We start from the raw sequence: 132,938 nt of genomic DNA, 5'->3' as shown, positions 1-132,938 counted from the left end.
GTGGCCACAGAGGACTGCTGCTCCCAGTAGCAGATCCTCTCACTACCATGCCCAAGGAATGGTACCAGACAGCTCTCTGTGAGTACTTTTATCTTTTTTCAGAAGTAAAATCTTTCCCAGAAATTCCTCATTCCTGGCAGGGTCTCCTTAGATGTTTTTGGTCAGACAGTTACTGGTTGCTTCTAGCTACAAGAGATCTGGGAAGGTATTGGGAAAGTGAAATGTGAGAAAATTGACTAAAGTGTAAAATTCAGACAACTGTGGTGTATCCCTTAAGGCTAGGCACTTTGCCACCTGAAACATAACTGGGGTTCTGTTGTAAGGAAGAAGGGGATGGCTGTCGGGAGACCACCACTGGTGTGTTGCCCTGAAGGGATTCCATGGACCACACTTTAAATGGATGGTTGCCGAACATCATCTGGGTTACATCAGAAGCATCCAAGGAACTTTAAAAAGGGCCAGAGGCCTGGATTTCACTGACTAGTGGGTCAGCAGTAAGCCTTGAACATCTGGATTTTTTTTTTAAAGCTTATTAAGTGATTCTGGGGTGCAGCCAGGACTAAGAACTCATTGGACAAATCAGTTAATTTCTCTGAACACCAATGGGCAGCCCATGGAGATAATATCAGGATAATAGCATTTGCCACATAGGATAAGTATTAGAAATAAACAGATGGCATCTATAAAATCGAAGTTCAAGCCAGCACTATATGTGTACCACACATATAGGTAACACACGTAAACTTTGGATCTTAGTCTACCCCTCCCCGTCTTCCACCAGATTGGTTTCAGAGGCAGATTCTAGTTTCCTTTTTCTTTTCATTTTCTAAAATATTTATTTATAACTTTACTGAGGAATAATTGACTAATATATATTTGAAGTGTACAATGTGCTGACTTGGTATACATATACATTGTAGAATGATTACCAAAGTCGAGATAATGAACGCATCCATCCCCTCACTTTACCTCACCATCATCGGAGTTAACATAGTTGGTTTTTTCTCTCTTTTTTCCAGGCAGAATATAAAATAGTACAGCTATTATGGAAAATAATATGGCAGTTCTTCAAAAAGTTAAAAATTAAACTACCATATGATCTAACATTCCCACTCCTGGGTATATATGCAAAGTAACTGAAATCACTATCTTGAAGAGATATCTGCACACCCCTGTTCACAGAAGCATTATTTACCTCAGCCAAGACATAGAAACAACCGGAAGCATCTGTCAACAGATGAATGGATAAAGAAAATGTGGAGTGTGTGCGTGTGTGTGTGTATGAGTATGTGTAACAATTATATATATAGGAATACACACACACACACACATATAAATGTCTCTATATAGGAATGTACACAGAGAGGGAATATATATAACATATATAAGAATATTATTCCTCCATTAAAAAAAAGAATGTCTTGCCACTTGCAGCAATCTGAATAAATCTGGAGGGCATTATGCTAAGTGAAATAAGCCAAGGAAACATGCTGAATGCTATCACTTATACGTGGAACCTTCAAAAAAAAAATTCTCATTTTTCCCAGAGAAACAGCACTTTTCAAAATACTGAGTAGACTTGTTATCTTGGTGACTGTACTAGTTCTCTACTGCTGTAGTAACCAGTTACTACAAAGTTAGTAGCTTAAAACACCAATTTATTATTTCACAGTTCTGTGGGTTAGAAGTCCCGGCAGGCTAGGCTGCATCCCATGCTCAGCGTCTCAGGCCGAATTTAGGGAGTTGCCTGGGCTGGACTCCTGTCTGGAGGCTTGGGTAAAGAACACACTTCCAAGCTCATTGAGGGGGTTGGCAAAATTCAGTCCCTTGTAGCTGTAGGACTGAGGCCCAGTTTTCTTGGTGGATGTCAGCTGGTGTTCTCTCTCTGCTCTTAGAAGCCATTCACATTTTTTCTCACATGGTCCCTCCATCTTCAGAGCAACAACAGTGTATCACATTCTTCTATGCTCTCTGCCCTCCTTTTCTGCTCCAGTTGAAGAAAGTTCTCCATTTGTAAAGGCTTCTGTGATCTCACTGGGCCCACCTGGATAATGTAGGATGATCCCTTTATTGCAAAGTAAACTGTGTTTATGACCACAGAATCATGGAAGCGATACTTCATCATCCTCACAGGTTCTGGGATTAGGATGGGACACCTTTAGAATGGGGTGGGGGAACTACTTTAGCAATTCTGCCTACCACAGCTGCCCATCTACTTTCCTGTTTCAAGCACCCCTGCATCCCAATGGCTCTCACCCATCTTTCAATCTTGTTATCAGTCCGTATTTAGCAATATCCAGGCGAAGTGTGAGTACCTGTTATGTCTTTTACTGAAGCTCCATTAGGTTAACTTATTTCCCATATTAGGCAAAAACTGGGACAGGAGTGATGTCAGCTTCACATGTCATGTATGCCCTGGTCATGGACTTGGAGAATCAGGAGTCTGGCCTGACCTCAAAGGATTGGAGGCTCCAGGCAGTCAAGCCTGAGAATTCCAATTAGACACAAAGTGATAAACAAGAAGAGACAGTTCATTCCAAGGGCCAGGTCAGTGACGCTGATCATAAGCACCATGAGAGTTCAGAGCTAGTTATAAATGGAGACTATTTCAGAGCCTGGGCAATCTTTCCATGACCATTCTAATCAACAGCACAGGCAGCCCCCAACTTCCCTGCCTCCTAAACTCAATTGTCTTTTTTCAGAAGCCCAAATTGATTCAGAAAATGACTCCTTTGGAGCAAAGCCTACCACCTGGTATTTACCCAGAGTATTTTTTAGGAGTCTTAGGCCAAGTACTGTTTTAGCTTGATTTTTAATCTTTAGCTTGGGAAAGCTTAAAAATACTCAAAATTAAAGTATAAAGAGTGGAGAGAGGAGGAAAAGTCTGGATGATCTTAAAAAGCCAAAACAGAACAAAAAATAAAGGCCTGAAGCAGAAGCCATTGGGGAGCTTTCATGTCTACATTTTTACTGGAGTTCCGTAGTGGACACTGTGGGGTGTGGTCCAGTCCTTCAAGTCCGAGGCACCCATTCCCCAGCTGCTGGGAGGGCTGGCAACTGATGGCTCTCAGCCAAGTTCCTCTTAGGGAATCACCCTTGGCTTGAGAGCTACCTTGTGCAAGGTCATGCCTCCTCCCTGGGCAGTTCTCATCCAGTGACAGGTGGATATTGGTACATGAAGGCCAGGCAGCCTTGCCCCAAGTAGAACAAGAAAGAAGCGCCATCCCTGTTCCAGAGTTTCCCTGATACCGGCATAGGCCTCTGTTAGGGCCCCCTTACAGTTCAACATCTGCCTCAGCACAAAGCTGTTCCCTCTACCTCCCCAGAGGCATGAATTTCACAGTCACTTCCCAACCACTTTCCTGCATGTTAATCTCAAGCCACCAGAAGAGTCTAACAAGTCCCATCAACCTTGAGGATGTGTCTGTCTTTATGCCTGTGTAGGGTGCATGCATGTGTTCTGGTGTTTAGCTTAAGAAAGAATGAACAAATGATCTAGCAGTTTAAAATATGACCAGAAAAGAAATTTACTGGATTTTTAAATTTCATCAAAGGCTTTAATTTCCCTCTTTTCAAGTCTCAATTTCATCTGCTGAAAAGAGTTATAAAAGCTAATGGCAGAAAGGTAAAAAAAAATTCAGAGGCAATAAGTGCATAAAATTTATTTCCTTCTCTGAGGCACTAGACACAATTTGGGTGCAGTCAAGACAAAGGGTGGACTGTCAGCCATAGTTAGCTAACCAGGATATGGTACTTACAAAATAACGGAGTCATTTCAAAGTTCAAATTAACAACATTAAAGAATGTTCCATCATCTTTTGAAAAATGACTCAAGGAAATTATTCTCCCAAAATTCATCTCTTAGTTGTTTTGCAGAGTGGTCCACAATGAGAGGTGGGAACATGGCCTTGAGAGGCAGCCTTGCTGGAAGCGCTACTCCTTAGGACAAGGATGGGCTCTTCTGGAGAGCAGCAAGAGCCCTGACCCATTGACTTGGAGTCGCATCTTTTAAAGAGTGAATTTGGCTGGAACGGACACTGATGTTGAGCTAGTATCTGAAAACCTCCCTAGAGAGAATAATAGATAGTTGCCTAAGAATAGCATAAGGTAGAATCAGTCTGGATGTTAAGACACAGGTCAGACTCATGTATATAAATGTCTATTTCATGCCCCAAAGTAGACACTTCTATAAGCATTTTCTAGGTCTTCTGATGTCTTTGGTTTCTGTGGAAATTGGGAGGATTTGAAAAGAGCACTTCTTAACCCAACCTTAAAGAGTGAGGGCACAAAGTGTTAAGTGTGGTGGGAAATCAAGGTGGCTATCTCTGGATAAGAGGTGTGGGAAACCTAGTTTCCTATCTCTGGATAAGAGGTGTAGGAAACTAGTTTCCTGCACTATTCATCCTGGGTTAAAAATCTGGCTTCAAAAGATATTTAAAAATAGAAAATGTACATTTTTAGAGGGAATCACCCTAGGTTAAAATATATTCTTTAGAGTGATAACAATAAATTGCTACATTTTAAGCAAACACTAGAAACAAGAGAGTATACAATATAATTCAACGCTTCTAAAGTGAGGCTTTACATTGCTTGCATTAGAATTATCCGGAATGATTTTGAAAATTCAGATTCCTGGGCCCCACTCCTGACCTACTTGGCCTAGGATTCTGTGCTAGAATTAGCACACTAGGTGATTCCTGAGCACACTGAAATGCAAGAAAAACTGGCATAATAGAATGATTAGCTTTAGGGCTAGAGAAGTCTTCAAAGATAAATCTAGCCCAACCCCCTTGGATTGTGACCAAGGCAAACGGATATGCTACAATATAAGGCTTAAGTAATGAAAGTCTGAGATCCTCTCAGTTGAACAAATATTTATGAATGACCTACTCTCTGCAAATCTCTGTGGAAGATACAAAGATAAATGAGACATAATTCTTGCTCTCTGTGAATCTAAAATGTCATTTAATTTTCAACTAAATATGTAATTCAACCTTTCCCCAAATCTGATTTTATTCTTAACATCTCTTCATGTAAGATTGTCTCTTGGATGTCACTTAATATAATGCTCATAAAATTGAACTACTAACTTCACTTTTTGCTCTCAATTTATCTCCCTACTCTAGGATCAAGACCAGGATGGTGAACAGATGAATTGGAGAATAGCAGTTAATTCCAACCTACTCTGCTATCAGACAGAAATGCTATTAGGCATGTGGCTTTAACATACAAAATCAAAGTTAGTATAGTCAAAGTGTCTGTGCTTATTCCCCAAGTGCAATATGTCACACTACTATTGATTTGTTGGTGTGAGGGTGTCTCAGCCCATTAACTGTTTGATGGTGTTCTTAGAGATACAACATCAAGGTTCTAACTCCAGCAAGAAAAGCCCAGACCTGGAGCTTATTCTGTATTTTAAGACTTGACTTCAAAATTTGAGAACTTGCAGACTTCTACTTAACTTTAGAAACTCCTTTAGAGCTGAGATAGTATCGTTCAGAAGTGCACAGGGCTCAACCCTTAGCTTTTACTATCTAGATGAAAACTTGGAAGTTTCTCCAAATCTGGCTTTTCATGAATTTAGGTCAGCTAAGCATACAGTGCCTGGCTTGCTTCTAAGACTCAAAAATGCTAAAAAAATGCAAGCTACTGCCTTAGTACTTGTTCTCTACAATGAGTTCATGGAGCCCTCACTGAAGCATGACCATAAGGAATTAAATACAAGTTTATCCTTTTAAGACCATGCAGGTTTTGCTCATCCTTGATTGTCTAAAATGAAGAGTTTTGATTAGGCTGAATCCTAGTCAGTACAAGGTGGATATTATACATCACAGGAATCAGAGTGGGCTCCTCTCTCGTTCTGTTCTCTGAGGGCAATCATTGGCTGACCTCTCTGTGTAACTTCTTCACTTCAGTAGGAGGCCAGTCAGCAGGTGAGTGGGGTTCTTGGGTTGACAGTTACACAGACTCTCTTGCCACTGGAGGACTTCAGGATAGCATAGATTTTTATGGTTTCTGCAAGGTGAGACACAGATTCATCTATCCTATTCAAAAGACTACAAAGAAGTGTGATGTTTCTGCCAAAGATGGTACTAAAAAAATAAGAAGAAAATGTAACTGAATACCAAAAGAAGTGACTGACAGAAATAGAGCCACGGTGGTGGTGGTGGTAGTCCAGATAATGGGGGTAGAAGACAGATTCTATAACATTTATGCTTACTATATTTAAGATGTAAAGAAATAAGACTGGGAACATTTGCAGAGACCTTGAAATTATACAGTATAACCAAATGGAAATTCTAGAACCGAAATATTTGATAAATGAAACCAAAAACTCAATAGATGGGCTTAATAGTGAGCAAGTACTACCAACAAAACTTTTCACTACAGAAGTTACTGGGAGACCTTTCGCAAATTCTAATCTCATAAAAAGCCTCCAAAAGGCAACGTTCTTTGCCCTGGGTAGTGCCCCTGGCAGGGCTTTATCTCAGCAAACGGGCATCTGTTGTCTGAATTTTGCTCCTTAAGTCCTTAGCCTTCACTGCCCATTTTGGTTTGATATATTTGAAGACTGTCATCAGTTCTGTTACAGTTAAGTTAGAGGAGTGTTCCCTAAACACTGAATTCCCCAATGGCAAGACTGTATCTTTTCCTCTCTGCAACCCTAGGGCCAGCATGGTACCTGGGGGGTAAAAATAGTCATTCCTATGAATCCAAGAATTGGTCTTGAAGAGAAAGAAAATGAAGGAAGGGCTACTGAGAGGCTAGGCAAAGGGCTTAACTACACACCACTCCTTCTCTCAAGACAGAAGTCTGGCTCAAGCTTCCCTGTACCAGACCAGTCCTCCCTTCACAGTGATTGACAGCACAATCCTCCACTCACTACTGAAGGTTTTGTTTCTTCTGTTGAGAGTCAAAACGTAGGAAGTGTGCCAAAATCCTCACTGGTGGTACAGAGCAGGGGGCTGATCTGTTCCCACTTGTCTAATGGTAACCTTCACCCATTTTACATGTTTAGCAGACAGCTAAATTTTATTCAGTGGGAAGGAAATTCCGGGATCACAATACATAAGTGAAGTAAAATTACTCTTTAGCCCATGTACTCAAGGCTAAAATACTGAAGCAGAAAAAGAGCTATGAATCAAAATTACTGACCTTTTCCTGTGGTAGGAAACAGGGTCATTCAAATACTCGTGTTGCCTCAAAGTATAGAGCTCCCTTTTCTATCAAACTTGAACTAAATGAAGAGTGAGGTCCTGAAGAAGGAGTTTTGTTCCGTGTTTCGTTAACAGGGGAGGGCAAGCATTCCTAGAAGATAGCTCTAAAGTGTCAGGAAAAGTGAAGATTTAACTGCAATCACCCTTGGCTCTAGAAGTCTCATTATTACTTGTCAGATTGTTTCTGTCATTATTTCTCATATGAAAAAGGGTGTACACCAACTGGTTTTAAATTAGGGTAATAAGAGATTTGACGTCTGTATTACCACACCCTGGGATTCTGGGTGGGATTTTGATATATTTAAGTCAATTAAATAAATCAACTACTTGCTGACCTTTTGTGTACAGAGCGTGGGTTGAATCTTAGGAGAATTACCTGTGGGAGAGGAGAAAGAAGTAGTAAACAAGACAACTTCTAATTTTAACATATGTCATGTTAAATTCTTAGGTTTAAGAGGAACAATAACTGAGGGAGGAAACCACTACCATCCTGTCACATAAGGTGGAGTCTGGGGAAAAACGGATGTCAAAGGAAACCAACCTACTCTAAATTCTTTAAACTAAAAAAAATAATCTCACTGAGGTAAATAACTGTGTTTTTGGGTAAAGTGCCTGCTTCACATTTTCACAGCTTCTATTTCTCTTGCTTCATTTATTTCAGTTTTAGTAGTAACAGGAAGTTTGGGTAATTTTACATCAAAAGTTTTAGATGCAAAGGGGAAAAAAGAAAACCCTTTTAAAGATACCCTGACAAGTGAGTTTTAAGTAATTCTATGCAGTTATCTAGAGTTACCAAAGAGTAAATTTAGAAAATACACTGTAAGTTTAAGATTTGAAATGACTACTGAATTAGTAAGACAAATTTCTGCTATTTAATATACAGCAAAAATTCTTTTAATATTCTTTAATAAGCACTATTTTACCTTATGAGGTAACTGATTAGCCCTAAATGAAGTCATTGGTGATCTTAAATTAAAACTATGTTCACCCAGCGGTTTTTTTGTCTTTCTACCTTCTAAGTCAGTATATTATAAAGAAGACTGGATCTTGACATGTTTTCAAACTTCAGATTCAGGTTCAACCTCACCACTAAGTTCTGCTTCACTTGTTCTGAGTCATTTGACTTCTGAACACCAGTTTTCCATTTGGTAAATCTGAAGATTTAGCAGTCTGAGAGGGTCTAAAGACAATAAAACATAAAATGAAGGTCTAACCAGGTAAATATTGAAACTTTCAAGTGAGAAGAAACACCAAAGAGCATGATTACTTTAGGATTTCAGATAGCTGGCTACATGTCTAATTCAGGATCATTAAGAAAATATAGGTGATTCAATTATTTCCCTTTTCTGCTTCTGTAACCAGGCAAATAGGTCAGTAAAAAATTATTTTTAAAACTTTTTAAAAAAAGACTTATTTATTTGAGAGAGAGGTGCATGAGTGAAGGGAGGGGCAGAGGGAGACGGTGAGACTCTCAAGCAGATTCCCAGCTGAGCAGGGAGTCAAGGCGGCACTCGATCCCACAAACCTGAGATCATAACCTGAGCCCAAACCAAGCAAAACCAAAAGTCAGAGGCTTAACTGATTGAACCACCCAGCCATCTCTGTAAAAATTACTTTTTAAAAATAATCATTTTCATGTCTTATTATTCTAAGCACATAGCTACCTTCACCTCAGAGAATAAAATTACTTTGTTGAATAAAATTACTTTTTATATACCTAAATAGCATGAAAAATTAAGATTTAGTATTTTGATTAAAGAAAAATCCAACTATTAAAATAACCATACCTTCCTATTCCTAAATCTCTGACACACACAGCACTGAACAGTACAAATACATGGAAGACAGTCTTGTATAGAACTAAAGGAAGGAGTGAATCATTATTCTCTTTCAAACTACTTTCAGGATTTTATCACCAACTTTCAACAGTCTAACAACAAAATGAAAAGAAAGTGATTCAACCTAAATGCTACCAGGAGTATAATTCTGGTATTCTAGAAATAGAAAGAGGAAAGACAATGTGGTTTGGAGTGAGTTCTATGAAAAAAGATTTGAAGCTGACAAAAGTCAAAATCTGATGACTTGTTAAGACTAAGACACTGCCACTCAAATTAGTTTTATAATGGCACATCATCTAGCAATTCTACAAATGACCAAGTACTGTTAACCTGTCACTAGACATTCATTAGAAAACCCAAATAGCTTAAGTTCTAGGGGCTGATTTCATAAAAAAGACGAGTATTTCATTATTGGGAGAAAAGTGACTATATTCAACTGCACTATACAGGGGCAATATAATAAGACAGAAAGAGTAGAAATGCCCCGCACAAATTTTCAGTCCCTGAAAAAAAAAGCTATCATAATAGAATGAGAAGCACTAGTACAAACACTGGTGGTTCTCTTTTTTTTTAAGATTTTATTTATTGACAGAGACAAAGTGGGAGAGGGAACACAAAAGGGAGAGTGGGAGAGGGAGAAGCAGGCTTCCTACCGAGCAGGGAGCCTGATGTGGGGCTAGATCTCCAGGACCCTGGGATCATGACCCGAGCCAAAGGCAGACACTTAATGACTGAGCCACCCAGGCACCCCAACCTGGTAGTTCTTTAGGGCAGAAAAAATGATGCAACACAAATACGGCTTTAAGAACTAACATATTTAAAGTTCTAGATAGCAATAAATTCAATAATGAGTAACAACTCATGACAAAACAGTTTACTTCCATATTTTACTAATACTGATAGATTTATCTGGAGAATGCCAATGTTGCTGAACTTTAGTTCTTAAATGTTTGGTCTTAAACACTACAGGAATTTCTATTTGGATAATCTATATCGTCAGCATTATTAGAGCTGAAGTAAAATATGTTTGAGGTAGAGCCCTTTAGTAAGAAAATAAATTAAGCAATAATTCTGTATTCTTTCCAGGATTATACTTTTGGAAAACTTAAAATAGGTACTAGTGAATCTGTATGTATTTAGGTAAATCAGTCTCTTCTCGAATGATTTACCAATTAGCAGTGCAACTAAATACAATTAATTAGACAACATGGGGCTATCTGAATATATTAAATTGTACAACTCTACTACTAAAACAATATGAAGTGGCATTCATTTCAACTTTTCTAAAACTGGTGAATCCAAACGACAGTGTGTATATATATGTGTGTATATATACATATACATGCATATATGTACATATGAACTAATAAGGAATATATTGGGTGACATGTGACTGAAAATTGAGGTAGACAGGTTAGACTCAAAGAACTTATGAACATCTGGAATCATCTGCTTAAGGAAGAGTCGATTTTTATTCATATCTTAAAAGCACCAGACCAATCTAATATCAATAGATGGACCTGAGCTCTGAATGAAATATACCTAAAACCACAAAGTTTATGGCCTATAAATTGCATTTCACTGAGTCTTTACATATGCCCAGAGCATAATTAAGCAAAGGTGGAAGATTATTATTATTTTTTACATAATAGGGGCAAAAGAATCTCATAAATACTTCTGAAGTATACAAAATGTCTGTCATCAGGTCTCAGTTCAAATACTACCTCCTCAGGGGTCTTCCTTGACACTCTACCCAGAAAATTGCTCTATCGAATCCTTGTTTTCTTTTCCTAACACCATTCTCTGAGATCTTGTTCATTCATCTATTAACTTGTTTATTGTCTAGCTACAGAGTTAAAGCTCTATGAGAACAGAGATCCTATAGGTATTGATCACCACTGTACTTCTAGTAGATGCTAGGCATTATTTGAATATTATTTGAATAATGAGTTGAATAAATGAATTCCAGTGTACATGATAGATTCAAAATATACCAAGAAATAGAAAAGCATCTCCCCAGACCCATATACACTACATACACTTACCCTTGATGACCTAATTTTTTAAGGTTATTATTCCAAATCAGAGGTAGAATATTTTGCTGCTTTAAAGACAAATACTATACACTGCTGCAAAAATGACTCCAGCCTATTCAAACTGAATAACTTTGATGAGAAAATAATTTAAATTAGTATTTTTGGTAAAGTAACCCCAAAACTACCCCTTTAGTGTTTCCCACAATTCTTACAACAGTTAAAAATAATCAGATAAAACAGCTTTAAACATGGTAATTTATTTTATGCGGTTGTTTAAATCCATTGTTTAAAAATGTTCAAAAGGCACTTTAAAAAACATATTTAAAAATACATTTTTTTCTGACTTATTGGTGGATCACTTAAAATAAGCAAGTCACCACACATTTTTAAACCATTCATAATACTATAACCTTACATAATTTCAAAATTCCAAAACACAAATATTCACTGTGTAATATAACACACTGCTTAGCAGTAAGATTAGTTTCCCTCTAATATATACTTTATATGGATTATTAATTGGTAGGGCCCTGCAAAGTTATTTAAACTGAACTGATAAAAACTAGAGGTAAAAGGGGTTGAAACAAAGCACTGTTCACTTCTGAAGTTAGTTTTAGAGTTGATTTCTCTAGGGAGAATTTGTGAAGTTTTTGCTCTAATCTGTATTAAAACTTGTATTTCAATTCCAATATATAAACATAAGTCATATTTTTAAATCAATAGAGGTTACATTTAGCATAAAATAAACAACAGGTTGTCCCCCAGATTGCTTAAGAATGTTTCTGTAGGCCTACAGTAAAGTAGAGAAATGAGGCAAATGAGTTTTTTGGTTTGTTTTTGAGAAAAGGGGGTTGAGGGAATGGAATCCAAATAACTTTAGTTCATTTAGTAATTGTAATATATAGAACTAGTTTAAAACTGTAGACTTTTAACTAGGGCAAGTATCCTGAGAGCCAGCAGGCATTATTCTTAGATTTTTTTCTTTCAATCTCGTAGGGAAATCTAAAGTTAATAGGTATAAAATTATTAGTAAGTGATGCAAATTCTAATCACTAATTACAGCCAAATTAACATTGCAAAGGCAGCATTAAAGTAGTTAAGAAATGGAAATTAGTCATAAAGAAAATAGAGGGCAACAAATACAAAGAAGAAATTGTCAAAGACAAAATAATGAACTGAAAATTTAAATGAGGAACAAAAGGACAGACTTGATCTAATCAATAAAGTGAGGCATTTTTTTTCAAGTCTCAATCCAGAAATACTATAGTTTGATAGGCTCAAGGAAGTGAAAAATTAATACTCAAGAAACACTTATGAAAATTATCAGTTAACAAATTTAATGCTCAAATACAACTACCGTATTTCAAAAAATGTTAAAAACTGGCCAGTACTTTATTTTGAATCATCTTAGAGTAACAAAATTCCTCTGAAATTTAAGATAAAACAAATAATTAAACTCTGGGACAAAAATTTGCTTTGTATCACCTATGAACTTCCCATTTGAAATATAAGTATACTGTTCCTGGGAAGCATAAAGATAGCAAAAGCCTTATGGTTTGAGACCACACTAAAATCATTTATCCAAATGACAAAGATGGTAATTTAAAAGATGGTAAGTGATCATCATGAAATCTGCTTATATGTGCTCTACTGAATACTTGGAGAATTTTTTGCTGTACTAGGTCATCTAGGACAGTCAACTGATTCTTGAAAGTGATGAAATTTTGATAGCACGAATTAGCAGAAAAACATCTGCATATTATAAAGTAGTATTTTGCTACCCCCATTTAAAGTTTTTTGCTTACAATTGATTTTTCTTTTTTACTAACAAGTGAGGACACTCATTTAGTTATGCTTTTAATGAATTATTATGTATTTACTAGTACTTAATAAACTCTTCCTGCCCCAACTGTGAAATTACTAAACTTGGAGAATGACATACGTTATTGTGGGCCCTGGTATTGTCAATCTGAAGAAGCTAAAGAATTTCGTCAAAAAAATGAATGATCCATGGACCCTTTAAAGTTATCTTTAAAGTCTCTCACATTTAATATAGTATGATCTTGGATGACACAGATTTAAAACATACTTCATCTAAATCTTTGAAAGATACCTCACTTAAGGAGCAATAAATCTTCAGCACATTCCAAGGATTATTGGCATCAGAATCACCCAAGTCTTGGTTCCCAAACTAGAATGAATAGGACTCACTCACCTGGAGGGCTTGTTTAAACACAGCTGCTAGCCTCTCCTCTTGGAGTTTCTGACTCTCCAGAAGGTCTGGGGTGGGGGCCACAGGGAGGTTGCATTTCAAGTTCCCAGATGTGCAAATACTGCTAGTTGGGGACAACGACACATCGAGAACCACTGACCTAGGCAATCTAGTAAGAAAGCACAGTACTGAGCCCCATGCTAGAATCAGAATTTCTGGGACAGAGTCTTGAAATCCACATTTTAACAAGCTCCCGGGCAAGTATAGAAGAACGACAATTTGAGAGCCACTATGACAACCTGGCTAGTTAATTTGTCTGTTACTGACTGAAGTATCATATCACACATGTTAATAAGTAAAATGGAAAACAATAGTGCTAAATGACTAACCTCAAGGCTGACATGGTACAAAGAACACACAGACTTGGAGCATAAATCCTGGCTCTGTTACTTACTTGCTCTATGACAGTGAAAAAATTACTTTAATTCTCTGAGCCTCAGTTTTCTCATCTACAATATAGGAAGAATACCCAATTTGTGAAGATTAACCCTAATGTACATAGAATATCTAAAGCACACCATGTGGCATACAGTAGGCATTAGATAAAAATTAGCTATTACTTATTATAAGAAATGTATGAAATATTTCCTTCAATATCTAATTGAATAAAGCAGATATTTTCATTCACTTAGAACAAATATTTACATTCTATAAAACCTTACACTTATTGCTCCGTAATCTGGGCCAGACAAGTATTCTAAAAGTTGTACATATATTCACTCATTTAATCCTCATAAAAATCCTGTGAGGTAGATAGTATTACCATCCCTAACTTAGATGAGAAAATTGAGGCACAGGGAGATTAAGTAAATTGCTCAAGGTTACAAAACTTAGTAAGTGATAGATCAAGAATTTAAACCCAGGCAGTCTGATTCCAGACCCCAGGATTCATCAAAATGTTAATTTCCTATGAGTAAATTTTAAGGTTTTTTAGAAAGTAGCATAATATGGACTGCAAATAAATTCATATTCACACCAAGATGAAGAGTTGTTCAAAGAAAAGAATGAATGCCTTGAAATTCTGGCAGGTAACAGTGTCATGAAAACAACAAAAGACAATTTAAGTTAAAAACTGATGGGACTTTTCAATGTGTGGACAGGACAGGGTAATCCATAATTACCACTAATTGTCACCAAGAACATCCTCTCAATATATACCATTCAAAGAGATCATAATTTTGACATGTTTTGGCACAATAAATATAAACTCTTCAGCTAAGCAGCAGATTCAATGGCATGATAGCCATGTTAAATTTGCATAATGATAAACAAAAAATGTAAATAATTTTAACATTTAAGATAATCTTATAGAAAGTCTGCAAAATATTATTTTATGATACACTCAGATAATACTACTAAAGACAACAAAGCTTAAAATTTTCTTTCCTTCCAGAAATTCTTTAAATAGGTCACTAAAATCAGAATGAAATATTTACGAACATATTTTTGATGACAGTGTTGAATTGGGTGTTCTGCTGTTAGAATTATCTACTGGCAAACCAAAAACCAAAACCCACCAACCAATAACCAACCAACCAAAAAACCACCCCAAAATAGTAAGTCAGCATCAAAATTCAGGCTCATTTTCATGAATTAAGTATTTGGTCTTTTAATATCTGGCATAGTTCACTTTGTTTAAGCACTCTGTTTTTCTAATATTTTTAATCAACTCTGGTGAAAATTGTACATTCAAGTTAATTTGCCAGTGCAACTAATAGCCACCTCAGAGCCTAAAAATGAATGTCTAAACTTTGCTTTAAACAAGTTATGAAAGGCACAAACAAATTCTCATCTCTCAACAGGATGATAACAAAAGGAACTATAATTATGTAGTTGGAAAGAGTTTTAAATAATCAACTTAAAATTACACTAATTCCTGAGAGTGGCACTGATCTAAGAAAGGCATCCCCAAATAGCATTAAATTTACTATTTATTGGTTACCCACAATTAACAATGGGTAAATTTGGGAACAAAATATTTTAAAATGCATGTTTATAGAATGCTATTAATGCTTTGGGTAAATAAATATTAATAATTAAAACTGTATTCAAGGATAAACATATTTAGAAAAGAGACAACAGGGACTCAGTAAAACATTAATTACTAATTAGAACCAAGTATATAATACAGTCGAGGCCCATATAATTTCAAAATGTGGTTTATTAATGCACTTTAGGACAAGTGCCATTCTTACTTTACTTTGTGTGGAAGAAATACTGCCAATTACAGTCACAGGAAATTTCCATTAGACAAAAACTGCATGTGTGAGTGTGTGTGTGGGGGAAGGGTTTGGTTCATTTATATCATACTACAAATATAAACTCATGTCTTGAGTTTATGAATAACATTAAGCAACACTATTTCCTCCTAAAATTTTCTTTAAGGCAGACCTATTTAGCATCATGTGTGTTATTAATATGTGCAGTGTAGTTTTAGAAAATTTAAGTGTCCTAGTTTCTCAGTGAAAATAATAAATGTGGTCAAGAATAGAAAACAAAAATCTCGTTTCTAGTCCCTACCTGGCCACCATTTTAAAAACAAGTTTTTCATATATATATATAATATAATATATATATATTACATATATATATTACTGTTTCAAAACACATTTTAACAGACTTCACAGCTCACTTAAAGCTTCAGTTTACAGTCATTCATATGAAAGATTTTTAATATGGAATGTTCACTTCGAAAGAATTCCTCACTGGGATTCCAGTGTTCTATATCAGAAATGTAGAAGTTCTTCAGTGCAATGATAAACATTTTACCTCTTCATTTGTGTTTTTCTTTCAAGGGTTCTCATTTTACTTTTGGATCTTCATTTTTGTAATCTCGACTTACTTCTTTTCGTATATTTTCAGGTAAGGCAGGTTGATATCTGTATAAATAACCATATGGACGAAGATGATAAACGAGGTATTCTAACTCATACATAGTTGTAGGATCAACATAGTGAAAAGAAACTGCAAGATCAGAACAGCAACCAGGACCCTAAAAAAGTAGCAGAAACAGGCATCATTAAGAAACAGCACATAGTTAACACACAATATTCACATACTGATGAAGGAAACATTAATTTTAACAGATTCCAAGCACCAAAGTTGGCAAGGTAAAGCAGAGGCACCTATTTATTAGACTTGTGGAAGAAACCAAGAGTTTGTAGAGTTCTTCATGACTTAAACATGAAAACTGCTAAAATATATCTACCTGAAATCATATTCTCTCATAGTCTATAATGTTTTCACCGAAAAAATTCTTGAGACTTCTTCAAATGAAAGGGGCAGCTATACAAAGAATGATGCTCTATTTCCGAGTTTTGCTTTTTTTTTTTTTAAAGATTTTATTTATTTGACAGAGAGAGATCACAAGTAGAGAGAGAGAGAGAGAGAGAGAGGAGGAAGCAGGCTCCCTGCCTAGCAGAGAGCCTGATGTGGGACTCAGTCCCAGGACCCTGAGATCATGACCTGAGCTGAAGGCAGAGGCTTAACCCACTGAGCCACCCAGGCAGCCCTCCGAGTTTTGCTTTTAAACTTCCTATGTTCTCTCTCTATCTTTTTGCTTGGCTCAACCTTAGAAAGACATCTTTGAAGCATTCAATGACTACAAAATCCTTGCCCATTATGTGCAACCAAATACTTCATCTGGACATCAACCCAAACAATATAGTATTTACGAGAGGAAGTGCTGAGTCAACTCTAAGTTTGAATCCAAAGTTTGTCTACTAGGGTCAAATTCTACCTACTAGTGTATGACTTTTGGCAGTTACTTAACCTCTATAAGCTTCAATTTCCCCATCTGCAAAAGATGGTTACTTAAAGGAGATAATGTATATAAAATGCTTGGAACCAGCGTGGCCTATAGTAAATGCTCCATAAATGCCAACATTATTATTGACAAAATAATCACATTTAGGTGGTCCTCAGTAAGTAAGTCAGAGTGAAACATTTGTCCAGAAATATAATTCTCAGATTCCTAACAGAGCTGGTATGAGAATAGGTTTTTAAAAAGACAAAAACAAGATAATTAAAAAAAAACAACAACAGGAAAAAAAAGCAAGAACATCAAAAAAAAAAGAAGAAGAAGAAAACACAAAACTGGCCCCAGAACTAAACAGTTACAAATTTATTTTGGTATTTAGAGAATGTTTCACCCAGGTAACTCCAACAAAACTTCAGATTCTATCTAGTATCTTTGCAAGGACCCAAGAAGAAAGATATTCTGACAAGGTCCCAGAGACAAGGTCCCATTGTAAGCTACTTACTTCCAAACATGAATTATTAAATGTTCATACTGAACATTTAATAATTCATGTTTGGAAGTAAGTAGCTTACGATGCAGTAAAAATTATCAGGGAATTACCCACTGCATCTTCTCTGGCCTTCTCTCTGCACTTTTTTGAAACAAACACCAGATATCTGGGGTTTCTGGATAACTGTGTAGGCGCTGGAAAATTATTTGGTGCCTACTTCTTAGCACCGTTGGCAATGTAAGGATAGGAACAAATCTGAAAAGTAAAATGATAAGTCAACTTGTGATCATCAAACTAGCTCCATCCAATAGATACATGTGAGCCCCATGATGCCATTTAAAATCTAGGAGCCACATTTAAAAAGTTAAAAAAAAAAAATTAATTTGAATATATTTCAAATGAATAAGTCCATATTATTCTTTTCCAATATGCAATCAATATTTTAAAAATTATTAATGAAATCATTCTTTTTATTTGTGATAAGTTCTTAAAATCAGGAATGAGTTTTATACTGATAGCACATCTCAATTTGGTCTAGCCATATTTCAAGTACTGAATAGTCATACCTAGCTAATGGCTACTATACTGGGCAGTACATGTTAAACTAAAAGACTAGACAAATAGCTGTGAATTTTAAATTGCTGATCCTCTCTGAAAGCAACTTCATATGACCCTGAAATACTGCAATAATATTTTTAATAAGATTTACTACATTATATTTCACTCTATGGCATTACTGTTTTTTTTACTACATGACATGGATACTGTTATTAAGATTTATAAGCAATAAAAAGAAAACAGCTATAACTATTAGAAACAAAATAGCTCTTTGCATATAATAATGGCTACTACCTAAACTCAAGAAAGTCAAGTAAAAAATCATCAGATATAGAGAATCCAGGAACAGAGGCAGATTTTAAAGATGCTTTTAAGAAACAACAGCTGGGACGCCTGGATGGCTCAGTGGTTAAGACCTCTGCCTTCGGCTCAGGTCACGATCCCAGGATCCTGGGATCGAGCCCCATGTCGGGCTCTCTGCTCAGCAGGGAGCCTGCTTCCTCCTCTCTGCCTGCTTCTCCATCTACCTGTGATCTCTGCCTGTCAAATAAATAAACAAAATCTTTAAAAAAAAAAAGAAACAACAGCTTTCATATATTCCAGTTAAAAAGCTTTAAAAAAAAAGCCCAAGAAAAACAGTAACAAAAATATTAAAAACAAAGGGAGATACTTAAGAAGAAATAAAATCTGGAGAAAACTATAAAGCTTTACTAAGGGACCTAAAATAAAATTTAAAAATCCCAGGCAAAGATATCTATTGTCCCTAAATGGATAAATACATAAACATAAAGGCATTAGTGTTACCAAAACAATTTGAAAAAAGAGATATAAAGTAGAGGAATATACACTCTTAGAGTAATAATTTCAAAATTCAGTAAAGCTACAGGGTTCAAGACAATATGGTGCTGAGGCAAAACCAAATAGGATGATGGAACAGAACTGAAATACCAGATACCAACCCTACTGTAAATAACGCTACAGTATATGATAAAGGAGATTATTTTAAATCACTACTGAAAATAAGACTTAGTTAAAAAATGGTACTGGAAAGATGAGTTAACAATTTGGAAAAATCTGGAGCTCTCAATTTTGACCATGTATCAGTAAGTTTCAGATGGGTTATAGTTAATGTAATCAGAATTGAAAAACAGAATAAATCCTATTTGATCATTTCTGACCTACAAAAAAGGTAATTTCACATATGGGGCACATGTATATATGTGTAGATGTGTGTGTGTATATATGTGTATATATCTGTACATATGTGTGCATGTATATGTATATACACTATTACATATAGACTATTACACACATATATACTATTTTAAATCCTCTGTATTAAGACTGATTACAAATTCTCTGGTGAAAAGTCTATTCCTAGGGAAGAGACTTTTAGTCCTAGGGAATAAATCACTTTTAGGGAAGTGAGAAGGCGGTGTGAAAAGGGAAATGCATGAAGATTAAGTTCTAAACCCAACTTAAGAACATAAGTCTCTGATCAGCTGTATATCTCACACATTGACTTGCTAAAATAAACATTTTCCACACTGTGTTTTCAGTGGTCACTACAGAACAAAAGTATATGTAGGAGATTTAGGATAACTCTGAAAATTGTAACTCACTTACGGAGAAGAAAATTTATTAAATGATGGATGAGTAATAAAAGAAGTTAGATTTCACATGTGTTTGTATCGAACACTCCTGGGAGAGGAGAAGCAATAATTAGGAAGCTGGGTCAATTCTGGTTCTTCCAAGTCTATTTTATTGTCTTCAATATAACTGAATAAATTTTTATAGAAAGAACATAAATCTTGCAACCATTTTAAAAACTACCACAATTTGATGTATCACAGAAATATTTATTTTGTTCATATAGAGTATACTGTTAGGTACACCCTATCTGTAGGTGGGAATTGTGGGTAGTAGCACTCTTAAAGGAAAGAAGGGTATTTTACTGGTTACAAAATAGTGACAATTATGATGTCCCTTTGCTATTACCGTCTGTAGCAGATACTCTTATTAAAATCTTACATGCATTTAGGTGTTTTTGTTATATGTATTTGTAATGTTCTTAAGTTTAGATATATTTTTATATGGGAATGTACAGCATTAAGAAGGGAAGGGCTCAAGTAATCTAGGAATGGTCAGATTATACTAAGAAAAGTTAACATTAAAAAAAGAAATTCAGGGGTGCCTGGGTAGCTCAGTCCGTTACTCTGCTTTTGGCTCTGGCCATGACCCCAGAGTTCTAGAATCAAGCCCCGCACTGCGCTCCCTGCTCAGCCAGGAGTCTGCTTCTCCCTCTGGTGCTCCCCTCAGCTTGTGCAGTCTAATGAATAAATAAAATCATTTTAAAAAATTTCAGAGTAGTACCTCATGAGAACAAAACAAAAATAGACTATCACAAAGTAGACTTAGGAATACATCTGTTTTACAGTCTAGGAAATTGTTGCATCCACAAGAGCAATAAAATCCTAGCATAAGGTTTCAAATGGACACATTACATAGAACTGAACTTTAAACTGTTTATTTATTAAAGTGGAATTTTATCCCAACAGCAGAATATTTATTGTAACATCCCTCAGTTCAACCCCCAACCCTTTGGGACACATATCACATTAATCATGGAGGGGAAGGGAACCCATGATAGAAACCACAAGAGTTTATAATCAGCATGGTTTGTAAAATTGCCTAGAATATTTATCAGGACAAATTACTTGAATTTTCTGAGCCTCAGTTTTGTCATCTATTAAATGCAGAATTACTGTAAGGAACTATTATGTCTGAGTAAGTACCAAGAACATTCTGATTGATATCAGAAGCAGTTGTAATGTGCCTCAACATTTCCTTTTAAAGCTGAGTGTCTAAATATTGGGTCAAAAGTTCTAGGTCCAGGGGCACCTGGTGGCTCAGTGGGTTAAAGCCTCTGCCTTCGGCTCAGGTCATGATCCCAGAGTCCTGGGATAGAGCCTCGCATCGGGCTCTCTGCTTGGCCGGGAGCCTGCTTCCCTTCCTCTCTCTCTGCCTCTCTCTCTGCCTGTCTCTCTGCCTACTTGTGATCTCTGTCTGTCAAATAAATAAATAAAAAAAAAAATTAAAAAAAAAAGTTCTAGGTCCATGTTTCTTAACCTCAGTGTTCCCGACATTTTAGGCCAGATAATTCTTTATTGTGGGAAGCTGTCCTGTGCATTGTGAGATGTTTAGCATCTAGTGGGTTTACAATCTTGAGGATTTCTATCCACTAGATGCCAGTAACAACCTCCACCCAATGCCAGTCTTCCAGTTAACAACCAAAAATGTCTCCAGATTTTGCCAAATGTCCTCTAGGAGGCAAAAAGTCCACAGTTGAGAACCACTGTCCTAGATAATGATTTGCAAACACTGGCTTATGAAGATGAGAATGCTAGCATGAGTGTATTATTTGTATGTTAGGGCCAGAAAAAAGAAGGCATAGAGTACTAATGACTTGCCTACATGCATTATTAATCAGTAACAGATCTGAATCTAAAAGCTAGGTTTCATGACTCCTGATGTCCTTCAGTCAGTCACTCACTGCTGCAATGCTCATAACAGTGATGAACTGGAAACAACCTACTAAATGTGTATCAGTAGGTGAATTGATAAATTACAGATGCTCATGTTAGATTATTCAGAAGCCTAAAAATTAATGAAGCACATACATACATTAATGTGGATAAACTTTAATGTATTAAAAGGGCAAATGTTGAAGGATATATATGGAATAAGTCCATTTATTTAAAAACCTACAGAACAATAATGTTCTTATTTATTATTTATGGATTATTTATGGATACGCAAACATGTAGGAAAAAAGATACAAACATACATCGTAATGACAAATATTAAATTCATGATAGTGGTTAACACTGAGGAAGGACATAAGAAAACTTGGTTGGGGAGGGTACACAGGCCTCAATTGTATCTATACCTTTTTCTTTTAAAAAAGGAAGCAAATATGGCTAGAGATTAATATATGGTAGGGGCGCCTGGGTGGCTCAGTGGGTTAAAGCCTCTGCCTTCAGCTTAGGTCATGATCCCAGGGTCCTGGGGTCAAGCCCTGCATCAGGCTCTCTATTCAGGGGGAGCTTGCTTCCCCCTCTCTCTCTGCCTGCCTCTCTGCCTACTTGTGATCTCTGCCTGTCAAATAAATAAATAAAATCTTAAGCAAACAAATAAATAAACAAAAAGGATTAATATATGGTAAAGCTAGTTGGTGGGTACAAGATACTAATTCTTCTTAAACATTTAGCTGAGGAATTTAATAAAATAACGTATTTTAGATAAAATCCTCAGGAATGAAGGCTATGGTATCAAATTAGAGCTAAGGCTTCTTACGCTTACAATGTGACAGGCACTGTACTATATTCTAATCACAACTGAATCAAACAGGTAGATCAGGTCCATTTTACAAATCAGGCAAATCAGGCTCAGATATTGGGCAAATTCTGTCCATCCAAGGTTAATAACTATTAAGTAGGCGAAGACTTGAATTCTAGAAGCCTAGAATTCTAAACCTCAAAGTCTTTTCACACATCATTCCTGAAGCCCAGAAGGCTCTTCACACAGCCTGCTCTCTAACCTCACTCAGATTTCTGTTCAGAAGTCACCTCTTAGAGACATCTTCCTTAATCATCCAAACTGGGGTGCCCCACTCCACTCATTCTCTATCCCCTCACTTGGCCTTATTTTACTCTAGGGCACTTATCACAACCTAAAATCATATTTTATCTTTACTAGTCTACCTGTTTACTGTATGTCTCTATATCCAGAATGTAAGGTTCATAATATACTATTATAAGGTTCACCAGAACTGGAGCTTGGCCATATTTACTGCTGTATTTTTAGTGCCTGACACAGGCAATAAACAGTAGGTAACAGTAGCAATATTTACTGAATTACTACTGCTGATACTCATGTTCTCATCTATTTTGTTATACATTACCACTCTATATAAAAGGAGTAAAGAGAATTCTTAGTTATCGATGCTAAAGAAACATTTGCTAGTTTTTAAGTAAACAAAAACCAGTCTAAGTATTTATACAGTAATAAAATTTCTAAACTTACCTCTATAGGAGGATAATAGTTATAATTCCAGTACCAAAAGGTTCTAGGTAGATAACCCCTGATTAAGTGGTGTTCTGGTACAAAGGGATGAAAAGTTTCTTTTCCAATGGTATCTCTGGAATCTCCCGCTTCTACATTTATAATTTCCATGCATCTGCCCAATGCTAAGTCTTCGATGGAGGAACTATGTGTACATTTGTCTGTTTTAAATGCATCAACAAATCTCTTCAAGGCTTCTTTGCTCAGAACATATCCGGCTCCTCCACTCATGTAGCCCTGCTTTACATAGGGCTTAAATCTTCTCCCAAAGTAAATGGGTTCTTCAGGGTTGTATTTTGAGAGAAGCCATCTCAAATTTTCCAGGATAACATATGTATCATCATCTGCTTTCATAAACCAATCAGCATCTTCTAAATAATGATCATGAACATACTGAAAAGCTTTAATTGTTTTCCAGTATAGTTGGTCTCTGCCTTCTCTGGTTTTTAATCCCACTGCAGGGAAGTCTTTATCTTCTTCTGAACTCATAAACAATACTTTATTACAACGTTGGGCCCATGTAGCTTTGACGTGTTTGGCCTTTTTCTCTAGATTTTGAGGCCCTGTCATAACCCAGCAAAGAATTTTAACCTTCTGATAGAGGTTTTCAGCGATGTCTGTGTTCTCATCTATTAAACAAAGAATTTTTAAGTTATATTTACATAGATGTAAAATTCAAATAAATTATATTGATGAAAAATTTTCTTCAACAATTTTAAAACCCCCCTTTTATTTACCTTTCTACCATTAGTGATTTAACTGAAAGAAAGCAAAAACTCAACCTAACATGAACTGACATTCTGATTTACTGGTTTCATGTCAGTCTTATCCATTGCAGTAAAAAGAATTGCCACTATGACTTAAAATCTTACTATTTGAACTGTGGTTGACCAAACAGGATCAGCATCACTTGGGAGCTTGTTGGAAATACAGCATCGCAGGCCCCACCCCAGACCTACTCAATTTGAATCTGCATTTTAACAAGTCGTCTTGGAGACTGGAGATTGGTATACATATGAAGCACGGTCTTAGTCTCTGCTTTTCACTTCATTCTACAAAGGGTTCTCAACAGAACATTGACAGGAATTTCTTGCAGCTCTAAACAAACTTCCGCAGGACAGGAAAGACATGCTGCTGAAAAAAACAGTTCATTTTGGACTCCACCAGAGTTCACTGTTAGGAATCTATACAAGCACCCTAAGGTGGCTTTAAAAAAGGCTTTCATGGGGTGTCTGGGTGGCTCCGTGCGTAAAGCCTCTGCCTTCAGCTCAGGTCATGGTCCCAGGGTCCTGGGATTGAGCCCCGTGTCGGGTTCTCTGCTTGGCGGGAAGCCTGCTTCCCTTCCTCTCTCTCTGCCTGCCTCTCTGCCTACTTGTGATCTCTGTCTGTCAAATAAATAAACAAAATCTTAAAAAAAAAAAAAAAAGAATTTTAAAAAAGGCTTTCATGATGACCGCAGTTTGAAGAAGAGAAGTTAATGCAGAGTTGAGGTTACTTTTGACAGTAACATATTTCATTCCAAAATGCAAATCCATCAGTCAGAAACGGAACAGAAGAGGTAACAATAGTATTTCCAAGACTGTCTAGAGCAGTGCTTTTCAAAGTACTCCTCTGAAAAGAAATAGGGAGCTATGCCAGAATATAAAACACCATATTACTTCTTTCATTAGGGAAGTCTTGCTATATTTCCAAGAAAGTCCACTTAACTAAGCAGTGAGCTTAAATAAGTTACATCCTGGTGCAATCTCCTTATCTGGGTGCAGACTGGTAATAAACAATTCAGATTGTCAGACCAGGATCATATACTGAATACCACTGGTTTAAAGGAAGAGTTCAATTTTAAGATCCTAGATCATTGCTTGGTGAAGGATCAATTCTTATTTTCAATAGTTAGAGACCTATACTTTTTGTAAATAAGCTAAAAATGAATTACTAGAAAAATTAATAAAAGAAATATAAAATACAAATTCTAATTCTTAGTTTTGGATTTAGGCAAAATTACTCTGTTAAATTACCCTGAAAGTTTCTAACTGCGGAGTCCCAATTTCAATACCTATGTAGCTGTGGACCAGCATAAGTCTGCAAAACCACACTTTTTATAGTAATGTTCTAGGCAGAATCCCAAGGAAGCATATCCTTAAAGTTAAGGTCAACCAGTGAGTTACAAAAGCTTTGTCCTGTGAAAAATTAACAACTGGAGACATAAATTTCTAGTCCACTAAAAGAGAACTAATACAAGGTTGGGTGAGGCTTGGGCATGGAATTTTCAAAAATATTCTCATGTCCCCCTGAAAAATCAATAATTCACAATTCAAAAACAGAATCACCCTCCAGACAACATTCACATTTCATATACTTCAGGAGCCCAATCTTTTGGCTACAGATAAACTAAATACTGGATGCATAGGGAAAATGGTAGATGCAGAAATTCTCAATGTTTCACTTTGAACAAGACAACCTTCTCCCCACTGCTGGAATCTGGTAAATATTGTTTCTCATTTTGTAATTATTCATTGATTAACTACTTTGTTGTAGGCATATGCTGGCACAAGAGATGAGAAGGTGAGTATACCATATGTCCTGCTACAGAAGAACTCAGTCTTAGAGTGGACCTTGGCACACAAACCAGCACTTGACACACACTAAGAGAGATACTATAACAGAGGTATGTAAAAGGGTTCAATGTGCTGCAGAAAAAGAAAGCAGTGGCCAATAAATCCTAAAGAGTGTGGAATGGGAACTTTGCTGAAACAGAGAAGGGGAGATAATGCAAAATCAGGGAAAATAGAGATAATGCAGAAAATAGAGGTCTTTAAATGAGTAGATGCTCATAATAAGAAAGGACAAAAGGTATGGTGAAGTTTGGTTGAATGCCAGTACGTGGGTATAACTGAAGGCCTCAACTAGGGGAAATGAACTGAGAGAGGAAATCTGAAAAATGGTAAAGAAGTAGAATGCTGGAACTTATGATAAATGGGATTGATTGGTAAGCGAAGGAAAACACCTACCATGACTTCATAGTCTCCAGCTTAAACAGATGTGGACCATCAAGCCGGACAAGTAGGTACCTAATATATGTGCTTATACTGACCTGATACAGCCTACTAGCAGAGAAGCATGTGCCAACCAGCCCTTTAACAATCCAGAGCAAGGCTACAGAGCAAGTGTCCAGTGATCAAGCTGCTCTTGATAAGAATACAGAGCACCTACTCAGAACTGGATCAGTTATATAAACACTTAAACATAACATGACATAATTTGTAACAGTATGCACATGCTTGCTAGTTCATACCACTCAACCAGGATGTATGTGGTACACTTCATCCCTCAGCCTCTTCTTGAGAGGTCAGAAAGAAGTAATTTACTACCAAAAGATAAAAGAAGCAATTCTGTAACCCAGAATTCCAATTGTTTCCAAGCTGCTATATTCTTTAGCATCAAATAAATCACATTTACAGAAATCTTTGAATTACTTTAATGTTTTTTTTTCACAATGTTTGGAACTGGGCTAAGATAAAGACAATAAAGAAGAGATGAAATCAAAATTATGGGAATTGATGATATCACACATACAACGAAATAGCCAAGGGACAGAAACTTGGAGAAAACCAACATTTTAAATGTTGGCTCCTAGAGGACACAATTGAGAACATCAGGTATAGAGGCAGGTAACAGGTATAAGGTAAGAGAAAATGGAAGTCATTATAACACAGCCTTAGTTTCTACCTCCCTAGTCTTTTATGCCTCTTAAAAGGTGAAAAGATTAGTTAATACTAGTTACTAATAGAAAAATAAGTTGAAAAAATATATATAAATTGGGATTTATATATACCTCTTGAGTTTCTCTAGAACAAGACTAAGCAAAAACTAAGACCAAAACAATAGCAAAAACATTAAAAACACATAAACCATGAAAACAAAATCAGAGTAAATAAATAATTTTAAAAAATCTAATCTGAAAAGTTTTGCCCTCCCCCAAATTACATTTTCGGAACTGTCTCTATTTTAAAATAAATTCAAAATTAATATCTTATTCCCTAAATAAATCTGTGTTAGCAGTTTCCTTCCTGAGGCAAACCAAGCAAGGTCATTAAACATTGGGAATTAAGCTCATTTTAATAAAAAAATATTGTGTATAACAAAATTCACATAAATAGCTTTTTCCAATTCTCCTAACACCTACACAGACTGAAAAATACGGTTTCTGTTTACTTCTTAATAAAGTGAACCATACCTTTATGTTGGCTAGAATCTGCATTGAAGTTCATCTGTCCTTCTAGATGATTTTGTCCATTATCATCTGCATGCCTAGCATGAGGATCATTATGAAGAATATTAGGCTGGGTATCACCCTGTTCTCCCAACAAAATACTAAATAGCTGAGAACATAAAACAAATCCAATTGCTGATCCACAAAGGAAGGTTAAAAAATTCAGCCAAGATTTAGAGGCCATTTCCCGAAAGTGTATTTCTGTAAGAAAAAAATTAGCAGGATGTTATAAATTAGAAAGCAATATACATATCATGAGTAAAAAACTTGGTAACTTAAAAAAAAAACACAAAAAACACACACACAAAAAGTTGATTACTTTTAACCATATGGGAAATTTACTTCCTTCCATATAAAAGAACATTTCTGAGAGTATTTAAAACTTTCATCCTTTTAGTTGCCGCTAAAACACACCCTGTGGACAGTTCAATAAAACAGATGAGTAATAAGTTAGAAAATCATTGTTACGGTGGGGCATGGGTAAATAGAGTAAAAAAAAAAAAAAAAAAATTTCCCACCAGGATCCTTTGTGAAACCAAGCCTGCTTGCCATGTTCTTTTTCTTTTTTGCTGTCAAAATACTTAAATTTACCTTTTTTCTTTTTTATATTACATGGTACATATTACACATAAATTAATATGTATGACATAATATCCCACAAGGTATTATTACTATTATCATTAAAACAAATGACATAAGCGGAACAAAAATCGTGAGGAGGACACAGAGAGTTTGTGTTCTAAAATCATTTTGTTGTCCAGATGTGGTGAAAGTACTAATGCTAGACTTTAAAAGACTAACAATGTATAATGTAATTGCTAGTATAATCATTAAACAGTAAATGAATATATAACTAAAACAGAAAATGTGAGTAAGATAATCAAAAACAAGATAAGGAAAAAAGAGCAGTGGATAAAGAATAGATGAAATAAACAGAAAACAAATAGTAATATGATTGATTTTAATGTAAATATATTACCAATGACGTTAACGTAAAAGACTGAAAACTCTAATTAAAAGATAAAGATTGCCAACCAGACTAGAGAAAAAAATAAACCCAACTACATGTTGCTTATAGGAGACACACATTAAACATATTAGAAAGTTAGGAGCAAAAGGATGGAAAAAAGGAAGTAAGCAATTATCAGAATAAATTAGTGGTTTAACATAGTTAACTTTCCTGACATTCACCAAGCTCTACATTTTTTATTTACATACTTTTTTGTGTTAATATTTGCTAGAGTAAAAAACTTTTATAAAAAACCCCATATGACCTTTCACTTTACCTCTTTTTTTTTTTTTTTTTATTTGACAGAGAGATCACAAGCAGGCAGAGAGGCAGGCAGAGAGAGAGAGGAGGAAGCAGGCTCCCCGAGAGAGCAGAGAGCCCGATGCGGGGCTTGATCCCAGGACTCCGAGATCATGACCTGAGCCGAAGGCAGCGGCTTAACCCACTGAGCCACCCAGGTGCCTCTCACTTTACCTCTTTTAATACATGTTTAATATATGTTTATTTAATGAAAATATATTTATCCTCAAATCTGTAAGTAAAATTGTCATGCCATGGAACTACACCATGCTCATCTTATATCTCAGATCTCAGGCCCTCTCTTCAAGTTTGAGAAGGATGACCCCAGGGGGAAGCTGAAGTAAAGGAAAGACAGTGTGAGCAAAGTTGCTCAGTGATATGGGAGATGTAAATTACCCACATGAAACTGGCGGGCACTTGTTTACTTACTTCCTTTGCTCTATCTTAACTTACATTCTAAAGTTCAGAAGGGCGGGCCTTCATGGGTGAAGAGCATATATGTCCTACTGAAATCCCCTATAAAATTACCCAGAGGAAAAGCAGAAATAAGATTACCCAGTCTTGTTGCTATTTTCCCTGACAGGGGGTCTCAAATTCTCCTTTGCTATGTCATCTTTTACCCATTTAGATTGGTTTTTAGTGAAATCCTTACACCCAAAAGGTGTAATCTGTAATCACAGGGAAAATATCCCTCCTGGTTTAAGTGATTCTTTTGAAACTCTAAAGACCCTGAAGATCATTTGCAAATGATATAATCTGATAAAGAGTTTTTAATATCTGAAATACAGAAATAACTTGTACAACTCCACATCAAAAAACCCCATATAATCTGGTTAAAAATGGGCAGAGGACCTAAAGAGATATTTTTCCAAATAAGACATATAAATAGTCCACAGATACATGATAAGATGCTAAACATCATTAATCATCAGGGAAATGCAAGTCAAAACCACAATGAGCTATCACCTCACCCCTGTCAGAATGACCAGAATCAAAAAGGCAAGAAATAAATAACAAGTGTTGGCGAGGATATGGAGAAAAAGGAACCTGTTGGTGCAGCCACTGTGGAAAACAGTATGGAGGGTCCTCAAGGAATTAAAAGTAGAATTACTATATGATCCAATAATTCCACTACTGGATATTTATCTGAAGAAAATAAAAAACACTAATACTAAAAGATATGTGCACCCCTATGTACATTGCAGCATTATTTACAACAGCCAAGATATGAAAGTAACCCAAGTATCTATTCGTACATGAATGAATAAAGATGTGGGAGACACACACACACACACACACAGAGGAATATTACTCAGTCATAAAAAAGAATGAGAACTTTCCAAAAACATGGGTAGATCTGTAGACCTAACTCAGAGAAAGACAAATACCATATGGTTTCACCCATATGTGTAACTTAAGAAACAAAACAAGCAAACAGAAAAAAGAGACAAGAAACAGAGTCTTAAATACAGAGAATTGGTGGTTGGCAGAAGGTCAGTGGGGGATGGGTGAAACAGATAAAGGATATAAAGAATACACTTACTGTGATGAGCACTGAGTAATGTATAGAAATGCTGAATCATTACATAAGGAAAAAAAAAAGATGAAGAGAACTATTCGAGCATCTGGAATTCTTTAAAATAACAATGTATATTATTAAGAATTTACCCACAATAGAGGTAATTTGAAAATCCCATAAACTGCAAACTTGAAGCCAAGAGAAGTGAATGAAAGGTAACATAACACCAATTTTCTTATGGTAAATGTAAAAAGATTAGAGAATAAGACTGAAGCAATAAACCTGAAGGGAGGCTATTAAGGTAATATTAGCAGACACTTAAACTGAGATATTATCTAGAAGCCACATTGCAAGTAATTTCCCACATCTTCTGATTCTCTGACAGTCTGCCTTCTAGCACACTTATTTTATTTTTGTACTGTATTTTCTTCTTGCTGTGACTTTCCTCACCTTAGTACCAGATACAATCACTTCACAGTCTCAGAAGGGCACAGTCCAAATGAATTCTCCACTGCTACAGACTCTACTACTCCTGGCATTAGAGGAGAAAGCAACAGTCACAGAAAGCACGATGACTGAGAAGGGGAAGGACTTCAAGACAGTGACTATCAAGTAAGCAGTGATCCAGCTCCGGTAACTGTGAAAACTAACCTGCTACCCAGCCATTTTCTAAGACATTGAGTTTCAGAACAAGTCTACTTCTGCAGCCTGGAGGCTTTAGTGTTTGTAGGAAACCAGTGACATTTTATGGTTTTCTTAGCTGAGGTAGCACTTTTTTAGCAACACACCTGTTCTGGGGTGAGTGGAAGAAAACTGACTTCCTGATGTTAAAACAACTTGCTTTTAGTTAAGAAATATCTTGTGATGCTGTTGGATGGCTACCATCCCCTCACCCTCCTCCTCCAGAGCATTAACAACCAACATGTGCTGGCTTATCCCTATTGCTTTTACCTCATCGCCTTCCAATTTCAAGGACTCTTTTTCTTGCCTTATGACTAAATTTCCATTTACTCTGATTTTTCTTTCTTGTTCCTAGTATAAAACAGCCATCTCATATGGGTATAATGCACCCCAAATCTTACTCTGAGTTTTGGCAAAAATCAGCATCCTCAACTCTTCAGATTCTTAACAAGAGTGCTGAAGTAGATCAGATTGGAGAACTGTATGACTAAGTTGCACATTCCGGGGGCTTCTAATATATTAATTAAAATTAAGTGGAGGAAAGTTCTCAATATTAAATGTTTTCCAAACCCGATATAAAATCAGAATCATTTGAGGAGCATTTTAAAAATAAAGATTTTCAAAAAAATAAAATAAAATAAAAATAAAGATTTTCAGGCTCCACAATTGAGATTTCAGTTGCAAAAGAAGTGACGGTACAACTAAAATTTGTAATTTTTACTTTATTTTTTAAGGGACAGCTTTGTGTTATTCATTGTAAAAAAGGAATCAAGCAATATAGAACAATGTGAAAAAGATAAAAATCACCCCAAATCCCACCACTCAGAAACAATGAATAACATCTTTGTAAATAAAAGAGATGGAAGGAGAGATAACTGTGGCTACCAGTTGAGCCCTGTATCAAGAGCTTTATGTGAGTTAACTGTAAACAAATGTGGGACTATCAATCTCATTTTACAGGCAAACTCACAGAAAGGTAAGTAACCTTCCCAGGGTCACACTAGCAATATGATTCAAGGAAGTCAGATTCTTAACCATTTTACTTGACCATTTTACATATACACTTGCATGTATAGTTTTTCAGAATGAATGTTAGTCATGCTATTTTAAAGATTTAACGTATTAAGTTAGATTTACTTGAATGTATAGGAAAAAACGGAAATGAAATGAATCTAAATGAATTTTGAAAGTCAGCTAAACATTTATGACTCCTCTCTTCTAAATGATCCTTCAAAAGACAAGAAAAAGACTATGAAAAATATATAGCAATAGTAGGCCCTTTTTTAAAACTACCTTTTAAAATTTTAGATAGTTCCTATTGATTTCTTGTTATGGGAAATGTGGAAATCAGAACATATATACTCTCCCCCACACAATTTTTGTGAACTATTTTTATTCTGTAAATTTTGCATAGTTTACATTCTATAAATTATACTGTAATTCCCATGACTGCTTAATCTTGAGCATGTATTAAATTGGATTCTAAGCTCATTAATAGTCCTTTCATTACAGCTCCTTTATATGTGAGTTCTTCATTAATGTCATGTTTTTGGCTGAATTTCAGCAAGTAATTTTTGTAATAGAACTCATTGCTGCTATATTCTAAATTCTTGAAGGCTTGAGACTGTCTACTACTGTCTTTATATATGAAGCACAACTTGACCAAGTATAAACTCTGTAAATATTGATCCATGGTCCTCTCACATGGGTGCCAGAAAAGTCTGAGGGCAGATTGATCTTTTATCCTTATAGATAAATGTTCCACTTCCTTTATGCTTCGTTTTTAGTCAAGCCACTAGTCACTAATATCCTCTGAATAAGACTTTAATACCCTTTAAACATGAGATCATGTCTTCCTCCAATTTTTAGGCTTTTAGGGAGTCAATGGAATTCACAATAAAAGTCCCTAAAATCTGAGGCTTTCAGTGTTTGTTTTTTTGTTGTTTTTAAATTTTGGTACTCCTGCCAGAGATGTCAGTCTACCATTCAAAATGTTTTCTGTATTATACTATTCATTCACTACATTTACATATTCAACATGTATTTCAAACCACATTAAGGTGATTTTTGATGGTTTTTTCCCTAAAAGACTTTCCTTACAAAACTGAGTGAATTTTATATAGTGATACAGCATATAAATGCTTACAAATATACTATACGAGGCATTATGTTTAAAACTTCTGTTTTTCTCTGATCCTCACAACTGTAAAACCTGATGGTAGTATCTCCATATTACAAATGAGGAAGCTGAGTTTCAGAGAAATTAAATTGACCCGAACCACACAGCCAACATGGTAAACTGGGATTCTAACTCACATTTCATTTAAAGTTTATAGGTTTTTTTCCTGTTATATTACACTTGCATGTATAGTAACCCATCAACTTTCCACATCCTTTGCCCCTTCTTTCTAAAATTACCTTTAAATGGAAGATAATAAGACACTGTTATGAGCAGATTCAAGAAAAAAAAAAAAAAAACAACAAAAAACGGTTTTGCTCTATTGACAAATATTGAGATGTAAAGATATAAAAAATGAAAAGTCCATGGGCTCCAAGAAAGACTGTGAAAAGAATGCAGAGAGATCAGAACTGTTTTCAGACTAAATTTTCATGCCTCTGCTCTCCTACAGTACTCTTCCTAATAATAATTCAAATGTTTCTTTATATTAGAAAGGCTTATTCCTAAAAACTTAATCCATATCTCATTTTCAATACATTTCTAAGCTAAATAAAAAGCTATTATATAAAATAAAATTTTATTTGCAATATTCTCTTTGAGAATATTCCTACTAATTTTGTTTCTTTACAGTTCCAGATTATTGATCTAAGCTGCTGAGATACTACATGCAAGTTTTAAAGTTCAAAATTCATTACAATTATATGGCACTGTGCTAACCACTGGGAAAAGCTAAAATAAAATATCTTTCCCTGGCCTCGTGGAATTTACGGTGTTGTTAATTATACAGGGACACAAAAAAGTGATGAAAGAGTTTAAAAAGAGAGGGACACAACTAAAGCAGTTCTCAAGAAAACTTACAGCACTCAATGCTTACATTAGAAAAGAGAAAAAGTCTCCAATCAACTCAAGTTCCCACTTCAAAAACCAAGAAAAAGGGCAAAATAAGCCTAAAGCATGCATAATGAATGAAATAACAGAAATCAATAAAATCCAAAATAGAAAAATAATTAAGATTAATGAAATAAAAAGCCATAATCAAATGTCTAACAGAATTATCAGTGCCTAAAAAAATTAACAATAATTCTTTGGACTCATCTAATCCAAGGGTGTAATCAAATTTCCGTGTCTTCTAAAATCAAATTGCCTCAATTAGTTCACAAATGTCTTTTTAGAGTTGGTTTGTTCCGATTCGGATTTAAACTATCTCCACATTCACAGATAAAATTAAAAGTAATCCAAAAGAACATTTTATATAATAGCTATTAAACACAAAAACCTAAATGAAACACATTTCTCTAAAAAAGCAAATTATCAAAGCTGATTCAAGGTATAAAAACTAAATGAATAAATAACCACAAAGGAAATAAAGAATGTTGTCAAAGAGCCAGACTTCAAAAAGGTCTAGGCTTTTCTTGGATAAAATACTTAAATCTTTCAAAAAACATAATTTTTATATAGGCATATTTTATTTTCACTGTGCTTTCCTTTACTGTGCTTTGCAGATACTAGTGTTTTGATGTTGTTGTTTTTTTACAAATTGAAGGTCTGTAGTAACTCTTTGTCCAGTAAGTCTATCGACACTACTTTTCCAACACCATGTCACTTCATTTCTCTGTGACACATTTTGGCAGTTCTCAGGATATTTCAAACTTCTTCATTGTTATATTTTTTACAGTGAACTCTAATTGCTGATCTTTGGTGCTACTATTATAATCGTTTAGGGTGTCACAAACTGCAGTCATATAAGATGGCAAACTTAATCGATAAATGTTGTGTGTGTTCTGTCTGCTCCACCGATCGGCCATTCCTCTTTCTCCCTCTCCTAAGACCTCCCTATTCCCTGAGACACAAGAATATTGAAATTAAGCCAATCAGTAACTCTACAATGGGCTCTTCATGTTCAAGTGAAAGGAAGAATCACATGTCTCTCACTTTAAATGAAAAGCTAGAAATGATTAAGCTTAGGGAGGAAAGCATGTTTGAAAGCCAAGACAGGCCAAAAACTAGGCTTCTTGTGCCAAACAGCCAAGTTGTGAATGCAAAGTTCTTATAAGAAACTAAAAGTGTTACCCCAGTCAACTCGCAAATAATAAGAAACCAAAATAGCTGATTTTGATATTGCTAACTTGGAGAGTACTTTAGTAGTTCAGATAGAATGTCAAGCCAGCCACGACATTCCCTTAAGCCAAAGCCTAATCTAAAGCAAGGTCCTAACTCTTCGATTCAATGAAGGCTAAGAGAGGTAAGTGAGTATATAAGAAAAGTTTGAAGCTAGCAAAATTTGGTTCATGAGGTCTAAGGGAAAGAAGCCTTCTCCATAAGACCACAATGTAAAGTGAAGCAGCACATGCTGACGTAGAAGCTCCAAGTTATCCAGAGAAATCCATATAAGAATAATTACTGAAAGCAGCTTCACTAAACAATAAATTTTCAATGTACATGAAAGAGCCTACTGCCGGGAAAAGATGCCATTTAGGACTTTGAGAACTAGATGGGAGAAGTCAATGCCCAGTTTCAAAGGACAGGCTGACTTTCTCGTTAGGGGCTAATGCAGCTGCTAACTTTAACTTGAAGCCACTGCTCATTTACCATTCTGAAAATGTTAAAACCCTTAATAATTATGCTGCATCTAGTTTGCCTGTGCTCTGGAAAGGGAACAACAAAGCCTGGATGACATCATATTGTTTACAACATTGTTTATTTAATATTTTAAGCCTATTGTTGAGACATGTTGCTTAGAAAAAAAGATTGCTTTCAAAATACTACTGCTCATTGACAATGCAAGTGGTAACCCCAGAACTCTAACAGAGATGGACAACAAGATTAAAGTTGTTTTCATGTCTCCTAACACAACATCCATTCTGCAGCCCATGGATCAAGGAATAATTCTCAACTTTCAAGTCTTATTATTTAAGAAATACATTTTGTTAGCATGGAGGACAAGGGGAGTTAGAGAGGAGAAGGGAGTTGAGGGAAATTGGAAGGGGAGGTGAACCATGAGAGACTATGGACTCTGAAAAACAATCTGAGGGTTTTGAAGGGGTGGGGGATGGGAGGTTGGGGGAACCAGGTGGTGGGTATTGGGGAGGGCACAGATTGCATGGAGCACTGGGTGTGGTGCAAAAACAATGAATACTGTTATGCTGAATAGAAATAAAATTTAAAAAAAATATATATATATATAAATAAATAAAAAATAAATACAAACAAATTTTTAAAATAAAATTAATTGATTAAAAAAAAAAAAGAAATACATTTTGTGGGGCACCTGGGTGGCTCAACTGGTTAAGCGCCTTTGACTCCTGGGGTCCTGGGATGCAGCCCCGCATCAGGCTCCCTCCTGAGTAGGGAATCTGCTTCTCCCTCTCCCTCTGCTCCTCCTCACCACTTGTGCACACACGTACTCTCCAAGAAATAAAATCTTGGAGGAAAAAAAAAGAAATACATTTCATAAAGCTATAGCTGCCATAGATACTGAATCCTCTGATGCAGCTGGGCAGGATAAATTAAAAACGTTCTGGAGATAATTCAATATTCTAGATGGCATTAAGAACATTCATGATTCATGGGAAGAGGTCAAAATATCAACATGAACAGAAGTTTAGAAGAAGTTGATTCTAACCTTCACGGATGCCTTTGAAGGGGTTTAAGACTTCAGGGGAGGAAGTAACTGCAGGTATGGTAGAAAGAGCAAGATAACTAGAATTAGAAATGGAGCCTAAAGATGTGACTGAATTGCTGCAATCTTATGAAAAAACTTGAATGGATGAGGAGTTGCTTCTTAGAGATGAGCAAAGAAAGTGATTTCTTGGGATGAAATCTACTCCTGGTGAAGATGCTGTGAAGATTGTTGAAACGGCAACAAGGTTTAGAATTTTACATAAACTTAGTTAATAAAACATGCGTAGGGTTTGAGAGGACTGATTCCAATTTTGAAAGAAGTTCTACTGTGTGTAAAATCTATCAAACAGTATCTATGCCACAGAGAAATCGTTAATGAAAGGAAGAGTAAACAGATGTGGCAACCTTCATTGTCTTATTTTAAGAAATTGTTAACAGCCACTCCAACCTGCAGGAACCACCACCCTGATCAGTCAGCAGTAACTTTGTCACTGGGAAAGTTAAAAATAGCTTGGTTTGGTTTTGCTGTATGGAATCCCCAAAAGTTTCAGCAATCAATCATTCTAGTTCAGTCATCATATAGTGAATAGCTGCACAGCCCTAACAATGCATACAGAAATTTTAATCAGCTTTTTAGTATCTACTCTAAAATATCAATAGCCACTTAAGAACCACCAGGTATTTTAAGGAAAGCCTCTAATATGAAAGAAAAAAACTAACAAAGTCAAATTTAAAGCAACTTGGACGACAGGATATAATGAGATGAAAACTAAGAAAAACCTAATCATTGAATTCTGAAATATTAAGAAATGTCATGTCATTCTATTCATGAAAAAAGAGTAAGAGTAAGACTAAGAAAAAAACTATGAGGACAAAAAGAACTCCACAATTAAACTATAAGAAAATAAAAACCTGAATAGAACAGCCAAAGGATAAAATTAAGGAAATCACCCTCAAAGCAAACAAAACAAAAAGATAAGGTGATGGAAAATAAAAGAGAAAATTGATAACTAAGGATCAGTTTACAGGTACAGATAAAAAAGAGGGGAGGAAACCAACAATCAAATATTTCAAGGACATTTCCAGATTGAAAGGATCCAAGGATAGCTAATATTCTGAACAAAAACAGACCCACAAAGGTGGTATCAGGTAATTTTGGTGAAAGAATCCATTCTGCAAGTTTGCAGAAAAAGAGAATGAGGCAAAGAGTAAAGAATTAAATTGTTTTATTTTTTAAAATGTTTTAAAAATTATTTATTTATTTACTTGAGAGAGAGAGAAAGCGAGAGACAGAGCATGAGCAGAGGGGGAGGGGCAGAGGAAGAGGAAGAAGCAGACTCCCTGCTGAGCAGGAAGCCCAACACTGGCCTTGATCCCAGGACCTTGAGATCATGACCTAAGCCTAAGGCAGATGCTTAACCGACTAAGTCACCTAGGTTTCCCAGGAATTAAATAGTTTTAGACTTTTTTTTTTTTAAAGATTTTATTTATTTATTTGACAGAGAGAGAGATCACAAGTAGGCAGAGAGGCAGTCAGAGAGAGAGAGAGGAGGAAGCAGGCTCCCCGCTGAGCAGAGAGCCCGATGTGGGCCTCAATCCCAGGACCCTGGGACCATGACCTGAGCTGAAGGCAGAGGCTTTAACCCACTGAGCCATCCAGGCGCCCTAGTTTTAGACTTTTAAACAGCAACACTAAAAGCTAGAGGCAATAGATAAAATCCTTCAAAATTCTGAGGAAAAATTATTTCCACCCTAGAATTTTGGACAAAGGTGAATTATCCAAGGATCAAGAACATACTGCTTATTTGGTACACAAGACTGGCTCTAGTTTACCTTCCTGCTTTCTTACTTCTCATACTCCTTTATCTGCAAAGAACATTCAGCCATTCTCCAAGTTTGCCATGACCTTTCATTTGGATGACTTTGGCCATTCTAGTCTTTTCTGCTTGGTGTGCCTTCCTCTATTTTGTCTACTATATAGATACATAATTCTTTCAAGGTTGCTTCAGTTTCAGTATTTTCCATGACCACTCTTCCCTACTGCCTTATCAAATTAACTACTCTCCCTTGAATGTTTCCTTGTTCCTTTATTCCCACTTCCTACTATGTATATATCATACAGTGAAATATAGTAAGTGCATCTCTTTCCCACTAGACCATGAATTCCTCAGAAAAAGTGGCTATGGCTCTTATCTCTACCTCTCTAGCACCTAACACACTGCCTGGCTTATAAAATGCATTCAAATGTTTGTGTTTGTTTACCAAAGGGGGGAACACAGTTGAAATGAGTTTTGCAAGCAGAGATCTATATTTATACCACCTAATATACTAAATAAAAAATCATATATGGTTCCATCATTTGAAGCTTTTACACTTCTTTAACCCCAAAACATAAAATAGATATGAACTATATATATATATGTATTATTTCCTTTGGTGTGTATTCAACTCATATGAACTATAATACAAATACATATTAATTGAGACAGACTAAAAGCATTTTCTATTACTAAATTATTAAGATGATAAAATAGTTTGAAAAATATTCACACAATTTCAGCTTCAGAAAATCAAAAGTGAAAATACCTTGTTACTATTCCATGAGAACATAAATATTTTTTGCATCCTCAACAGAAATTAAAGAAGACATAAATAAATGGAAAGACATCCCATGTTCATGGAATTGGAAGAATATTATTAAAGATCAATACTGCCCAAAGTTATCTATAAACTTAACCCAATTGCTATCAAAATCTAGTGATGTTTTCTGAAGAAATAGAAATATCCATCATAAAATTCATATCGAATGTCAAGGGAATAAAACCAGAGGACTCACAGTTCCTAATTTTAAAACTTACTACAAAGGCTACAGTAATCAAACAGTGGCACTGGAATAAAGATAGACATATAGGCCAATGGAACAGAATAGAGAACTCAGAAATAAACCCATGCATTTATGGTCAAAATATTTTCAACAAATAGGCCACATGTATTCAATAAGCAGAGGACAATCTTTTGACAAAAGTGCTGGGAAAACAGGATATCCACACACTAAAGAACGAAACTGGACCCTTATCTAACATCATATACAGAAATCAACTCAGAATAGATCAAAGACCTAAATATAAGACCTAAATATAAAACTATAAAACTCTTAGAATAAAACAAGAGACAAAAACTTCCTGATACTGGAATTGGGAATGATTTCTTTGACAGGACATCAAAGACAAAAGCAACAAAAGAAAAATTAGTTAAACTGGACTTCCTGAAAATTTTAAAATTTTATATATCAAAAGATACTATCAACAAATTAAAAAGGCTATCTACAGAATGGAAGAAATATTTGCAAGTCATCTATCTGATAGGGGATTAATGTCCAGAATATATAGAGAACTCCTAAAACTTAACAACAAAACCAATAAAATGGGTGAAGGACTTGAAAAGACATTTTTCCAAACAAGATATACAACTGGCTGATAAGTTATGAGCATGTTGAAGATGAAATGCTCAACATCACTGATACTCAGGGAAATGCTAATCAAATCTATAATGACGTACCACATCACATCTATTAGGATGGCCACTATCAAAATAGTAAGTGTTGGCAAGGATATGGTGAAATGCAAACACTTGTGCACTATAATGTAAAATGTAAAGCCACTGTGGAAAGTAGTATGGTAGTTCACAAAAAAATTAAAAATTTAGAGTTACCATAGGATCCAGTACTTCCACTTCTGGGTATATGTCCAAAAGAATTGGAAGCAGGGTCTCAAAGAGGTATCTGTATACCCATGTTTATAGCAGCATTATTCACGGTAGCTAAAATGCGGAATTAATCCAAGTGTCCATCAATGGATGAATGGATATGCAAAATGTGTTACGTGCATACAATGGAATATTACTCAGCCTTTAAAGAAAGGAAATTTTGACGTGTGCTGTAACATGGATGAACTCTGACATCATGCTAAATGAAATAAGCCAGTCACAAAAAGACAAATACTATATAATTCCACTTACAAGAGACACTCAGTTAGTGCTCGCTTCGGCAGCACATATACAAGAGACACTCAGTTAAAATCATAGAAACAGAAAGTAGAATGGTGGTTGCCAGACACTGGTGGTTGCCTGAGATAGAAGACACCCAGTTAAAATCATAGTGACAGAGAATGGTGGTTGCCAGAGAGGTATGAGAAATTACTGTTTAATGTGTATAGAGTTTCAGTTTTGCAAGATGAAGAGTTCTGGAGATAGATGGTGGTAATAGTTGGACAACAATATAAATGTATTTAATATCACTCAAATGTACACTTAAAATGATTAAAATGGTAAATCTTACGTGTATTTTACAATAAAAAATTGGAAAAAAAAGAATATCAATGTTGATTTTCTCCAAAATAATCTATATATGTAACATCATCCAAACTAAAATACAAGATTTTATTTTTTATTGATTTTTAAATACGAGAAAATTTTAAAAAGTTAAATAACTCAGTAAAAGTATTCAAAAGATTTGTAAAAGAGAAGTATGTGAGTATACCTGGGAAATTCTGGAAAGGCGTGTTGGGGTAGACTAAGCCTAATGGACCCACTTAAAATATAAGATTTTTAAAAATCAAGTCATGTAGTAAAAAGTTATTCATAATGTTGTTTAGAAAATAATTATGAGTATAACTGGAAATTTCTTAAAGGAGCACTGCAGGTTGGAGGGCAGATTAAGGCTACTAGAGATTAAAATATATTACTTACAATGAACAGTGGTATATAGGTAGAATAATTCAACATTCAGGCCAAACAGACATATCAATTTATCTATGAATCAGTAAAAAAATTTTTTTTAATGCTTTTAAATAATACTACAGACATAATGCTGAGAAACTTTTTTTCTCTACAACCGTGCCATCAGAACTAAGCGGTCTGAAAGTATATCCGTGAGACTGGAACATCCCATTCTTACATGGATGATGGATCATTCATCAAATAACAGCAGTCTTAATTTCCAAATCAGAGTTTCAGAGAGGGTTTCCTAGACACAACATTCCACATTTATCTTAACTGTGTAGTCTCTAAGGTAAGAGGACTTTGAGTTTGCTTCTCAGCCCAGGCTTGATGTTAATTAACCCCTTGACACACAGCCTTGCTATACTTCAAAACTATCAAATATTGCTTCATTTAAATTTTGTCTAAACTCCACTCTTCCTCAAAATCCTATAATAACGCTGTCCTTTCTTTATTTAGTAAAATGCAGGCAGTTTGGTCTGGTGTGTGGTCTCCCTCACAGCAGCAAGTTAATTAACCTCTGTCAGCTTAAAGATATATATCCCTGGTGGTCTTTTTACCAGACTGAAATAAAGAGTCTATTAAAAAAACAAGTACATATAGAAATTTAATACATAATATACACAGCATTTCAAATCAAGAAAAAGATGGTTTATTCAAGTAATAATGAAATAATCTTTTGGGAAAAAGATAAAAATCAGCCAGCTGGATTCCTACCTTTCTCTTTCAAATTCCTAATGTTTCTAAGATTTCAATATTTAAAAAAATGAAATTATAACAAAACTGGAAGATAATATCTTTTTACATTTTCATAACATGAATTGATATCTTTTCAAAACTCAGATACCATGACTATAGGAAAATTGTATGAAATTACTCATTGGTTAAACTTCTGGCAGTAAAATTGCTGGTTCAGAGATGTTTCTGTACAAAATGTCAAAAAAAAATCTGTACAGTAAAAAATGCCAATAAGTATCATAATGAAAAGATAAAAAATCAATCTAACATAAAAACATATAAAGAAAATAAAGGATTTGCAGAAGAAGAAAATACAATGGTCAAGGATGTTCAAATTTCACATTAGAGTAATTCAAATGCAGAAATACTATTTTTAACCTATCATACTAGCAAAAAATGTTTAATTACATTGTCATGACATGGAAGAGAAAACTGGCACTCATGCATTCTTTCTCACAATACACACATTCACTGTCTTTTGGAAAGGCAATTTGGCAATATATTTTAAAATTTTAAATGACTATGACCTGACCCATCATTTCATCATCAGAAATTTCTCCTATGTACACAAACACATAAGTCTGCAAAGATACTTATGGCAGCCATTGCCATAGATGTTTGTCTGTTGATAAGGAATTGGTTAAATCCACAACGTGGTACATCTATACCACAGAATATTCTGCAGCTGTCAAAACAATGATCTATATGGGCTAATAAGGAAAAATCTTTGCATATTTGGCAGTTATGACTTTTTTGCTAGTAAGGTATAGTGGCTACATTTTAAATCAGAAAAATGTAAAGAAAACAAATTAAAAAACTGAAACTGAAACCGTAGATACAGAATACATATATACAGAAAAGACTGTTTTCTTTCACATTTCTCTGTGTATTTGCATCTTTTACTTTATATCAAAGAGATGTTGCTTTATCTCTTAGTCTTAGTCTCTTAGTCTCCACTTTATCCTTTTATTTTCTTCCATAACACAACTTCATTCATGAAAACTGTGTAAGATGAAAGATTTATTTTTTAAGACAAAGTACTACAGTCTGTATAGAATAATCACATTTGGCTTCTTAAATGATTCCATATACATAATTCTGGAAAGGTGTATATAAAGATATTTAACAAAGTAAATTTTGTTATTATTTAAGTTTATATAATAAATACAAATTTATTATATAAATTTATATTTATATAATAAATTTTTAAATATTTATATAATAAATATAAATTTATTATGTAACAAAGTAAATTTTGTTACATAATAAATTTTGTTATCTACTTCTGAGAACTAAGACTAGGTGGCATGAACAAGGGCTTTTTTTTCATTTTATAAACTTTTAATGTTTTAATGCTTTTATCAAATAACATCTATTTTTTTTGACAAAAATTAAATAAAGGTAGGCTACTTCATCTATAGAGATAATCTAAAAAAAAAACAAACTGCACTAAAATCCCCACACTTCTTACACAAGAGGATCTCTTGATCCTTTTCAGACTTCTCCAAGTTTGACTCACATACACATTAAACATTTCTATCTTGACCATAGGCATCTTAAATTCAACATGCCCAAAAGTGACTCCTTACCTTCCTTAATTCCTTTCCTACCTGCTCATCTTAACTAAAATTACTGGCAATCACCTAAATTACTCACCAATGGCTTCCTATTTTACTAGAAGCCATCTGTTTATCTAAACTAGAAATCAGAGTGTCTCTAATTTTTTAACATTCCCCACTCCCTTTATCCTCACCCTATATCCAATCACCAAATCTGGCCAATTTTATTTCCTAAATTTTTTTAATCCATCCGCCCCTCTCCATTTCTACTATTTCAGACCCTCTCTCACCTAAGCAACTGCAATATTTCATCTGTTCACTAAACATCCCAATGCTGAGGCTCTTCTATTCCTACTGTGTTCTCTGTCTATATAACACTATCTTTTCTCCACCATCTATGCCTCAACCTCTGTAACTCCCATTAAGCCAATGACCTCTTGAGCTGGATGATTCTCTCTTGTGACTGGCTATCCTGTTCATCATAAGACGCTTAGTAGCATTTGTGGCCTCCATGCACTAGATGCCAACAGTATTCCCCCCGACTGTGACAACCAAAAATGTCTCTAGACACTGCCAAATGTCCCCTGTGGGTCAAAATCAGCTCCAGTTAAGAAGTGCTCTACTGGGTGCCTGGGTGGCTCAATGGGTTAAGCCTATGCCTTCGGCTCAGGTTATGATCTCAGGGTCCTGGGATCGAGTCCCACATCGGGCTCTCTGCTCAGCAGGGAGCCTGCTTCCCCTCTCTCTCTGCTTGCCTCTCTGCCTACTTGTGATCTCTCTGTCCTGTCAAATAAACAAATAAAATCTTAAAAGAAAAGGATTTACCATGCATTCAAAAAAAAAAAAAAAAAAAGAAGTGATCTACTAAACTGTTAAAACCCAGTTTATCATATATACATAAAATATCTCAGGAAGAATATATAAAGATTAATTGTAAACCTCTTTGAGGCAGGCAATGGGGTAACCTTATTTTTCACTATCATCTCATATGCTTTTGATCTCATTCCTCTCTTCTAACCTCTCTATTGCTACCATCCTAGTCCAAGTCACCTCCTTTTCTCCCTTCTCCTCTCCTTCCCTCAACTACTTTAACTGACTCCTAATCAACTTTTCCCTTTGCATCCTTCATTCTCCAATCCATTTTTACCCATTTCACCAGTGATCTTTTAAAAAAGATTGTATCACTCATATGCTCAAAATCTTCCAATGTCTTCCCAACCTCAGAAACAAAGCAAAAACCTTAAGATGAACCTCAATGGTCTGCAATCCTATCCCCACTCTTCTTTTTCTGATCTCTTCTCCTAGTATTTGGTTTTTATAGGTCAAAAAGAACAAACAGAAATTTCATAAACTGAACGTATTACCGTTTCCCTTGCTGTGTTCTCTGGATTCCTTGCTGTTCCTCAAACATGAGGGTCTGTGCATCTGCTGTTCTCTGCTGGGAACACACTCACCTACATACTCATATGGCTTATTCCCCAACTTCTTCAGGCCTTTATTTCTGAGGGGGTCTTCTCTGGTCACCCTATTCTTACCCACCCTATTCTTACTATCTATTAACATCTAATATATTACTTATTTTACTTCTTCATCTTGTTTATTGTCTCTCTTCTCCATCTTGTTCATTGGTTCTCAAACCTGAATCTGCATCAGAATCACTTAAAAGTTTTGTTAAAATAGTTTCTGAACCAAGAGGTTTGGATGGCTAACAAGTTCCCAGATAATGCTGATGCTACATACTCAGGGACAACATTTTGAGAACCAACGCTTTAGAACATAAGCTCCTCTAGGACAGAGATTTTTGTCTGCCTGTTTGCTTTCTCTCTGCAACCTGGTTCTGAGTAAGCACTGAGGTAAGTAAAGGACAAATAAATTTAGATGACCCCTTCTTTGTTCCTACCACACACCCTGATTTGGCCTGCCATATGTGCTAAAAATTTTATATGGTTGTGATGGGTTAAGATGTATCCCTGCTAAGACTGAGGTTGAAGTCCTAACCCCAGTACCTAGAAATGGGATCTTATTTGAAAATAGGGTCTTTGCAGATGTAATCAAGTTAAGATGAAGTTATCAGGGTGGACCCTAATCCAATATGACTGGCATCCTTATAAAAAAGGGAGAATGCCATATGAAGAGACACAGAAAGAAGCAGACTGGAGGGCGCCTGGGTGGCTCAGTGGGTTAAGCCACTGCCTTCGGCTCAGGTCATGATCTCAGGGTCCTGGGATCGAGTCCCGCATCGGGCTCTCTGCTCAGCAGGGAGCCTGCTTCCCTCTCTCTCTCTCTGCCTGCCTCTCCGTCTACTTGTGATCTCTGTCAAATAAATAAATAAAATCTTTAAAAAAAAAAAAAAAAAGAAGCAGACTGGAATGATAAAGCTCCAAGTCAAGGAATATCAAGGACTGCCAGTGACACAAGAAGCTAAGAGACATGAACAGATTCCCCCCTAGAACCTAGAGACCATAGCCCTGCCAACACCTTGATTTCAGAATTCCAGCCTCCAGAACTGCGATGATAAACTTATGTTGTTTTAAATTACCCAGTATGCTACACTTTGTTAATGGCAGCCCTAGGAAACCAATAGAAGGACCAAGAATGCAAATGACTACACCAAGCCATAGATAATTTCAAATTCTGCCTATTATCTAATTTCCACCAGTTTAAATGTTTTAACATACAGCTTTAGTTGTAAACTAATCAGGTTTCCCATTTCAGAAGCTCTCCCAACTTAATTTGCCTCTCTCTGCCTTCAATGTGCAAGGCAGTTCATACTATAGGTTTTAGATAGTTTATTCAGTTTTTTTGTGGGGGTTTTTTTTTTTTTTTTTTGGTTTCTCCTATCTTCTTGGATGTTTCCCTATTTCACAAATATCAATTTATTTTTTTTTCTTCAAGGGATACTTCTCATTTTCACACATTATATACATTTTTGTATATATTTTCCCCTTGGCTATTTAAATTAGTTGCAAAGTGAAAATTTAAGTACACATTAGACATACATTTAGATTTAAGATAAAATGCTATCTTCTCTTTTAGAGAACAATTCTCCTTTGTCTTTTTTCCTTCTTTTAAAGTAATTACCTTAATCTTAAAAAATTTGGGTAAAAAAATTTTTGTACTTTTCTTTCCATCGTTACAGTTTGTACAGTAGTGTCTTTATTCAAATTTCAACAAATCTTCTAAAAGTAAGATGGTTGTACTGGGAAGCTTAAAATTTTAAATGAATCTGAAATTAATTTCATCAAGTTCTCCCCTTTCCATTTGATTTGCTTACAGCTGCAATGTCACAAGAATTCCAGTCAATAATTTCATCAGAGACCCTATTTTAAATTACCATGGTTTACAAGGTTTATAAGCTGTAAGATGCAATTTTTATCTTGGCACAAATCAATATACAAATAGTAAACTGCATATGTCTAAATGACACAGTTTTTATTTCTATGACTAGGTGAAAATTAATCCATTGTATGTACTACTAAATAAATTTGTGGCAAACTTCTAAGAATTTCTGGATATTACATTTCCTCAGAAATACAGACTAGTATAACCTAAGCCAAAAAAAGCATATTTAAGGAAAAAACCATATCTATCCTTCAATGGGTAGTAACCACAAAATATTTTTAAAATGCTGAAGCCTAAATAAAAAGATAGAGAAAAACACAAATCACAGGAAATTTAAGAGAGATATTTAATAGTTCTCCACGAGTACTGAAAAACCATACTCTTTTCCTATGAAGAATTTTAAATGAGTCATACTTTCCTTACTAAATCACTGCTTTACTTAACATATGGTGACAAGAGTTAACTGGTAACTTGAAACTTTATATTCACTTAAAGTGCACATCAATATATACTAAGGCCAGTGGAAAATAATAGTATAGTTTACTATATAAAAACTTAGAACACAAAGCATCATGTGCATAAGGTTCACTTGACACTTATCTGCTAAGGGTATGGAAAGCTGTCTAAGTATCTCCTAAAAATTCAGGTTCCCACTGTCTAAACCTACACCAAAATCAAGCAAGTTGAAATCATGCACAATGCTTCTTCCTGGCACCCAGGCCGAGCTATATATATATTCTGTGACCAACTTTTACTAAATGAACATATTTCTGTCCCAATCACATTGGCCTAGTTATTCACTTTAATGCGTTAAAGTTCTGCCTTTACAACTTTTTAATTCATAATGAAGTCAATTCATGGTTAGCATAATCGTTTCCAATCTGAAAAGCGTTAAAAAGATGTACTACAATATCTATAACAAATTTAGGGAACTAGATTATAAAGCCAATCAACTTTTCCAGAGCATGTGGTGCTTCCCTATTTATTATTTTAAAAAGTAAGAGAGTTAAGAGCGAGGGAAGAATAAATCCCCATTCCCGAACTGCGTTCTTCTTTTAAGAGTATACAATTTCTCCAAATTCAAAGCTGTACGGCCAACTTGTCAGTACCTACTACTCACATCACACTCGCGGTGGGGGGGGGGCAGGGGGTTGGAAGAGGAGAAAAAACTCTTTTCCTTCTCCACGCAGCAAGTGAGTCAAACACACCTGGCTCGCTTATTCTGCCAGAGGCAGTGAAATTAAAAAAAAAAAAAAAAAATCAGCCACAGACAAACCTGATGATCCAAGAAAGCCCCAAGGAAGTCCCCTGGCACTTGTGAAAGACGCCCACTCTCCCGGCACTCCGGTTCCCCCGCAGCCCGGCGTTTCTCGCGGAACGTGCCCACACCTGAACCCTGGATCTTGCCTGACCCACAGGTCACACGGCGGGGGAGGGGCGGGGAGGCCGGACGGGCAGCACCTCTGGGCGGTCGGGTCACTACCCTGCACAGCCCGCGCCTCACTGCCGCCGCCCGACGGCGGGCAGAGAGCTAAGAGGAGAGGGGCACCCGCGGGGAGAAAGGAATAACCCACCACCAAGAGGCGGCTACTCGTCAACAAATAGCGGCCCGAGGGGCAGACGGCCCCAATGGCAGTTCACAGAGGCGCCGGGAGCAGGAGTGCCCCCACACCTCCCTGAGGAGCCCGCAAGTCCCCAGCCCCGGCAGCGACCCCGAGACACCTGTTTGGCGGCGCCCGGGTTTGGTTCCACCCTCTAGACTCCCCCAACACACACTCCGAGCAGTGAGGACGAGGCGAGCGCAGACCCTGGACCCGCAGCCTGAGGGCGCCTCCGCCGGCCGTACCTGACATCAGCCGTGGCTCCCTCTCGCCCCTCCTGGGGGGCGGAGAGGGGACGACTCGAGACCGGCAACCTTAGCTCCTCCCGGTACCCGCAGAAGTGGCTCGCGGCCGCTAGCTGGGGCCGCCCGCTGCCGCCCAGATCATTCCCAGGCGGCGGCGGCGGCGGCTGAGGCGGTCCCAGCTCTCGCTCCCTCCCCCCCACCCCCCGCCCGCCCGTTTGCTCGCTCGCTCCGCTCCTCCCCGCAGCGCGTCCAGGCCGCGGCCCGCCGACGGCGCAGCCGCCACCCAGGGGTCTCCTAGCGCTGACGTCGCAGCCGCCGCACCAGCCCCAGGGAAGGGCGGAGCGAGAGGGAGCAGGGTGGGGCGGGGTTATGGCGACGTGCGGACGTGGGGATTGGCCACCAAGCTCACGCCCCGCCCTTCTGCGAAGGGGTCTGGGAAGTCGGGTCTTCTACCAGCAGTAGTCGCAGCCCACTTGCGACTTCTCGCTGTCGGCGTTATCCTTCCTGATTCTGCCGTTGGGTTTTGCATTAGCTTCCGGACCTTGAGAGAAGCTAAAGCAGTGAAACTACAGAGACTGAGGCTAGAGGTACCTGAAGACCTCTGTGTGAGGGATAGGCTCTAAGCCTGCAGAAGTCTTTCGGCCTCTAGCCCGCTTCCTGTTCTTTTTTCTCCTGTCCCCCACTCTCCTACCCATTCCGTACTCTCTGTAGTCAGTATCTCTCTGGCCTTAATGAAAGGAAATAAGCAAGATGAGGTATACAAACGGATGCTGGGTAACCAGATACCTGAACCTGAAAGGGTTGAAAACAGTGGTACCACAAAGCCTTCTGTATCACACGTGGTTTTGTCTGTCATTACTTCGCTTCTGTCAGGCAATAACAGGAAGAGCTTCTTAGGGCTTTCCAAAACTTATCTTCTTTTTAGTTGGCTAAAGGACTTTGAATCAGAAAGTGTTTGGGGATAGAGGGAGGAGCCTGTGAGCCATTGAGGCAACCCCACAGAGCCAGGAGGTGGGGATAAGTTCTTGGCTTTAACATCATCTACACGGCCTTAGCTTGAAGGTGAGAAAACTATCCTGCTATTTTTTAAAAAAGCCCGTCTCTGTCAGTTCTGTAGTGCCCTTCAGCATAACCTTTAGGAGCATGGGCTCTGGGCTGGCATCATGGTTCCTCCACCTATTTCCTGAGCAACCTTGGCAAGTTACTTAACATGCCTGGGTGAGATAATGAACAATGTATGTCCGTTATTGTTGTTCTTTTTCCTTTGTTTAGCTTCAGCTCCAATAGTTTGCCATGATATGTCGTTAACAGATCCAAAACAATCTTCCAAAAGAATTTAAGCACATCTAGTGATTCTTACTTAAACCTTTTATTTTTTCAGATGAGAAAACTGAGGTCAGAAATATAAGCTGATGGGCCCAAACTAGAAGCGCAAGTATCCTGATGTTCAGGTTAGTGCTCTTTTCCTGGCGGATGCCTCCAGACTTCTCTCCCTTACATCCCTACTTGTACCCTCTTCTTTCTTCTCCAATTTGTGTATAGTGAATTGCCCAGCCTCACCCTCTTCCTTTCCACAACCACTGCAAAACAGTAAAAGGAGACCCTTCCCAAGGTCACCGTGTTCCAAATAGAAACCAAAACAAACTAAAACGCAAGATTCCTTACCTCATTTTAATTTTATTGAAATTTTTAATGAATAAGGAATAACTTTGCTTTTTCCATTGAGCAAAGATAAGAAACCCTTCCAATTATAAGTTCAGCCATAGCGGGGTCTCAGATAATTACTGGCAGGAAACACTATTGATATGAACAAAACCAGATCAAGTAAGTCCCTCCCATCATTTTGGGTATCTGAAAATCGCTTTTATATTCGTGAAAACAGTACAAAGTCATTCAAACAAATTTGAAAAAATACCCAAATCCCATAATCCACGGGAAATCATTTTTTAAAGTGTGTGTTACATTCTTCCAGATATAAAGAATAAAAAAAAAACACATAAAGGCATAAATACAATATTTCATAAACTGGATTTTATTATGTATATAGTTCTTTTCTCACTGAACAATATATCATGATTAACATCATTTTTAAAAGATAAATGAATGTACCATCATTTATCTAACCAGTATTCTTTTGCTGTTTGGTTTTTTCCCAAATTTTTAATATAATAAACAACTCTATGATGAACTACCCTATGCACATACCTTTGCACAACTGTGTAATTATCTACTTGGACAGATTCTTAGAAGTGACATTAATGTCAGCCAATTCTTCAATTTATCAACTAGAAAAAAGAAAGTTGTGGTTACTTTGAAAAATATCCTTTATATATGGGATGCAAAATGACTAGATTCTCCCATTTGAAACAGATAAATCTTGAGCAGTACTTTTGTCTGTCTGGTGTGGTGTTTCAGTAACGTGTGTCAAAGCTTGTTGGAACAGTGTTGAGGCTCCTTGGAGCAGGGTGGCCAACACTGCTAGTTGTTTAAGCCAAAATCCTTTCTTCCTTATCAGCAGAACTCTGATTTTTTTTTCAGGATGACAGTGTGTCTAATTAAAAATATTTACTTCTCCAGATTTCTGTAAGCCATGACTGGCTGTGTGACTGATCAATAAAATGAAAATGGATATTGCTAGGAGAGGCTCAAAGCTTTATGGAAGAAATGTCCTTTTTTAGCCATTGGGCCTATATCCATTTTTTTTTTCCTCACCTGGAACAGTGACACAATGCGGGAGGCAGAGCAGCCATATTTCAGCCATAATAACAGTGTAGGAAGTATTAACAGTGTAGGAAGCCAGAGGTGCCAGGCTTTGTGATTGCTTTAGAGGGCTTGCTTATTAGCTTTAGACCACTCATTTCTGGGTTTGTTGTTATGTAAGGGAAAATAAATCCCTCCTATTTAAAGTTTTGTTATTTGGTTTTCTGTTATAAGCAGTGAATGCAATTCCTAATGATACAACAGGATAGGACAAGTCAGCATTTATTCAGCATTGTATATAGAATTTTTTAATAGGGTGAAATAAAAATGGGGACACAAAATGGAAACAAATAAGCAACAACCACAAAAAAAAAAAATAAAACCACTCTCTAATACACTTAGTTTCCCTTTAAATACCCAAATATTACAATGAGATTAACAAATCATTTTATATAATTAGATTAAATTCTGTAAATTAAATTATATTCACTGATATAATAGTTTTAAAATATGTCCACAAGTTCTTTGGTGCTTTTTCCTTTAGTCAGTGGCAATGGGGCTTAATTCCTCTTGCCTTGAGTTTGGATTGTGTTTAGTGACTTGTTCTCATGAATAGGATGTATAAATCCACTTGTGTGACTTCATAGAGGAGATTATAAAACATATGCCGAAAAAGAAAAAAGAAAACCTATGCTAGTTTTTTCTTCTTCTCTCTCTGGGACTGCTTGCTGGGAAAAGATGGTTTTCAAGTGATAAGGGCTCTCAGACAACTTTATAGAGAGGCCCACATTATGAGTAATTAAGGCTTGCCACCGACAGCCAGTAAGGAACCAAGGATTCTTGACAGCCATGTGAGTGAACTTGGAATCAGATGCTCCAGTCCTAGTCAAGCCTTCAGATGACTACCTCCCTCATCAACATTTTTATTGACTTTAGGAGAGATCCTGAGCCAGAACCATCCCATTAAGCTACTCCCAAATTCCTGGCCCACAGGAACTGTAAGAGAATACATGTTTGCTGTTTTATGTTTAAATTTTGGGATAATTTGTCATGCAGCAAAGATAACTAACACAGCTGGGTATAATAGAGCCTAGCACAATGGCTGGTACATATGTAGGTGTTTAATGATTTCTTGTTTGAATGAACAAACAAGTAATTGAAGTAGAATATATATTTTTTTCACTTTAAAGGGTAGCATAAAGTGCTGGAATTATCTTTGCTCCCTGACACCTGTATTATATAAGGGTTTTCTGATGTGATCATAGAGAAATTAACTGTGACTCTTACTGAGATCTGAACACTGACAATCCTGGAGGAAATATATAGTGAATACGGCCGTGGAACCCTTGAGACCTGGATAGTGCTCCCTGTTTTGTCACTGATGAGCTGAGTGGCCCATGGCAAGTTATCAAAACCTTCTAAATCTCAATTTCCCTATCTGTAAATTGGGGAAAATAATCCCAACCTGCCTCAAAAGGTGGCTAATCAGATTATATGTGATAGTGTAATTGAAAAGCATGACCATTCCTTTAATTACTTTAGGCTCATGAGATCTATTTTATTTTTAAGCAATTAAGTGTTAAATATTTTAGGTGTGTACACCATGAAGCATTTTCTTTCAAGAGGTGATAACTTATTAATGATTTTACTGTGTACCTTCGTAAAATATTAGCATCATTCATAGTGAGCAGTTAAGATTTAAGAGTATGGCAGAATAGTAGGTTATGATATGTCAGATCTTATTTTATTGGCCTGTTGAAAATTTATTGCACTTTAAAGAGAATACATAATTATGACTGCCTCCTTTTCCTTTCCATGAATTAATTTGTAATTGCAGTTGGGTGTGTGCCCCTCTTTGTGGTAACAGTGGTAGTTAAGCATACTTAGTAATAAACATACATTTAACCAATAATTTGGTCTGAGCCTAAGAGTTTATCCTAAAGCAAAATTGCACCCAAGAGCAAGACAATAGGTGATAGAATATATGTCTTTCTCTTTCAGAGAGGAAGACTTGGGCACACAGGGAAGTCTTTCTATAGTGGAATACCAGAGATTATGCAATTATTGACAATACACAGTTTGGTGGTATGGATGACCCCAGAGGTAAATAGGTGAGGATGAGCAAGATAGAGCCTTGGTGTAGGATTCAAGCCCTGATTATGTAGTGGATGAATTATCCAAATTCCCTTGTTTTATTGTATTGGTTCTTCCTTGCTTTCTGGTATCTAGTATGACTCCATATCAGTTGAAACTACTGACTTAACTAAACATCAGGTATTTGTCATTGTAGATGACCCCTACTTCCTACCATCTTTACTTACTTGAATAGGAAGAAGAAAAACTCTAGATAAAAAAGGACAGAGCATTCTTTTCTGGTGATGACATGCTTTTCAGCAGGGCTTCTCATTCCATATTGAAAATACCTGCCAAGATAAAGTTTTTTCATCCTACAGAAACTAAAAGGGCATTTCCAAAGAGTTTTTATTCCTTGCAGCTGCATCTTCAAAAATCTACCAAGATTCTGAGACAGTTGAAAATGCTAATGTTATTTTCTAAGTTGACTGATATGTAAAGGAGATAAAGGTAGAGAAGGGAGGAGAGGAGAAGAGAACAAAAAAAAAAAAAAAGAAAAAAGTTTAGGAAATACTTTTAACCTCAAGGGAAGAGGACTCAGCATGACTCACAACATATTAGCTTAAAAGCAGAGACTGACATGGTTGCACTGAGGACCTTGTGTCATCTAGAGAAATATTCTCAATTTACGAGATTGGGCTCTCTGGGATTACTTACCCTGAGTTTCTCTAGTTTCCTGGAATATGAATCAAAATATTCCTTAATTGTTTTCCCTCATGGCTCAACAAGAGCAGAATGCATTTGTTTTAAATAGAATAGGTAAAGCTAGCTTTAGTTTAAAATCCCTAAGCAGTAAATTATAAATGTGTATGCTACTTCTTTTGTTCTACAGAACTAACTGACTTACAAATCTTAGCTGCATATTGTGCCATCTTTTTTTCTCACTCCTTTTAAGTTGTATTTAAATGTATGCATATCTAAAAGTGGATTGTGGTAGATACTTGTTTGGGTTTCTGGCCATAATCCATTGAGAAGCACCGTCTTCATCACTTTTCCTCTAATTCTCATCTACAGGTTGAGTCTCCAGAGTACTGTTCATATGAGGACACTTCCCACTTTTGGTCATAGCTGATTAGATAGACTTTGATCCTCAGAGAACTCAATCAGATTCCTCGTTCTGGGAATTTGGAATGGGGAGAGAAGTATTAGTTTCCTTCTGTTGAACACTGAAACTGTAACCCATACATGGGCTTGAAACCCCAGATATGTAAGGCCAAGATAAGGGGAAGGGGAATCTACTCTGTAGAGAGAGAAATGAAGCAGTCTCTTTGAGAAGAGTAGTGACTGCAAGCTGTGGTACTCCCAGAGAGAAAAAGGGAAGGGAGTCACTTTCTGGCTTTGCACAGATTTTCTATGGCCCCATACTGCAAGTGGCCTGCCTGCTCTTGGGTTCTATGGGTCCCTACACTGTATTCTTCTATTAAGTTACACTTTGTTTGTTGATAGCTTAAATGGCTATTTTTTCCATTCTTTAAAATACATTTCTAATAAATATCATTTAAGGGAGATCTAAATAGTTCTTTTCATTTATAAGAAGTAAAAAGCATTGTGAAAGCTTTGGTCTGAAGAATAACATAAGGCTTATGAAAAATATGCAAAAATTACAGTCTTTTGAATAAGAAGAGCATAATAGCAAGAGTAGGAAGTTCCAAGATCTCACTCTCCCACAGAAACATCAAAAACAAGCAGAAACAGAACCAATCTTGTGAGAACTCTAGAAAACAGTTCAAGGTTTATAGCAACTAACTGAACACTAAATCAAGAAAAATGCACCTCAAAACAGTACAAAGTATTTGTGGTCATTTTACTTGTCTTTCTGTACCCTTTTCCCTGAATGGGGATAGTCTTACAATGTCAGTAGTCTAAAGGGGCACTTGTCTTAAGGTAGTGGTCATAAGGCCACTACAGTTATAAAGAAGCAGAGTGTTAAAGTGCAGCAATCCAAAATTGCAGCTGCCCATTTTCCCACTGTGCTGTTGTTTCCGTGGTTCTGAAGGGAGCAAACTAACCTTTTTCAGAGATTACTGTGATCTCTGTTCTAATCTGTCTGGGGGTGCTATAGATAATTGTGTCTCCCAAAATTCATATATTCAGGCCTTAACCCCCAGTGTAATTGTAGGGCTTATAAAGAGGTGATAAAAGTTAAATGAGGCCATAAGGATAAGACCCTCATCTAGTAGAGGTAGTTCCTCTAGTAGAGGTAGACACCAAAGCTCATTCTCTCTATCATGTGAGGACACAGTAGGAAGGCAGCTGTCTGTAAACCAGGAAGAATCCTCATCTGAAAGTGAATTGGTTGGTGCCTTGATTTCGGACTTTCTATCCTCCAGAGCTGTGAGAAATAAATTTCTGATGTCTAATCCATCCAGGCTGTGATATTTTGATATGGCATCCCAAGCAGACTAATATGGGGCAGCCTCTGATGCAAGATGTCCGCCCTGTTTTGTCTAACTCAGAACTCAGGTGAAAAAGCTTGAAAATTCTGCAAGCTAAATTAACAATCCTCAAACACCCGAGGCAGATATTATGGCTGAAATGTACAATAGACTGCCTAAGATAAAAGTTGGGTAGAATTTCTTTGGGAAGTTGAGACCTTCAAAAACAATTATGTAAATGGGGGAATTTAGAAAGCCATATGCATACTCCATACTCCAGGAATTTAGAAAGCCATATGCATACTCCACATACTCAAACACTCAAGAAGACCCTATGCTTTCATCTTGGGCTCTCTCTTGGTACAGTGAAAACTAGCAAGTTGAAGGAGGGCCCTGGCTCAGATTGAATTTGCAAGAACTGGGAGGTTCCTAGCATTCAAGTATATTTCTGCCACATCCCTTGCTAAACACAAGCTGAGGAGACTTCAGTGACCACATGTGACAAGGAATATAGTCTGTAATCATAGTTTGGGAAGGGCATTAAATCAACAGATTGCTGCAGCCTTCAACAGTGAAAAAATAGTGAACCCTATGAAAGAGGAAGATTCTGACTTCCAGGTATATTATAATTGTCAAATGTCAGTTCTAACAAAAAAAAAAAATTACAAGACATACAAAGAAACAAGAAAAAATAGCTCATTCAAAGGAATGAAACTGTCTTTGAGGAAGTACAGACATTGAAGTTACTAGACAGATCTTAAAACAACTGTATTAAATATGCTCCAAGAACCAATAGAAAAAAAAAATGGACAAAGAACTAAAGGAAATTAGGAAAATGATGTGTGAACAAAATTAGAATATCAATAAAGAAATAGAATTATAAAAAGGAACTAAAGAAAAATTCTGGGACTGAAGAGTACAGTAGCAACAACTTGGACAAACTATTGGCTCTAAGACAAAACAGCTTTTTTGCAGAAGATTCTGGCCTGGTCCCCCATCAGAAGATGATGTCCCTGAACTCAAATCGTAAAATTTATCATGGTTTGGTGTGGTTTAGTGGAAAGATCTTGTGCTTTGGATTAAGATTGATGTGCTTGAATTATAGCTATAAATAAAAATAACAATGACTAGCATTATTAACTGAAATGGAAAAAGCTCTCAGAAGGAAGAACTCAGAGTCTGGGACTTAAATAACTTCTGCTTCTTGGTTACTATTGTATTAGGCACTATATTAAACACTTCCCTCACTGATTTATTTTCATCTTCACATTAACTCTCTGAGGAGGCATTACCAACTTATAAAGAAACTAGTCTCAGAGATTAAGCCCTTGTAAACAGTAAAGGGATTCTACTCCAGTCTTTTTTTTAATGCTTTATTAAGGTATAATTGACATGCAATAAGATGTATGTAAGATGTATGATATGATATTTTGACATATGTGAACACAACCACAATCAAGATATTGAAAATATCTATCGCTCCCCATCCAAAGTTTTCTCCTGCCACTCCCCACCCCTTCCCATATCTAAGCTACCACTGACCTGATTTCTGTCACTATAGATTAGTTTGCATTTTCTAGTGTTCTATAAATGGAATCATACAATGTGTGCTTTTTGTTAATCTGGCTTTTTTTCACTCAGTATAATTATGTTGAAATTAAACCATGTTATTTTGTTCATCAAAATTCATTCTTGTTATTGCTGAGTAGTGTTCCATTTTAAGGATATACCACAATTCGTGTATCCATTCACTCGCTGATGGACAATTAACTCAATTGTTTCTGACCCTAAACCCATGCTACACTCTTTCCCCAGCTCCCTCACATACTATGTGATCTTGGGAAACCTAACTATTCTCTCTGAGCCTCAGTTTTTCTCATAGTAAAAATGGCAATAATATTTTTCCGAACAGGATCATTTTTAGTGATATAACACATGAAAGTACATAGTACTGTGCCTTGCAAACAGTAGATGCTTATAAATATTCATCTTCTTCAGGAAATAAATCTCTCCAGGAAGGAAAAGAGGAAAAAAATATATAGCAGTATATGCCTTTCTGGAGTCTTTCTTCCTGCAGTTTCACCTCATTCTTGAAGATTGCTCACTTTAATTTCCCTCTCTTACATCTTATCTGCACCTCATGGATATGTTCCCCTTTTCTCTCTAATCCAGATATGGACACAAACTCTTTTTCTTATTCTCATACCATGGCTGAAATAGAGTGATGTTTTCACAAAAATTAAGGGATAAATTAAAGAGTATAAATATATAAAACCAAACTACAGAAATAGTAAAGGGTTCCAGAACCTGCTTTTCTCCCAAACAATCCCAGCAAAGTAAGTCAGAGAGCTTTGTTTTTCTTAACTTTCAATTTTTATTTTGACATAATTTCAGATTTTATAGGAAAGTTGCAGGGGTAGTATAAAGAATCTTGATAAAATCTTTTCCTTGATTATTGCTTTACAACTTTAACAACTCATTTAAACAATTCTCTTATTTTTTTGCCTCCAAAATTTAGGCTAGTAGTGGCTTTGGTAGCAAATACTCAATTAACTCAGTATAATAACAAATATAACAGCAATAACAATTCCAAAAGTTGCTTACTGAATACCTGATAAGTACCAGACTACCTGCTGGTTGTTTAACTGGGACAACAACCTAAAACAACCCTAAACAACCCTGTAAGGCCAGTACTATTATTACACCCACTTAACAGGTATGGATATTGAGACATAGGGCTTTGGGATATTGCACAAGGTCACACAGATAGAAATCTTACAGTACTAAATGCAGATGAAACCAAACAGATTCCTGGACCTGCGTTTTTAATGCTAATTTTAAAAAAATCAAAGGTCAGCAAACTACAGCATTTGGGCTAAATCCAGCCCACACATTATTCAGTCCTAGGCTTGCTTGTACAAGGATCACATCCTCTCACACAGGTGGGTGGGCACAACCTGGTCTGAACTACTTCCTAACATGCCTTCTGTTTTTTAGTTATCTGACCATTTTCTCTCATTGACTTCTGTGATTTCTTGTCTTGCCCACAGAAAAATACAAGCCTGACTCTTTAAGTTCTAACTCGCTAGACACCATTTTGTCCTTCAATTGAGGGTCTCAGGGTCTAAAGGATATAAATTTACAGATGTTAATCTTCACTAGGCTTGGGCATTCTTGGGACATTTTATGATGATTCACCTGAGACATCTGAAATAATAAAAAATGATACTGTACATGTGATCAAAGGCAGCAAACCTGAGGTGGATGCTGTGATGCATTGCTCTGATGCCCTGCTTCAGGACTGAAAGATTGTTCCCCTAGTTTTTGGGAGTGCTGGCAACAGACAACCCACAGCTGCCAGCCCTCTCTGGGAACTGCCTCAGGTACAAACACCTGAATTAACTCAAAGTCATGCCTCCTTTCAGGGCACCCACATGCAATGACTGATCAACATATGGGTAAGAAACTCAGCCTCCAACTTCAACCTGTGGTATTCTCTTGGGCCGTTCCAACATCAGAGTTCTCCATAGAAAAACTACACATAGCCCATTTCTTCCTCTGTACAATTCTGCTTCCTCCTCTTCTCTTTCATAGGCATTGACCTCAAAAGCACTTCCTAATAACCTTTATGCATGCTGATCTCTGTTTTAGAGTCTGTTTTCTGGGGAACTTCACCTGTGACAAAACCTAAAACAGGAGGAGAGCTATTTCTCAACCCTGTCAAAATCCAAGCTCTTTTTTACATATATCAATAGGTGATATAATTTTGAATGACTTCTGCCTACCTAGAGCTACTTCTTCATGCATCGACACCAGTGTTCCATGTGAGAGATGATGACAGATAGACACAGTGCAACCTCTCAGTCTTGTTCTCTGTCCACAAATGAGCCCACAGTCATTTCACTCTGTTATTCAATGTTGATTTAGATAATTACTGGTTTTTAAATTTTTCACATTTAATCAGAGGTAGGGTTTTGAAATACTTACAGTGTGTCAGCCTTCTTTATGACCATATTTGCCTTTGGGTAAACCTCAATAAAATATTCACTTGCACACATATTTTAAGGACACTTGAAAGATTACATACTAGAGACTGTTTTCTGTTTTTTCAGGTATATTTTTCAAATGTTTCCATGGTGATACAACCTGATAGAGTAGTAGATATTAGACAAAATGTGTTCTAATCCTCGCTCTGTCAATAGCTGCTTTTTGAGTCTCATGGTTCTTACCTATAAAAGAGAGGTAATGATGCCCATCTTTTAGAGTGATTGTGTTGGTTAAATGAAGGTATATTTGCAAAGGGCCTACCACATTCAAGTATTTGATTTATGGTAGCTGTGTATTTTTCCTTAATATTTTAAATTTAAATTCAATTAGCCAAGATATAGTACATCATTAGTTTTTGATACAATGTTCAATGATTCATTTGTTGAATATAACATTCATAGCTAACAGTGATGGGAATTAAAGAGGGCATGTGATATAATGGTAGCTATTTTTATAAACAAGTATAATAATGACATAAGTGGATTGGCTAAAAATTTTAAGAGAAAGTATCTTTTCAACAAATATTTCAATTTATTGCCACATTTTTAGTCCCCTAGTAGCAAATATTAATTGACAAACAAAGATATTCACTATAAAGGTCCCTATACTGAAATGTGCATAAATGATCTTCATCCACAGGACAATTATCTCTAAAGGAAAGGAGCTGAAATAAATGACTTCTAAATCTTTTTTTCAGCAGTTAGAGCCTCAAGAATCTATGGACTGGGATGACCCTCCAAAAATAGAAGCAACTATTTCTGGGATTTGAAGCTCTCTCTGTTGAGGGTGTCTGCATATCAACATAACTTTAGTTCTAAGTCTTCTTGACTAATAGTCTTCTGGCAAATAATTCAGACTCTCAATCTGTTATACCATTGTGTGTACAAAATACCTGTCAGTATAGAAGCAATCAGTAGTGATTAAATTATTATGAAAATGGAAGTGACTTTCCAGTATTTAGCTCTAGCTTACAGTTGTTTAAACTCTATTTAAATTGATTGTATATTATGGCTCATTATTTTTCTCTCAATACTAATTCCTTCTGCTGATTAGTATATTTACGAAAACACAGAAGCAGTTCTGCCCAAACAGAAGGGAAGAATTTAGCTTTCCCTCTGTCATCTGTTAATAGGGTTCTCCCAGGGACTAGTTTCTCTAATACAGTTCCTGCATCTACCTCACATCTTCAGACACATCCTTGGGCACATGCCCCCCATCCTCCCTGTCCTACCCATTTTATCTTCTGTCTCCGGAATGAAATGCATACATGTCTATCCTCTAGAACCAAGTTAGAGTCAAGCCTTACCTCTACTTTGAGTTGGACTTGTCTTCTCTTGCTGAGTTGATCCAGGCTAGTGGACACATAAGACCTTCTTTATTTTCCTCTCTTTCTAAATATCTGTCTCTACAGCCATCTTTTTACTTTCTGCCTAAGAAGAAGAGTCTGACCTCCTTTCTCATAGGAAATAGGGTAGCATTTTGTCTTTCTCCCTATGCTACTTCACACTACTTCAGCCATCTAATGTAAGTACTAGAACATTGTCAATCAAGATAACATTAACTCCCCCCTTTTACACTGAACTTTTGTCAAGGATATAAATGATGGAAGAAAATGGCAGGGGCTAAGGGTTTAGGGTGGAAGGCAGAGACTGAGTAGGGAGGTAACACTTTATAATTGAAGCTGAGCAGATCTAAATGAAAGGTGAAGGTGGTATACAGAAACAATAGAAACTTCCAGAGTTCAGGAGAATCAGAACTCCAGTTTTATGGGGAGTAGAATTTGTGCCCAATATAAAATATGGAAAGATAGTGGGGGCAGGGTCAGAGGCAAAATGGCAGTACCGTAAGGACCCTTGTTTCATCTAGTCCCTAATAACTATCAAACCATTCTGAACACCCATGAATTAAGCCTGAGATGTAAGAAAAAAATATCTGGAACTCTATAAGTAGAAAAGTGACTGCTTTTTGCAAGGTAGGAATTGTAGAGACATGAATCTGAGGGGAAAATTGGAAGATAAATGGAGTGGGAAATGGAAGAGGATATAGCCCTGGCTGCTGGAAAAAGATATAACCCCAGAGAGCAAAATCAGAACCCTTGGAAATCTGCTCCAGTGAGGGACTTCCCTGTCTGAAAGGGGCTCAAGGGATGAAAAGGGCAGAACTCTAGGTGGGTCAGTGTGTTCTCAGGATCTCAGGAATCAGAACTAACCAGGATGCCTAAGCTGGTAGAGTGTCAAAACAATGGAGCAAGGAAACTGGTTATGGTTATTGAGCCCAGGAGGTGACTCTCCGTTCAGGTCACTATAAAGGCCAGCCAGGCCCATAGGAGACTACTCTCTGCATGGGAACACTAAAAAGGACTGGAATGGGTAGACCCATCTGTCATTCCCCAGTAGGGGCAGAATGGGTGTGCCCACAACCAGGCAATAGCTCTAAGGGTGGTGGCCCCATAAAAGACAGTATGGTGACACTCAGCTGTCCCCCAGGAACTGTGGAACAGGTACACACACAAGCCCACAACTGCTCTCAGCCTCAGGGCACTACAAAGGGCAGTAACTCAAGACCCTCGGAATCCTTCGGAATCCTCGGAAGGATTACTGTGGGCCCACACTGCAGGAGTCTGCGAAATTTGGCACACAGAAAACTGAAAACTGTTTGTCCCAGCGGGTTTACTGAAGAGGGAGGATCACAATCTTTTGGCTCGGGCTGGTGATTGGGGCTCGGCCATTTTTTTTTTTAAGATTTTATTTATTTATTTGACAGAGAGAGATCACAAGTAGACAGGCAAGCAGAGAGAGAGAGGGAAGCAGGCTTCCTGCTGAGCAGAGAGCCCGACGCGGGACTCGATCCCAGGACCCTGAGATCATGACCTGAGCTGAATGCAGCGGCCTAACCCACTGAGCCACCCAGGCGCCCAGGGGCTCAGCCATTTTTATTTTGATCCTCTAAAGAAGCATGGAAAGCCCTTAGGGAACAAAAGCCACCCCGAGCCCAGCTCCCTGGCAAGGGGCAGGGCAACTCTGCCAAGGCAAAGACACCTGAGAAACAGCACAGCAGGCCCCTCCCCCAGAAGACCAACTGGAAGAACAGGTGCACAAGTAGTTTATGGAGCCTGAAAGACTGTAAAACTCCAGCACTAGGAAGAAATAATATATAGAACTTGAGGTTTTCCTCATGATTCATTTAGCTTTCAGTCTAAAATTTTCCATTTCTTTTTTTTTCCTTTTCAACTAGTTTCTTATTTTATCAACCCTTTGTTTTTAAGTTGCTTTTTCACTTTTATTTTTTACATCTACATTTTATAGACATATGCTTCATTTTGGCCTTTTTTTCTCTACTCAGTTTTATTTGTGTATAAGTTTTGCTTTCTTTGCGATTTTGTTATTCAGTATCTTCTAACAGATGAAAATTCACTCAGGAACAAGTGGATCACTCTGCTTTGTCAACCCTGTGAGGTTATATTCTCTCCACGCCACCCATGATGTTTTGTTTTGTTTTGTTTTGTTTTTGTTTGCTTCTCTGTTTTGGTTTCTGACCACTTTGGATTTGTCTTGTGTGTATTTTGCTAGTGATTGGTATTTTGATTCTGCTCTCTCATTCATCCATTCTTCTTTGGGCAAAATGACTAGAAGGAGGAATTCACAACAAAAGAAAGAAGAAGAAGAAGTAATGTTCTCTGCACAGATCTAATTGATGTGGATATAAGTAAAATGTCAGAAATGGAATTCAGGATAGCAATTGTAAAGTTAATCACTGCATTTGAAAAAGCTTAAAAGACACTAGAGAATCTCTTAGTGCAGAAATGAGATCTAATCAGGCTGAACTTAAAAATGCTATATAACTGAGATGCAGGCTAAATTGGATGCTCTAACAGCCAGGGTGAATGAGGCAAAAGAGAGATTAAGTAATCTAGAAGACATGCTGATAGAAAGGAAGAAGTTGAGGAAAAGAGAAAAACAACTAATAGCCCATAAACAAAGACTTTGAGAAATTAATGATGCCATGAAACATACCAATGTCAGGATTATTGAGGTGCCTGAGAGTGAAAAGAGAGAGAGAAGGCCAGAAAGTATATTTGAGAAAATCATAGCAGAGAACTTCCCTAATCTGGGAAGAAAACAAGCATTCCTGTCCAAGAGGCAGGGAGGACCCCTCCTAAAATCAATAAAAATAGATCAAACCCCTGACATAAAATAGTGAAACTCACAAATTTTAGAGAAAAAGAGAAAAACCCTAAAAGCAGTTCGAGACAAGTAGCTACTTACCTATAGAGGGAGGAATATCAGACTAACATTAGACTATCCACAGAAACCTGGCAGGCCAGAAAGGGCTGGCATGATGTATTCAAGATACTAAATGAGAAGAACATGTATCCAAGAATACTTTATCCAGCAAGGCTGTCATTCAGAATGGAAGGAGAGATAAGGAGCTTCCAGGATAGACAAAAGCAGAATGAATATGTGACCACCAAGCCATCCCTGCAAGAAATATTAAGGGGGATCCTGTAAGCAAAGAGAGACCCCCAAGAGTAACATAGACCAGAAAGAAACAGAGACAATCTACCAAAACAGGGACTTTACAGGCAATACAATGGCACTAAATTCATATTTTTCGATAGTTAGTCTGAATGTAAATGGGCTAAATGCCCCAATCAAAAGGCACAGGGTATCAGATTGGATAAAAAAGTAACACCCATCCATATGCTGTGTACAAGAGACTCATTTTAGACCTAAAGACACCACCAGACTGAAAGTGAGGGGGTGGAGATTCATTTACCATGCTAATAGACTTCAAAAGAAAGCTGGGGGAGCAATCCTTATGTCAAACAAATTAGATTTTAAACAAAGACTGTAGTAAGAGATGAGGAGGGACAGTATATCCTACTTAAAGGATCTGTCTAAGAAGATATAACAATTGTAAATATTTATGCCCCCAACATAGAAGCAGCCAATTACACAAACCAATTAATAACCAAAGTAAAGAAACACATTGATAATAATACATTAATAGTAGGGGACTTCAGTACCCCACTCTCAGGAATGGACAGATCATCTAAGCAGAAGATCAACAAAGAAAAAGGGCTTTGAATGACAGACTGGATCAGATAGACTTCACAGATATATATAGAACATTCCACCCTAAAACAACAGAATACTCATTCTTTTCAAGTACACATGGAACTTTCTCCAGTACAGATCACATACTGGGTCACAAATCAGGTATCAACCAATACCAAAAGTTTGAGATTATTCCCTGCAAATTTTCAGACAACAGTAGTTTGTGGCTCTGTAACTTAAATTCAATCACAAGAGGAAATTTGGAAGGAACTCAAATACTTGGAGGTTAAAGAACATCCTGTTAAAGAATGAATGGATCAATCAGGAAATTAAAGAAGAATTTTGAAAATGCATAGAAACTAATGAGAATGAAAATACATCTGTTCAAAACCTTCGGGATACAGCAAAGGCAGTCCTAAGAGCAAAGTACATTACAGTACAAGCCTCTCTCAAAAAATTAGAAAAATTTCAAATACGCAAGCTAATCTTACACCTACAGGAGCTGGAGAAAAAACAGCAAAAAAGAAAGCCTAAACCAATCAGGAGAAGGGAAATAATAAAGATTAGAGCAGAAATCAATGAAATAGACCAGAAGAACAGTAGAACAGATAAACGAAACTAGAAACTGTTTCTTTGAAAGAATTAGTAAGATTGATAAACCTCTAGCCAGACTTATCCAAAAGAAAAGAGAAGGGGCTTGAATTAATAAGATCATGAATGAAAGAGGAGAAATCATAACCAACACTAAGGAAATACGATTTTAAGAACATATTATGAGCAAGTATCTGCCAACAAATTAGGCAATGTGGAAGAAATGGCTGTATTCCTGGATACACCAAAACTGAAACAAGAAGAAATAGAAAATCTGAACAGACCAATAACCACAAAGGAAATTAAAGCAGTAATTAAAAACCTCCCAAAAAACAAGAGCCCAGGGCCAGATGGCTTCCCAGGAGAATTCTACCAGACATTAAAAGAACTGATACCTAGTCTATTGAAGCTGTTTAAAAAAAAAAGAAATGGAAGGAAAACTTCCAAACTTGTTCTACGAGGCCAGCATTACCTTGATCCCAAAACTGGACAAAGACCCCATCAAAAATGAGAATTACAGACCAATATCCCTGACGAACATGGATACCAAAATACTCACCAAGATACTAGCCAATAGAGTCCAACAATACATTAAAAGGATTATTCACCACGACCAAGTGGGATTTATTCCTGGGATGCAAGGGTGGTTCAACATTTGCAAATCAACCAATGTGATAGGTCACATTAATAAAAGAAAAGACAAGAACCATGTGATCCTTTCAATTGATGCAGAAAAAGCATTTGACAAAATACAGCATCCTTTCTTGATTAAAACTCTTCAAAGTACAGGGCTAGAGGGAACCTACCTCAATATCATAAAAACCATCTATGAAAAACCCACAATGAATATCGCTCTCAATGGGGAAAAACAGAGCTTTTCCCTTAAGGTCAGGAACACAACAGGGATGCCCACTCTCACCACTATTGTTCAATGTAGTACTGGAAGTCCTAGCCTTAGCATTCAGACAACAGAAAGAAATAAAAGACATTCAAATTGGCAAAGAAGAAGTCAAAGTCTCACTCTTCACAGGTGACATGATACTTTATGCGGGAAACCCAATAGACTCCACCCCAAAATTGCTAGAACTCATACATTTCAGCAATGTGGCAGTATAAAAAAGGGAACAAACTTAACCACGGTCTAACAGAAAGAAATCTTTCTTTTCCTTACTCTCTCAACTGCTTTGCATTTCTACTTCTCTTTCCATCTACTTCTTTCCTCCTTCTCCCCCTTTCCCTCACCTTTTTTTATTTGCATGTGTTTTGGGGATGGGGTAAGGTAAGATGGCAGGGGTTGTTTTTCTCTTCTTTTTCTTTGCTTCCTGCTTTTTCACTGCGCTCAGTGTTTGACTGTGATTAACTCCTTTCAATCTCTTCCTTTTATTTTTCATTTCTTATTTTTATATTTTTTATATCTACTCCTCCTAGTAGAGAAAGGGATGTCATTATTACTTTCATTGAAAGAAAAGATTAAGTTCTTTGCTCTTTCTGGCTCTGTGCTAAGCAGTATAAAAAGGAAATTGCATAGATAGTGTCTGACTTCTGAAGTATACAATGTATACTCTGATTTTATAACACCCTCATGATTTTTGCTTTTAGTTTGTTTCTCAGTCCCATTAAAAATCTGGTGGTAGCAATGAACGGCCTCCTTCCAAAATACCTAAGTCATGGACATCATTGATTTGTGTGCAATTTCAGGATGTTCAAAAACTCCCTTAACCCCTTAGGGGAGTGTATGACCTCAGATCAAGAACCCTGCCAGTTATTGCAATACATTTCACAAACGTCACACAATTTGATATAGGAGGAATCTTAAAACATCGTAGAACAAAATCAATTTTAATTCATTTTGTTAAGAAAATCAATAGGCTATATAGTAGCCATTTTGTGTGGTTGGAGAGGTAAAAGGAGAAAAAACATTATCAAATTGTTAGTAGATTATAAACATCATCCAAAAGGAACAAACATTTATTGAGCACTGCTGACCACAAACATACCTATGTATAAAATTCCTACATGATACAGCTGCTATAAAAATTATATATGTACATATATATACAAATATATGTGTGTTTAATATATAAAGTATGTATAATATAAAATGTTATATACATGTTAAATTTTCACAACACCTGTATCATGTAGGATTTACACTGAGATAAGGAAATTGGGGCTCAGAGAGATCAAATAGCTAACTCAAACCACCTATTAGGAGGTATAGATAAAGATTCTAACCCACATCTTACTCTAGGCCTCTCTTGGAATATAATTTCTTACATATCTTTTCTATTCAACATAAAACTTAGCACATAGGAGGTATTCATGGAAGGTTGGAGTATTGATTGAATTAATTCAAACAAAGTAAAGTACAGAACCCTGCAGTAGATCATTAGAGACTTGAGGCCACTCTCCCCACTCCTATTCACCATTTAATTTCATTTCTTTAGAGAAAAGGAAGGGACATTTTAACAAGTTCTGAAGAGTAGAGAGAGTCTACAAAATTGCAGAGAGATATAGTAATTTTCTTCTATTCATCAGAGAAATATGTCAGTTCTAGCAGTGTGAGGGTAACGGACTTAAATGTGCCAATTTTCATTGGGAAGGAATTACTGCAAAGTTAATACAATATTAACTCGAGGAAACCATTTTTGATTTGCTAAGTCCTTTGAACATTAAAGGAGGTATTCTGACTGAAGTTCTTGAAATATAAAGAACAATTTGAAACATGCCTAGGAGGAAAATACAGCAATTGGAGCATAAGGAAGTTCTCAAATGAAGTCTGATTTTAAAGGAAAAAGAATATCATTGATTCAATAAACTGTTCAGAATGTATGTGTATGATCTAAGGCTAGCTAATGATGGAAGCCATAATTTGAAGAGAAGTTGGTGACGAAAAGGAAAGCAATATTAGAATATGGACAACTCTGAGATAGAGGCTGATTATATTTCCAAAGAATAATTTTAGGGAAGCTAATAAACACTAAACAAAGTTGAACAGAAAGTACTTCAGAAGTAACTATCATCTTAGAAGTCAGTCAAGACAGTGGAATAATGAAGAATCAGTGATTATGTTGCCTTGCTTGATTGTATCATGATTTAAAAATAAGTCCATGTTGACTTCAGGTCAAGGCAAGTTCATTATGCGTAGTTTTTAAATTTCTCCAATTCCCCTTCCTAAAAACATACTAAACAATTAAAATAGCAAAAGAAAACTTCTATTTACAACATCCTCAATGAACAAAACTAAAGTCACAACATCCTCAACTAACAAAACATCCCCCATGGACCTCAGAATACCATTTCAGATTATGGTTTGCCTTACCCAAACCACAAACAATACAGGACATGTCTAGGCTTACCAGCTATGCAGAAGTAGTGGAGGGGAGAGAAAGAGAGTTTTAATGGTTCTGTGAACACTGGAATACAGATTTCCTCTGATTTTAGAAAGTTCATGTTAGGCCATTTCACTTGTACAAAAGACCTACATTGGTACCTCTTTTTGCGATCTAAAAGAAGTCCAAAGAGCATTTTTACTTTTATGAAGAAAGGTAAAAAGCAAAAATAGTGTTCAGTGTTTATAGATAAAGTGAGCACCCAGAGCAGTGAGAGTGGCACCCTGAAGCTCCTTCCCTGGGAACTACACTTAGCATCTCAGCATCCAGCTGCCATAGCTTTGAATTCTATCCATGAGCATCTGTGCTTTATCTCAATTTATTTTGTGCATTCATTAGCAAGATGTGTCCTTAGGTATCAGAAAAACTTGAGAGGTTATTTGGGGGGGGGAGGTGGCTGGGAACTCTAAAAAGTTTTTCATATAAGTTATCATAATTCTTCACTTCATGAGATTTTGGCTTGTGAAAGCTTTCATAAGAACATTCTACTTTCAGATAGTGAGGGAAAACTACGGTGATTGCCAAGATATACTCCAAAGGAGAGAGAGTCCTTCCTGGAATGGAATTCTCAGCAAATTGAATATTGTGAGAATAACAGTGAAAAGGAAAAGACTTCAGGCTCCAGCTATGGGTGAGTGGAATGAGAAGAGCACAGGTATACACTCAAGAACTATGGAGAGATCAGAAGGTACTGCTGTGGCTCAAATGCTCAAAGAACTCAGAAATATCTAATAAAATTCCTGTCCTAAGGAAAATACTGTGAAGAGAATTCAAATTGAGCAGGACAGGAACTCTTAGGGCAAAGGGGAGAAAAGGATCAAACACTTTGGGGGAAGGTAGGATTCCAAAGATGGCAGATCTCAGAAAGTAGGTATGACTACATGAAGAGGCTATTTATATCTCTATTTTTATCTTTATCTATAGTCTTTGTAAACAGTGCAGGAGAAAGCTCTCAAGCAGTGGAGGTAGGAAAGCTACCATAGTGCATCTCAATTCCCTACAAGGCAATCATTTTTCCAAAGATATGGAACACTTGGATTTGTTTATACATGAGCAACAGAAAAGAATATTGTCGCTACTAAATATACTACTATTTTAAAAAATGGACCACATGATGAAACTGGATAATTAATCTATTCTAGAAAATATACAACAAAAATCAGATGAAAACTAAATAACAGAATTATCGAAAAGAAATTAAGATAATAAGTAAAAGGTATGAAAGAACAGCATACATTATAATTAGGAAACTGAGAAATGAGGTGGCTAAACATCAGTTGGGGATTGGTAAGATTCAGAACTGGGCTCAAGTCATGTAAGGGCTGGCCTTTTTACAGGTGTGTCCCTTTTTGGTCCTAACTGAAATTTATAGATTTCTCTCTTTCTTACATGGCTCTGAACTCTAATTTTCTCCATACACCTTGAATCTATGGAAAGTTTTGCTCAAATTCTCATCTTTTCAGTTACTCTTCTCAGATTCCTTTGTTTTTCCAGATCAAGTCCCCATATATCCTCACTGCCTGAGTGAGGATTCTTCAAATACCTTCATATTGTCCTAAGACAATCTAGTCCACCATTGTCAGAAATAGAAATTGGTAAATACAGTTTATAAAGGAGAAAAAGTAAGAGAAAGAAAGAAAGAAAGAAAGGGAAAGTGAGAAAAGGAGAGAGAAATAATTCAAGAGAAAAATGAGAGCATGAGAGCTTTGGAAGATAGGAAAAGAAGATCCAACATAAGCATAATTTATATTGGAGGAAGAATATGAAAGCAATAGAACAAAACAAATTAAAAAATCCATAGCACAAGAAGCTTTTCTTTAAGAAAATTGGAAAATCTTTCTTTAAGAAAATTGGAACTTCTGTTTTGAAAGATCACCCCATTAACCTTGGCAAATAAACTCTGAATTGTAAACACTAAGATATCATCTAATAAAACTGGAATGTAAAGCAAGCACTTTTTGGACATCGGGCATAAAGAGAAAGTTACTTATGAAGAAAAAATAAAATTACATTTTCATCAGATTTATCCACAGCATAATATAATAGAGCAACATATTTAAGAGACTCAAAAAAGAAAACATGAAACAGATTTTACACACATGAAAAGTGCTTTTAAGTATAAACTACAGAAAAACAAAGCAGTTGTGAACATGCAAGGACTCATGGAATATTTTTCCCTGAAAAATCTACCTAGAAAACAAGATTCAGGCAATCAAGTAACATAAGATGCTTCAGCTAAGTTCCAGGAGCATAATAATTTGCCAATAAATGTTAGTTGAACAAGTGGATAGATGTATGGACACATTTGAAGGATAAATTTGTGAATTTATTCTTCAAATTCTTACCTGGTAGGGAAAAGGAAAGAGCTATCCCTATTAGTAGTTAACAGTAGCAATGTGAAGTCAGGGAATGTTAGTTCTGGGGAAATTTTAAAGATTTTATTCATTTATTTATTTGTGTGTGTGTGTGTGTGTGTGTGTGTGTGTGTGTGTGTGTGTGTAAGAGAGAGAGAGAGAGAGAAAGAGAGCGCACAAGCAGGCAGAGTGGCAGGCAGAAGTGGAGAAGTAGGCTCCCTGCTGAGCAGGGAGCCTGGTCATGCAGGACTTGATCCTAGGACCCTGGGATCATGACCTGAGCTGAAGGCAGAAGCTTAAGCGACTGAGCCACCCAGGCATCCCAGTTCTGGGGAAATTTTAGATCAAGACTAATAAACTCTCAGAATGATTTGCCCAAAATGCACAAATAGCCCATGGGTGAGCCAGGAAAGGGATCCAGAGTTTTCTGAAGCTTATTGAATTTCTCTTTAAAAACTCATTTGCTGACAAGGTATAAACTTTTAAATAGCATCATTTATTTTCCCCCCCAAATAAACTAATCCTGTTCTCTGTATCCCATAGTAAAATGTTTCTTGAAGACTAGGTCATAACTTTTCCTTTCATTAACTTTTCCAGTAACAATATGTTTATTATAGAAAAATTAAAAAAAAAAAAACTTCACTTATAACCCTATCACCCAAACAAAACTCTTATGAGTTACATTTTTATCTTCACTTTTTTTTTTAAAGATTTTATTTATTTATTTGACAGACAGAGATCACAAGTAGGCAGAGAGGCAGACAGATAGAGAGAGAGGGGGAAGCAGGCTCCCTGCAGAGCACAGAGCCCGATGTGGGGCTCGATCCCAGGACACTGGGACCATGACCTGAGCCGAAGGCAGAGGCTTTAACCCACTGAGCCACCCAGGTGCCACTTATCTTCACTTTTTTAGACTTTTTCATTCTTTGAACAAACACACATTGTGTTTAAAACAAAATGAGAATCATATGGTCATATTGTTTTATAGTCTTTTTCATGTCATATCTGATATATCAGTCATATCATGGTCATCTTTCATTATCAAATATAGAACAAAACACAGGAAAATAAATATTTTAAAATGGATCTTATATCGATAGAAATATCAATTCTAATGTTTATCTTATGTTTTCTTCTCCTGAGTAGTACATGATTTCAGTTCATGCAATATCATTTATAAATAGTATAACTTTTGTTCTTAATTTATGTTCTCCCTTTATATTTAGTTGACATAAATCTTAAACTTGCCAAGCTGATTAGTTACACCTCCTGAGGTCCCCCTGAAACCTGGAGTCAGTGTCATCAGATGGGATTTTTCCTAGGGTTGGGAAAAAGAGAGGAGTCAAGAAGTGGAGAGAATCACTATATGCTGAGGGGAAAGTGGCTGTGAGTGGTAAACTGGAATTAAATATGTTTGGCCATTTTTATCAGGCCTCTTATGGAGATGCCATAATTAGATGTGGCTCTGAGGAAGAAAGAAGCCTCCTGTTTATAGCTTGGGGCTGAAATCTGGAGAAGCTATAGAGGGCAACCCCAGCTGACATCTTGGAGGTTGGGAGTGGAACAACACTCAGCCCCTCTTCCTTTGTTGGTTCCACTCCATGTCATATCAGACATATTCAAGGGCAGCCATTTCTCATCAGAGGTATTTTCATATAACCAAGTGAAGGTTTAATAGCAATTGACTGCGTGACTTGATATTACCTTTAGATATTTAATTCAATATTTGTTAATTCCAATTTTTCCATTTTTTTCTTCTTTTGTATTGTGGGCCCAATAGTTTCTTTTCTTCTTCAGGCATAAAACTGTTTTTTAGGTCCTTGAAATGCTTCTAGGCCTGGACACTGTGCCTGTACTACCCAGTACAATGGGTAGAAAGGAACTGCAACCCCGACTTGGGCCTCACCTCTCTCTATTCCATGAGGTGCTGTTGCTCCTGCTGTGGTTGGTATTCTTCTTACTACCACCATTGTCCCATCTGAGAGATGTGAAGGTGCCAGTGCTCTCTGCCCCTAGCTTCCTGTGGTTATTTGGGTTTTGTCACTGTCTAATCTTACAGGTGATGGTGGCTTTCCCTTCTATACCATCTCACACCTCTGAGTCTTAAAGATTCCTTTTTTTTTTTTCATGAGTCGTTTTGAAAGGTTGAGTGTCCAACAAGAGCCCAGTACTTCTTGAAACACTGGTCGGTATCTTTCTGATAGACTTTCTGGCTGTCTTCTTGGCTCTTTATTCTGTCTCAGTGTCTGGTATATATTATCATTATCATTGTTGTTTTTATTATTTGGTATCTTTGGCTCTTGGCTCTGAGGCCCAAAGTTCAGTCCTGTTCCATACCACACCCAGGCTCCCAGAACCTGTGCTTACATCTCACTTACCAGGACCTATTTAATTGGGATCAGAAAAGAGGCTGGGTTTATGGAGCAGGATAAACAAGGGTTTTGGAAGTAGGCAGACCTGGGTTCAAATTCCAGTACCACTACTTGCTAGTTTTATTGATTGATTGATTGATTGATTGCTAGTTTGTTTTTTTTTAAAGATTTTATTTATTTATTTGACAGACAGAGATCACAAGTAGGCAGAGAGGCAGGCAGAGAGAGAGGGGGAAGCAGGCTCCCTGCTGAGCAGAGAGCCCGATGCGGGGCTCAATCCCAGGACCTTGGGATCATGACCTGAGCTGAAGGCAGAGGCTTTAACCCACTGAGCCACCCAGGCGCCCCTGATTGCTAGTTTTATTACTTAGATCCATTACAAGACCTCTCTGTGAGACAATTTTAGTATGTGTAAAATGGATAAATTAATGCCCAATCTCTCTCTCTCTCTCTCTCTTTTTTTTTTTTTTTTTGAGGAGTTTTGAAGAGGTTGAAATAGGATAATGGATATGCCTGGTATAAAGTAGATACCTTCAAATTTTAGTTTCCACCTATTTGTATGAGTTTAGATTTACAGCTTTGCATCCTTCTTTCTCTTTCACTATTGCAGTTCAAAGGTTGCGACAGAGATAGGAATAAAAATGATATGTTTTACTGTGGTATTTGAATAGCAGAGATGATCATTTCTAGCTAATAATATATCGCTATTATGTAGGTGAGCCTGTTATCTCATTTTATATTCCTCCTTAGGCAATTGCTTTTCTTGGAGCCATTTGTTTCTATGTACTTGACCTTGACTCACTTTCTGATTTATTTATTACTTAACATAACCATTAGCTTGTTCGATTACCTTTAATTAAGTTGTATTGGTTCCTGAACATGGAAATGGCCTTGTTTCTTGATTGGCCAAGTTCCACTTTTGCTGAGTGTAACAACTCAGTAAACTCATTTTGCCCTTTATAATGTTAAAAAGAAATTCAACTGAGTAAATTTGAAGATATAATTGGCTTTTTTAAAAGATCCATGAATCAGGCAGCAACCAACCTATCTAGCAAGTAGAGGGGCTCTCAGGGGAGTTGGACAAAATGGAAGGTTTTCCTAGGAAGGAGGGTAAAGCAAGAAAGTTATAAGCAAAATAAAGAAAGGATTGTTTCAGACAAGATCACCTTCCCTTAGGGAGAAAGACAAGAGATCTTATTATGCAGATGACCTCATGTTCCTTTGAGGGAATAGAGAAAGTCCAGACAGATTACCTCATTGGTGCTCATCCGAAAATTCCTGACTGACCTGGTTAAGACTCATCTTTCTGAGAGAGGTTGAAATTGCAATTAGATTAGGTTTTAAGCCCCAGTTACTGACTTGGGGCCTTAACCTAAGTGACACCATTTTGGGCCTGAGTTTTCTCTTTAATAATAATAAATGTGGTACTTCTGTCTTCATATTTTTTTCAGAAGAAACATCAATTAAAAATGTGTTTTTGAACATTTCAGAAGAAACATCAATTAAAAATGTGCAATGAACATTTTAATAATAGTATCTATTTTAAAAAAGTAAACATAATTGAGTCATCAACTGGTAAAGAGCCATTTATGTTGTAGCCTTTAACTAATGCAAACATTCAAGAAACCAACATATTAGATTTATTACTAAAAGCCTCTATTTAGGTATATACACTTCTATGACATAGCTCTATAATTTATAATTGATTAAACAGTTGGTCTTCCTGATCATTCCTTAAACCCTTGGTCAAAACCCAAATCTTCTCTCATTATTGTTTATATGAAAAAACCTGATTCAGTTATGTCACTATGACTTCTAGTACTGTTTCAGTTTCCCCCAGTGTTCAAATAATAGGATTAGCAATTTAGTAGCCCACTACAGAAGGGAGAACAGGAGACTGAAGGAGAGGATCAATAGGGTGCACACACAGTCCCTCAGAGACACTCACACTCAGTGTTGGGAGAGAGTAAAAGAAACTCTATGTCCTTGAAAGCATCTAAATTTTGGACCCTTTTACTTCTCAGGGAGGATAAACCAGCTTCTCTCAGTTCTGGGTCCTTCTCAAAGGAAGTATAATTTTCTTTTTAGGGAAATAAATCTTTTGTGCCTTCGGGTCTAAAGGAGAGCAGGTGGGGTATCCTGGGAAAGAGTTGAGGCCCAGAAAGTGTCAGGATTTGTGCACAATGAAAGGAATTTCTGTGAGTGAGTATTGTTTCATGTGGTGGGCAGATGAGAAGCCTGCCCAGCCCTGCGTTCTTGGGGTCATTTTTGGAGGTAGAAAGATATCTTCATCAGGCAGGAACTTCATGAAAAAGACACCATGGTTTATGTTTCCTTTGTAGTTCTTCAATCCCCCTGGTCCCTATGACCTGTCATGGGGTTCCTCCCATGTGGACTCTAGCATGCTCACCAGCAAATACCCTGGAGACTTGTGCTCACCAGAGACCACTGATAGCTCTGGTTGTCACTTAACAAAAATTTCTATATGCCAGGATCTTCAAAGTTTATTCAAAAATTACCATCTGCCAGAATCTCTTGGTATGGGGTTAGACCTTTGAAGGGAGAAGGACAAAATCTAAAAGGGTTCATAACCTTTCCCCTCCTGTTTTTACCCTGAATTATGTTTCTTCATAGAACTCAATCACTTAAAACATTATTTTTAAGTTTATTTATATTTTTTAGTACATCTACACCCAACATGGGGCTCAAACTCATGACCCCAAGATCAAGAGTCACATGCTCTTCTGACTGAGCCAGCCAGGCACCCCAGTCACTTTTTATATGTCTCTTAGTTATTGTCTGTTTTACTGTTAGAATGCAAGCCCAAGAGAGCGGAAACTTTGTCTTCTTTATTGCTGTCTCTCCAGTTTCTAGAACAGTGCCTGGCACATACCGTGTATTTGACAAGTATTTGCTACATAAATGATTGAATGAATCCCATTGTTTTAGTCCATGAAAGTCAAGCAGCCTTGTATATTATTTTTATCTTCTCTTTCTAAAATACTCTTAGGCTTTTATACCTAAAGTAAATATTGCCTTTTCTGCCTCTTTCCCAAAAAATGCTTATGCTGTATCATTTATAGTCTGTGGAGCTGCATAATGAACAGGCTAAGTAAGAAGGGAACACTGCATACCTTGTAGAGGCTCTCATCTTCCAAAGCCTTACGGAGCCAGTTCTTTTATGAAAGTCTTCTTATGAAAGATCTATTGCAGTTTTATAATCATCTACTTCAACTTGTATTTATAATTTGAAGCAAAAAAGAGATTTAGTTTCTGCATGAAAAACAAACCCTTTTTGGTGGTTCTTATGTGTGGTGGAAGCAAGGAAGGCGTAGGCTCGGAAGCTCCCACCCACCTTCTCCCCACCATCACTGTTGTCACTCAGATTCTTACTCCCACTGACCTCCCTTGCCTGAGGACAGGAGGATTCTCTATTGTCATCTTTGCCAGTAAAATTTAAGATGCGTCATTTTCTATTTCTACAGCAGTTGTCTGCTAATTTTCTAATAAAGGCTTCATTGATGTGCCAAAAAAAAAAATTATTTAGACAACCCCGGTGACCATGTCCATGACTTTTCTTTCTTCATCTATCAATCACAGACTTATTCAACTTAGCTAATGTGATCTCCTTTTAATAAAACCTATGTCAATAGGTTCCAAACCTTTCATCACTTTGTGTTTATATATTGATTTTCTTTATAGTGTTCTTGAAACTTAATTTGAAAACCGGCATTAGGTTTTTAGCATGCTAGAGTTTTCTTTCTTATAGAGATCAATCATTTTCTGTGTTTTGCTCTTTTGGGTAGTCCCCTTGACTTGAGATTTATAATGCTTTACTATTTTACCTAGCCTTTTCTTTCTGCTTATAGTAGCCCTTTAAAAACTTTTATCGATAGGGGCGCCCGGGTGGCTCAGTTGGTTAAGCGGCTGCCGTCGGCTCGGGTCATGATTCCAGGGTCCTGGGATGGAGCCCCGCATTGGGCTCCCTGCTCAGCGGAGAGCCTGCTTCTCTCTCTCCCCCTCTCCCTGCCGCTCTGCTTACTTGTGCTCTCTCTCTAGCTCTCTGTCAAATAAACAAATAAAAAAAAAATTTAAAAGAAACTTAAAAAAAAAAAACTTTTATCGATAGACTCTACCTCTACCAAAAGGTCAACATAGCATTCTGGATTTTAAAAATGACATTTTTAACATTCAAACTTCTCTTGACTTTTTTTTTTAAGATTTTATTTATTTATTTGACAGAGGTCACAAGGAGGCAGAGAGGCAGGCAGAGAGAGAGGGAGAAGGAGGCTCCCTGCTGAGCAGAGAGCCCGATGTGGAGCTCGATCCCAGAACCCTGGGATCATGACCTGAGCCAAAGGCAGAGGCTTTAACCCACTGAGCCACCCAGGTGCCCCTTCTCTTGACTTTTGACTTTCTTTTCCTTTTTTTTTTTTTTAGATGGGTGTTGGCCGAGGGAGAGGGAAAGATAGAATCTTAAGCAGGCTCCACACTCCGCATGGAGCCCCTCAGGAGGCTTAGTCTTACCACCCAGAGATCATGACCTGAGACAAAATCAAGAGTTGAATGCTCAACCAACTGAGCCACCCAGGTGCCCCTCTTAACTTTCTAATGAAGACTTTTAATTCCCAAGGTAAGGAAAAACACTTCCTTGTATTAAGTACAAGTTAAAAGAAACTTTTTTGGGAGAGAGTGTACATGTACCTGCATCTGACCCTAATTTTTTTCTTTTTTTCATTGCCTTAGAGACCACTGATAGCTCTGGTTGTCACTTAACAAAAATTTCTATATGCCAGGATCTTCAAAGTTTATTCAAAAATTACCATATGCCAGAATCTCTTGGTGTGGGTTAGACCTTTGAAAGGGGAAGGACAAAACCTAAAAAGGTTCAGAACCTCTCCCCTTCTGTTTTTATCCTGAATTGTGTTTGTCATTTCCATGTTGCTGGTTTGTGGGAATATTTACATACGAACATTGAAGTGAGGACTGTACCTGCTCTCTCTCTGGAGCCTCACCACAGTCTTCTGAGTTAGGTGTTATTCTTAGACTTAATTTTCAGATGAGGAAACTGAGACTTGGGGAGTATCCCATCCAAAGTCATAGAGTAGTACTTGGTGGAGAATTGTACTTGAAGTCAATACCTATCTGACTCCAGACTCTATATGCTTCACCAGCATGCTATAGTGCTTCTAGAATGATTCATGCCTTGTGTAATTACCCCTTTCCAAGTCCACTGTTTCTTCAGTTTTCGATCCTGTCTTCATTGCAATTGTTTACACTTTTACAAAGGCAGCAAAGTGTGGTGATTTAAGGCAGGCGCTAGAGCCAGGTCAAGTGGGTCCAGATCCAGAGCCACCACATATTAGCTGTGTAGTCTTGGGTGAACTCCACAGCCTTTCGTGCCTTGGAATCCTCATCTGAATCAGGGAATGATAGTGCCTACCTCCTATGGCTTTAATATTTAAATGAATCATCAATACATGTGAAGTGTTTAGAACAGTTCTTGGTGTGTGGGAAGTACCCAGTGAAGAGTTAATACTGGTGCTTATTTATTTATTTATTACTTGTTTATGTATTAGTTTAGTACACATACTTACTGAGCACTGTACTGTTACTCAGTGCCAGGCATCATGCAAAATTCTGAACGTAGAGAAATGGTTACCATAGAATCTTTTCCTTAATGTGTTCACATCTAGTGGTGGATCATAAAAGATGGTGCTCACAACAGGGGATACCCCATATTTAAAAAGACAATCCAGGTACTGGATAGTCAATCTAAGTTTACTAAATTTGGGAGAAAATGGTTACTGAGTGGCAGAATGAGGATCTCCCTCCCACACCAGTGCTTTCTGAGGGATAGCCAGCTACCCACTCCCATTCCACTCACCTTTTTGCAAGGTTACTTTTCCAATCCTCCCATTGAGAGATGGAGTCTATTTCCTTTACCTTGAATTTGGACTAGACCCATGTGACTAGCTTTGACCAATAGGATGTGGTGAAGATGATGTGGCATGACTTGTACACCCTGACCTTAGAAGGCCTTGCAGATTCTCTTATAGCCCTCTCGGGATGTGGCTTCCATGTAAGGCAGCTGAGGCTGGATTACTGAATGATGAGGTGGGGAGTGGAGAGAGAAACCCAGCCAGTCTGCTGCTATTTCAGTCACCTCAGCTGGGTGTCAGTCATGCAAGTGAAGCCTGGCACCCTGGATCCTGTGGCTTTACGTTGAGCTGCGCCAGCCAATACCGTGTGGAACAGAGTTGAGTGCCAATCTGCCCAAGTTGCAGAATCATAAGCAAATAAATAAAATTAACGGTTGGGGTTGTTTGGGGATGGTTTGTTTCATAGCATTAAATGCCTGGAACATAAGAGGGCTTGCAGCTTCTGTTTTCACTGTCTTGGAAGTCAGCCACCATGTATAAAGCTTGGGTTACATAATGGAATAATGAGAGACCATGTGGAGAAAGTTAAGTCCCAGCCTGCCAGTCATTTCTGCCAAGGTCCCAGGCTTGTGGGTAAAGCCACCTCCTTAGGCCTCCTAGTGTAGCTGAGCCACCAGCTAAGTGCAGCCTTATGAGGGAGCCCCAATAAGACCAACAGAATCGTGGAGGTTGTTTGAAGCCACTATGTTTTGTGAGATTTTATTACTATGCAGCCATGGGTAACTGAAATTCCCACAGTGCACCATGACTTCCTAGAAGTGAGAGTACCGAAGTCCTGGGCTAATGGTGTATTAGGGAATAATCACTTTTACCCATCATCAAGTACTTTCCATGTGCCTGGTACTTCACATACATTGCTTTGTTTTATTTAACCTGCATGGTAACCCTGTATGGCAGGTAATTTGGCAGATGAGTAAACTAAACCACGGAGACATTAAGGAACTTGTTCAAGGCCTCCCAGGGAGCACAATCACTGCAGGATATCAGGTGGAAGGTCAACGCTTCATTTAAGGCTTTCTTCAGTTTCCCTGTTTCTATGGAAGTGGTCGCTTCTGCATCTCACCAGCTTCCAGCCTCATATCCCTCTGGTGGATCCAATCAGTTCTCATGACTGAAGCCAGTGTTATCAGATGACTATGGGATCTTTGGCTCACCCTTAATAACACCTGGCTGTCTATAGGATAAGAGCCCATGGCATACAAAACCTCTCTGCCTGCTTCTCCAGCTGCAACTCTTAGCACCCCTTTCATTTATCTTTTTGCCACATGGAGTTGCTTGCCCAGCCCAACCCCATCTTGTGTCACTGGTCTGAGCTTATGCACAGATGGCTGTGCCAGGAGTGCCCTCCTTACCTCCCCCACCTCCCAGCATATCCATTCACCCTCCAGGACTTCACTCAAGGTTTTCCTTGACCATGAAGCCTCATGACCAGGTATCCTCCAGGCACAGTTGTCCACTCCTCACTTGTGGCCCCACTGAAACTGTACACTTTCCTAGCAGAACACAAGTAATACCTGGTTGTTTTTAAGTCAGTTTTTAGCAACCCAACTATGAGCTTCTTAATTTTTTATTCATCACCGGATGAATAAAACACTAACACTTAGCCTGGACTGGTCCTTAATTAGAGAAGTGTTCCAGTAAAGAAGTGAAAGTATCAGGTCAAATCGTCGAGTCTTAAATGTCATGCTAGAATAATCCAAGTGTCTACCACCTGGATGTCCCCACGTCCTCCCCTTCTTGGGCCACCCTTTCATCTTATATTCAAAATGTCAAAGTATTTACCTTGCATTCTGCACTGTACAGAGAGCCCACCATCACCCTCCTCTTCTTCTGGTTTTCCCCCCAGAGATCTTGGGAGCTTTAAAGAATGAGGAGTACAATAGCCAAACTATGGAAAGAACCTAGATGTCCATCAACAGATGAATGGATAAAGAAGAGGTATATATATATACAATGGAATACTATGCAGCCATCAAAAGAAATGAAATCTTGCCATTTGCGACGACATGGATGGAACTAGAGGGTATTATACTTAGCGAAATAAATCAAATAGAGAAAGACAACTATCATATGATCTCCCTGATATGAGGAAGTGGAGATGCAACGTGGGGGGTTTGGGGGTAGGAAAAGAATAAATGAAACAAGATGAGATCAGGAGGGAGACAAACCATAAGAGACTCTTAATGTCACAAAACAAACTGAGAGTGGCCGGGGGGACGGGGGGGAGGGAGAGGGTTGTGGGATTATAGACATTGAGGAGGGTATATGATATGGTGAGTGCTGTGAAGTGTGTAAACCTGGCGATTCACAGACCTGTACCCCTGGGGCTAATAATACATTACATGTTTATAAAAAAATAAAAAACTAAAAAAAAAAAAAAAAAGAATGAGGAGTAGAATCAGGGGCTCTTTGCTCCCTTAGTTCTCTCTCCCTCCCATTTCCTGCTTGTGCTCACAGCCTCATTCTTCTGGTGGCTACTTTACACTGCTTTACTCTTGATTTTGCTTCAAGTCTTTTGTTCTCCCAAAGCAGCTTGAACACAAGGCTATGGTGGTTGGAAGACTTTCTCTTCCCTGCTTGTGTTTGCAGTTTTGAATAGATAATATATTCCCATGGTTTAAAAATCAGATTATATAGAAGGGTGCCTAGTGAAAATTCTCACTGCTACCCCTGCACTTGTCTGTCCTATTTCCCCCCATTTCCCACACCAAGTAGCTATTTTATTAGCTTTTTTGGTATCCCTCTAGGGTTTACTTATGCAAATATAATACAATGCAAATATAGAAAGCTGCTTTTTTTTTTTTCCCTGCTGAACACTGCTGGCAAAAGCTATGAAAATAGGCCGCCTGGACCCACTTTCAAATCTGTGCTGTCATCTGCTCTCTGTGAGGCCTTACCCCTGTCCAGAAAAATCCTTTCTTTTCCATTTTCCTACAGAGATGATTTCCACAGTGACAGTATTTCTTAAGAAGAAAACTTGGGGCACAGGGTCTAAGAAGTGAAGGAGCCTCCTTAATCCTGAAGACCAGGCTCCTTTTCTGGGATAGCAGTGTTTTAGTATTATTTAGGCTGACAGCTCAGGAAAAAATTGAAAATAATTTAAACTTGAAGATTAGGTATCACTGTCCTGACGCAGGGGATGTACACTAGACACCTTTTTGCTCTAGGCCTCCAGCCGGCTGCCATCTGACTGGGCCTCCCTCCCTCTGCTCAGACCTTCTCCTCAATCTTTTTACATCTCTTCTAAGTCCTGGGACTCTCACTGCTGTCTCCCTTTCACAGACTACCCCCTCCCAAATGCCCTTCCTTTTGTTTTATACACGAAGCTATTTAGTTTGGGGGGAAGGGGTCACATGTGAGGCAGTCCTCTGGGAACTATCAGAAGTAACGGGGGGCTCTTGAGTGGCACTAAATTTGAACAGTCAAATTACCAGGGAGTAGTAATTTGCATATAGATAGGAAGGCATCTGAGTGCCGCTCATTAAGATGAATGAGATCAGATTCTCATTGGATTTATCATCTAACAAACATCTCACTTTTGGGGTTAGCACCTTTTTATACATTTATTCCCTGTATAATTTTATGGCAGAGATAATTATTGTTCCCTAAATATTCCAAGTATTCTCCCGTGTTACCTAGCCTCATTTGCAGTTAGGTTGGGCCATGTGACTTGTTCTGACCAACTGAACACTTCTGGGCAGAAGTGATGTGTCTCTTCGGGACTAAGACAATTTGGAACCAGTGTGCCTTTCCTATCTCTCCCTTCCCCTCAGTAGAGGCCAAGCATTCCAGATGGCAGAGCTACAAGCTTCAGGAGGGTCACCTGACCCACACTGGACTGTGGTGGTAGTAAGAAAAAAAAAACTTTATTGTGACAAGCCATTTAAATTTTGAGATGTTTTTATTAATATTTTGAGATATTTTATTAATATTTTGGAGATTTTAAATCTTTAAATAAGTATTTATTAATTTTTATTAATATTTAATTATATACCTTAATTTTTGGAAATTCAAATCTAAAACCTAAAATCTCTAAAACAATATTGCATGTGTTTGTGTGTGTATGTTGCTTAGGACATGCAGATGTGTCTCCACATTCTATACAAATTATAATTTGGAAAATCTTTATAACTGTTTATATGTTTTGAGGTCCCATTAATGTATAAGCAAATTTTATTAAGGTATTCTAGTAACTTAGTACTCCTATTCTCAAAGCCATCAGTGTATGAAATATGAAATATAAGCTTCTACTGTGTTGTCCCTTCACTTATTCCTCATTCTGTATATTGAGATACAGGTATAACTTCCTGCTGGCCCACTTTCAAATTTCTTCAGGCTTTCCCAGAAACAATTGTGCAAAATCCTGGCTGGAGCTTTGTTTTCTTAAAGTTTTTCAAGGTGAAAATTGTAATCCTTCCCTGTTCTTAGGGAAGTGAAATTTGTTTGGAAGCTTTCTACCTAATAACCCATTCAAAGGCTCCTAATGACCAGCCCAATTTTCTGTCATCCAACATGAACAAATAGCTGGTCCTACTCTGGCTCCTCCAATACCTTTTCTTCTCCTAGTAGCTTGGTTCTCTCACGCAATGCTGATTTCAGCTAAAATTTCATTACTTCCGTGGCTGCCACACGGTTGTTTTATGAGTTTTCTAGGACTGCCATAACAAAGTACCACAAACTGAAGGGCTTGAAAAACAGAAATTTATTGTTTCACAGCCTGGAGGCTCATAGTCCATGATCAAGGTATTAGCAAGGCCATGGTCCCTCAGAAGTCACCAGAGAAGGATTGTTCTAGAACTCTTTCCTAGCTCCTGGCAGTCCCTCGGCTTGTGGCAGCTTACCTCATTGTTACATGGTTTTCTCCCTGTGTGCATGTCTGTGTCCAGACTTTCCCCTTTTTATACAGACATCAATCAGATTGGTGTAGAGGCCTACCCTACTCCAATATGACCTCATTTTAATGAATTACTTCGGCAACAACCCTATACCCAAATAAAATCACATTCCGAGGCACCAGACCTTAAGACTTCAATGTATGAGTTTTGGGCGACATAATTCAACCCCTAGCAGTCATTAGCATTCGCATTGTCAAACATATAATCATAATGTTTAAGACCAAAGATCTTAAAGTCATACTCATTTGTGTTGAAATCTCATTTTCTGCCCTTTGAACCTCAGTTTCTCTGTCTCTAAAATGGGAGCATTAGTCATTCATTACCTTTTAGAATTGTTGGAATAATTCAACAACATTCCGTCTTGGTGTTGGCCATGAACACGAAATTTCATGGCTTCAAGATCAAAAACAAAGTGAACAATTACAAAGTGCCTCCATATTCTAAAGTGAGCTGCCAGACCACTGATGTAAGACATGCTCACAGACTATGAGACTGCTTGAGCTGGTGTACACAATCACCCATCTTCTACTGTCAAAGCGGCCGAGGCTGACAAGGCCAAAAAGAAATTATTTTTAGAGAGTTGATCTCCTCCTCCTCCTCATGTGAGAGGGGAGAGGAGTGCTTCCCTCTCACCTCAAGTCCGGTGACAGGGAGTCTTCAGAGCTCAAGAGAAGTAGGAGCTGATGTTTGACTTGTGCTCTGAGAAATTAAATGTGGAGGACCATGGGTGTAGCTGCCTGCCTGGTGACCACATAGACACAGACGCTCCTTCACTGGCAACAGAGGAAGGAAGTGGGAAATTTTCTCGTATGCCTAGTGGGCTGGCAGGATGGAACTAGCCGGGAGTCATTTTGGAAAGATTGCCCAAGAAGGCTTTGTGCCAAAATGGACCTCAGCAAAAAGACGGAGTATACCTTTCTATACAGAGATGAGGCGGATGCCTGACTGTGCAGTCTGGAAAGATGCGAGTTGGAGGCTCAAGGCTGCCGTGGGATTTCTCTGAGGAAGCCCTGTTGGCAGCCAGCAGAGAAAGTATCAGCCCTGGACATCTGCCATAGCCAGGGGGCTCACATGCTAGAGTGTATCCAGACCAGTTTAGAGACTTTCTTAGAGACTAGTTGTACCTCTTCCCTACCACATTCCAACCTCAGAAGATCCTGAAGCAGCCTAGTGGGCAAGGGGACACAGGGAGGAGAAGGGAAACAGAAATATTTTATAGAGAAAAGGAGCAGAAACCAACCGTGTTCTCTTCCTCGAAAATGACAGACTTTCCAGCCCAAAGGAAGCTCAAGCTGAGGGCATAAATAAGCTTTAACCTAGATGAGAGCATTGGGTTACACGGCCCTGGACTGGACATTATAAGGACTGAACTGAGTTGATCTGGAGGACTGCAATGAACTGGAGGATTTTTATGATCTGAGAGTGACTGAAAAAGTAAGGAGTGGACGAATCTACCCACAGAGTTTGAGTAGGAGGGAGGAAAGAATAAAATTGTTCTTTGCATGGACCTTAGTGAGTTCATGTGGGAGAAAGTCAGTACTCAGAAAAAGTTGCTATTACTCTGCTGCTGCTGCTGCTGCTGCTAATTATTTTAGTTGCCATTCTGACCAAGAAACCCACACCATCTTTCCTAGCAATGTCAGTGTAGAGTTCTGGGGAAACAGAAACCATTCCAGCGATTATAAGTAGAAAGAAATTTAATACAGGTAGTTAGGAGCAGTTTCTAAACTGAAATGCCAGAAATAACTCCCAGGAGGTAATTATTCATCTGATTTCCCAGGGGAGCTCTTACCCCTGCCACAGTCGTAAGGATCTGAAGTCAAGCGCCTTTGGGGGAAGTTTTGAATCTTGTGGACACTGTATAGTTGCAGCCTGAGGATCATGAAAACCCTTGTCACTCTTGCAGCCACTGACTTCTAATCCTCATGAAGCTAGACACTGGATGTTTGGAATGTGGTTGCCAAAAAACTCAATGTCTGCATGACCTTACTTGCCAGTAGCAACACATAACAGAGCAGGCAGGTGGCCCTGGTCTCACTCCTTCCTTTCAAGTCTCTTGAGTGTATTTAACTCACAATCTGAACATTAGCTGTGAAAGAGTCAGAGAAATGCGATTCCGAGCTTCTCAGCCATGGCAATACACAGAAGAGTTCAGAATTATTGCTAAGAGCTAGTATTTCATATCCACCATGATGATCCATACATATGAAAAGACACATAATTCCAGTAGTCCAAGCTTATGTCTAAAGGACCAAATACTGGATTCAGTTTATTTTTATTTTTTTATTTGAGACAGAGAGAGAGTGAGCAAGCAAGCACAAGTGGGGAGGAGGATCAAAGGGCAGGGGAGAAACAGATACCCTGCTGAGCAGGGAGCCAGAGGTTGGGCTCGAACCCAGGACCCTGAAATCATGACCTGAGCCAAAGGCAGATGCTTAACAAGGCCACCCAGGCACCCCTCAGTTGGAATTTTAAGAAATCAACTTTATCTAAGTATAATTTGCCTATAATAAACTACACCTGTTTTAAGAATACAGTTCAATGAGCCTAGACAAATATGGTGTAAATGTGATCAACACTGTAATCAATATATAAAACTTTTCCATCATTCAAAAACACTTCCCTTATATTTGTTTGCACTCTCCTCATTCCCCTTGCCCCAAACAACCACTGATCTGCTTTCTGTCTCTATGATTACTTTTCCCTGTTCTAGAATTTCATGTAAGTAAAAGCATACAGCAGAATACAGCTGTTTTGAATATGTACAAATAGTTTTCTTTTTCTTGCCAAGAATCTAGCATGGCATAGTAGAATACATAGGGTCTCTGAGGTCAAACTCAGGGTTGGATCCCAACTCTCACACCCAACAGCTCTTGACCTATCATGAGTTGAACTTGGGGGACCCAAATTTCTTAACTGTAATATGGTAATTTAAAACAAAAATTTAAAAAAATCTGCAGAGGTTAGAGCTCATAAATGAAAAGCACACAAATAGCACTCCATGAAAAATAACTATCATGATTCTTCCTGATGATGGCCTATTATTTTCTGCTCATGCTAGTCTTCCAGTCCATTGTATCTAAACTACGATGCTTTTTTTTTTTTTTTAAAGATTTTATTTATCTATTTGACAGAAGTAGGCAGAGAGGCAGGCAGAGAGAGAGAGAGGAGGAAGCAGGCTCCCCACTGAGCAGAGAACCCGATGCGGGGCTCGATCCCAGGACCCTGGGATCATGACCTGAGCCAAAGGCAGAGGCTTTAACCCACTGAGCCACCCAGGTGCCCCTAAGCTACAATGCTTTGGAGGAGAGTTTTATTGCTGACTTTCACATGTGACTGCCATAGTAGCAATTAGAACTATTCTCTAGAGTGTCAGATTCCTTCATATCTGGGTTCTACCACTTGTGAAAATTCTGAATCTTCTATGCTTCGGTTTTCTCTTCTGTAAAACAGGAATAATAACAATACCTAGGGTTTTTAGGGAAGTTAAATAAGATGATGTATAATACCTTAACCAAGTACCCAATAATCGTTGGCCATTATTGTCATTGTTATTTAATATTGAAAAATTTCCGTCTGTATACCTTTACCCAAGCTCCTCCTGTGAGATGAGTACCCCTCTCTTTCTTTTCTGGCCAATTAAATTTTCTTACTCTATCTCCAGGAAACTCTCCCTCCCACAAAATAAACTTGCACTGTCTTATTTGGCACTTATCTTCCCACCCTTCATATTATCATTGAGTCATAGAATGTTTGAGTTTGAAAAAAATGGTTCATGTGAATGCTCTCATTGTACAGCTGATGTGACAGAGATCCAGTAGTGATAAATTATTTACCAAAACTGTGTCTTTAGAACATAGATTGTGTTAAGACTTGGTCTCCTAATCTCAGTCCTGGGTCTACAGTATGATTTTAAGTGCTTAGCACATAATATTCAGTTTGCTGGCTTATTGTGTGAATTCTTAAAATATAGTGTGCTCAGTGGATTTCTAGAGCCAAATCCAAGGACTTTGCTTGTCGTAGTACCTCAGATCTTACCATTCTCTGAGATTAAAGAAATGATACTCAGCCCTGTCCAAGTAAAATCATAAAATTTATCAGGAAAACCATCTGAAAATAAGTCATGCATATTACACAATATGAGACGGATATGCTGCATAGCCGGATATGCTGCAATGGATTTTATGAGAGAGATCTAGGTTCTTGCTGACGTTGTGGTGCCAGTTCTTTTGTGACTAGCCATAAGTTTATAAAGTCCTGCTATACAGTTGCAAAGAAAATACTTTTTATCACCAGTTTAGTCTTAGAGTAAATATTGTAAAAAGAACTTCAGTGATACCTTTAGCCCAATGAGGTAGAAGCTCCTATACTATACGCACACAAGGCAAACACAGTGGGATAATGAATAAAATACAGGCAACCCTTGTTCTATATGTATGCGAGCTAGTAGCTGCTCTAGGCCTGAAGAACCAACAGTATGTTTATATCCACATGGAACTTTGGATTTAGGTGGGAAGGAAGTTCAATATGTGTATTCTGGGGAGGCGGGATACAAGGGAGAACGTGAGAAAGTTAGGAGGGATACCACCTTTTAAGGAAAGAAAGTGGAAGAACTTTCCAGTATTTCTCACATTTTTTTTTTAAAGATTTTATTTATTTATTGGACAGAGAGAGAGATCACAAGTAGGCAGAGAGGCAGGCAGAGAGAGAGGGAGAAGCAGGCTCCTTGCTAAGCAGAGAGCCTGATGCAGGGCTTGATCCCAGGACCCTGAGATCACGACCTGAACCGAAGGCAGAGGCTTAACCCACTGAGCCACCCAGGTGCCCCATCTCACATATTTTTTTAAAACGCTCTATATCGGGGGTCCCCAAGGTCACCCCCTCGGTCCAGTGATTTGATAGAAAGGGTCTCACAGCACTCAGCATCTGTTTGTACTCATGTTTAAGATTTACTACCATGAGAACATACAGAACAAAATAAAAAATCCAAAAGGTGCATAGGTAAAATTGGGGACAACCATAGGTTCGAGGTTTGAAGAGTCTTCTTACAGTGAGGTGTGATAACACATGCAAAGTGTTGTCTCCCGGGACAGCTCACGAGCAGTGCTTGAGGTTTTATCAAGGGTGGTCAAAGAAGCATTCTTTGCTCACCACGTACCCCTAACTGCAGACTTCTAGAAGGAAAGCAGGTGCTCAACACAAACCATACTGTTTGTAGGAGCAGTCTAGCCACAGAGAGCTACCCTGGTCCTTTAGGGAAAGTTTTATACCAATGTAGGGAACCATTTAGCAGTGAAGCTCCCAGATGCCAGCCCAGGGCCAATTTTGCCAGAAAACCTTCCTAAGGCTAGCAGTCTCGGGACTGCTCTGCTCTTTTCTGCACATAGTATTTTCTTTATTCCAGCACATAGAGAGACATAAGAAAGACAGCTGGCTCTCATAAACCCTTTTGAAATAAGTAACCTGTGGCAAGAATGGTTTGCATGGCTTATGTAAAGTCCTATCTAGTTAGTTGTTTGGGATGGCTTGACCCAGGACCATAGATCTTCAGACTCAGTTGTGGCTTTTACCAGGGTTCTCGGTTCTTCTCCACATCACATATCCTGGGGCTGCCAAGATGCTGCCAGGACAGTGATTCATTCATGTTTGATTCTGGGCTGGGATGGCTGAAACAGCAAGACCTTGCACTCTGTCTATGCAGACTCACTAGTTGGATATCTTGGGCTTCCACAGAATCATCATTCTTGCATGAAGGCTGGCTTCCCTCAGAGTGAAAGTGTTCTAAAGCCAACCTGGGTGAAAGGCCTGCAATATCACTTCTGTTGCATTGTTAGTTAAGTAGGTTACAAAGGCCAACCGAAATTCAAAGGGAAGGAACTAGACTCTACATCAGGAATAACAGAGAGTTTGCAACTATCTTTAAGATAGTGCAATAAATAATTTTTTGGAATATTTTGACATATATCCATTCCTATGGTGGTAATCTACTTTGCTCTCTTATTTCTCCAATGAACTTATAAGTTTCTTAAGGGAAGGAACCCACTCTGCCTCAGCTTTCAATTCGCTACAGTGTTAGGCAGCACTTTGCTTATAGCACACAGCAAGTAATTCCCTGTTGAATAAATGAATGCTATTACAAGTTTACTGCATGTCAAGCACTACACTAAGCTCTTTAAGTTGATTGTGTTGTGTAATTCTTACAACAATCTTGGAAGGGAGGGTTTATTATTATTTCCATTTTCTTAAATGAGCAAACTAAGGCACAGAGTAAGTTACCTGCCTAAGGACACATAGCTTGTGCCAGGATTTTAACTTAGACTGACTCTAGAGCATATGCTAGATCATTTCATCAACTGCCTTCTTCCTTTTCTTTTCTTTCTTCTCTCTTCTCTTCTTTTCTTCTTTTTAAGATTGTATTTATTGGGGCACCTGGGTGGCTCAGTGGGTTAAGCCGCTGCCTTCGGCTCAGGTCATGATCTCAGAGTCCTGGGATCGAGCCCCGCATCGGGCTCTCTGCTCGGCAGGGAGCCTGCTTCCTCCTCTCTCTCTGCCTGCCTCTCTGCCTACTTGTGATCTCTCTGTCAAATAAATAAATAAATAAATCTTTAAAAAAAAAAAAAAGATTGTATTTATTTATTTGAGAGTGAGAAAAAGAGAGCACGTGCATGTGTGGGAGAGGGGTGGAAGGAGCAGGAGAAACAGATTTGCTGAGCAGGGAACCAGAGGCGGGCTCGATTACAGGACCCTGGGATCATGACCTGAGTCGCAGAGGCTTAACCAACTGAGCCACCCAGGCACCCAGACTACCACTTTCATCATGGACCACACACTTTGCCTGAAGAGGAAATCTCCCCAAATCGAAATTATGGTACTCTGCTGTGCAAAAAGAGAGGTGTGAGGAACACAAAGCCCTTTATTTAGTTCCATTTTCTATGTTATTGAAATGCGAAGGGAAGCGTGAAGAGAAGGATAAAGAATGATAATAAGCCTGAAAGGCATTCTGTCAAGGCCATGTACGTAATCATGAATGTTATATAGTCTTGAGGCATTTGTAATCTTGAAAAACCACTTTTTTTTTTAAGATTTATTTATTTATTTGACAGATCACAGGTAGGCAGAGAGGCAGGCAGAGAGAGAATAAGGGAAGCAGGCTCCCCGATGAGCAGAGAGCCTGATGCAGGGCTCAATCCCAGGACCCTGGGATCATGACCCAAGCCGAAGGCAGAGGCTTTAACCCACTGAGCCACCCAGGTGCCCGGAAAAACTGCTTAAAAAAAATCTGTGAAATGAATGTAAAGGATGAGATAAAGAAAATAGATGAAAAATGGTGAGACGTTCCATAGCATGTTATATGAGCTTTGAATTATATTTGATCCTAAACAATTGATCATTTTTATTTTTAAAATCATATATGCTAAGATGTGAAGTCTAAAGATAAAATGCCTCACCTCTGATATACCTGTCATTGGAAAATAGTTAGGTTAGCAACTTCTTTTCCTTGAAATAGTCAGGGTGAGTGATCAACCCTTGGTGGGGACCAAGGCAGCAATGTCACAGATGAGTTTTCCTTGGGAGAGTAGTTATTTCTGATTAGAAAGGATTGAAGGGGAGTCCAAAGTATCGGAAAGTAGAGGGAGGAGGAGGGTGGTGGTAGAAGAGAATCCTAAATACAGAAGAGAATAAGAATGAGGAGGAGAGATGGAATCATAAAAACTCTCCATGGAGTGGTTTTCCCTTGGATGGTGACTGGGGCTTCCAGGAGTATCAGGATAGGCTCTGCTGTGAGTAATAGAAAATGTAAGGTGAGGTGTTTGACATAACTTGGGACAGTTATTTCTCTCTGACATGAAAACACATCTGGAGGAGAGAAGTCCAGAGCTCTATGTTTGCTCCATGGATTTCAGGAAATCTCGTTCCTTCTATCCCTCTTTCTCTTTACTGTGAGCTGACACCAGCCAACCAGAACCCGCACAGTCCTTAGGGTCTTTTTGGTAGATAACAGTAGATTCAAAGTGCTTCCCCAACCTTGCCACCAGGTGATAAGCAAGTCTCAGAACAAATTCTGCCACAAGAGCCAATATTTATTAACAAAACATTTATTTATGAGCAACCATAAGAATATAGTATCCAGTCTTCCAATTCAGTGAAGTCTCAATTCCAATCTCCTCCAATCTCCAGTCTTACCTAGAGTGAAAACTTCAATCAAGGTAGGTATGACAACATTCCAGAGCAGGAATCTGTTATCTATCTAGTTGAAATTAGGTAGCCTAAAAGCAAAGGGTTGACCCAGGATCATTAGATATCAATCCTCGGGCACCATTCCTAAAGGTCCCGGCTGCAGGCCTCACTGGATTCTTTTACTCTATTCATGCAAGTGTGGGAAGTGTCTGTAAGAGGTTAGTCTATCGTATATCTTACATATCTTTAAATTAACCAATGAGAGTTCCTCTCTAGCATTCATTATACTAGTTAGTAGACTGCTAATGTCTCACCCTTAAAACCCCATTTCTGAAATTCACTGAGAACATAAGCAGCAAGTCTGGTGTTGATCCAGATATTGATGACAGAAACACTTAGTCACTTGTAGGCTATGGGGTTTTTGACCGGAACATCAGGGACAACCTCTAGGGTATACACTTCCAGTTAAACTTTTAGCTGACTGCACCTGAGTTGCAGCTTATCCTAACTAGGACAAATAAAATAACTTAATTGCCATCCCCAAAACATGGCTTGCACATATACTGCTACTTAGATCCCATTGGCTGGAAAGTTGGTAACATGACCACATTCAGTTCAATGGAGGCTGGGAAAAGTAGCCTTCATTCTAGGAAACCCTGTGCTCAGATGTCATAGATACCGCTACCAAAGTAGAAGAGATGAGCAGATACATTGTGAATTCTGCAAGGCTTCCTTTGCAGAGGACAGATTCAATATAGTTGCTCAATATTTTCACTTGTTTTGCAATAAATAAGTCCTTACTCCACCCTCAGCCTGTGGCAAAATTTCTAAGTGTGAGAAAGTCCCATGTCTTCCCAGAAATGGGTCAGAAATGTGGCAGTGGCTTAATGGTAGATGGATGTGTGAAGGCAAAAATTTCTTCCATCAAATTCTCTTATGTTCAAGTTATATTGGGATTTTGCTACTAAAAGTGTGTTCATTGGACTAGCAGCTCCTGCATCACCTGGGAGCTTGTTAAAAATGCTGACTGTCTCTACATTTTAACAAGAACAACAGATGATTCCTATGCACCATGAAGTTTGAGAAGCAATGTTTTTGAAAGCTTCCTTCTCCTTCAACACTCATGTATCTGAACATAATGTCTTTGGCTGCAAACCATTCCTTCCAGCAGGGCAACTTTGACCTTTTTACAAAAGTTAATCTGGGAGAATTCATGGACAAATGGTACATTACAATTTAGGTCATAAATTCCTCACCATGTCATACAGATTAGCTTATTATCCTATGCAAAAAGCAATTAACATATTTCTTTGGTCTAGAGTAGAAAGTGACTAGAAGAAGATATTAAGAGTGGATCTGTTTGGATGGTAGAATTTTGGATAATTTATTTTTCAATTTTTATTACACTTTTTCAGAATTTTCTTTTATGAACAAACTATTTTAAATTGGAAAAAAATGTTGTTTGAAGATGATATGAAACATATTTGTTTTAGCTCTAAGCAATCAGATAGCTGAATAAGAAGTAAACCTCTAACTGGTCTGGAAGAGAACAGTAATGGCAAGGATCATTATGAATCCACCCAAGACAAACTTCTACACTTGCCAAAATAAACTGCTTATTCACAGAAGATGGGCAGTGCTTATTTTGGAACATTGCTCTTAACTGCTGACTTTTGCAATTTAAACATTTTAATGTCATTTCCTAACTTTGTTTTAAATGTATTTTCATTTTAAAACTTGGCACTAAAGTTTAATAAAATTTGCTTCTGGTAATTGAAATGATTTGCTTCAACTACATTAATTGGATAGCTGAAAGTTACATAGTTCTGAATCTTTTTTTTTTTTTTTCTTGAGGAAACGTAGAAGAAATTAAAGAACATGTTTCCTGAATTCAGGAACTCACTTGAGAAGACTATTGTAGAACTCTCCTTTTTTTAAAAAATTGTGTTATATTAGTCACCATACAGTACATCATTAGTTTTGATGTAGTGTTCCATGATTCACTGTTTGTGTATAACACTCAGTGCTCCATGCAATCCACACCCTCCTTAATACCCATCACTAGGCTCATCCATCCCCCCAACTCCCTCCCTTCTAAAACCCTCAGTTTTTTTTCCTGGAGTCCATAGTCTCTCATGGTTCATTTACCACTCCGATTTCTCCCCGCTTCATTTTTCCCTTCCTCTCCTAATGTCCTCCGTGCTATTCCTTATGTTCCACAAATAAGTGAAACCATATAATAATTGACTTTTTCTGTTTGACTTATTTCACTTAGCATTATCTCCTCTAGTCCCATCCATGTTGATGGAAAAGTTGGGTATTCATCCTCTCTGATGGCTGAGTAATATTACATTGTGTATATGGACCACATCTTCTTTATTCATTTGTCTGTTGAAAGGCATCTTGACTCTTTCCACATTTTGGCTATTGTGGACATTGCTGCTATGAACATTGGGGTTCATATGGCCCTTCTTTTCACTACATCTGTATCTTTGGGGTAAATTCCCAGTAGTGCAATTGCTGGGTCATAGGGTAGCTTTATTTTTAATTTTTTGAGGAAACTACAGACTGTTTTCTGAAGTGGTTATACCAGTTTGCATTCCCACAAACAGTGTAAGAATGCTCACCTTTCCCCACAACTTCTCCATCATTTGTTGTTTCTTGTCTTGCCGATTTTTGCCATTCTAACTGGTGTAATGTAGAACTCTTTTATAACTCTTTTAAAAGTAGAATTTGTTTAAGTGTGTTTAAATAATTTTATTCTGGCTGAATATTCTTATAACTCTGTGCATTCATTCTCCACAACCCATGATATATCTGATCCATTTGATATAAAAACAAGAAGAAATTGTATCTTCAAAGGGCAGGATGCATAGAGAGCATAGTGCTAGAGTAAGACATAATTTCACAGTAGCAAATGTGGAAACATATTGAAGTCATTGAGTTTTTTTCTTACTGCTTCTGGAGAAAGATGAAGGACAAATAAAGGGAGCAGAGGAAGCATTAGGTTTCCTTAATGTGTTGTTGGCAGGAAATCTTATAGGAGAGTTCACAATGGAAAATTCATGCCTAGTTCTTGACTCTTGAAACAACAAAACTGAATTCAGCCCTAAAAAATTTTTACTCTAGTGGTGGGAGTAGATTAATTAACTGAAAAGAGTCAAGGATTAGGGGAAAGGACCCCACATTTTATTGGAGGATTTAAAAGCAAACCCTCCTAATTCTTATGACATTTTAATTTGTGTACCATTTGATATAGGTGTTAATTTGTATGAGTAGCTTTGTTAACAAATAGTTCTTTCTGTTTTTGAAAATAAGAAGCAGGGAATGAATATAATAAAATTAAGGCTTTTTATTTTTTGGTTGCAAGGAATAGATACCCACACAAATTAGCTTCATTATTAGGAAATTTTATTTCAATGCTATAGATATTTCAGAGAATTCTGTGTGTTTGGGACTCACACAAACTAGAGAGCTGTTCAGAAGCAAGATAAATTCTCTTTCTCACACAACTGCAGCTTCTTTTCCACACTTATGACATTTTCATCTCTCTGAAGATCAGTTTCATTTGTTTGCAAATGTCTACCTCAATCACTAAGCTGACATGACTGCCGATTCAGTGCCCATCCCTGACTGGCAACCATCTCTGTATTTTGTAATTTGAACTCATAATGGAGGGGATCTGATTAGTCTAGGTATCTGTTCTAGTCAAGCCACACCAATCCAAGGGCTCTAATCAACCTATGGATTGGAAGGAGAGGTAGTATGTGATGTGCTCTGCTACCCCAATCTTCTGGGCATATCATTAATTCAGATAAAGTATGAAGAAAGAAAGAAATTGAGGTTGGCCTTGATGAGCCCAAATCTATAGAGTGAAGTTGTTGAAGACAATACACATGAATTAATTAAATAATATAACTTTACCCAGTGACCAAATAAATAGTATAACAAAAAGTATGAAGGTCTAAAAATTCAATATGACCTATAGTGATCTGAGAAAGCTTATGATAACATGGAATATTGAAAAGCTGATGGATTGTCAGATATGCAAAAAAAAAAAAAAAAAGTAGAAAAAGGATGTGTTCCTTGAGTAATAAGTTACAGATTAAAACTAACATTAAATTGTCTAAAGAATTCTGGTTTAGTATGGCTGATGAAGTACATGATCAAGAATAAAAATATATAGGGGCACCTGGGTGGTTCACTGGGTTAAAGCCTCTGCCTTCAGCTCGGGTCATAATCCCAAAGTCATGGGGGAGCCTGCTTCCCTCTCTCTCTCTGCCTACCTCTCTGCCTGCTTGTGATCTCTGTCTGTCAAGTAAATAAATAAAATCTTAAAAAGAAAAGAATAAAAATATATAAAAAATGAAACAAAAGTAACACAAATGAAAGGAATGAGAAGGCTTATGGGTAGACAAAACTTTCAACAAATTAAAGATTTCAACAAATACCTGGAAAATGAAAAAGAGATTAGTGAGTGTTGTTTGATGAAACAGAGTAGAGGAAGCCATAGCTGAGAACACCTATGGATCTGACTGTCTGGTACAGCCCCAGACAGGCCCTAGAACTTTAGCATAGCAGATGTAATAGGGGGTGGAACTAAGACATTGGACTGAAAGGATTTGCAGACAGCCATTTAGGCCAGGACAAAAATTGGAAGGTTTAAATAATCCTGAGAAATTGCCCACAAAAAACTAGAGCAGATGACTACAGAAAACAACCCTGGGGTAGATGCCTTCTTATTCTGACATTTAAGGGTTCCCAGAGTCACATGCCTGTGTGAACTCAGCTGAAGCCTACCATCAACCAGCCTATGTACATGCAGCTCCCAGAGAGTCTTTCTATTGCCATGTTCTCTCTCTCTCTTTTTTTTTTAAGTTTTTTTTCTCATTTTGGCACAATTCTATTCTAATTTTGGCATAATTTTAGATTTATAGAAGAGTTGGAAAAGTGCAGAGAATTTCTATATACACTATGCCTAAGTTCCTGTAATATTGACATTTTAACATAGTTACTTTATCCCTTTCTCTCTTTCTTAACAGATAGGTAGACCTATATATATGTATACATTTTATTTCTTGCTGAACCATTTTAGAGTCATTTATAGACACAATACTTAAATACTTCAGTGTGTATTTCTTTAAAACACTCTTACATAAGGACAGAAAAATTACCAAAATCAGAAAGTTAACATTGACATAATACTATTATCTAATTGTAGATCTTATTCAGATTTTGCCAGTTATTTTTTAACATGTTCTTTTTAGGGAAAAAAAAAAGACCAGATCATGATGCATTCAGCTACCATCCATATCTTTTTAAATCTTTTTCAATGGGGGCTGATCACCAAACACCAATTTGTGTTTCATGATATTGACATTTGTGACTACTCTTTAATTATTTTGTAGAAATTCAGCTTTGGTTTGTCAGGTATTTCCTCATGATTAAATTCAGGTTATATACTTTTGGCAGAATACCACACAAGTAGGTGTTTTTCTCAGTGCATCTTATCAGGAGGCATATGATATTAATTTGTGCCATTATTGCCTCATTCTTAATGCGAACAGAAACCTAGGATTAATATATATCAGATGAAAGTTTCCATTATGAAAAGGAAAACCCAAGATAAGCCAACAGAATAATGAAAGGAAGAGAGGAAGAAGGGAAGGAAGGAAGGAATGAAGGGAGGGAGTGAGAGAGAGAAGGAAGGAAGGAAGGAAAGAAATGGAAGAGAATTCAGAGGCCAGAGGTGTAGTTCAAAATAGGATATACTCTCTAGTTGATAGCTTCTGAGATGCGAAAGTTATGGCATATATAAAATAAGGAAGTATGTGCTATGAAAAAATAAAAAAAATTTTGGAAAATAAAATCATAATTGCAGGGGTGCCTGGGTACCTCAGTCAGTTGAGCCTCTGACTTGGTTTCAGCTCAGGTTATGACCTCAGGGTCATGAGATCAAGCCCCACATGGGCTCCAAGCTCAGCACAGAGTCCGCTTGAGATTTTCTCTCCATCTCCCTCTGTCCCTCAGCTTGTACTCTCTTTTTCCCTCTCTAAAATAAATAATCTTTAAAAAAGTTATAATTGCAGAAATGAAAAAAATAGGACGCTTTAAAGATGAAGTCAAGAAACCTGGAAAATAGAACAAAAGAGAGATGGGAAAGATAAGAGATAAAAGGCATAGTAGATCGGTGCTAGGATTCTGTATTAGGATAAGATTTGGCGGCATCACATAATAGAAAGTCATAGAGGAATCGGAGATTGACAAGATAGAAGTGTCTCACTCATATAAAACAAGTTGGTATTTCTAAGGTGGTTTGGTGACTTCAGTGAGTCACCAAGAATACCAGGCTATTCCTTCCCATTCTATCATCCAGTACATGTTTTCCATTCTCAAGACCACCTCATAGTCCAAAATGGCTGCTGAAACCGTAACCATCTCGCCTGAATCCAGTCCAAAAAAGAAGTAAAGCTGGTAGGAGAAAGTAGAAAAAAAGGAAGGAAGGAAGGAAGGAAGGAGGAAGGAGGAAGGAAAGCAAGCAAGCAAAAGAAAGAAAAGGTCTTCCAAGCTGTGGCAACTATCTTTAAGCAGGTTTCCCATAATTTTGCTTTTATCACTTTTGTCAAACCTAGTTACAAGAAAAGCTAAGACATGTAGTCCTTCATTCTCAGCAGCAATATGATCAGATCAAGACCAGGATTCCTTGAGTTGGGCAGCTAGCAGTTTCTGCAAATGGTTTAAAATGCAATGTAGCTTCTAGAGCAAAAAAGAGATACAAATTATTAAATTAAAAGTACCTAACAAACATCTAACAGGATACATTTTTTAAAGAATTTACTTATTTATTTGACAGAGAGAGATCACAGTAGGCAGAGAGGCAGGCAGAGAGAAGGGGGTGGGGGAGCAGGCTCCCTACTGAGCAGAGCACCCAATGCGGGACTCAATCTTAGGACCCTGAGATCATGACCTAAGCCAAAGGCAGTGGCTTAACCCACTGAGCCACCCAGACGCCCCACACACATAGTCATAACAATCTGAAATGCTGGAAATCTAAGGCTAAAAAAAAGACAGTATAATTTCAAACAAAACAAAACATGTTTAAAGATGGGATTGGGAGGGAGACAAACCATAAGTGACTCTTAGTCTCACAAAACAAACTGAGGGTTGATGGGGGAGGGGGGTTGAGAGAGGGGGGTGGGGTTATGGACATTGGGGAGGGTATGTGCTATGGTGAGTGCTTTGAAGTGTGTAAACCTGGCGATTCACAGACCTGTACCCCTGGGGATAAAAATATATGTTTATAAAAAATAAAAAAAAATTTAAAAAAATGTTTAACAAATATATAAAAGATGCTCACCCTTGTTTAAAACAGTAGAGGACTCCAAATGAAAACAAAAATGAAATGTTTTTCAGGATCAGCTTAGAAAAATTAAGATATTAAAAATAACCCATGTTAGCAAAGGTTTTAAGAAAGTTTGTTCAACAGCTATTGGCGTATGTATAAATAAATCCAGACTTTCAGGATCAAGTTTTGGCACCATTTATCAAAATGAAAATGTATTGGTTTTCTGTTGCTGCTGTAACAAATTACCACAAACTTCACTGGATTTAAACAATACATATTTAAAACACACACACACACACATTTATTAACTTAAGCTCTGAAGGTTGCACACACACATTTGTTAACTTAAGCTCTAATATGGGTCTCACTGGATTAGAATCGAGGCCTCATCAGGGCTGTGTCGCTTTCTGGAGGCTCTCAGGAACAATCTGTTTCTAGTTTATTCCCCTTGTTGGCAGATTCAGTTCCTTGCAGATGTTTAATCTGAGTTCCTCATTTTTCTCGCTGGCTGTCAGCTGAGGGCAGATCCAGATCCTAGAGTCCACCTGGAAACTTTGGCTCATGGTCCCCTTCCTCCACCTTCAAAGGCAGCAGTGACCAAGCTTAAGTCTCTCTCACACTTCACATCTCTTCCTCCTCCTGTCCCAGCTCTGACCTGGTCAGAAAAGGCACTCTGCTTTTGAGGACTGATGTGATTAGGTTGGTCCCCCCGAGATATTCCAGAATAATCTCCCCAGTTCTAGGACAATAACATTAATCATGTCTGCCAAGTCCCTTTTGCTATGCAAGAGAAGATATTCATAGGTTCTGAGGATTAGGGCATGGACATCTTTAAGAGGATGGGAGCATTATTCTGTCTGACTCAGTAAAATATACATTTCCTTTTACCCAACAATTACATACATAAACACAACTCCCACACCCTAAAATCTAAGAGAGTAAGAGAGAAAGCAGAAAATTTACAAAGGACAATTACCATTAATTGCATCAAACTTCTTATGAGCTTCATGAGATGCTAAGGAAAACAAAATTCTGGGGAAAATAACTTTAGATTTAGATTGCTATGCTCAGTCAAACTATGAATGAAATGGGGGTGGAGAGGGGAAGGGGACATTTTCAAATCTTTAAGGATTAGAATTTTTTTCTCCAAGTTACCTTTTTTTAAAAAAGTTACTTGAGGGGCACCTGTGTGGCTCAGTGGGTTAAAGCCTCTGCCCTCGGCTCAGGTCATGATCCCAGGGTCCTGGGATGGAGCCCTGCGTGGGACTCTGTGCTCAGCAGGGAGCCTGCTTTCTCCTCTCTCTCTCTGCCTGCCTCTCTGCCTACTTGTGATCTCTCTGTCAAATAAATAAATAAAATGTTAAAAAAAAAAAGTTACTTGAGGATGGATTTCACCCATGAGAGACAGAGAGCTAAGAAAGGGTTGGGGGGCAGGATGATTGCTGGGCATCAGGCTGCAGGACATCCAGCGTGTTCTGGAGCAGAAGGATGGAGGACCCCAGAGAGGAACTACTCAGAACAAGACTGCAGTGGCTTGGATTGGTTCATCACAGAGGGCTTGAAAAACCGAGGATGTAATAAAGGAATAGAGCACATGGTCCAAAAGCAGCATGTCCTATTAAAGCGAGTGTTGAAGTGTAAAAAAACAGACAAAAGCAAAAACCAAACAACCAGCCAGCACAACTCTTTATGAACCTTAGATTTTGAATTCTGAACAAGGGTAGTCTCTTTTGAGTAAAAAGAAAACTGTGGTCAGAAGCTTGAAACTGTATAGGAGAGAACAATGTCTGCACACAATATCTGTAAGCCTGGTGACAGAAATGTATATGTTTGTATACGATGGCTTTGTGTGGGACAATATCTGGAAGAAGACCAACCTGAGGTTAATAGCGATTGTTCTTAGAGATGGCGTTTGAGTGGCTTTTTTCTTTTCATTTTTCTGTATTTTCCAAAGTTTTTTTAATGTGATCGTGTATTAATTATCTATGCAATGTAGATAGTATCAATGACTTTAAAAAACAGTGTGGAGAAAATTGTGAGCTCATTAAGTGAAAGAAATATGGACTTTGTTGATAAAAGTTGTCTTTAAACCCTGGCTTTAGTACTTATGAGCAAACTGGGACAGTCAGTCACCATGTTTTCCTCCAAGACCTACCAGGACCAGCTAAAAGGGAGAGTCCAATGGGGCTTCTCATAGGAGGCAATATAAGATGTGTTCTGAAAGGGAAATAGGAATATGCCAGATGGAAGACATAAAAAGGGCATTGGAGGCAGGGCAATGTGTATACGCTGGCTTTGAAAGATGGCACTAGAAGATGTGGTTCATATATACAGTGAAGTATTACTCAGCCATCAGAAAGGATCAATACCCACAATTTGCTTCGACATGATTGGAACTGGAGGAGATTATGCTAAGTGAAATAAGTCAAGCAGAGAAAGACATTTATCATATGGTTTCACTTATCTATGGAACATAAGGAATAGCATGGAGGACATTAGGAGAAGGAAGGGAAAAATGAAGGGGGCGGAATCAGAGGAGGAGACAAACCATGAGAGACTATGGACTCTGGAAAACAAACGGAGGGTTTCAGAGGAGAGGGGGGTAGCGGGATGGGTTAGCCCAGTGATGGGCATTAAGGAGGGCATGTATTGCAAGGAGCACTAGGTATTATATGCAAACAATGAATCGTGGAACACTACATCAAAAACCAATGATATGCTGTGTGATGACAAACAGGACATAATAAAATAAAATTAAAAGAAAGAAAGATGGCACTAGCAGCTGCTGGTGGCCTGAAGAAATTAGAGCCCCATGGGCATGTGAGCCTGGGTTGGCAGCAGGGAGCTAGGTCTCCAAGAGGCTGTGAGTCTTATTAAAGTGTCTGGACTTTTACAAAAATCACTCTAGTGGTTGCTGGGGATTATTTAGGATGCTGAGAGTTTAGAAGGAAATTAGGTGACTCTCCTAGAAGTCCTTCCTGCCCCCCCGTCCAGTCAGATTCCCTCTACCTTCCCTAGTCTCCTTCACCACACCTGGCTGTTTCTTCCTCAGTACTTGCATTTATAATTTTAAATTAATTTTTTCACTTACTTGGTTATGGTCTGTAAGCCTTTTAGGGCAGGGGCTATGTCTGTCTGTTTTATTCACCCAAACAGTATACATATCTACACCTAAAGAGTAATAGACACTCATAGTTATTTGTTGAACAAATGCCCAGAATAAAGTAGAGACTATAGAGATGGGGAAGAAAGGGTAGATTTGAGAATTAAAAAGCAGAAAAAGACAGAACTTGGTGATTAATTAATTGACTGAGAAAGTTGTGCTGGGTTAGGGAGGGAAAGATGAAACTTCCAGGGACCTAACTTGAGAGAGGTCAAAACACAGTTGGTGGTTGTAAGGTGAGTGTGGGTGGGGCAAGGTGAGGTGAGGTGGGGCATGGTAGAAAGGGGCGGGGTAAGTGAGTAGCAGAATTAGTTCCATCAGGGAAGTAATACAACCTGAACTTTTCCCACAGGTCTGACTCTACTGCCTTTCTGTTTTTGCAAGGTTCATAAACTTTGCTACTCCTTAGGATCACCTGGAGAATCTCTATATCTGGGACCCTCCCTAGACCAATTTCATCTGAGATAGGGGCTGAGGATCAGTATTTTTAAGCTTCTAATATCCTGATCTTCAGCTAAGACCTTTGTCCTAAAATGAGCAATTCCCTTCCTGCCCCCCCTTTTTTCCTTCAAATTTTTAATTTAAATTTGAATTAGGTAACATACAGTGCAATCTTTGTTTCAGGAATGGAATTAAGTGGTTCATCACTTACATACAATAGCCAGCGCTCACATGACGAGTGCTCTCCTTAATACCCATCATCCATCTAGTCAATCCCTCACCCACCTTCCTCTGTCAATCCTCTGATTGTTCTCTAAGCGTCTCTTATGGTTTGTTCTCCCCTTCTTATCTCCCCTCCCATAAGTTCATCTGTTTTGTTTCTTAAGTTCCACATATGAGTGAAATTATATGGTATTTGTCTTTCTCTGACTGACTTATTTCACTTGCCATAATATACTCTAGCCCCATCCACATCATTGCAAATGGCAAGATTTCATTCTTTTTGATGGCTGAGTAATATTCCATCATGTATATATATAACATCTTCTTTATCTATTCATCAGTCAAAGGACATTTGGGCTCTTTCCATAGTTGGCTCTTGTTGATAATGCTGCTGTAAACATCAGGGTGCATGCACCCCTTCGAATCTGTATTTTTGCAGCCTTTGAGTAAATAACCAGTAGTGCAATTGCTAGATTGTAGAGTAGTTTTATTTTTAACTTTTTGAGGAATGTCCATACCATTTTCCAGGATGGCTGCACCAGTTTGCATTCCCACCAACAGGGCAAGAGAGCTCCCCTTTCTTCCCATCCTTTTCAACATCTGTTATTTCTCGTGTTGTTAATTTTAGTCATTCTGAGGGGTATAAGTTGGTATCTCATGATTTTGATTTGTATTTCCCTGAAGATGAGTGATGTTGAGAATCTTTTCATGTGTCTGTTAGCCACCTAGATTTCTTCTTTGGAGAAGTGGCTATTCATGTTTTCTGCCCACTTTTTAACTGGATTATTTGTTTTTTGGATGTAGCAAGGGAAACAAAAGCAAAAATGAACTATTGGGACTTCTGTGAAGATAAAAATCTTCTGTACAGCAAAGGAAACAATCAATAAAACTAAAAGGAAGCCTACAGAATGGGAGAAGATACTTGCAAATGACGTACCTGATAAAGGGTTAGTATCCAAAATCTATAAAGAACCTCTCAAACTCAACATCCTTCCTGCTCCTTCATTTCACTTGACCTACTCACTACTGCCCCTCCTGTTCCAAGAGGCAACAGCTGGTTTCCATTCTTCCTCTTCACCAGGATTGGGTCCTGGCACTGAAAATTCCCTACAAATACTTGTGCATCACATTTTCCACCGCCTGGCATGTGTGTCACTGCCAATATTTGAATTTTCAACAGGCTGCACTTAATGCAAAAACACCATTTGGTGTGTATTGCTTAGAAGTTGTACAGGATATGAACTACTTAAGTTTTCCTATTTCCTTTTGAAACTTGGACAGTGTCCAGATGATTCTCTTTTGCTCTTTTACATTTTCTTCAAACATTTTGCAATTTGAGCCTATATAGGTAAATCCAATGATGCCATACCCAATTTCTAATTTCTTGCCAAAAAGCAGGGTGTGTTTTCCTGGTTGCTAGTATGGCAAGGGAGAGTCACTGCATGTGGTCCCAGCACGTGCGGTCACAGCATGTGGTACACAAAAACAAAATTGGGCTGCAGTTATTTTCTGGGGTGGTCCCTGGTGGTTTATGACTTTAGATATTGTAGATACTACTACAAGTTTCTGTGGTTATAAAGACCGCCATCAAACTACTGAAAGTAGTAAGACTTGGGAGTGCTGAGAAACTAGTGAAGGAAACTTTGTTGTTTATAAATTAATATGTTGAAAAACAATAGATTTTTTTTTCCTTCAGAGTTTGCAGGTGATCTGGCCATAGAGATTATTTGTATCTTATGTTCCTTATTTGGTTTATATACACACTCTTTGGTCCTGAAGACAAGTTTTGTATTTACAGATTTTGATTTATTTTATGGCAAGGCTTCTTAACCCACTGAGCCACCCAGGCGCCCCTATGGCAAAGCTTCTTGATGTGCTGCTGGGAGGGACATTTTGTCATTTTCTAAATGTTCCTTACTCTTTCCACATTCTATGCTTTTGCTTATACCATCAAAGTTTTTTAGATTGCTTTTTTATAGAATGGCCATTCTCCATCTCTGCGTAGGAGGGCTTGCCCATCTTTGAGGGTCTAATGGGAATGGGATTTCCTTCATCTGTCATTTCATGTAGAAGTGACTTTTATCTATACTTGGCTAGAGTTTAATTTTTTAAACATTAATTGAAGTTTAATTGAAGTTTATATACTTCATTCCATACTTAACATACTTACCTAAATGTAAGTGTACAGGTTGAAGAAGTTTCACAAGCTGAACACACTTGTGTGACCAAGAATCAGAACGTTACCAGCACCTCAGAAATCTTTCTCCCATCACTACTCTTACCCAAGGGTGAGTACAATCCACACTTCAAAGGATACATTAACCTTGAACTTCATAAAAGTAGAATCATAATGTATGCACTTTTTGTATCTAGATTCCTTCTGCTGATATATTTGTGAGATTCATTCATATCATTCTATGTATTTGTGGATGACTTACTCACTGTGGCTATATGTTACATTGTGTGAATATACCACAATCTAGTTATGCATCCATGGCCATTTGCTCTTGGAACACTCCAGTAGATGTCTTTTGTGAATGTATGTTTGTTGCATACGTATGCAGGAGTAGAGTTTTGGGCCATAGGGTACGCATATGTAGATACTACCAAACAGTTGTCCTAAGTGATTGTACCTGTTTATCAAACAAGATAATGCACAAGAGTTCCAGTTGCTCCACATCCTCACTGTAACTTGGTACATTCTATCCCAGGCTTACATTGAGCACATCCCCACAAAAGCATCTATGGCAGAGTTCCCATTCAAGGCTACACAGAGACCCTGACCTGACGTATAAAGCAGGGCAATGCCTCTCCCCAATTTTTCGGCCTCCTGAGTTTGTTGTTTGTTTGCTTTTGTTTTAAACACACTATTTGAGAAATAAAGTGTTTTCCCAGTTATAAAAATTAAGAGGGCATAGAGAGCCTTCTGAGATGTTGGAAATATTCTAACCTTAATCAGTGTGATGGCTACATGGGCACATATATATGTATAAATTTAAAAATAATTAAGAGATAATCAACAAATTGGTCAGCCTGACTCCAGTGCTATGCTAACAATCAATGTAAGAAAGAGACTTACGTGAATACATACTCGGAGTAGATTCTTTTTTTTTTTTTTTAAAGATTTTATTTATTTATTTGACAAAGATCACAAGTAGGCAGAGAGGCAGGCGGTGGGTAGGGGGGAAGGCTCCCCGCTGAGCAGAAAGCCCGATGCGGGGCTCAATCCCAGGACCCTGAGATCATGACCTGAGCTGAAGGCAGCGGCTTAACCCACTGAGCCACCCAGGCGCCCCTCGGAGTAGATTCTTGCCAGGGTGGGGAGTAAATTAGTAGAATTAGTAGAACTAGTGAATCTGGAGGTTCTCAAGAGAAGCAAATTTACCACTTGCAACATGGAACCTATTTTTTCTGCCTTACTGGTCACTCTAGCTTTATCTGCTAAGAAAGAAGCCTTCCTGGCGGGGAGAGAAATTAGTGGGCGTTTCTTTCAAAAGCAAGACTGTGAATGAAGAGGTGATATTGGTAAAACTTCTTCAGATATCATGTTTGTGTCTTATTTATTCTATTGTTATTCGTATCAGGCCTTCTGAGGCCTATAGTCTAGGAATGAAATAAAGATAAAACAGATGTATAGAAGTCTTTAAAAAAAAAAAGTTATTGTTTGTTCCAAAGCAATACTGCCACCTATTGGTGGAGAACTATACCTTAATGTTTAATCTGCAAGTGGTAATAATGATGGGGAGTCCCAGGCAATTAACCATGGACAAAAATAAAACTAATGTTACTTCAGCATTTTCACCCTGCTGTGCCCCCAGAGCCTCCCCCCAGAGATAAAGCTCATAGGATTCTTAAAAGTATGCCACAAAACCAAATACATGGTAGGGCATTGGAAGTGCCTCTGGAAAGCCGGAATCATTGCCTCCATTTGCTTGAGAGAAACTTGTTTCATTGTCAACTATCATTCCACACGACAAGATTTGAAGATCAAAAAACTGCTTTTTCTGTTCTGTACAGGAGTAAATTTTCCCAGTAAATCTCACATGTATTAAAAGATATGTGTCCTTACTATGTTTTGCTTAATGATATATTTATTTGGCAAATTCTACCTTATTCATTGACTTCCATTTATTAAACTTTACTGTTTTTTATTGCTGGACATAATAAATAAATAAATAAATAAATAAATAAATAAATAAAATAAAATAAATAAAACATGAAAACAAATGCTTTGAAGAATCATAAGAGAAAATTACATCTTCTCCTGATAAATACTAAAATCTTAACACTAATGCTGCTTATGTACTGAAGATACTGTAAAATAAACATAACACTAGTAAGAGTATTCTGTATACATGGAAAAGTTGGCAGTTTAATATTTAGTGCATCTTTCTCTTATTTATTTGTGTGTATATTAATTTGCCAAACCTTTATTAGGAAATTATTATATGCCTGCACTCTGTTAAAAGGTAGAAATACAGAGATTAATGAGACACAGTCCCTGCCCACTGAAAGGCCATACTCTAGGGGCTAAGAGAGACACAAGACAAATAATATTTTGTAGAAAGCATGGTTATCAAATATTATAAAGACATAAAGAGGGGCACCTGGGTGGCTCAGTGGGTTAAGCCTCTGCCTTCAGCTCAGATCATGATCTCAGGGTCCTAGGATCGAGTCCTGCATTGGGCTTTCTGCTCAGCAGGGAGCCTGCTTCCCCCCTCTCTCTGCCTGCCTCTCTGCCTACTTATGATCTCTCTTTCTCTGTCAAATAAATACATAAAATCTTAAAAAAAAAGACATAAAGAAAGGGACCCCAATCCTTCCATGGAAAGATAGAAAGAAGTGCAGTTTCATGGGTGGGTGATCCTGAGTCTTAAATGGGTGTTGTCTTGGCAGAGGGTAGGGATAGGGGTTAAGGATGGTGGAGGGCTGATGTGGATGTTGAAGTGTCCATGGATTTGCAGGTGGAGTGATCCAGCAGGTCCTGGAAACAAGAGTCAGAAATAAGGGCACAGGTGAGAGAGTGAGATATGAATTTGGGATTTTGCCTAGAGTGACCATGTAGCAAATAAAAAACCCATGGACTGGGGATGAACACCCAGGAAGGCAGAAGTGGTTTTTCTCACAGAGAACCTCTAGCAGCAAAAATCAGAGATTCTCCAAGAGAACTGGGGAAATTCCATCACGGACTTGGAATCCAAGAGGACTAATCCACAGCCTGTAGGGTAGGTTGGTCAAAAATTTTGTTTTGTTTCACTCATCAGCATTCATAATATTTTTTTTTTTAAGATTTATTTATTTATTTATTTATTTGACAGAGAGAAATCACAAGTAGGCAGAGAGGCAGGCAGAGAGAGAGGAGGAAGCAGGCTCCCTGCTGAGCAGAAAGCCCGATGCGGGGCTCGAACCCAGGACCTGGGATCATGACCTGAGCCGAAGGCAGCGGCTTAACCCACTGAGCCACCCAGGCGCCCCAGCATTCATAATATTTTTTAAAAATAGTTGCCAACATTCTAGAGTTGAGAGAGGTCACATAAAATCTGCATTTCTAGCCTCCCTTGAAGCATTGGAAAAGCTGGGTATATGGGATCTATAGGAGTTCATGGGGCTGCCTCTTTGCTATGGGGACAAGCTCTCCAGGTTCCCACATACTCATATTTCAATGTGGCCTGCTTCGTTTACTGACATGGTCTGCCTGGCTTCTCTGGGCATTTGAGTTTGGGGTCTTTCTGCAGAATTTCAAGAAGGGTGTGACAGACAAATGTCCAATGTGCCAGAGGAATGAATAAAGAATGAGAAAATCTGGGGCACCTGGGTGGCTCAACCAGTTAGGCCTCTGACTGTTGGTTTTGGCTGGGGTCATGATCTCAGTCCTGGGATTGGGCCTCATGAAGGGCTCAGCCCTTGTCCCTCTCCCTCGGCTCGACCCCCACCCCAAATATATACATACATACATACATACGTAAAATCTTAAAAAAAAACAAATGAGAACATCTCCCCTGCCTTTGGATTAGGAAATTATGAATCATCTGAATGACCTGAGTAAGGAAAGATTAAGAAGATGATAAGGCACAGAAATAAAATCACAGTGGTGGTGGGTGGAGGAGTGGGGAGGAGGGAAGTGGGTGGTGAGTATGGAGGAACAGAGAATTTTTTCTGTAAAGGGACATGGAGCAGATATTTTTTGCTTCGTGGGGCATATGATCTCTCTCACAACCACTCAACCACTCTGCTGTTGTAGAGCAAAAGCACCTGTAGACAATATATAAACAAATGAGCACACTGATATCCCAATGGAATTTTATTCACCAACACAGGCTTCTTGTGGGCCCTCGCCTACCAAGCTCCATAGGGGGCCTGCTAGGTCAAAGGGTGGAACATCAGGTTGAGAGAACCTGAGCAGGGCTGCAGACAAAAGAGGAGGGGCCAGTGGAGAAGCAGATGTGGAAAGTCAAGGAAAATGGGAGGAAGACCAGTGACGCCACTTCCAGGGGGTGCATGTGGACCAAGCCCTCCCTGGGTGGTTTGGGGAGTGGGGGGGAAGGGGGCTTGCCCGCTGAGCCCCGGGTGGAGTTGGAGAAACGGCCTGAAGGGTGTACGCGTGAAACAAGGTAGGACATGGATTGTGCTGTTGCTGCTGCTGCCTGTTTTGTGAATAAAGTAGGAAGTGAAGCAATTACCGGAGAGCCATTGAGAAGACAGGATGAAGAAGTTTGTCAAACACAGCTAGAAAGGCTGATAAACAGTGCTCAGGGCTCAGCTGAGGGGCAAAGCACAGGATTCTGTAGTCACTGAGTGCCCTTATGCGAATGCTGCAGCAGGCTCAGAGGTCAGCTTCAGAGAAGGCAGCTGGCGGTACAGGTCACGGGTGTGGTTTTGCCAGGAGCTGGTAATTCGAAACAAAGGAGCCGAGTCCTGGAGAAGAGAGGCGGAGGGGGTGCACCTAGCTTGCTAGGAAGGAATTCGAGAGTCTGGAGAAACAAGTACCGGCAGGGATGAGGCAGAGAAAGTAGAGAGGGTAGGAGAGGATCTGCACATGGATGGCTGGAGCATAGAATTTCTGTGTTGGGGCATTTCTAGGATGGTAAGACCCAGGATGGGCTCTTCGCCTGGGGTGGGGGGCGGTGCTGAGGTGCAATGCAGCCAGGGAGATTCAGGACTTGTGAAGTGAAACTGCTCCCCGGCTGTCTTCACAGGGCTTGAAATCTCTCAGGCTTTGGAGTGGGGGCGGATTTTCCTCAATGACAGAGAGTGACCCGAAGGCAGTCGATGACAGCGATGAAGGGACGACACATGTCTGGAAAGGCAGGAGCAGTGGCACTCCTTCCAGGCTTGCAGACGCCTGCCCCAGAGCCCTGCAGAGCAAGTGCCTTGGTTGCCAAGGAGACCTGTCTGACTCTGACTCCACAGACAAGACAGGCTGGTGCCTGTGGTTCAAGATACTGGGGAGTCGGCCATTTACGCTCACCCTCTCCATAATCCACGCGAGCCCCGCTGGAAGCTTTCTCTGGCTTTTGGACTGTCCTGTCAGTGGATTATATCTGGTCATCCCCTGCTGCCTTCTTTTTGCCTGTCCCATTCTGTTCAAGTTGTAGCTCCAGCCAATAACGGATGTCCTATCCCCTCTCTCTTCCACCAGCGAGTAGACAGGTGGTCACAACATCTGTCCAAATGTGTCCTTGCTGAAAAGTGAGTAATCTTCCTAAATGACAGTGCCACACCCCTGGGGGCCTAGAGGACTGGGCTGTGGCAGGACCCTTTTGGGATGTCTGTTAGGGATGGTACAAGTTGTAAACAGTTAGTGACTACTCTCCTCCCAGCTCTGTCCTGAGACGAGCCTCAGACCTGGACTCCCCAGGTGGGGGATTCTGAGGAATGTCCCAAGAGAGCTCTAATAATGGACATAATAAAAGAAGACAAATACGCTGTGTGTGGCTTATTTAAACTACACATAGTATAATTTTCATGGCATTGTGAACAACTCAGTTTAAACTAATAAATGCCCCCTTTTTTCCCCCAGAAATTGTAGCTTTGCTTTGGGTACCAAGTATGAGCCGGCTCTGCTGTCTAAGAGGAAGACACGGCCCACAGAGGTTAAGACCAAAGATGCCAGCCCCCAGGGCGACACTCTACCCTTATCCCTGAAGCCTGGGGAGCAGAGGCTGAGTTGGCCAGGTTCCTCAGCTACCACATCTGGAAGGGACACATTCCCATCAGGTGTTCAAAGAAGAACAACAGCGAAGGAGACCTGCATGCCCCTGGGCTCCCTTTGCTTGTCTTAGGCATGAGTCAGACCCAAAAGCCAGCTTTTGTCCCCTCAGTTAAGAGCTAAGACCGGTGACTCTCCAGACTAGCATCTCTAAAAATAGCCAGAGCCTGGGCATGTGACCTGCAGGTGGGAGAGGGTCCAGTGAGAGAATGCCAATTCTTCTTAATTTTGTGAGGTTGGGGGATATTGGCCCACATCCTGAAAGGACTGACAGCTTTCCGTGTTAAGATAGGGAGTGGGGAAAACATTCAACCCTAGTTCTCACTTTAGACAGAAGAATCAATCCTTATGGTATTAACATTTTGGAGTTTTTTTGTTTGTTTGATTGTTTGTTTGTTTTAAGAAGTCTGAAAGCTGTCCACCCAACTTATCTCATTTTACTTGCAGGGTAATTTAAAATATGCCATCTAAGCCAAACTACATTCATCTAGAAATACTTGTATAGATGTTATGGTATACTCAGACAAGAGAATAGGATACAAAGTTAAGAAACTATTTCATTTTCATTTAGTAATGTCTGTTCTCTGCAATGTGGGGGGCAAAATGGTACCAGTTTGTTTTTCAACCTAAAGCAATTATTTGAAAACTTTACATAGGAATCGCCTGGAGCTTTTAAAAAGTCCTGATGCCCAGACCTCACCACAGACCAATCACATCAAAATCCATGGGAGTGGGAAAGAGGAGTCAATAGTTGTAGACTTCTCCCAAGTGATTGCCAGGAACAGCCAAGACAGAACCACTGAAGAGTGTCATTTACCCCAGTGACAACAGGTGTCTCTATTAATTCATTTCATGGTATATTCACTGCCATTTTCCCTTAGCACTCTGAGGGTTGATTTGATTATCCTGAGGGTATCTCTGGAGCCTAATAAAATCATAATCATTGGGGAGCAAGTAGGGACAAGAGCCAGGTGGGAAGCAGAGAGTTTGCAAACCAGAGGGGGGACATTCGGTGTCATCAAACCCGAAGGAGCCCAGAACAGCTGTTTATCAAAGTGGGAGGTCTGACCCCGAGTCTGGAAAGGCAGAGCATGGCAGCCCAATAGTGGATATGTGTATGAGTGAGGAGTGCACCAAGGACATTTCCTGGAATAATTTTTTCTGCAACTGGATCTTACAGGCCAAATGTAGAAGGATATTTGGGTGGGCCTGCTTTGTTTAAAGAGACAGGAACACAGTATACAGATTCTGATTTCTTGAAGTCTCTACGGTTATGATTCTTGGAAGGAATTTTTTTCTAGCTGAGAAATTCATTTATTATCGTTTTGTCAAGAAAACCAACCACATTCATTTATCAAATATGTTTTGAGAGTCTTTTCTGTGCTGAGTACACCGTCAGTTGCTAGAGATGCAAAGATTATCTAGAAAGCAGTACATGCCTGTGAGTGTCCATAACCTAAGTAGGGAAATGGATGCATCAACTAAAATCTTTTAAATAAAATGTGACAGAAAATAATGCTATATTTGGACAAAGTTCTGTGAGTCTGGCGTCAACCCAAATGACATTAACCCTTGTTGGTTTCATTTTCCTGCTTCCATTGGTATATTCCAGACTTTCTGTTTTATGCATATAATGTAAATTAACACTCTGTTGGTTTGTGCTGTTGTCATTTGGGAGATATATAAGGTGAGCTACAGGAGAGCAATGAACTGGCCTCTAAACTCACACCATCGTGATCACCTGGAGTGCTTTCTTGGTTTAGTTGTGTTCTTTTTTTTAAAGACTATTTATTTATGTGAGAGAGAAAGAGAACATGAGTTGGGGAGAAGGGGCAGAGAGAAAGAGAGAATATGCTTCCTGCTGAGCAAGGAGCCTGATGCGGGGCTCGATCCCACATCACAGAGCCCAAGGCAGGAACTTAACTGATTGAGCCACCCAGTTGCCCTTGGAGCATTTTTTAAAAGCCCTGTCCTCTTCCTAGTGGGCTTATCCTTTTCTTTCTTATTTGATCTTTAAATCATCTAACTTCCTTCAGGGGACTCACCTTTTCCTATCAACTGGTCACAATAGCCAAATCTGTGACTACATTCCTGAAAGATTCAGATCCTGATCCTGATACTTAGAAGACTTATTTTTCTTATATTTATCACCAAGGTCACCTGCTCTGAAGGCTGTGAACTTAGTTCTCTGACAAGTTCTTACACATTGTTTACTAAGTAAAGCACCCAGACTCTGTGACTGTTCCGAGCCCTCTCTACGGGTGGCCATATACTAACCCACAGATATGGTCCCATCTTGTTCAACAGCCTGTCCCCCTAAGCTGTGTTCATTAAATAAGAAAAGTTCTGTAAGGTACTTGGTGCTTTGCTCAGCACATGATGAACTCCCCAAAAAGGAGTTAGCAGGATATAGTATTCTGAAAAAGTTGAAGAGAAGTTCACTTATGAACAAGTCTGAGGATGTGAAAGGAAGACAGATGCTCTTTGGAAACCATCATGGGGGCAAGAAACAAGGAGGTCGATGTCTCAGCGGGGTATCGGGGGCAGGCAGTTTGGGATTCGAAATAGAAGAGCAGGGGCAGCTTAGCTGGAGTCTGGTGTGTGTTCCTACAGAAGGGGCAGTTCTTTACAGAAGTTAACATAGGCTGAATGGCTACTGTTAAGAGGTTGTTTCTTTTTTCAATCTTCCCAAGTTTTTTTTTTTTTTTAAGATTTTTATTTATTTATTTTGAGAGAGAGAGAGAGAGTGAGAGAGAGCATAAGAGGGGAGGTCAGAGGGAGAAGCAGATTCCCCATGGAGCTGGGAGCCCAATGTGGGACTTGATCCCAGGACTCTGGGACCATGACCTGAGCCGAAGGCAGTTGCTTAACCAACTGAGCCACCCAGGCGCCCCTCAATCTTCCCAAGTTTTTGAGGTGTTGCCTGATTCTACTGCACTACAATCTGTGGGGGGGGGGGTATCTGCTTTACTTACATCTCTACTCCCAGTGGTATTTATCTATTTATCTATCTATTTATTTGAGAGCATGCACAAGTGAGAGGGAGAGACAGAGGGAGAAGCAGACTCCCCACTAAGCAGGGAACCCGATGCAACGCAGGACTCTGGACTCCATCCCAGGACCCTGGGATCATGACCTGAACTGAAGGCAGATGCTTAACCGACTGAGCCACCCAGCCCCCCACCCCCTGTGGTTATTTTTTCATCTTTTGTTTCATCACACCCTCTTTTTTTTTTTTTTTTAAGATTTTTTATTTATTTATTTGACAGAGAATGATCACAAGTAGGCAGAGAGGCAGGCAGAGAGAGAGAGGAGGAAGCTGGCTCCCCGCTGAGCAGAGAGCCCGATGCGGGGCTCGATCCCAGGACCCTGGGATCATGACCTGACCCGAAGGCAGAGGCTTAACCCACTGAGCCACCCAGGCGCCCCTCATCACACCCTCTTTCTTGAATCATGATCCCTAATCTTTTACATATCTTTTTTCTCTCCCCTCAACAAATTTATTTGCAGTCTCCCTGTGACTTCTTTGGCCTCTTGCCTTTTTCCCATTTCCCTGAGCCCTCCTTGTGCGGGTCCTCACTGCGTCTTCGAGGAATTACGGCACAGCCTCTCAGTGGGATTTCCTCAGCCGCCACCGCGGAGCATTCTGAGCTGAACTGTAGCGTGCTTATTAGAACGCTACTTTATACAAGAAATCTAACTGTTGCTTTTCTAATCATCCAGCTAGACTGAAGGAGAGAGGAAAAGAAAGAGTCTAAGCAGGCAGTTGAGAATGATCGGGGCAGGAAGGAAAAGGTACTAAAACATAAAGGGACATAGCTGCTTAAAACCCACATGACAAACAGTATCATCTGGTAGGTCAGTGGTATTTGCCAGACTGATTTAAGGCTTAAAGAGGTGGCAGATTTGCTAAGCAAATACAGGGAGGCCAGACAGGCCTAGGGAGCCAGAAGGCTAAATTAGATTTTCAAACATAAGATACCAAGTAAGGGAACTGCTTCTGCACAGTGTTTAGAATAAATAAGCTGCAAGAGTTAATTCCTCCCAGGCGTCCACCCTCGGGGTAGAGTCAGGATTAAATGAACGCAGTAGTTTAAACATAAACATTCTTTGTTTGCGTGACTCCACAGAGGAAGAGGATTTATTTCTAGGGTGGTTCAGCTGCCTGGTTCTTCCCGATTTTATCTGTGTTCCGTTGGTAAATTAAGCAGGGAAACCTAATGTTATTCGTGCCACTTTCCACTCAGTCTCTGATGATGGAAACATCAGAATCATCCTTTTTTTTTTTTTTTTAAAGATTTTATTTATTTATTTGACAGAGAGAAATCACAAGTAAGCAGAGAGGCAGGCAGAGAGAGAGGAGGAAGCAGGCTCCCTGCTGAGCAGAAAGCCCGATGTGGGGCTCGAACCCAGGACCTGGGATCATGACCTGAGCCGAAGGCAGCGGCTTAACCCACTGAGCCACCCAGGCGCCCCCATCAGAATCATCCTTAACCTACCTCATCTCTTGGGCAGAAGGCCCATGCTGCTGCCTTCCTTCTTCCCTTTTTACTTAGCATCCACACCAACCCCGCTGCCCTGCAATCCACTCCTCGTGGCTACTGGTTATGCTAACAACCAGCATGCCCGATCAGGTCTCCTCCTGCTGAGTCACCCATGCCAAGCCTTGCTGTCTCCAGAGCAAGGGGCAGGGCCCTCAGCTTTGCTTCTTAGAGACGCTTGAGTCAGACCCCATTGCAGCAGCTTCCACCACTGACCTCCGCAAACCCCAGCTCCTGTAGCTGCCTTTTTCCTGAACCCACCAGAACTTTCCATGCTCTATCGTCCTTCTCCATGCTTGGAATGTTCCTCTCTTCTACATCTGGTTAGAAAACTGGCACTCACCGAGTGGCAGTACAATTCTTTGCAAGACTGGCTGCTCATGACAGTCTTCTGGGGCTTGCTTTGAAAAGACTCACACACGTTTCAGACCCCTGGGCTCTGCTGCAGAGCTGCGGAGTCCTAATATATGGAAGGATATTTGAGAGTCATTTCGAAGGATGAGAACAGCCAAAGTATATGACATTAATATTTATAAGCTTTTGATTTGAAGGCCCACTTTGTGCCTCACCTAAAATTGCTAAGTATTCATATTTTTCAGTGACAAAAGCTAGGAAGGGTTAAAAACAAGTCCATATGTATTAGCAGTTCCATAGGCACTGAAATCTTTCCTACTTTACCCCAAGCCCCTTGAGGTTAGAATGGGGGGAGAGGTCTGTGGGGAGGAGGAAAGCATCTGCTTCTGGTCATCACAGATGAAGAACTGAGTCCTAGGACTACCTGATCTCAGAAGCAGAGTGCTGAGTTTCACTTCTCTGTTCATGGTGCGTTGCTACTATCCATCCGGGCAAGGCCCTTCTTTTGTTTTATTGATCAATTTCCTGTTTATCTTGAATTCTCCCATACATAACTATGCTAAAGTATGTAATGTCTTCGTGTGTGCATTTTTTTAAATATTTTATTTATTTATTGGACAGAGAGAGAGAGAGAGCACAAGTAGGCAGAGAGGCAGGTAGAGGGAGAGGGAGAAGCAGGGTCTCTGCTGGGCAGGGAGCCCGATGTGGGGCTTCATCCCAGGATCCTGCGATCATGACCTGAGCCGAAGGCAGCTGCTTAACCGACTGAGCCACCCAGGTGCCCCTTTGTATGCGTTCTAGCATAATGTGCATTGTTATTGTGCACAAGTTTTGGTTTATGTAAATGTATACAAATGTTAAGTTCTCTATGCCATCCTGTTTCTTATGCCTGGTTTGCCATTTTGGAAGGAATGGGAAGTCTCAGAGCCCTGCAGTGGACATTTTACATTTTTCTTGAAATACCTACTCTGTGTGACTCTAATAAGGAGGGAGGCAATATGGCCATGTGGCTAAAAGTTCTGGCTCTGGATTCTGAATGCTAGGGCTCAAGTTGTAGCTCTGCTCCTTATTAACTTCATGGTCTAAGGTAGGTTACTTAACTTCCCTGTGTGTTAGTTTAATGACCTGTAAAGTGGGGATACTCTAGCCCTTATCTCAGAGGTTGTTATAAGGATTAAATGTGATAAGCACATCTGGGCTGTTCCTCTTTTGGAGAAAAATCATATTAAGATGGTACGACAAACTGCTTGTAACTTCCACCTTCTTCTGGATCTTCAGTGACGCTCACTGTCCCCTCGGTTGTAGCTAGTGAAGTCCTTTCAAGCAATTCCTCACCAGATTTCCCAGATTCTCAAATTGCTCCATCCCCAGGAGGCCCACATTCGGCAGATGACCTTGCCTCTTATTTTTCAAAGAACTTAGAGATCATGAGGCATAATATTGGGTGCATTTTTCTTCTTCCAAGGAAAGTACCTGTGATCACTTTCTGCTCTCTTGTTCCTGAGAAGTAGAAATTCTGCCTCTCCAATTTTGAAGTGTCAAAGTCCCTGCCCTTGGGAAAATAAACATGCCAAAGGGGGGTGGTTGGCAATAACTTAATAATCCATATAGAAAATATTTTTACCTAGCCAGAAATGCTTTGAAGCTGACACAATAGGAAGACTTTCATTTGGATGGAAAGGGAAGGCCTTTCTGAGGAGGTTAACAGTGAAGCTGACACAAGGCTGTCACGTGAAGATCAGTGGGCCACAAAGTCTAGACAGAGAGAACAATCTGCTAAAATGCTCAGGGGAAAGGAACTTAATGCGGGTGAGGAACCGCAGGTTGGCCAGTGATGCTGAAGTCCAGTAAGCAAGGGGGAATGTGGTGAGAGATCAGGCCAGAGCAACACTGCCCAGTGGAACTTTCTATTACATAAATGTTCTGCCTCTGTGCTATACACTCTGGTATCCACTAGCCACATGTGCTATTCAACTTATATTAATTAAATAAAATCTTAAATTCAGCTCTTCAATCACACCAGCCACATGTGGTTCCATGAATATAAATATAAATATTTTAAAGTATGTATTTGATAGCTCTCACTAGCATTTCAAATGCTCAATAGCCACCTGTGGCTAGCGGCTAGGCTACCATATTGGGCAGTCCAGGGTCAGAGGGAGAGCAGGGCTAGGGGTGGTGAGAAGTGTCTCTTGGGTGGTTTGGAGCAGGAGATTACTGTGATTGATTTACATGGGAAAAGGTCTCTGGGGCTGCTGGGCAGAGGGCAGGGTGGGGAGGCAATCTGGAGAGGTGGGGGGTGCGGGTAGCAGGGAGACCAGTTACAGTCATTGTAGTTGCCTGGGAGGGAGAGAAGGGTAGCTGGCCTAGGTTGGCAGCAGTAGATCAGAGAGGTGGGTGGATTTCCGAATTATCTTGGTGATAGGTCCAACAGAAGTAACTGACCTAGATGTGAGATGTGAAGGAAAGAAAGGAACCAAGGATGATGCCTACACCCTTTTTCGATCTGGGTAGACTTACTCCATCATGTGTATTAATGCTGTTAATTAGGCTCTTCCCATTTTTTTTTGAAGATTTTATTTTATTTATTTGCCAGAGAGAGATGATGAACAAAGAGCATTTAAGGATTGCCTGTTGTGGCTGGGGGGGTTCTGCCTTTCCCTGCCCCCTCCACCGAGGTTGCTGTTTTCCAGGTCATTGCTGACTTTCTCAGTGCCAAATAAAATGACTGAGTCTCCATTCCCATCGTGGCACATGTGTGGTTGTCTGTCTGTCCCCTCCATCCGCTGTCTCCTGAGCCCCTTCCTGCCTCTCAGTGGGTGCCTTCTCATCTGTCTCTGTCTGCTCCCACATGGCCCTCCCAGCCCTGGCACCCCCAGACTCCGCCATGTTTCTCTGCTCTTGCACCAGCTGGGTCATCAGATCCACGCCGTCGTCTGCATTTCCCAGCTCTACTCTGCCTCTCCCAAATCTGTAACATAGCAGCACCAGCCATTTCAATAAGCCAGGGATTTTGCTAATTGAGTTAAACACATTATCTCATTTAATTTTACCCTGAACTCAATGGGGGCAGGTATGACTCTTCTCATTGTCAGATGAAGGAGTGAAGTTTCAGGAAGGTGTTAAGACTTGCCCGAGCTCAAAGAATTAGAAGTGGCAGGGCTAGGACTGAAACCCAGGCCAGTGCTTGCTGCCATCTGGACCTCCAGGTCTGACCTCACATTTCCAGATCTGTACTTGGAGCCTCCTTGCCAAAAGCACAAGCAAGTCTCTCGCACACCTGAAAATAGGCATGAAACCAAACTTCTCACCCGCTCCTTCCCTTCTGTGACCCCTACAAACACATAGGAACAGACTGAAATATCTCCTGTCCTTGTTTTCCTTGTTTGGTTTCATGGTCCAACCAATCCAATCTCCAGACTAGAAATATCTTTGTCTTTTACTGCTTCTCTACCTTCCTACATTCAATTGATCTCCAGGCCCCTCAGGAGGTACTTCACAGGTGCTCTCCCCAAAAGGAAGACCACTTGCTGGAGCTTGGGAGCCACTCCAGCCTGCATTAGGATCACCTGAAGGGCTCTTTTCTTATTCTAGATCTTGGAACCCCATAGCAATTTGGGGAATTAAACAAACAAACAAACAAACCAGAATTAAAACAACATATACTCTTTTTTTTTTTTTTTTTAAATAATGGAACGCTTCACGAATTTGCGTGTCATCCTTGCACAGGGGTCATGCTAATCTTCTCTGTATTGTTCCAATTTTAGTATATGTGCTGCCGAAGCGAGAACTGAAACAACATATACTCTTGAGTCTAGCTTCTTTCCCTCAGTGTTATAGGAGATTCATCCATATCATTGCAGAGTTGTGATTTGTCCATTCTAATTGCTATATAGTATTTCATTCTGCAAATAAACCGTAATTTCTTTATCCACTGTACTATTGATGGGCATCTAGATGGTTAACAACTGAGAACTTTTGTTCAACAAAAGCACTAATAGCATGAGATGTAAAGAAAAATATTCTCCCTCTATATACGTATATATATACATATATATATAAAACAAAGAACTTGTACCTTGAATATAATACATATATAGAACATATTAATAAGTTAAAAAAAGCAACTCAAGTAAAAAATACTTTGACAAAAGTATTATAGAAAAAAGTATGCAAATGACCAATAAATGTATGTTCAACTTCATTAGTGTTTCTGGATATGCAAATTAAAACAATCACTGAAATGGTTGAAATAGAAAGGACAGAATCCCAAGTGATAGTGAAGGTATGGGATAAAAGGGATTCTCAGACACTGTTGATGTGATTGCTAATTTGTATAACTGCTTTGGGAAGCTCTTTGAGAGTATCTACAAAAGCCCTTTGAGAGTGTCTACAAAGGCTGATCACATGCATATCCTATGGTTAGCAACTCTATTCTCTGATCTATATACTCCATAGAATATATATATTCTATTCATTCATATATTCTATTCATATATATATATATATATATATATATGCCCCAAAAGACATTTGGGGCATGTTCTTAGCAGCACATTTGTTATGGCCCCAAAGAACTTTTTTTTTTTAAGATTTATTTATTTGACAGAGAAAGAGAGAAGAGAGAATATGCACAAGTGGGGGTGGGGCAGAGGGAGAGAATCTTCAAGCAGACTCCCTGCTGAGCACAGAGCTCCCCAAGGCCAATGAGATCATGACCTGAACCAAAACCAAGAGTTGGACACTTAGTCGACTGAGCCACCCATCTTTCTTTCTTTCTTTTATAGGTGATTTTGAGTATCGGTCAGGGTTGAGAACAATACCAAATTCACTTCTGATTTAGAATTTCAATTTAAACTTTCTTTTTACGTACTGATTTAATAGGAAAATCGTAAGTCATTACCTTTCTCCTTTTCAAGATATAAGGTTAAATGATGAAAATGGCCAAAAATTATTTACTTATGAAATACTTATTTTTTAATTATTTGTTGAAATACTAAATATTTTAAAGAATTTTTTTCTTATGTGGTAGAATCTCAAGAGGTCTTTGGCACTGATGGTAGGATCTAATTTGGAAAGAGATTAAAGTCAGGAAAAAGTAATAGTAATCCTTTAGTGATAAGTTTGTACTGTAATATGATACAACTTGGTCATCATTTGAATCCTGAAATAAAAAAAGGAGAGTGAAAACCATTTCCCCTCCCAGGGAAGCCACCTATTCCTCAGGCAACATCACCAAGGCAACCATCTTTGTAAGTCAGTCTATCACTGGGGAGGCCCTGAATGATAGCCAGGCTCTCTGCTGGGTGTTAATTGCCCCAACCCTCATGATAGCCCTGGGGGTGTGTTCTTTTTTACTGCTATTTGACAAATGAAGGAGTTGTGGTATTAACATTTCATGGGGGAAGGGGTGGTGATTAGGAAAAAAGTCTAATAATTTTCCTAGGGAGGTGATAATTACTAAAAAGTTAAGAAACACTGCTCTAGATACGCATTAGAGAGAGGAGGGTACTATGATTAGGTTGTAACTTGTCACTGAAGATCTATTTTCCAATAGGACATGGCGAGCCTGAATTTTGCTTAATGTTACCTGAATGAAAGCCCTACTGTACCTTGGGGGAAAATACAGTGTTTCCCATTCAAATACTCTGGGCCTCTTCTTAGTGGGCAGTCATTCTATCCTTCTTTTGTCCACAAAAGCCTGTCCTGAAGGTCCTTGTTGGGAAGTTCTGAGCAGGCTGACTATGGAGTTATTACTGGGTCCAGGAGGCTGCGAAACCAGAGGACTGGTAGAGGGTGAAAAAATACAACTGCAGGTAATTATGAGCAAGGCAGTTGGATAGAGGGGAGCAATGATTTACCCTCCTAGGCTCTGACCATGCAGAGCCGGGTCCTCAGAAGGCAGCATCAGCACCAGCTGGGAGCTTGTTGGAAACAAGCATCGCAGGCCCCACCCCAGCCCTAGGGGGTCAGAAGACTCCCGCGTGGTTTGTGTGCACATTAGAGTTTTGGGAAGCACAGCTGTAAACTGGTGGTTCTCACATTGGCTACACATTAGAATCACCTGAAGAGATTAAAAACTATTAAGACCCTCAGGCCCCACTCAGGACCACTTAGATTAGGCGCTTGTTCCAGCAGACTCTTGGGGGGAGTGTGTTTGATGCTGAATGACCTGATTTATGGTTTGAATGGATCACTCTGCTGCTGAAAGGATAGTCTGTGAGTGTGTGTATGTGTGTGTAATGGTGCAGGATCAGGCATGGAAGCAGGGAGATCTTCCAGTTTTGCTCTGTCAAGCAGAGCAAAACTGGATCAGTGTTGTTTTTACTCATACCTCTGGGCTTCCCTTCAAGGTAGGAAAAAGATCCCAATTGCATTTCATACGGTAAGGTCCACATCCTCCCTGGACTCTGGGCTTCACGGGAACATTGCAAGTAATCCACGTTTTAAGAAGGTCACCTGGCAGCAGCATTTCAAGAATAGATTCTCCAGGAACCATGGAGAAAGTAGAACGGTTGCTAAAGAGGCTTTCCGGGAGAGACATCATGGTGGCTTCATCTAGGATGGGGAGCGGAAGAGAGGTGGAAGAGACCAGAAGAGTCCCATTTGGACTGATTTTTTGAGTGCAGCTGCTGAGGGAATTGGATTTGGTAAGTGAAAGAAAGAGGATTGCTTGGCATTTTTAGTTTAAACAACATTCTTAAAAACCTGTTAATATGGTTAATTATAGTCTTTCTATATTTAATCCAGATCACCCTCTCTCTCTTGCAATTATATAATGCTTTGGATAATTAAACTCTCAGAGCTCTAGGAGTGTCTGAATACTGTTCTCACATCAATCTTCAATCTGTGTTGTGACTACCCAGATTTATTATGTATGTTGAATCCAAGCATAATGTTTAGTTTCAGTCCTCTCAAATGACTGCAAATTATGAGGTTGACTCACATTCTGCTTGTTGAAACTCAGCGGTCACAGTTCTTTTGGGAAAACCAGGGTTTCTCAACTGTAACACTCTTGATACTTTGGGTCACATAATTCTCTGTTGTGGGGGACTATTCTATACATTTTAGGATGTTTAGTAGCATTCCCTGGCCTCTGCTCATTAGATGTCAGAAGGACTTTCCCAGTTGTGACCAAGCAAAATGTCTCCAGACATAAACAATTATTCTCCGGAGGGTAAGATTGCCCCAGGTTGAAGGCCACTCAACCAGGGCTGCAAGGAAGACTTAGACTGTAAATTTTTGGTTTTCTAGTAGGAATGTACTTCAAGAAGAATCTGTTGTCCTTTCGTTCAAGGGGCTTTGCATCTTTGAACTGGCTTAAATCTGGCAATTGGCTGAGGGTCCACAATTCTTTATTGTTAAATAGGTCTAGTGGTGAAAAGACCACACTGCTTATACTAATCGAGTGAGATATTAGTAGGGTGATCATTTATTTCAGTCCTAGGGACATCGTGATCAACTATTGAATGTCAAAGGTTTCTATGGGTCTGACTTTTGTGTTGCCTTTCAGCTGTGTTGCCCATTATGGTAACAACATCTTCATCTTTTGTGATTAAATGCCGCCAAGTGATTCCTGCTAGCCCATGATCTCATCATCCCCATCGGAATCATGGACCCCTGCTTGATGGCAGCATTTCTTCCTCTTATTTGTAATCTTTAGACAATAGCCACCACAGAGCTCTTTACAGATGCTAGCCTTCTTTCCCCAATGTATTTCTCAAAGCCTTAGTAAAAGGTGTATCCTCTGGACCATTCTGAGGAACGTGGAGAGTATTAGATAACATACTTAAGCATACCATTTTCCCTAAGCCTTGGGATCCTTTCATCAGTGTACTGAGAGGGTTATGAAACTTCAAATCCATTTAGTGCAAAGTGTCTTTAACTCCAGGGTTCAGTAACCAACCAACCAAACTTTCAAAGCCATTCACAGCCTGGAGAGCCAACACACTGATTCCAGAAACCCTGCTTAGTGCACCTAAGATCAACTGATTTCAGAGGTCCAACATTATGTGTCTTCTTCTCTGATCCAGTACAACTTAGGATCAATTCTCATGCACCTTACTAAGGTTCTGTCAATATAAATCGACAAATCTTGTGCATGTGTGTGTGTGTGTGTGTGTGTGTGTGTGTTGACCTCCTTAGGAGTCCTGCTTTATAGCTTCCCTCCTGGGGCCCACTGGGACTTGAGTCTGGTTATAGGTATAGAAATAATGAGAGGCATGAGGGTAGCTCCCGAGTAAGACTGGTGGTTTCCTGCAAGGCAATTACTTTAGAAGATGATATGATGGGTTCTTCAGGCTGGGGAAGACTACACTCTTCAGACAGAGGTGAAGGGCTGCTTCTGCTGGCAAAGGAGGATCAGCAGAACTTCAGGGTTCAAGGTTCCCAGCTTTATTGAAATCTGCTCATATGTTCCCATCCCAAATCTCACATCACTCTTTGGGCATTGTGACTCCCTTACTAAGTCAAGATTTTTTTTTTTTTTTTCAAAGATTCTACCCATTTATTTGAGAGACAGAGATCACAAGTAGGCAGAGAGGCAGGCAGAGAGAGGAGGAAGCAGGCTCCCCATGGAGCAGAGAGCCCGATGTGGGGCTCGATCCCAGGACCCTGGGATCCTGACCTGAGCCGAAGGCAGAAGCCTTAAACCACTGAGTCACGCAGGCGCCCTCCAAGTCAAGATTAATGTGGAGGCCCCATCCTCAGGAATCTGACCCACCTTTTGCTTGTTAAAGCTCCTTCCTCCTGTGACTGCCAGATCATCCTCTTTTTTTCTGATGGATTTCTTTCCTTCTCTGCCTTTTTTGCCTGCCTTTCTTTTAGTTCTTCTCTAACATTGCATCCCCAGGGCACCACCTTTTATTTTTTTCTTTTGCTCTTTGAGAATGAGAAGTTCCACTATCTCAGGGACTGGGACCAATACTGATTGTTTGCATCTGTATAATAGTACCTGGTATTTTTTGAATAACTACCACATGCCATGCATTTTATTGATATATATAATCTTTAACTTAAACAAACAAACAACCTATAAGGGTACCTGGGTGGCTCAGTTGGTTAAGCTTCCAACTTTTGATTTTGGCTCAGGTCATGATTTCAGGGTCTCGGTATTGAGCCCTGTGTTGGGCTCCGCACTCAGTGGGAACTCGGCTTAAGATTCTCTCTCTCCCTCTGCCTCTCCCCACATCTCTCTTGCTCGCTTGCTTGCTCTCAAAAATAAATAAATAAAGCTTTTTTAAAAATCCTATAATCTTTTGTAAGAAACCCTTAAAGTGGGTATTAAGGATCTCCATTTTCAAATGAGGAAACTGAGGCTTGGTAAAGTTGAGGAATTTTGCTTGAGCCAGTTAATAAGTGGATTTGAACCAAGACCTTTCTAACTTGTAAGCTATTGTCATAACAACTGAGGTTTAGTGTTGACCTAAGATCCAGCTCTGATCTCCTTATTATCAGACTTAAATATCTAATGGCATGCTAGAGAGATATCACCTGAATATACCCTATCATTTCAAACTTAATATATAAAAATACATGTCCATACCAAAACACAAAAACCTCCCCTGGCATTCCAATTCTTTTCAAGTTGTAACAGTCTCCAGAAGTTTCCAGTAGGACACCTCTTTGGGCCCCCCATCTCCCCTGTGGCTCACCTCGGATTGCTCGCCGTGTCCTCCAACATTGGGCTCAGAGGTATCTCTGTGCCTCTGTGGCTCCTGATATCCCTTTCTACATCCTTCTTGGACTCCTGCCACTGTTCTTTCCATTTCACAATTGGCTCTGTACACTGCTGCCAAAATTACCTTCTGGGGAAAAAAAAAAAAAATCAATCCAGTCCTGTCCGTTTGCTTGAAAACCTCTTCTGATGTCCTTTTGCCTATAGAATAAATTTCAGTCTCCTTGGTATGCCCCTTCCCAAATTGACAATTGGCCTAGCCTATCCTGCAGTCAGCTATTTTCCCCATACACACAAGTGATTATTTTTCAGCTGGATATAGATGTTGTAGAGGTGCAGAATATACAAACATTTCAAAACTTGAATTCATTTTGACTTTTTATCACAAATTTTCTCAATCAATGTGTACTAAAAAACAACTATTATGTAGGGTTGTGATTTTATGTTTGGTAGGAAAAGGATTCTTATAATGTAAATATTGGGAATCGACTAGATCACATTTTCATGAAATATTTTTTTCTGGGTTTGGGGGCTTAATTATTGCAAGTAACTTTCTTAGCCAAAGCTGTTAAAGGGGTATGGGCTCAAAGTTCAAAGTTGTACCTGGACAAATGAACTTGTTTTTTAATGTATATTTGCAGAGAGGGCATGGGAGGATGGTGTGGTAGGATGGTGAAGCAATATTGGCCCAAAAACCAAAAAAAGCAGGGAAAGATTTTACTTTTTTTTTCTCAATTCAGGCAATTGAGAAAAATTCAGGCACTTTTAAAATGCCCTTAGGTCTCTTAATGGACTCCAATCAGGGAATAAAGGTAGAGGCAGGAAAAATACATCACTGAATAAAACTGTAATGTCATGCTGTGAGACTCTGTCTTTATGTCCTGTGGTAGCAGGGGAGATGAAAACTCTTTTCATTTAAAGAAGCCGCTGGTATTTCAGGGGGATCCTCCAGCACACTGTCTTGTGTAGCCGGTCTCCCACTGGAGAAGCAGTGATGGAGGTTAGAGAGGACGGCCTGGGGGTTCAAACATTTGGGTTCGAATCCTAGGCATACTATCCGACTTTCAACAAATCAAAGCTCTGAGACTCCATTTTTTTTTCTTCTTTCTTTCTTCAAATGGGAATAAAACCCACACTTCAGAGTTGTGGTGAGGTTTATGTGAAATCAAGTTGATCTGCGGGGAATTTACACAGGTTCCTTTGCTTTTCTACCACCTCATGCTTCCAACTTCTTTATGTTTTGTGCTTCAGTCTCTGACTAGAAGGGACCAGAGAGCTGATTTAGTCCACTTGGGTTATAGATAAAGAAACCCAGAGATCTTAGGTTATCCACAGCTACGTTAAAAAGGAGTCGTAAGAGCAAGACCCCTCCCTGTGTTTTTTTTCCTTTTTAGCATTAATTTCATTCTTGGTGGTGAAGAAATCAGACACCAGACAAGAAATACTGAGATAGAAAACTGGGTTGCAGGTAGCAAACATTCAAGAGCCTGCTCAGTGCTGTGTTGGGAGCTGGTGGGATAAAGCATTGGCTGCATCCGAGGTGCTCACATCCTGGTGGAAACACGGATGTAATGCAAGATCCGTATGGCGGGTTAGGTTGGAATAATTCTAAGTGAACTCTCTAGTGCTGTGGACCCAGAGGAAGGAAGCATGCATTTTGTCTGGGACAAAATAGGATTGGCATCGAAAATCTGTGGCACTGTGTGAGGAGAGGGCAGCCTACCAGCTCACCGTTCTTTAATTCAACACAAATCTGTGTCCAGCAACTACCATATCATGATACTAGATCTGAGACTAGGAAGAGCACTAAACTATCAAATAATGTGCACAGAGTGGGGACAAGAATAAGATGCAGAGAAAAACAAAAACAACGCTAGGCAATGATTTTCTCTAAAAGAGCTATGAACAAAAGCGGAAGCAGCATTATTTACAGTGCAGCAAACCAGCAAACCCCTGTATAGCTGGGATGGGGCTCGTTGTTCTCTGTGCAAAATGCCTCTGGTATTGGGTCATGACAGCCAGGGGCATCAATACAGCTTTACTCCTTGCCCTCTCCCGGCTCCTGTCCTTTTTTCCACTCGACACACAGCTGCCTCCTGCCCTGTCACTACCCTCCCCACCCCCCATTTCCTGGGCTTCTGGTCTGAGGTAGTATCTCCCTAGAAGCAGCGGAGGCTCCACCCATTGGAGCCCTGGGGGCCCCCACAGAAAGGAGGGGACATCTGGTCTACTCTGATATGGCCAGACAAACAGAACATGGAGGAAGGGGACAGGAAGAAGGCTGAAACAGTCAAGGGCTCCCCCCGCCTCCTTGGCACAAGTCTGCTTCTATTTTTGCATCACATTTCTGTACAATTTTGACTTATTTGTAATCCAAGTAGGTCAGTAGTGCTCAGCCCTGGTTGGTGAGCAGACTCTTCAAGGGGGCTTTGAAAATATGGGATGATCCAGGCCACAGACCCACAGAAGTAGAGTTCTTGGTTGGAAAGCAAGTCTGAGCACGTTTTGTAAAGCTGTCCAGATGTTTCTTCTGAGGTGCAGTTAGCGCTGAGAAGCACGGGAGTTAATTCAGTTGTGTAGAGTTTTCCTTGAGAAGTTGTTTTTGTGAGCTACAATGATGGAAAGCTGACAAGCCAACTCCTTTCACATATAAAAAAGGTTACGCTTAAAGATTGTAAATGACGAAGAAAGTTACAATTTCAAAATACAGAGATTTTTAACCGCTCTTGATATCTCCCTTCAGTATGTAGGGAACTTATGGGAGTAGTTTGGAAGTGCCCTGCTCAGATTCTCATGTCTGAAGGGATGGATAAGGTATTTTGGCCCAGGCGTAAGATCTTTTTTTTTTTTTTTTAAATAACTGTGGTGATGACTGGATGTCAAATATTAACTTTCACTCAAATGATAGTAGCTGACATTTAAAAATCATGTGCCAAATGTACTGTTAGATCTCCTCAATTTTCTGGTTCCATCCAAAGCTCACAAGAGTTGTGGAAGGTTGTTATGGGGTTTTCGCTTGGCAGGTTAAGGAGCTGAGACCTAATGTCATCTAGTTTGTAAGTAGTAATGCCGGGATTCCAAAAATGAATATCTCTAATCCTAAAATCCAGATTCTCAAAATTGCAACTTGTGAGAACATGGAACTGGGTGGAGAGCACTGGCCAAAAATAGATTAAAATTCAGGGTGCTTGAGTTTATAGGTCAAAGAAATGGCTGGCACTGAGGAGGCTGGAACAGGGGGACAGGAGGTGAACAGGATGATTGCCAAGATAAGATATGGCTGTCCTTGGCCATTTACCTGCTCCCATTTAAGACCCACCCTCCTTGGTAGAAATGGTAGTACCTTGACCTACACACCAATGAGTACACTCAGGTGAAGAAAGTTGACCCTGACAGTATAACATTCAATTGAGATGACACTGGGTCTACCACTTGGGGAAGGGGTAGATGAACTTTCCAACTTTCCTTGGCCCATCAGATTTCTCAAAAGCCCTGTTGTTGTTTCTGAGCTTGCTAAGTGATCATCTTTCCTTCATTAGGTTTTTACTGAGCCAGGAAGTATGATAAGCATTGGATTGTGACAGTGGTTCCAGAAGGAATGGGGACCTGGGAGATGGTAAAGGAGAAATTGTAGTTTGGGGATACACAGTGTTGTATGTGATGGAAAGTGATGATTCGCTCTAGGCATGGGGGCTGGTTAGGTGGCCAAGTCATGTAATTGCCTATCTGTCTAAAAAGAGTATGCAGAACACCTGGCTGCATTTGGGCACTGGGTGGACAGATGATTACGGGGATATACCTTGCAGCTGAAAGTGGAAGGTTAAGAGGCTGGCTAGGTCAAATTCAATTAGTTGAGTGTGGCTTAGGTATTGGCTAAAATGAAAGCCATATCACATTTTCCATGTTTTCCAGAGACCCTTGAGACTGGGAATGGTGATTATACCTGTATCAGTCAGGGTTCTCCAGAAAGCAAGAGAGAGTAAAGAGATTTATTCTAAGGAGTTAACTCGTGATTATATGGAGCTGACAAGTCTGAAATCTAGGGCAGGTTAGCATACTGGAAACTCAGGTAGGATATCTATGCTACATTTCTTGAGGCAGAACTCTTCTCCACGAAACCTCAGTTTTTGCTTTTAAAGCCTTCAATTAGTGAGATGAGGCCCATTCACATTGTCAAATGTAGTCTGCTTTACTTAAAGTCAGCTGATTGTAGAAATTAATCACATCTACAAAATTCTTTCAGAGCAAAGTCTAGATCAGTATTTGACCAAACAACTAGATTTTGGGGCCTAGCCAAGTTGACACTTTAATATAACCATTACAAGGCCCTTAGACTAGGAGGTAGAGGTCAAGGAGTGCTGTTGAGTGAGACTCATTATGGATGTGGTGTCACCAGATGTCCCTATAAACTATTTGGAGCTATACATCAATAGTGGTGGTCTTTTCAGGGTAGTTGGAGATCTAGTGGTCTGCTCTTGCTTGCCAGTTGTATATGACTTCCCCTAGGCTCTTCCCATCTCAAGACTGCCCAGAGAAAGCATTCTGCTGCTGCCTAAGCTGGGTCATGTTGCTGCCAAGTTATCAGACTGGAAGATTTCCTGGGCTGGACAGTGTCCTAGCTAGGATTTCTTCTGGGCCTGTTTGAATGCTGGGAGTATAGCAAATGGTGAAATTAAACTACTGAAGATGGTGGCACTCAAATGACCTAAATCAGAGTGGAACATTTGAATCATCTGGGGATGAGAATACATGCCTTGGCCCCACTGGCTAGGATTCTGATTTAATTGTCCTAGGCTGGGACCCTATCATAATTTTAGAAAAGTTCCCCCAGTTGAATTGAATATATAACCCAGCTTCAGAATCACTGGTTATCTTAGATTAGTCAGGCTCCCCTAGAAGAAGCCCCCAGGCCAACCATTTGTCATGTATTTATTAAGGATCTGTTCCAAAGAAACCAGTAAGATAGTGGGGAAGCAGGACAGGAAAGGAAAAGTGGCCAGGTCGAAGGTGCCATTTCAGGGCAAGGCCCAGCCTTAGCCTGGTCCCGTAGGAAGTTATGAAATGTAAATTATTCCTCCAGAGTTTTGCCTTGAGGAAAAGGAACAGGGCTCCCCTCTTTCCATTTCAGTCAGTAATTAAGTTTCCCAGGCAGAAATGTCAAGTCCCTGCCACTTCCTGTACTCTGTACAGGCTGGGTGGCTCCAGTGCTCAAGTTCAGCCTCTGAAGGTCTCAGATGAGAGCAGTTAGCAGCAAAGTGCTCAAAAGCTGGGGTATTAGTGCACAGAGCTTCTGGAAGAAATCCAAGGAGGGGAGGGAGGGTAACGGAGCATACACTAAATAAGTGGTTATTACTGCTATTTCTGAATCTGTCTTTGTTGCTAGTGGTCTGCATGAAGCCATCAGGAGAGCTTGTTATATAAAGTTTCTGCTTCAAGGACTTAAAGGCAGCTTTAATACTTAGCAAATAATACTTAGCAAATGTCAAGAACTGTGGAAGGTCTGAGATTTTCCCCCTTACTTGCAAACTAACAAGTAGCCCGACAGTTTCACGAATGCTAGTAGAAGAAGAGAGACCCTGGGTCAGACACAAAGAATTGAATTATAATAATAGCACTAGCCAAACTATTGGCTTTCCTGTAATGGTTCCCTGAACCCATATTCCCACAGGGCAATGTAAAGAGGGCTAGGTAACAGCTGCATGTGGAGTGAGTTAGTGGCATTAGAAAGGAACCCTGAGGTTAGGGAACCTCCATCTTTTGTAATAGGCAGTAAGCAAAACCTTTGCTCTGGAGGGAGATGCTACATCTCCCAAGAC

The 132,938-nt window shown here is 38.8% G+C and overlaps 1 protein-coding gene, 1 long non-coding RNA gene and 1 other non-coding gene across 14 annotated transcripts; 1 reads left to right on the top strand and 2 right to left on the bottom strand.

Moving 5' to 3' along the window:
• Positions 1-11,332: 11,332 nt before the first annotated feature.
• On the bottom strand, positions 11,333-49,401 carry C1GALT1 (core 1 synthase, glycoprotein-N-acetylgalactosamine 3-beta-galactosyltransferase 1). Of its 4 annotated transcripts, XM_047694212.1 has the most exons (5): positions 49,136-49,401; positions 41,621-41,683; positions 27,530-27,766; positions 23,257-23,924; positions 11,333-16,355 (listed from the first exon to the last, which is right to left on the bottom strand). In XM_047694212.1, the coding sequence occupies exons 3-5, from the start codon at positions 27,747-27,749 to the stop codon at positions 16,164-16,166; spliced, it is 1,080 nt and encodes a 359-aa protein (XP_047550168.1). In that variant the 5' UTR covers positions 27,750-27,766; positions 41,621-41,683; positions 49,136-49,401; the 3' UTR covers positions 11,333-16,163. The 4 variants fall into 4 exon arrangements, with proteins under 4 accessions (XP_047550168.1, XP_047550167.1, XP_047550170.1 ...); XM_047694211.1 differs by lacking the exon at positions 41,621-41,683 and having other exon boundaries at positions 49,136-49,398; XM_047694214.1 differs by lacking the exons at positions 41,621-41,683; positions 49,136-49,401 and adding an exon at positions 48,566-48,886.
• Positions 49,402-49,511: 110 nt separating this feature from the next.
• On the top strand, positions 49,512-94,764 carry LOC125080429 (uncharacterized). 9 transcript variants are annotated; one of them, XR_007121378.1, is made up of 6 exons: positions 49,512-50,197; positions 50,517-50,586; positions 52,772-52,833; positions 69,926-70,061; positions 78,597-78,789; positions 81,945-82,084. It is a non-coding gene; the product is annotated as an uncharacterized LOC125080429 (long non-coding RNA). The 9 variants fall into 9 exon arrangements; XR_007121380.1 differs by lacking the exons at positions 52,772-52,833; positions 78,597-78,789; positions 81,945-82,084 and adding exons at positions 73,582-73,728; positions 94,665-94,764; XR_007121381.1 differs by lacking the exon at positions 52,772-52,833 and having other exon boundaries at positions 69,930-70,061.
• Positions 94,765-121,130: 26,366 nt separating this feature from the next.
• LOC125081501 (U6 spliceosomal RNA) lies at positions 121,131-121,237 on the bottom strand. Its single transcript, XR_007121706.1, has one exon. It is a non-coding gene; the product is annotated as a U6 spliceosomal RNA (small nuclear RNA).
• Positions 121,238-132,938: the final 11,701 nt, after the last annotated feature.

Source organism: Lutra lutra, chromosome 11, assembly GCF_902655055.1.
Source record: "Lutra lutra chromosome 11, mLutLut1.2, whole genome shotgun sequence".
Lineage (NCBI taxonomy): Eukaryota > Metazoa > Chordata > Mammalia > Carnivora > Mustelidae > Lutra > Lutra lutra.
The sequence above is the reverse complement of the archived record's forward strand: the minus strand, read 5'-3'. Positions and strand labels throughout refer to the sequence as shown.

Bases quoted from the DNA above. Each gene is read 5' to 3' on its own strand.
- C1GALT1 (XM_047694211.1), bottom strand. The intron at 23,925-27,529 runs GTATGGTTCACT...TTTGTTTAATAG, and splicing joins AGATTCTAGCCAACATAAAG to ATGAGAACACAGACATCGCT. The intron at 16,356-23,256 runs GTAAGTTTAGAA...CTACTTTTTTAG, and splicing joins ACTATTATCCTCCTATAGAG to GGTCCTGGTTGCTGTTCTGA.